The sequence below is a fragment of the Psittacula echo genome, assembly GCF_963264785.1.
Source record: "Psittacula echo genome assembly, chromosome: Z".
Classification (NCBI taxonomy): domain Eukaryota; kingdom Metazoa; phylum Chordata; class Aves; order Psittaciformes; family Psittacidae; genus Psittacula; species Psittacula echo.
This window is the reverse complement of record NC_137742.1, coordinates 34,635,522-34,779,700: the sequence shown is the minus strand read 5'-3', so window position 1 is coordinate 34,779,700 and position 144,179 is coordinate 34,635,522. Positions and strand designations below refer to the sequence as shown.

Here is a 144,179-nt window from a genome sequence, read left to right as displayed (position 1 = left end):
GCTCTCATTGCAGCATATTTCTTGAAGCATCCTGTGCAGGTGGCATACTTGGAATGGAGCCGATTTAATAACTGAGGGATTTAAGTCACATTTAGTTGAGATAAAGAAAAAAAAAAAAGAAAAAAGAAAAAGGATAAATTAAGCTAGTTATGTTTCCTTCCTGTCTTTATCTATGTCACACTTCGCTACAGCTAAAATTATGGAGGAATAAGACATTTCAGATGAGAATAAAGGAGCCAAGAAATATAAACATTAGTAGTGAGAGGAAGCTATTTTATTTTAAAAAGCCTTCTCTTTTCAAACCTGTCCTCCCTGCTGAGAGGGAAGGCAAAGTGAAGGAAAGGTTTCCCATTGAAATTAGAGATGGCAGAATCCGCCTGGAAGAGTAAAAAAATGCGTCTCACAGAAGTGAAAGTCAGCCACTAAATGCACAAAACTAAGAGGGTGTATGACAAAATCAGATGATTTTGAAGACAAAGAAATACATTTTAAACTGGGAGAGGATATGGGCAAGATGAGGAGCTGTTTATATCAGAAGTTTCATGCATCTGGAGAATGCCTGACAAGCAGAGAACACAAAAAAAGGACTGTTTTAGCCATGGGGACCTCATTGTCAGGCTTTGAAAGCACGACAAGCTTTTCGAAAAGGACGGAAGCCTAAGTCAGAACCAAATTTAGGTTATTCAGCACAGTTATCATCCTAGTGACAAATGTGAGAACCGAGCAAGCACAAACACAATGGAAGGTATTTAAATTTGGATGGGTTTGAAAACAAATGCTTGATGAGGTTCATAAATGTCAAATGAACAGATGGAGCTGAGAATGAAACCAGCAGGGAGATAAGGCAGAGATTGCTGTGAGCAGGGGTGGAAAACAGGAAACTCTAGTCGGTGGGCTTCAGGGTGAGGATGAGGGACCAGGGGCTGCCAAGATAAGAGCTGAGACAAAGGCAGATACAAATGGTCCTCAGCCTTTAAGGAAGAGCAGAGGTCATCACAATCAATTACGGGAAGAAAGACCCCTGCTTACAATCCTAGAACCAGAGAGAGAGGTCAGGAATGGGGCAGGCAAGGCAACCTGCTCAGAGTCATGGTGCAGTTGAGTTTCCCTACCGATACGTTTGGCGGTCTGCATGAAAAACCATGCCCTGGCACCTAGAGGTTTTGCCATCAGCTCGGGGAGATCAGTATGTTCCCGACAGGATGCTCCTGCCTGACATGCAACTGTTCCTATGCAGTGGGTTTATATATGGCCATGGAGTGTGGACACTTGGAAGGCACTCCAAGGACACTCATGCTGGGCTGTGCTTGCATTTAGAGCCCTGTGCAATGCTGCTGTGTCATAGGCCCCAGGGCCATGTTGTGCCAGAGGCTGCAGAACAAACAAACCTACACATTTTTGTTCTTATGAAATGAGGTTCTTTTTAAAAGATAGAAATATCATGTGCTCCCCAGCATCATGCCCAATATGAGGATCTCTGGAGATTCAGCTTTACACAGTCTGCCATGAAAAGGTACGTGTGACGCAATGAGCTGCTGTTGTACAGCAAGTAACATCTTCATAGTAAGGCTGAGCTGCCTCATAACCCTAATGAGCAGTCTACCTTGAAAATGCTCCCCAGGAACTGCTGCACAACGGGAGCATGCTGTAAGCACAGATGACTATAGGGCTTGGACACCTATAATTTCCCTTCATGTAAAATGCAGCAGGCTTCAGTGGGATGTTCAGTGGTTCCCAAAATGCATGCATATTGCCAAGTATTAGCTGACTCCTCACACAGCATCAAACATCAGGGTTTTGTCCATGCATTTATTTGCTTTACAAGCAGAAACATACAATTGGCGAATCATATTAGTTGGTTGATTTGTTTTTACAGGCTGACTGACCACAGCACACAAAAAATAAGATTAGACTGCTGTTCCCAAAATTCTCCTTTAAAAGATCCTTGCCAAATTCAAAATGCTCTTTCATCTTCATATTCTTTTTTTGTTTATATTATTCTTCTTTCCTGTGTTATTGTCATATTACCTGAAAACAATGTGGCTAAAGGGTAAGATCTTTATCAAGTGAGAGTATACTGAATGTAGTCAGTTTTTTGCTATCATTGGGTACTGCTTAGGAAAGATTGCTGACTTCTCAGGCAGTTCGTGAACTGCAGTGTTATACTTACTGTGTTTTGGAAACCATTGGAATGTGATATGTGTGCAGTAAAAATTTTACGTGTATCAAAACTCAGTGGGTAAGAAATCTGATACCACACTGACTAATGCTGCTCCTTCATACAGTTGAAATGCTAGGGCATTGCACTCAAATAAATTTATTTTTCTTTCTTTTTCCCCTTTTTTAAACACAAAATTGCAACTGTGACAAAGTGCCTCTCTTTTCCATCCCTCACAGAAAGTATGGGTAAGCTAGAAAGAAATGCAAAATGTGCTTAGCGACTCCAAACACTTTTGTGCTGACACCGACTCCTTATGGCTCAGGCATGTTTCTTTGAAGAATTTAATTAGTATTAAGTATTTAGGTTTCTGTGATATTCTAGAATAATTGTTATATACAGTGAAGAAAAAATTACTGTAAGAGTAAGGAGAAAAAGAGTTCTATGAGAATAAATGGGGTTTTTTTTTGCAGCCAGATATAAGCATTTGCAGTTGTACTTGTATGAAGGCTGCTCCAGAGTTTTTATTTCACTATAAATGGTTCTAGTCCAATATTCCACCCTCCTTACACTCATTTAAAACTGAATCAGAATTCAAATAAGGATTAACCACCCACGGAGTCTGGCACGACAATAGAAGTACTCACTAACTTTTTTCCTACATGTTATTAGCAGAGGGAATTTAGGCTAAAGAGTTTCATTACGAAAATATAATTTTTAATTCTTGACTGTCCACCTTTTTTTTCTTTCTTCACAACAACTGAAAGTTTCCATACACTCTTGTGGCACAGGGTAATCTTTATTCAATAGGTATTTTAGATACCAAATAGCAGACATTTTTATGAGCAAGTGGAGAAGCCACTCAGTTTTGGTTTGCTGAATTGGAGTCTAGTACAGGGAAAGAAAATGGAGTAATTTCTTCTCTATACATCTCTCACCTTTGGTAGTTAATTCAAAACATTTAAAATCGGACAAAGGCAGCAAAGCTCTACAGACTCTTATGACATCTTCGTATTTAAGAGTAGCAATTCTTTCAGTTATTTTGAATGGTTGTAGTAAAGAAGCAGAGAAAAGATTAAATTTTGAGTTATCAAAAACAGATTTAATTGGATGAAACAACATTTTTTTTGTTTTATTCCGGGTTTCATTCCAGCCTAATTTTCAGTTATTAACATGTTAATGGATGGCTGAATCTTGGATGTTCCAAACGACACTGAGTACAACTACATAATATTACTGTTATTAAGCTCAAGAAGGTGCATCCAAAAGTGGAATCTAGCCAGATTATTCAGTCTTCATACCTGGGTACCTGCACACACAACATTAGTAATGGGATTACAGAGGTAACTGCATATATATGTAGCTGTAGCTGCAGCTGCAAAGCACTGTGATGTTACCTGAAAATGTAATAGTGAAAAGCATGGTCTGACAAACTGCTTTATTTGAGCTAATGGAAGAACTCCCACCAGATTTTAATGAAGCAAGAATTTCACCTTTGAGTCAAGTTCAATGCATTTTTCCCCAAAACTGCAAGGAAACTGTGGTAGTACTTTGTGTTACTAAACTGTTCATCTGGTGCCACTGATCTGGCAGGTTAAGAAAAAAGCACTGAAGAGAGTGTTAGCCTCTAGCACTGTGAATCAAGACCTCGTCAGATGCTGTCTGCATGGATGTGCTAGCATAGGTTAAGCAGTAACTCAGTGCTAAGACAAGGTAGAGATGATGGGATCATTATAATGGGAGTCTGACAGAGCTTTAATGTCCTGGTTTATTGTATTACCTATGCCTTTCAATAAAGCTGTATCATCATACTACATAATTTCTTACTAGGTTTTGTTAGTGTGAACATGTGAGTTTTAACTGCAACTAAAACTAAGGGCTTGGTCAATTAATAAGAAGCTTCCTCCCTTTGCTGTAACAGAGCTTTTTTTCTAGATCTTGTCCCTCTTTTATATTGTCTAGGTTTCTGCCTTCATTTTAATTCCTTAGCTGTTAATTCCCAGTAAGGGAGCAATGTAGAGACAGAGGTCTTCAAACACCAGTATGAACTGTATGCACTGTGACTAGTTTAACTGAAACTGTGCAGATGGAGTGAGACTAACTTTTTGCAGGATTAGAGCTGAAAGTTATACCACTGGACATGATGAAGAGGAGATTATTTGACTAGATCTTCTTTCTAACTTTTGTCTCCTAGGCAGCATGGTACAAGGAAAAAAGAAATCATGTTTCAGCTGGAAAACTAACTTCAGAAAACAATTCTTTCAATAGCTGACATCCTATTTAATTAAGAAGGGCTCATCTTTCAAGATATCTGTTTTCCCAGCTCTGAATTTCTTGTCTGAATACCTCATTTGCAAAGACATAATGTTCTCTGATTTAAAGCAAAACAAAACAAAAATATCCCATACCCCACCAAAACGAATTTCCTTAATTTTCTCTTGGCCAGACTGTTACATTTCTATAGAATTACATCCAGTCCAGAGAACGAACTATGCAGCAGAGTTTTTTTTCCAGACGTTCATAGCTTTTATTGTCTTTGGATAAAATTTTCTCTTTCACAATGAGCCCGTCTGGAACCCTATCATACCTTACATTTCATGTCATACTTCTTGGGTGAGTGATCAAATAACACAACAGTCTTCAGAAGTATCCTGATAATTCTCAAGTTATCCTACAGAGATCTTACTCTCACCAGGAAGTCAAAGAAACTTCAATATTCATCCTCTGAGATGTGAGAGCTTTATTTCCCGCTTCAAAAACAAGCGTTGTATCATCACGATGGAGAGTGCCAACATTCCTCTCCAGTATCCGTGGGCGTTTTTTTGTTAATTTTGTTTTCAGTGTTTTTCCCTGCATTCAGAGTTTGCTCACTGTGGATGTTCTGTCTCAGTTTACTGCAGGAAGCTACAAATTTTAAGCGAGTTTCTCCGACCTGAAAGATTGAACTGGCAAGTGTGAAATCTTTCTGTGGTGGTGAGACGCAGCCACATTTATCACACTCGGAAGTGACCATGTGGCAAAACATGGATGCTCTAGATGCAAGAATGACATCTCCTCCGTTTAAACATGAATGATAAAATACAGCAGTATTCTTTCAGCAAAGTTAAGTTAGTGTGTTGGTTGTTTTGAGCACTACTTGCCATCTGTGCTGTTTGATGACCACTGGCATGGGTATTGACTGCCAGGTGGGGTGTCCTTTTCTATTACCCATTCAAAGCCAAGCTAGACATCAGCACTCCTACAGCATGGCTAGCAAGGCAAGTGAAAGTGGGTCATGAGCACTGCACCATGCATGGGTCCATGCTAGAAACCACTTAGACGCATCGGGTGAAGACAGCATGCTACGCAGCAAACCCTGTTTTTCAAGCCTGCACCAATATGTTTGAATGGAAAATTCAGAAGATGGGTTGAGTTAGCTTTAACATTCCTCGGTGCAATGCCTGTTCACCTGACAGAAGATTATCAGGACAATTTGAACTTCACGTTGCTAGTTACACAGGTCCAGCTGCATGCTGTCAGGTAAAGTGCAAAGCAAGAATTACTCACAGGAAAGATTTGGAAAACTTTCCCAGAAATGCCTGTTTGCAGGAATTTTATGAATGACTAAACCAAGAAATTTTCCAGTCAGATATTTTTCTAAAAATTACTTGCTTGTTTTTGTTTAGTGTTATAAAACTGGTCAGTCCTACACTTAACTTCCAAGATCATGATGTATTATGGACCTGCAAACAGACTGAAAATAACCAGCTAGTTAGAGAGACAGATGGATCACAGAGCTTTTTTTCTTCTTCTTTTTTTTTTTTTTTTTTTTTTTTTATTAAGAAAACAGCTATCCAAATTAAGTGTTCAAATTACCATGACTGGCTCATGTATGCTATTTGCATGGCTTGCTAACACTTTTGCACATTTCAGGAAATTCACTTGCCTTTAAAAATTGAGGCTGTAGTGTTCAAATGAAGTGCCTACCCTTCAACTCAGTAGGTGCTTGATGGAGCTGAACAGCTGCAGCGGCTTGAAAAGAATTGCTATTGTGCATTGCACACTATGGTCCTCAGAGCAAGAACCAACTGCTGGCAACTGACATGGCTCTCCACATTCACTGCTGGTAAGTACCCTCAGATTGAGAAACTGATGCTGCTGAGTACTTTTTGCTGGCTTGCTTTCCCCAGTGGTGATAGATCTCTATGGACAAACTCTCGCTGCTGTGGTTGTCACCTTGGAGATAGGAAAAATGTAAAAGGCACTGTTATGGGTAAATGCAGATGGAAGACAAAGTGCTAACCTCTGATACTTCATCACTAGCTGGGCCCTTCTTCTCTGGCTGTAATCACTTAATGACACCCCTGGCTAGGTAGCATTAAATGCTCCCTATTTAGCCCACAATGCAGCCGATCAAGAAAGAACACTGTGCTGCAAATGTTGGCTCATTTTGAGTCCCAAGCACAATAGCACTAGCTACCGAAAAATAACACTATATTCATGTGCATGCCACATCTTCTTCCTGACGTGCTCTTTTCAGCATTGTATTCTAACTAGGCAGGAGGCTCATATCTGATGATGACCAATGCTGGCTTCTTGCTTTGCCGGCTGGCAGGTGTGGGTAGTCCTGCAGAGGCGGCACAATCAGCCCCTGTGGAGAAAAGAGTCCTTCACACCACTCTGTGGAAATCTCTCCTGCCAATTAAGGAGATTTGTGGATAAAATCCAAGGGGAATTGCAACCCGTTCGCCTTGGCTGGGAGAATGAAGGCTCTGGTCTGTGCAGGCAGGGCTGAGGCAGGGAGAAAAGGAAAGAGCTGTTTGCAAACAACTCCCTTTTGGGAGACACAGATGAACTGGAGGCTGTTTTAAGATTAAAACAAAAGTGGTATTCTTGAAAGGATGAATCAAATTTTTTAACCCTTTTCCTCTTGCTAAGGTAGCAGGCACTAGGTGCAGAGTCCAGCATAGCATTTTTAAAGGCTCATGCCCCCTTTATGGCATCTAACTGAAACATCACCGAGAATCTGTGCACTATTTATTCACTCTTGGTCACAATGACATGGCTTTGACATTCACATCACGAACAGTCTGGGACAAATGAAGCAACAAGAGGGACTGGCAAACAGCAAAAAGGAGGTCTTCTGTGAGAGCAGGGAGAAACTCTTAAAGACTTAGGCTGCAAGAGCCTGCCCACAATGCTTTCTACTATCAGACAGGGCTAACTGAAATACCATTTAGCAATTTTAAGTGTATGCACGGGATAGCGGCTGAAAAAGCTGCCAATATCTTGACTGTCCTACCTCAAGGTGTGGCAAGATTTATGATAGATTTGAGGGCTTTGCAGGTAATGCCTTCAAATCAGATCTTACACTGCTCAGTGGCAGAGGTGTGGGGTCGTGGTTCTTCTCAGGTAACATCTGGGGCTGAGCTAAAACCCACTAAACAGAGAAGGAAAACAATTCCTGCCTGAAATCAGAAAGCTTATCCTTCCTTCTCCTTTGCAGAGCTTGGCTTAGTCAAACCAGTGATGCTGTGTTGAAGTGGTGATCCATGACAGATCAATAATCATTAATATTTTATGCCTTCCAGAAATCTGGGTTTTGAGACAGTGAACTCACAGCAGCATCACAAATACAGGCATGAGCATGACCATTTTTGGGCTGAGTTTTTCATTTTAAAATAATGCAGATAAGGCTCAGTTGTCATGAATCACTGAACCCACACACACCTTCCTTTATAATAGCCCTGCCATCAAATTACTCTCTCTTATAGCTAGAAAAATCAGTGGAAGAAAGTTATCTGTCCATAGTGAAATGGCCCTTTACCAACACTAATATGTTCTGTTGCTCAGTAGAATTCAATGTATCAGTCAGTGGAGGAGGAAAGGTTATGACGTGTTAGTAGTTCTGCTGGTGTATTATCAAGATAACACTTCAGATCCTTCTCTAAAGAGATTCAGCTCATCATATTAAATTTTAGAGGAAGTTGAAGAAAATGGCCATCTTAGAAACTGGGAGATATCCACTGAATATCCAATGAAGCCTCAAACAAAATTGCCCTTTCCCCCCTCCCAGTTCTCTTTCTTCCAAAAGAATTTTGCCTTTGCCATCCATAAAAAATGGGGTCCCCCCCTTCTAGTGATCTCCATCCATTCAGCTACTGCAATGTGATCTCAAAATTCCTTTACTTTCCATGGTGACGGGTGGTAAGGTAAAAATAAATTTTTAAAGAGTAAATCATACTTGTATATCTCTGTTGCCTCTGGGCACCAGAAGAATTATGCCTTGTGTTACATTTTTACAGTAGCATCTCTTGGCTTCCAAGAGAAATATAGCTTGTACGTCAGCAGTTAAGAAACAGAATATTCTGATGCAGGACGCATAGAAGCCCTCTGGATTTCTCTGGGCTTCTGTGGACAGGTACTCCCAAGGATGTACTTGTGCACAGGAGTACTGCATCATGAGCACAACATGGAGTCAGTTCCTCAAGTGGTCTTCAAATGCTGTTTGCTGCCCTCTTCCTCCATACCTTCATCCTCAAGCATGAGATGACTAGCAGGATTTCTTTCTTTATTTTTCTTTTTGTGATTGTGATGCAATATTAATTACAGGATTATCCTGACTACTGCAGGACATGGAGCCAGCTGGTCTCACTTCTGTGTGTGGGTAACAAATGCCGTGCACGTTTCCTGTTTCCTGATTTCACACCGAGTATATTTATATAGACGTAGATTTGATGGTTGATTTTAACATTTATCACTGTTTCCCAGATCATTTCCGGCTTTCCTTCACCCCAAAGCACACTTCTTCCTGAACTGTATCAAAGTAAAGTACATTTCTGGGTGGTGAACGTTTGTTTCCGGACAGGTAACACCCAGCAGAAGCAGATAACTCCTGAGAGTTGATGTTTCAGCATGCAGATATTTTTGCAGAGCCACTAAATCCCAAAGCAGCTCCTGCCTGTCCTACTGAAGTTGGCAAAAACCAGGTCTTTGCCAGCTGGTATGGATCAAACTTTTCCTCACTCTTCATTTACTTTGAGCGATGTACCATTCGTCATTTGGTGATGTGCCTAAATGCAAAGAAAGAACAGCTCTGGATCCAAACAGTGAAGTTACATGTAGTCCCTCATCTTTGCCTGTGCAGTGTACTTCCAGTGCCCGTCCAGTCTTACTTCATGTCTAAAAAACATGTGATGGTTTTTCTTTGCACATAGGATAATGCTTTTTACATTAACAGATGAAAAGAAATATTTTATTAGTAACCTTATTGTTATAAGGTTCGCATATTATTTGCTGATTCTTTGGTTCTTGTTTGGGATAGGTTTTTTATAACTCTTCAAGCTTGGGGTACTTATTTTTTACCTTGATTAAGCAATTCCACATCTTTAAAATACATTTGTTTTTCAAAATAACCCCATTTGCAGAAGATGCCATTTTGATGACTGTACAAACTGAAGTCTCCTTTTTCTACAGCAAAGAGTAAACTCTTCCAGCATGGACATGGGTCAGACTTGCACAAGCCCATGTCCTGGATTAGCCGTAGCAGTCATGTTTTCTCCTTCTTAGTAGCTGGTGCAGCTCTGTGGTTTTGACTTTCAGCCTGGGAATAATACTGATAAAGCTGATGTTTTCAGTTGCTGGTCAGAATGTTTACCCTGACCAAGGACTTTGTGAGTCTCATGCTCTGCCAGGGAGGAGGGGAAGCCGGGAAGAAGCAGGGACAGGACACCTGACCCAAACTAGTCAAAGAGGTATTCCATACCACAGCACGTCATGCCCAGGAGGTAGAACTGAGAGTACCCAGAAGGGCTAGAACACTGCGGGATGGGGGCGAGATATCGGTCGGTGAGGTGTTGTGTTCTCTTCCCTTGTTATTTCCTTTATCATTATTATTATTGGTGGTAGCAGTAGTGATTTGTGTTATACCTTAGTTATTAAACTGTTCTTATCTCAACCCGTGGGAGTTGCATTCCTGCGATTCTCCTCCCTGTCCCTCCAGGAGCGGAGGCAAGAAAGGTTGGGGGGGAGAAGTAGACTGCGTGGTTCTAACTTACGGCCTGGGCTTAAACCACGACAGTCCACTAGTCTGGACTGACCTATTCCTGGACGTGCAGCTCTCAAAAAGCACTCTGTCCTCATACCTTGCTCATTTTTGGTTTGGACCCAGCTCGAATATTCAATAGAGGTGTATTTACAACAGTTTTTGCTTATCTCGGAAAACTGAGAAAAGACATTTCATAAAGGCCACTGACGCAACTTTTATTCAACAATGTATTCTGATTCTAATGGTTTGAAATGTTTAGTGCCACAAGAAGGACTTTCTAGGCCATCAGTTTTCTCAAAGCCTTTCATTAACATTCAGCCAACTCCTCCCCTCCTATTTTTACAACAAAAATTCTTTGTATTTATGTAACTCTTTTCTGTCCAAAAATTACAAAAGTAGTATGGTTGAGTTTTAGTGGCGATTTTTCAAGGAGTGATGTAGAGGTTTTGCCTCATGGTGCTTATTAAATTTCATGAGTCATACGACTAAATCCCCTCACAAAATTAATTTTAAGCTTAAGGAACACTCAGTTAAAACCAAGAGACATGGAACCTGAACAAAAAATCCTTACCCTCGCTGCAGTGGAATCGGGCTAGAGTATATTGAAGTGAACTGGACATACACAAATTCCTGGAACCTCACAGGATGCACCATGAGTGCTGAGAGAGCTGGCCCAGGTCACTATGAAATCATTCTTCGTTATCTCTGAAAGTCATGGTGATCCAGGGAGATCCCTGACGCCTGGAAGACAGCAAATGTCATTCCTGTCTTCAAGAAGGATGAGAAGGAAGATCTGGGGAACTATATACTGGTCAGCCTCACCTCAATCCCTGGGAAAATTGTGGAGCAAACAATCCCAAGAACAACTTCCAAGCATGTTGAGCACAAGAAAGGGATTGGAAGAAGTTTGTATGGATTTATAAAGGAAATCAGATCATGTCTGAGGATTTTCATAGTCTCATTCTGTGGATGGTTCTGTGGATGAGGAACAAAAGTGGATGACTTGGCTTAGCAAGGCTTTTGTCACTTTCTCCATGACATCACCAGTGACAAGCTGATGAGGTGTGGTCTAAGTGCACAGTGAGGTGGATTGAAAACTTTCAAAACAATTCAGCTCCAAGGGTTGCAAAGAGCAGCACAGAGTTCAGCTGGAGGCCAGCCACTGCTGGTGTACCCCAGCGGTCAATACTGAGTCAAACACTGGCGTTTAACAACTTCTTTAATGACCTGAATGATGTGACAGAGTGCACTCTCAGTGTATTTGCTATGATACAAACCAGGAGGAACAGCTATTACATGGGCTGATCATGTTGCCATTCAGGGGGACCTGGACACACTGAAGAAATGGGATGACAGTAACTCCATGAAGTTCAACAAAGTGAAATGCAAAGTCTGCACCTGGTGAGGAATAACTCCATGCACCAGCACAGACTGGGAGCCGACCATCTCAGAGCAGCTTTGTGGAAGAATGACAAGGGTCCTGATAGACACCAAGCTGATCATGAGCAAGCAGTACCCTCTTCCCACAGAGATATCCAGCCGCACCTGGGACTGCATTAGAAAGAGTGTTTCTCTCCACTCGGGCACTGGTGGGGCCACACCTGGAGTGTGGCCAGTGCTGGGCTGTCCAGTAGAAGAGAGACATGGACATATCAAATTACGTCCAGTGAAGGGCCACAGAAAAGGTGAAGGGACTGAAGCATACAAGAACATGCAGAGGCTGTTGGGACTGTTTACTCTGCAGAAGACACAGGGGGATCATATCTATGTGTATAATACCTGATGGGACATCTGAAGAAGATGGAGACAGACTCATTTGTGCTCAGTGACAGGATGAGAAGCAATGGATACAAACTGAAATGCAGTAAATACTGTTTAAACATAAAAAAAAAAGTACTGTGAAGGCATTAAACATGGGAACAGAGCCCAGAGAGGCTGTGGAGTCTCTCATCGTGGACATGTCCCTGAGCAATATGCTGTAGCTGACCCTGTTCTAAGCAGAGGCGGGACTGGACAATCTGCAGAGGTGCTGGACAACTTCAGCCACACTGTGATCCTGTGATTCTATGACTGAGACAATTAAATCCAATGAAAAACCAGTTTTCTTTAAGTTTCTAATAAAAAAAAAAAAAAAAAAAACCAGAAAACCAAAACAAAAACCCCACAAAATCAAAACTGACCAAAACCAAAATGGAGCTTAAGGGGTGGAGTAGCTGTGCGAAAAAGATGTTTTGTAAGAGAAGGCATTCTTTTTCTGTTTTGGAAGTTGTTCCTGAACAGGTTAATTTCAGCGAGATAAGGGGCAGTGAGTGAATCTGGAGATCAACTCCAGATTAGATACCACATGCAAAACAGAAGAGATATTGTATGTCTTTTTAGTGACTCTTCCTTCCCAAAATGTTCATTAATATTTTTAAAAACTAGATTATATGATTCTGGTAGATTATACCTGGGTTAATGCCAGCAAGTTACACACTCCAAGAAAGGTGAAAATCTCCCCAAACTACAGTGAAATTAATGCTGCCAATACTGGGTTGAATACATTCCAAAAGTATTTCCAAATAAAACTTCTCCATTACTCACTTGGGTGCCAATAAACAGGTCACCTTTAAACCTTGGAATTTTAAATGCAATGAAAGCCAAGAACTCATTTGCTACATTTTCATGAGAAGCAGGATTTTTTTCCTTTTTTGTTTGAGCCGTTAGAGGACGCTCTCTATATTAAGAAACAAGTTGCTTGTCCTGGCTTTGTTGATCTATGTAAGATCACAAAAATTTCTGGACATTTCTATGATCTTACATAGAATGAAAGAACTGCAAAGAAAGCTCTAAGATTAATTCCCTTCTCAATTAAACTGCTGAAAGTAAGGGGTCATCATTTTGATCTATACCTTTGTAACTGAGGACATGATTGATTTTTCATTTGGAAATTTGAGTGCCTAACTATCCTTTCATGATTTTTTTCTTTTTTAAATAGTGAAGTTTGGTCTAACGATTAAATATTTAGTAAACTAACTCATGAGACCACCCGTGTTAAATTCAACTTGTCAGGTTCTCATGCATATAACTATGTAATTAGAATATCCTACTGAGTAAATGTAACAATAAAATATAATAGTATAAAAACAAATTAAATAATCAGGAAAAAGTACCATTATTCATGTAATTATTTTTCATCTTTAGAATTCATTATACAGTATAAATGTAGATCTTTTATGGGTCTTTCATCTCTACCAGAATACTCTGCCAGATTTCACTTTTTTATTCCTCCAGTGACTGTTGTGCAGCTACATCAGTGATACATTTGATTACCTATGGAACCCACTGGGTGGGGAAGGCAGTTGACTTTTACACAATCACACAGGTTTAGCTGTGATTGAGAATCATAGAATAGTTAGGGTTGGAAAGGACCTTAAGATTATCTAGTTCCAACCCCCCTGCCATGTACAACACCATGATGCATTATGCAATGCCGTATGTATATGTATATGGTACTACGGGTGTTTATGGTATCTGCTGCAGACCAGCAGGCTTCTTATTGAGCATTCTGTACACAGGTATTGATCTTAAGTTTCCATTTCAGTCTGTATACATGTATTGTTTTCAAGAAATAAGCTCTAGAAACCCATTTAAATGCTAAAAACTGTTGGATTTTGAAGACAAAAAAGTGGAAGGCAGAAGAGGAGACACTGAACTGATTTGCTTCTAAAAATGGGACTGAAATGGGGAAAAGGCTTTCACAGAAAAAAACAATCCTGTAAAATCTCAAAACAGTTCGGAGAAAAGGCTGATGAAAGACTGAGAAGAAAAATGATTCCCCACTATTTAGGCGGGGAAAAAACAAAGTAAAAGCAGACAAACAGATGTTTGGAACAGAAAAGTAGGATGAAGGAGAATGCCCTTAATAAAACTAATTGTAAACACAAATTGAATAAAAATTTCAGAGAAATACCTAAGGGAAAGACAGGAAAAAGAAATATCAAGGATTAAGTTTTTTATAACATGCATACATACAGTCTGCTATTGATTTACAAAATGACCACAGAGAAAAAGCTCTTCCTTGGATTTCACCAGTGCAGTGAACCTACTAGAGAGATTCAAGGTCTACATCTGATGTATGATCTTAGATGCAGCAGGATTTTTACAATTTTTTCCTTCTGCTTATTATATTCCTATTTTATACTGTGGATGATCTGGGATTTTAGGTATACCAGTGTAAAGGGTGAAAAAAAGCAGTGTCTCTGCTCTTTCTTGCCACTTACTCCTAGGAAGTGCTGGCATAGGTTTTTGAAGGCCTGTGAAGAAATCTCACAAGGAAGTTTATTGACTCACTTTAGCTGTGCCACAAAAGAGAACTACCTGTGTTTTGGAACAGGAGGGGAAAAAAAGTAAGGAAACAAGAGTGTGAAGGCATGCTTGTCCTGCAGCGCTGTGCTGGAGGAGCTTTCAGTGTTTACAGTAGTGTCAGCAGAAGGGTATCACCCAACAGCATCAACTCCCCTAGAATGAGCCATCCATGCACTCTGCCGCTGAGCCATCTCTGCACCTATGCCTGCTTTGGCACATTGCTGATCCTTTCTGCTCCTCAGGCTCTGATACAGAAATCTCCACCCTGATAACAGAAAAGAATCAATCCTCTCAGCTCCTGGCCTAGCGCCCATCACTTGCCCAGTTACAAAATTCATGTGGAATCTTGCCCTTTTCAGCCCAAGTCGGCATTATCAAAAGGACATCAAGTTCCTAGTCAGCAGGAAGATGTCTGATGCCAGCAATGCTATAAAGTATTTGTGAAAGCATCTGGAGGGTGGTGAAGCAGCATGGCTGTAGGAGGAGGCAATGGGAGTGGGGTCAAGACGAGAGAGCACGTGGGACAGGCAGGGTGTGGGAGACATGCTTAGCCATGGGAGGAGAGTCAGGGAGAGGAATTTTGTTTGCTCGCAGTACCTTGCTTTAGTAAGTGCAGCACTGTCATTTGACACAAATATTTTCCCATCTGTTTCTTGTGACAGTTTTTTGCTGCTTTTATATGCATGTTTTGATTATAGCTGATGGGGCATCCACCAGTGTGCTAAGGGTGCTGTGGCCTTATTTATTTATTGTCATAGATGGCTAAAGATTCACAGGTAAATACAAAATAGTTTTTGAAATATAACATTTTGTTTTGTTTCAGAGATCTTTTTGTGTCTTTTTGTTTGTTTGTTCGTTTGTTTTTCTCGATATCTTACAAATCTTCTCCAAATAATTGAGCTTGGTATTTCAAAATGTAACAATAGACTGATTTACTTACCACATAAAGATTTTTCTGACTTTCTGTCCAATAATATTGACCCTGTTGGCTGGGTCTAAATACTTGCCCCTGTCAGTGCTAATAGTGTTGTATATAACTTATGCCTGTCGAAGACTGAGGGATATGGAAGTAGCTTCTCCTACCTTTATCATCTGTACTGCCTTGCGAATTTTAATTCACAGCCCCAGGCCAAGAGATGAATAAAAATTGTGCTTGCTTCCCACATTGCTCATGGAAAAAACCACAAGTGAAGCAATTAATTTGAAATAAAATTATTTTTATTATTAGTGCTCTCAGGGACAAGTTCTAACCATAGTACAGCTTTAATGGAAAGATCATTCAGCAGTTCTGTAAAATTCCACACACAGGCAGCCACTGCAAACAGAAAGCCAGGATATGAAAAGAAGAGCTTGCAAACCCCTTGTGTTGATCCAGCATCTGCCCAAGGCATACCAGCCAGCAGAGACCTCTAGAGGCTGCTCATGGCTTCATCCTCCTGCGCATTGGCATCCGTCATACAGGAGGCGCATCTAAATACTCCACTATCTGTGGGACAGCCATTTGCTCCCATGGTGAGTACATGAAAGTCCCACAGCTTTCCCATTTCTGGACCATATGCTGCTCTCATTTATATCCCATGGATTTGGAACTGAGGCATAATGTAAATGGGAAAGCCTAGTTATCGGGATCTGCTATTTAATTTATGCAAAAACTAGGGCACTGTCATTCTGCAGATCATGTGGTACACATTTTACTAATCGATCATTTACATAAAGATGGGGGTGTCCTGAAAAATAGCATGTGTATGAAGACACACATCTGAATCACAGAATTCACACCCAGATTTCTATTGCTACTTCACCTCCAGACTCCGTGATACTCGTTTCTCACTTTGAGGTTAGATTGCTGCAGACACAAAGACGAAATTTGCATCTGGGCTAGGTTTCCAAATGCCTTCAATATTTAGTTGCATCTGTGGTTCCTAGTCAGCCACTCTCTATTTAAAGAAAAAACCCTCCTTTTCCTCAGACTTCTATGAAGACCCTTCTTTCTGTCTTCTAAAAGTACATTTTCGACCAATGTAATCTGTGAATAATTTGGTCTTCTGTAACATATATACTTTATTCATTCTTCTGTGAATTAAAACATTGAGTTGGCTCTACCATGGGCATGAACTATGTAATCTGTGTTTCAAGTCAGACTATGTGGATATTTTTTTTTTTAATTTATTTTTTTAAAATTTTTCTCATGGGTCTGGCAATCATCAGCAGTTAAGCTTATCGTATTGCTTCCATCAATGCACACTCATATTCAATTCTATTACTTTTATGACAGTTATTCTATTACTTTTATGCAGTGTTTTTGATTCCAAGAATTCAGAAGTGTTGTGAGCCTTTGCTGATGCCAGGCTGCTGGGGCCATGGCAGTGCCGTCCTGAGGGCACTACTAAGTAGTGTGAGAGCAAATGGAACATTGACTAAGTTGACCTTGTCCACCCTTTTGTGTGCCAATCTTGATTAGCTGGGCATCTAGTACCCTCCAGAAAAAAGAGTGCATGAGGCTGAAGCAGGGGACACACCTTGTTGCATTTGATACTAATTTGCATGCTTTTGTGCTTTTTTGCTACCAAATTGTCTGCCTTTGTGGTTTTCTCAGATGATGTGTTTTTGTCTGTTCTGACTGAAGGCTAGCTGCATGCTTCTCCAAACATTTGCAAGCTAGGAGTTAAGTGTCTAAATGGTTTGTGGGTTTGAACTTCAGTGCCTGGCACCATCAAGGTGTTGCCTCTGCCATAAACCACTGTACCACTGAGGCAAACCATTGAAAAACCACTGGTGGCGCTAAAGGCTTAGTTCATCTCTGTTGGTATGAAGAGCTTCATTAAGGCAGGCTGCTTTTTGTGCCCCATTTGTGGGTCTTTACTCTCACTATTGCAGCTCATCTTCAGTAAAAGGAGCAGTCCCTTTCGAAAAGGAAGAAAAAAAAAAAAGTTAAGAGTTGCTGCCTTTCTTATGCTACTCAGTTCACCCTTCCTTTACTTATTTGCAACAATATCATGCAATATGGAGGGTAGGTGAACAGACAGCTGCCCACTCCAACTTAGCCTTTCAATAAGCTAGCAATACTGCATATCTCAAGTCAAGCAAAGCTGTAGAAATTGGAGCATTCTGCTATCTCATGGCAGCACAGAATTAGTACATTGGGGCACAACTGGCACCTGCTGAGTTCCTGGAAAGAAGTAGGGTGAAGGAGGTTTCAGCCAAGTTGCATATGTTGTTAAGTGATGCCACCATCTGGTGAGCTATCATTTTTCACAGCAGACTGTCATGACACCCTCCACCAGCTGAGCAGCCACTTCAAAGGCTATGGATTGAGCTCAGCTCACCTGTGTCTGGACAGATGCCCCTCTAGGGACCAGAGTCAGGTCAGCTGTTCTAGGGACAGCTCAGTGTGTGAAGGAAAGCAGACACTTCAGCAATGAGCAGAGAAGGTGTGTGACAGTGAGATCCTAGCTGGGTATGCTCCATGTTTCTCTTGGACTTTATGACTTCCCTACCAGGGTGAATTTTGTGACCTAGTGGAGAAGCCAAGCCACGAAAGTGTTATTACAGCACTAAGAGCTCTTGCACATGCATGAAGACCTTACTCATATGGTGAAGGCATGACAAAGTGAACACTCAGACAGGAAATATTAGCAAGGTCTGAATGATCATGCAGCCTGGCAATTTAAGACAGGCAGTCTCCTATCCCTTTTTAAAGTTATATTAAAATAAAATACAATAGCACTTACTTAAATGCAACCCTTTCTCCTAGGAAGTCTGTACTTGCTATGTTATATTATGTGAGATTTATCTTCTCCCTGATGGCTATAAACCTTCATTTTTCTTTTCAACTTTAGTTACTGAAGGGACCAATTCTCCCTTGCATTTTGTCAAAATATCAATAACTAGTTTTAGATGTTTGGCTCTTCAGAGAGTAACAAGTGGAAAGCTTTTTGTCTTTCACAGAGACAAGCCTCTCTCATGTAGTATCTATTGCTGTGTGATTGATATAAGTACTGGAGAAATGGGGGAAAGGCTGTAGTATTACATCTTACTTTCCATTTGCATTCAGGGGTCGGTCGATTTTAAGAGGCTAGTCCATCCCTTAATATGGAATATCTATTCTTCTCCATCTTTGATCCTAACCACATTTCCCATGCTGTATTAATATACAGTTTCCTGAGTGCCTGATTTCATCTCTCTGCTTTCTTGTTCACATACCTGGTCAGAGAACTTAGTATCACTGACGCATATTCATCCCAAGATCTGTAACCATCCTCCTGTACTGGATATTATTTACTTTATACATCTTAATGCCAGCTGTCTGGTAATGATCAGCAATGTGGGACTGATTATTGACTTTCAGGGGAACTGTGGAGATTGTAAATAATACAGTCTGTTAAGTTTGATGAAGAGATGTTAAACTTTCTATGATTCATGAAGCCAAGAAGGATATTAGTCAAGAACAGACCTGTTGCTGATTACCCTGGCATCTTTAGAGAACAATGTGTATTTCTCAAATAATTCATGAAATGTTCCACCTTGTAGAAAACTGATATTTGTGCACAGCCAAGACACGGACAACAGGAATTAAGGGGGAGGAGCCTTGGTGAAATTCCTCCATTTCAATGCACTCTGATCTGCATTCCACCTTGAGGGTTCTCATATGAGTTTCTAAAACCCTAAAGAAACAGAACCATTTGCCCATAATGGCTTTGTTTAACTTCACAGTAGTATGTCTGAGGTTTTTTAGAAAAAGGCATTTAATAGACATTTATTTTTCTCTCTTCTTATTCTTCTCTGATTTCAGGCAAACATCTCAACTTATTTCATTCTGTATGATGGCCATGGACTTTGGATTTTGGGTTTTGGAGTGAGTTTTGCTATTCTCTGTCAATAGTTAACTGACATCAGTAACACCAGAATTATTATGGAGAATCTAACTTTCTGTTCTATGTTGGGTGTCAGGACATCAGCTATTGCAGTTAAAAAATTGATCAATCTTGGCATATGAAAACTTAAAACAAGGAAGAACAATATTTTCAGCTATTCTGTATAATGTGAGTATAAGCCTACCAAGTCAATATTCTGTATATTCAATATATCTGGTCCCACCAATTTAATTGCCCATGTAGACACTGTACACATGCATGTTAGTGAAAAAAGTTAGGTTTGTATAGAAGTATAACAGGAATGTGAAAAATGTGCATGGGGTTCAAACTAAAGCAGATTCTTTCTGCTTTCCTTGGATCTCATCATTTGCATGAATAAAATTTCTTTGCAAATTCCTTTGTGAGACAGAGCTTAACCATGCTTCCTGTAGCATTTTCTGTTTTCACCTTCAGTGTGTAAAACACTTTGCTATCCATGGCAATGGAGGAACAGAGTGAGAAAACAGTCACTGTCACACTTTAACTGCAAGTGATCTTTCTGATAGTTGCCCCAAGATGCCCCAAAGCAAACAGTCAGGTAAATGTTAAAGAAGTCTCAAAGCAGGACAGTTAAAAGCACACACATTAAAAATAGCCAAACTGTCATAAGAATGAGAAGTCCATTACAACACTGCTCAATAAATATTCATCAGTAGGAACAAAGGATAGCACCAGCATGGAAATGAGATCCTGCACTACCTCCTTGTCTTTCTTGTCTTCCTTAGGCTCAGCCACCACAGAGATCATGTCCTGACTCTGCCCTAGGGTACTGTACTGGGGTGACTCAGGCACCCATCATTCTCTACCCCACCTTCCCACATCTTTCCTTCTCTATCTCCAGGGCAAGGAAACATCAATGCATTTGCAGGAAAGTAAGTAGTCCAGCAAGCAACATCCAGGTGTCCAGAAATCAGCTCAGCCATGACTTTCATTTCCTTGGGCTTATTTCAACATCTCTGTGGAGGGCAGCGTTGATAAGTATGTAAAATCTAATAAGAAAATGTAAGAGACATGAAAATAAGCTGGAATTTGACACTGTGTGAATTAATATGCACCATTTCTGGTCAATGATCATTTTATCTAGGTGGCATTTGAAGGCCTTGGAAAAGGATAATTTTTGATTCTTTATTTTGATGGATGCTACTGGTCTGTTTTGGTCTGAGGTAAGCAAAATCAAATTGTGTTAAGGATTCAGCGTTCAGCATCCTGACACTTGATAATGTGCGTATCCAGTAGCAGGGTCATGTATCATCAAATGTGTGTGAACTGTATACTTAGGAAAAGACACTATTTGTTTGTGTGGTTTGCAGGTTTAGCTGTTAGACTATCTGAATTGTTTGAGTGAGTATGGTATATTTTCCCAAATACAGATTTTTGGTTATTTTGGTTCTATTAATGGTGTTAATTCTGAAGCTATTCCAGAATCCTGGAGGGTAGGGATTAGGATTTCAAATCCAAGGAGTGAGATGTTAAAAAGGGCATTACAGCAGGTAAACCAGTATAACAATACTGTGGGAAAAGAGTCTTTCCAGATCAGAGCTGATAAATAAGTTTGCCATGCCCCTATGCAGAGATATGATGTAGAAAGAGTATGTAGTTCCACGCTTGTTAGGGCTATTATCATGCCATTCCTACCTCCTCTTTACTTCGAGGGTTAATCAATTCCAAAGTTGCTTTCTATTGACTATCTGAAGTTTTATTCACAATTCCCCATCCCCTTGAAAGTCAGAGTAAAATTCTGTAATACAGGCTCAATGGAACATAAATATAATCCTCAGCTCTGAACTTGTCCTGGAAATGTCAGAGAAACAGTTATATTTGACAGTTGTAGCTATGACTTTAGATGTATTTTGCATTCCAAGTTCTGGCTGGAAAAAGCCAGGTCTCAATACCTATTTCTGGAAATGCTATGAATTCATTAATGTAAAAACAAATGTTTTTGGAAAGAAGATGGATAATTAGAGATGCCAATCAGCAAGTAAAGAAGATGCCTAGAAAATACCTTTGAAAATTTTAGCACTGAAAATCTCTTCAAGCTCTTGATAGCATAAATGAATAAATTTTAAAATTACAGACTCAATGTTTTCTAAAACTGTCAGACTGTTTCATGATACACTAATTTTGATTTGTTTGCAGCAGTGAATAGGAAGAACATTGCTATACTATAGTTGAGTTCAATGATTGTACTGACCTCTGCTGGTATAATATTTTTTTAACTATTAGGTGTAATATTTCAGATAAAAAAATTGCAAGCTTGTAAGTTATTGTATAAGAAAGCATTGCTACCTGCAATTACTTTTTTCTTTTCTTTTTTTTTTTTTTAATTAAAGCGACCAACTATGCTGTTGTGCATACATCATGCTAGTAATGGAATACATTTTCAGGAACAGCATTTTCACTGTAATGAAATATACCATTGCTATGATGGCAATTTGAGTATTTTGGTTGGTATTTTGGTTAGTTGTTATATCAACCAATTTTGGTTGATTTTTTAGCACTCCCTAGTCATGGTATTGAAAGGGATGGTGGTGCTATAGGCTAATTCAGTACTTAACAAATGTCATTGCAATGACATAAAAAAGATAGAAAACAAATTTAATGGCAGGCACAGGTTTTCTGAGCAGCATTTACACAGCCCTAGTATTACATCAGAATGTAATCAGTGCTGTATTATCACTTTGACAGTAAAGATGTCCTGCAAGATACCATCTGCATGAGGACAGAAAGACACCCAGCTCTCTTTTACAATTGCCTCTGACTGAAGTTATTTTGACAGTTCTTGGAGGAGTTTTCTCTTATAGCTGGCTGAGCATATTATGAAATAGAATGGAATTGCATTAGAAATCAACACACTAAAAAGCTGATGGGAGGGAAGAGTAAACATGAGTTAATTGTTTTTCACAGATCTGTTGTTAAACCACAAAAAGACAAACAAATAAGAACTTTTAAATGCAATAAATTTTCCAATGGAATGTGCCCTCAGCCATTTAACATGGGAAGGAGGCTATGTCAGTTTTTTTTCAAACATCAGTGTGTAACCTCCTAAGAGAAAACTTTTACTATATCGTAGATGTTTTTTCCTCACATCCTGAGGAAGAAAAAGGTATGTCAAGGTCCCACCTTTTAAATAATGTCTTATTGCTATATTTCAAGTCACATTTCACAAAAAGTCCAATGTTGGAAATGTTCTAACTAATTTGATTGAGTCCCCTGATTGCAGAGCAACATTTTTACCTTGACTAGAGGAAGGAGACACAACAGGTACTGTGTCAGTTCAGGAAGGAGAAAAAAAGACTAGGAACTTAGATACTCTGAAATTTAATAAGAAATTTCTATGCTCTGTCTTTCAAAGGATCTTCAGAATGATCTGTGGAATGGTCCATCTACTAATGAAACTTGCAGCATATGTATAGCAGCTGTTGCTTGATTTCAGTATATGCTCATCATTATATCTACCTCACTAACAAGATGCACAAAACACCAACAACCACACCAAAGGTGATAGGTTGAACAAAGCAACCTTGAAACTGATGATTTATGTTTTACATACAGTTTTACACACTTCCTAAATGTGATTATATTTTGCACATCTGAGGTTTTGGACTTTATCAAAACAGTAAGAAATTACGAAGTTTGAGACAGAAGAGCAGTAGTCTTGGTAAAGTGAGTAAATGCTTAATTTGGGAAGTGAAAATCCTGGCAAATGTCTTGATTACCAGTAGCTTTGGATATGAGGATACTTTATACATGCGAAGATCTCATATTCTTTGTAAATTAAACATCATAATTACATTAGATAAATCCTTTTATGCTTCAGTTATTATAAGGATACATTACTCACTATAACTTACTCAGAGAAACTGCGGACTGATAACCATGTTAAATGTTTTCCCTTTACTTACGTGTAACTTTCTAAAACTATAATAAATCACAAGCAATCTGGCCATATCTAACCATCTTGCCATGACATTTTCTCAGTGTGGCATTAGAGCAAGGCATTAGGAATATAAACTTATTTATAACAAATGGTTATTATTTTTAAAATATTTGAAAGGGTATTTGAAAAGCTGTTTAAAAGGCTAATTTATTGTTACTATAAATAGTAACAATATGAAAAGCAGCTTTTACATTGAAGCCCTCCAACTGAGTGCTTCACAAACATTAGCTAAAAAACATAGTTCTTTGGCAGTGTTAATTGATGAGAATCACATTCTTTTTATATTTTTAAATACAAAATAATCCTTGCATATCATTCAATAATCCCTACGGCTGCAGTAATGGAAAATGCAAACTGACATTCAGAGCTGCAAATAGTGAATTTATTTAAAATATTATGGAAATGCTGGTGTAACTAGAAACCCTAAATATTTATAAATGAGAATTTAGTACTACTAAACAGGCTTAGAGTTACCTTTTATTTTCCAACTGCAAGAATATCGTAATAGAGCTTGCTTTTTGTAAAAGGAGACAAAGCTGAGGAGACTGGTAAGTTGTAACAGATGCTTTTAGAAACTTTTCATGTAATTGGCTCTCACATTTAAATTCTTAGATGACTAAATTTTACAGCATATATCTTATATATTGCAAAATTTTGCCACCTATGGTCACGAATACCACGTACTTAATGACACCCACTTTGGATGACTGTCACAAAACAAGACAAGGGTTCCAGCATTAACTTATTAATTCACTGATGCTGTGACCATGAAAGTAACTTTAGGCAAGCCAGTTTGTCTTCCTCTGTAGTCTGTGGCATCAGATTTTAGATCTGTTAAGAGTGGGTCTAGAGAGGACCACAAAATCGATCAGAGGACTGGAACACCTCTCCTGTGAAGAAAGGCTGAGAGAGTTGGGGCTGTCCAGCCTAAAGAAGAGAAGGCTCTTATTGAGGCTTCCCAGTACTTGAAATGGGGGTTATAAGAAAGATGGAGAGAGATGTTTTACTGGGGCCTGTAATGACAGGAAATTGGACAAGAATTTTAAACTGTAAAATGCTAAATTTAGCTTGGACATAAGGAAGAACTTACTTACAATGAAGATGGTGAGGCACTGACTGGCACAGGCTGGCAGGGAAAGTTGAGGTTGCTGCATCCCTGGAAGTGTTCAAGGTCAAGTTGGACATAGCTTTGCACAACCTGGTCTAGTGAAAGATGTCCCTGCCCATGGCACAAGCAATCCAGGAGGTTCCTCGATTGTGTGGAAGACAACTTCCTTCTGCAAGTAATAGAGGAGTCAACAAGGAGAGGTGCCATGCTTGATCTCGTGCTCACCAACAGGGAAGGGCTCGTTGGAAATGTGACGCTCCAGGGGAGCCTTGGTTGCAGTGACCACAAGATAGTTGAATTCGAGATCCTCATGACAGTGAGAGGAGCGTGCAGCAAGCTCACTGCCCTGGACTTCAAGAGAGCAGACTTTGGCCTCTTCAGGAACCTGCTTAGTAAGGTTCCATGGCATATAGCCCTAGAGGGCAGGGGGGCCAAAGACTCTTGGTTGTTATTCAAGGATCACCTGCTCCAAGCTCAGGAGTGTTGCATCCCAACTAGAAGGAAGTGCAGCAGGAGGGCCAGGAGACCTCCTTGGATGGATAAGGAGCTGCTCAGGAAAATTCAAAGGAAAAAAGAGGCTTATAGAAGGTGGAAGAAGGGACAGGCGGCCTGGGAAGAATACAGGGATGTTGTCCGGGAAGCTAGGGACCAGGTGAGGAAGGCTAAGGCCCAGCTAGAATTGAACTTGGCTAGGGATGTTAAGGATAACAGGAAGGGATTCTATAGGTACATAGTGAGTAAAAGACAGACTAGGGACAATGTACGCCCCCTTCGGAAGATATCGGGAGAACTGGTTACCTAGGATTTCGAGAAGGCTGAGGTTCTCAATGACTTCTTTGCCTCGGTCTTCACTGGCAAAGGCTCTGACTGCACCACCCAAGTCTTGGAAGGCGAACACAGGGACTGTGAGAATGAAGACCCTAGGTCCACTGTAGGAGAGGATCTGGTTCGAGACTGTCTTAAGAACCTGAATGTACACAAGTCCATGGGACCTGATGAAATCCATCCGCGGGTCCTGAAGGAGCTGGCCAATGAAGTTGCTAAGCCACTGGCCATCATATTTGAAAAATCATGGCAGTCAGGTGAAGTTCCCGATGACTGGAAGAAGGGAAATATAACCCCCATTTTCAAGAAGGGGAAAATGGATGACCCGGGGAATTACAGACCAGTCAGTCTCACCTCTGTGCCTGGCAAACTCTTGGAGCAGATTCTCCTGGAAGGCATGCTAAGGCACATGAAAAACAACAAGGTGCTTGGTGACAGCCAGCATGGCTTCATTAAGGGGAAATCCTGCCTGACCAATTTGGTGGCCTTCTATGATGGGGCTATGAAACTGATGGACAGGGGCAGAGCAATTGATGTCATCTACCTGGATTTGTGCAAAGCATTCGACACTGTCCCACATGACATCCTTGTCTCTAAATTGGAGAGACATCAATTTGATGGGTGGACCACTCGGTGGATAAAGAACTGGCTGGATGGCCACACACAAAGAGTTGTGGTCAATGGCTCGATGTCCGGCTGGAGACCGGTAACGAGTGGTGTCCCTCAGGGATTGGTGTTGGGACCGGTCTTGTTCAACACCTTTGTCAGTGACATGGACAGTGGGATTGAGTGTGCCCTCAGCAAGTTTGCCGATGACACCAAGCTGTGTGGTTCGATTGATACGCCGGAGGGAAAGGATGCCATCCAGAGGGACCTCAACACGCTTGTGAGGTGGGCTGATGCCAACCTTATGAAGTTGAATCATGCCAAGTGCAAGGTCCTACACCTGGGTCGGAGCAATCCCAGGCACGGCTACAGGTTGGGCAAAGAAGAGATTCGGAGCAGCCCAGCAGAGAAGGACTTGGGGGTGTTGGTCGATGAGAAAATGAACATGAGCCGGCTTCAGTGTGCGCTCGCAGCCCAGAAAGCCAACTGTATCCTGGGCTGCATCAAAAGGCGTGTGACCAGCAGGTCGAAGGAGGTGATCCTGCCCCTCTACTCTGCTCTCGTGAGACCTCACTTGGAGTATTGTGCGCAGTTCTGGTGTCTTCAACATCAAAAGGACATGGAACTGTTGGAACAAGTCCAGAGGAGGGCCACGAGGATGATCAGGGGACTGGAGCACCTCCCGTGTGGAGACCGGCTGAGAAAGTTGGTGCTGTTCAGCCTGGAGAAGAGAAGGCTGCGTGGAGACCTCATAGCAGCCTTCCAGTATCTGAAGGGGGCCTACAAGGATGCTGGGGAGGGACTCTTCATCAGGGACTGTAGTGACAGGACAAGGGGTAACGGGTTCAAACTTAAACAGGGGAAGTTTAGATTGGATACAAGGAAGAAATTCTTTACTGTAAAGGTGGTGAGGCACTGAAATGGGTTTCCCAGGGAGGCTGTGAATGCTCCATCCTTGGCGGTTTTCAAGGCCAGGTTGGATGAGGCCTTGGGTGGCATGGTTTAGTGTGAAGTGTCCCTTCCCATGGCAGGGGGGTTGGAACTAGATGTTCTTAAGGTCCTTTCCAACCTTAACTACTCTATGATTCTAAGACTGGCTGATTTTCAAAGGTCCTTCCAAATCAAAACACTCCACGATTCTATGATTTTACATTGTGTCTTCTTTTGTGAAGACTGGTGTCTCCTTTAATAAAAACATACTTTCTGGTTAGCTACTGTACTTCATCCAGTAAGACATCCAGGCACTATGTGACTGATTTTGAAGAGTATGAGAAAATTATGATCATAAATATGATGAATACTTTGTCCCCTTCTCTTTCACGTCTCCATACTTAAGTCTCTAATAGGTTTTCTTCCATAAATTTTTTCTAAATTTGTATTGATCCCACGTAAACTTCTGTTCTGTGGTAAGGAGCTCTACATCTTGCACAAAAAAAATCCCCTTTTGTTTTAATTAGCAACTTTTAATTTAATTTGAGGTGTCTTAGTACTTGTACTTGAAGAGACAATGAACTTATTTCCCCCTTTTCCTTCTTTGTCCCATTTTCTGCACTACAGTATTCCTCAATCAGTGCTGGCTTCCCGTAAACAAAGACTGTAGCAATCATTATTGCATCTGGTGAAGAAAAATGTTTGATGTTGCACTGGTCAACTAATTTGCACATCTTCAATTTCAATAATTTTCACTAAAAACATTGCCGGTATTGTACTGTTTTGTAAAACAGTGATGGCATGCTAATTGTCTGCATGCATTGTGGATTGTTCATTTCCCATAGTGTATATTTGACAATTATGTGTGTCTACATGATGCAAACATGGGTACCAGAAGTAGGGCGGTTACATAAGCACACTGTCCACGTGGGCTAAAATGCTCTGATGCCCAGAACTAATTAGCTGAGTCAAGATACTGCACTGATGTGGACCTAGTGTTTCTGGTCCTAAGCCATCTTTGAACACTTGAAGATAGGTTGCCTATCTTCATGTAGGCACGTGTGGTGTGTTAAGTAGCAACAGGAAGTCATGACAGGTCCCAGAAACAGCTTGAAACACCGTGGGGACCAATTCTGCAGAGGAACTATAAGGGACCGGACGCCTTTACTGCTTTATGAGCTTGTAAGAAGTTAAGCAAGTTGTAGTGATGGATACTCGATTACACTATATGCTTCTCTTCATCTGACACTTAGTAAATGTAGTCCTAAAATGTCTCTTAGTTTCTCTTGGGTGTTCAACTGATTTAGTTACAATTTTGAAAAGAAATTAAGAAATCCTTTTCTGAACCATCTGCTAAATTGATTTGAAGTATAAATCTCTTTTAATGATTTTCTCCAAACTTCTATGCTGAAAGTCTAACAGATTTATTATTTCACTCATTGGAGAAATGCTTATTGAGTCTTAACAGACGTTCAAATTCCCTAATTTCCAGAGTTTGCAATTCCCCCCTTGTCTTAATGAGTGTCTTCAGTACCACTGGTTACAAGGCACAGAAAATTTGATTTCTTAGATCTCCCACCTCAGCTGAAAAAACACGTATCCCCTGCCACACTTGTAAGGAAAACACACTTGTAAGCAATGCATGACTGTCACTGCTGTTCATACACACTCCCCTATCAAACTCCTGATGTTTATGTCTTAATGAAAGATTTAGGCAGGCTAAAAGTAAGAAGGCAAAATTGATGAAGACTTCTTTTTTTCTCCCCAAGCATTTCCTCTACAATTGATAAAAAGGGCTCAAATACAAATATTCTAAGCCTGAGAGCATTATATAAAGTAAGAGACCCATTTGGATGTCTTCCTGAGACAAAAAGTAGAAGGTAATGAATCTGGACCTAGATCCAAAGAAAACATGATTAGTCCAGCTTGGTATAAATATATTGGCTGCTTGATCCTTGAGGGCCCTGATGAAATTACTGAAATATGGATAGAGAGCATTTGCTTAATGAAATCATCCAGGGTCAAAAGCTGCCTTAGCAAGGAAGAACGTAAACAAAAGTACTCAAATCTTTCTCCCTCTCTCCCTCCTTGGACTGAGTAATTTTCTATCTCATAAGATTCATAGATCATAAAATTTGCTGGCTAGTTGGTACCTGAAACAAAAGGTTGCTCCTTTTCATGTGGAGATGTCCACATATACACGCAATAGTTAGCTGTGCAGACTCTCCATTCAGAGTGTAGCAGACCATGCTCCAATTTTCATTCCTCCATTTGTTTGAACGGAGGGCTTTTTTGGTCAAGTATGCTACTATGACATTCCTGGAGTGAGTTAGGTTAAAAACTTCTTTTCTTAAATGGCAGTAATGCCATTATTGACATTTAAGACACTGAAGGCTGCAAGATGGAACAGTCTCAGTGTCAAAAGCAGGGACTGTGCTCAACTCAGCATACCTTTAGCTAGGATAGCCTAGCTTGTTTTTGGAAGAAATGTGAGTTTAAATCCCTTCCAAGAGCTATCTCAATTCACTTGCTTGAGCACCAAATTCTTCCTTAAAAACAGTGAAGAAGCAAGATGCCCTTTGGTTGTTGTGTACCTGCACAGGAAGGTATCTTCTAACAGAGAAGTCTGCGTACAGACCTCAAAATCAGGTAGAAAAATGTCTGCTTTATGAATTCCAGCAGGGCTTACCAAAGGGTAGACCAAAAGTGTATTAGGAAACAAAGATGGAATCATCTAGGTAAATTCAATGCCACAAACATAATGCTGACAGATCTCAGAGTATGAAGACATGGGGTATGGCAGACTTAGGTGAGGCTGAGTGTTGGGTGTAACAATATTGGTAGACTGGTTTAGGTACTCAGACAGATCTGGAGAAAGGCTTTTTGATCTCCAGCTTGAGTAAATTCTGTAAGAGCTGTTTCTCTCAATCTGTTCTGAGGACACTTAACATTCAGGTCCAACATTTATTTCAATACTGAGGAATAGACAGTGGAATTGGAAAAAGCATCTGCAAAGGGTGTCTATCATGAGGATGACCTTGCAGCTACAGATATCTGAAGCCACTAGCTATGTTCCTGCAGTGAAGTCCGCACAAATTGTTATGCATCAGAGCCCAGAAAAGGAGGACATACAGAGTAACTTGGAAGACCAAAGCTGCTTGTAGCCACATGAGTGGAATGATGGGCTCCATGCTGCAGGGCTGGGGATTGTATGCAAACTAGTGGTCTAAGTTTCCATGCAGCTCATTCCAGCTAGTTTATGTAAAGAGTAGTCCTAAAAACTGTAAGGGTTTTTCTGCAGCTGCCAGCTTCCCTTGTGCCTCTTTCATAAATTCCTTCCTGTTGAAAAACATTCCAAGGGGAGGGGTCATGTAGGAATGTCTCTTTTGCTGCCTGCAGCAGATCATTTCTTTGCTAGAATAGCATTTTGCAAACTAGATGTGTATTTTGCACCTTACTCATGTTCAAGAACACCTGATTCTTGAGTAATTCAAGTAATACAAGGTTATGAGATAATAGCTTTAATATTTTTGTGCCTTTTAGCTTCCCATGTTTCTGTCATTGTATGGGCATTTTCAAAACTCAAGTTATCAAATGATATGGACATTACAGAGAAAAGCATGAGAGAGGAAGGGTGATTTTTTGTTTAGTTGGGTTATTATTCTTCATTCCTCCTGCATATGAATTAGATTCAGAGTTCAAATATTATTAACAGCAGCTCTAAAATTCATCACTTTGCAGTTGTTAAATCCATTTCCTCTTTGTTTGTCCCCTTGGCAACAAAAATTAAAAGGCAACCGTGTGATGAAAAAACATTGCAGCTCATCTGGGCCTGTCTTTGCATAACACATTTTGAGATTCTGACTGGTTGTAGACTTGATGTTGGCTCAAGCCAGAAAACTCAAGAAAGTTTATGAGTGCCTTGCTCGTCCTGTGCTCTGCACACTATATGAATCTTTAAAAGGAAGGAGAAAAAGAATGGAGACTTAGCCAGTGACAGTGGCAATACCATCTAGCTAGAAAATGAACTGTTTTCTGCATACAAAGTTGTGAGTACAGATGGTCAACCATTTTACTGCTGAAAGTGAGGGGTTCAGCTAACTACAGTTGTGTGTTTTTTTATGGAATATTCAATCTTAGTTTTACTTACGATGGAAGTTTCAGGCACTTACTGAGCAGCTAAGGACAAATTTTTTACATTTCATATCAAAGTCTTCAAGAGCTCCTCTTGGCAATACCACTGTGAGAAGGAAGTCTTATCTAAAGAAGAAGCAGCTGACCTAAACCAAAGTGCACTTCAATAGAAAAAAGGGATTTAGTGAATCAGCTTCCTGATCTAACACAGCTTTTACAATGTTAGTGAGAGTACAGATGAACTGTTTATTTGTTACAGTGATTTTAACCTAGTGCTAAATTTCTATTTTACAATAAAGTAAAATGAACCTTTCAATTGTCAGATACTTGTATAAATGGGCTTATCCCAGAAATTACAACATTTTAAAGTCTTTTAGTCAGTTTAAACCTCTTTTCTCACTGTAGTTTTATTTTTTCTCAGTTTTTCTTAGTACTTTCTTGATGGTGTGCAGAAACAGTGAACTCCTCTGCAGTGGCTAAGCACATACAGAAGAAGGCAAGTACAGCACCAATGGAAGCAAATTGTAAGGATTTTTTTTATCAGTGAGACATTAAAAACTTGGCCTGTTACAGACATGCGCATTCACATCTGGGCTAACAGTGTGTAGCACAAAGCATCAGAAGTTTCCTCCTTTCATCCAGCTCACTGAACAGAAGATATTCTCAATATAGGAAAGGCTCATCCCGCTCTTCCTGTTTTTACAGGTGCTGAGCTTGCTTGACCAAATAGCATTGGTACAGAATGACATGGAAAATGGCTAAGAAAGCCTTTTTCCTGGGTAACCTCTTCCAGAGATCACAGCTGTTTCCTTTGGAAATGTTACCTGTCATCCACAAAAGACTGGGCTGATGTGAGTGAGCAATATGTAGTTTTCAAGTTCCTAGGCAGAGGAAAATGTACTTTGCATTTCCAGATCTCAGAATTAAATTCTCAATATCATCATCAACATTGTGTTGGTAATTCCTAGTCTATAATAATTCAACTCAACTGCATACTCATGCTATTAAATGCAGTCAGTAATACTAATAATACTAATGGTTTTAGTCCTTAACCAAAGTGCAGCTACATCATAAATAAATTGAAAGAAGGATACAGATGTACATTTCAGCCTCTTCTCTACACATAACTTAAAATTCAGACAAATCACACAGAGCCATGTGGAAACAGCCCCTTTGTAAAAGCATCTGTGGAAGGTCATGGAGGAGGGCTGTTTGCAAGGTCTCTGAATGTCAGTGAAACAGAAACACCACTCTATTTTCACAATTTAGACCAGAAGCAAAGAATTGAAGACGTGTGTTTTTAAGGCTAATCTGCTTCATACACTGTATAGGGCAGGATCTCAAACACACTGATTAGGTAAATAGTGCACACAGAGGGAAATACAAGCTACATGTACAGTGATAAACTGCAGGGCCATATGACAAATTGATCTATATATACTGCTCTGGTTTACTTTAGTTTCACCAATTCATCTTTAAGAGGATTTATTCTGAAAATAAATCAACCTGCCACAGAAATATTTCCTTTTCTTCTTATAAATATGTCTTCTTTCCATCTAATGTACTGTAGGTTACCTGGCTGTAAAATTTATTACATCTATGGCATTTTTTCAGATAAATATATGTCACTGTTCTGATATCCCAACACTTAGAATCACAGAATCCTTTAGGTTGGAAATGACCTTTAAGATCATTAAGTCCAAATGTAAACCTACCACTGCCAAGTCCACCGCTAAACCATGGCCCTAAGTACCACATTTACACATCCTTTAAATGCCTCCAGGGATTTTGACTCAACCATTTCCCTGGGCAGCCTGATCCAAGGCTTGACAACCCTTTTAGTGAAATTGTTTTCCCAATATCCAATCTAAACTTCACAGTTTCCAACATCAAACAGCAAGGGTCATTGGACAAGTAGATACATTTTCAGTATATAACGTTGACATGATGAGCTGCATACAAACTCTTGAACTAGTCAGGTTAGTTGCTCCCATTCTGAATTCTTTTGTAAGTCAAGGAAATCTCACGTAGGACATATCAATTTTTCTAGCACAAAATTTATCAATGAGACACTCTCATTTTTTTCAAATACTGGAACAACTGTTGCATTGCCACATACCCCAGATCACATGTTGCTCTGGACTGTGTCCCTTCACGCACTTCCAAAAAAACCCATTTTAAATTAGATTGTCTGAGAGTGGGGTCTGTCAAATATGTGGCCACCTTCTGCAAAACACAACATTTTCAGGGTAAAAAAAAAAAAAAAAAGAAAAAAAAGCAAGCCTTAATCTGAGAAAACCAGACTCTCCTTGTAGGTATTATGTGTCTGAAAAATCCACGATAAGGTTAATATGCTTTGTCACTTATTTGGCTTCACTTCTCCTCTATGGGCAAGGCCTGTGGTTTTAAACAATCCTGTTTCTGTGTAAATAAATGCCCCTTTAATTTGCCATAATTTCAAGTATTTTGTTTTGTACTTATAAATAATTAACATACCTTTTATGATTTTTTTTTACTCTCTTTTACCTTACGGGGCATACTTTCTCTTCCACACACATGTGTAACCTCCAATAGCAATAATAACAGTTATGAAGTATGTCCCCAGGGGAGACAATTTCCCTAAAAACCTTTAAAATGTAAATCTATGCATCATTCTCGCCAACATATATGCTCCAGTAAGTGAAACTAATATTCTGTACTTGCCAGCATAATAATCCAAAGATTGAATAAATTCCAAGCACTGAAGTTAAGAGAAAGTTCCTAATTCTTAACTCTGCATGACAACATGCATGGTGTTACCTCCAACTGCATAGTTACTCGCTGCCATCTGACTTTTGAAGCATAACTTGTATGTTGAGGTGACGGAAAATACATTTAATTTGACTGTATACTTCTGCTATTGTAACTTCTGGTACATATAGTACAAAAGTATTGTATTCTAAACAGCTCCATGAAAAATAAGAAAAAAGATGGTGATACAGCCTTATTTTGATTGATAACGACAGAATGCATAACCACATACTTAATATATTTCATTAGCAACTATAGCATAACAGTTTTTTGAGGAAAGCTTATGTTTCAAGTAACTGGTTGCAGTTCTTATTTAAAATCACATGGATAAATGTATGTAGATATATAATTTTTATTTTTTTAATTTTTTTTTTTTTTAGATTTTTTAGTTTTTAAACACGTTTAGATTTGAAATACAAAGTGGATTCTCTTTCTTTACATTTTAAGGACAGCATCTCTCAACATTACACAACATTAATCGCCATACCACTTACACTCATGAAGCCGTGACACAATGTAAACATTATGTGTCACTGTACATCACCTAATCGACCCCCTTTGACCCCCCCTTTTTCTGCGAAGGGGCTGGAGAGGTAACTTGGTTTCCTCACTGTGGAATCAGTGAGATGACTATCTTTTTGTCTACTTCATAACACTTCTGGCAAAGAACAAATAAGTAAATACTAATTGCTGATGTCCTTCTAGTTATCTTCCTAAACCTATTAGCAGGCATATCCACAAAAGCACTAGTGTACTCCAACCCCTAACAGTCTGCTTTGCTATCTGTTAGAACTGTGTCTGCATGACTCTTCATAAAGGGTCATCAGCTACTGTATATGAGAGCTGTTTGTGTCACTGTGATGAAAACCCCCATTACAGATGTGTTGTACGTTTACCAAGAGGGCTAGGTTTGCAGGTTCAGCTATGCTAGCATAATTATACCCATGCAAATATTTTTAATACAGGTAAGGCCTAAGGTAGCATGATATTTTGAACTTTGGTAGTTATAACCTACTTAATATATACTTCACAGGACTTGAAAAAAATCAGACTATAACTGAAAATGCAATTCTACTTGAGAATAGCGGTTTGCCATGTTAAAAAAATGTCTGAAAGGTATATTCCATACAAACATAAATTGCACCGGGAAGAACTATTACACAGCTGGTGTTGTTACACATGAGGAGTAAAGCACCACTGCACATAATTTTGGCCCATTTTTAGCTCCAAATAAACTTAGTAGAGTGACAATTTTATTCAGTGGGATGCTATGGTTAAAGCCTCAGCAACAGGAAAAATAACAATAGCAGTTTGATTTTGCATTTGTCTCATCTACTGTGGCTTACTTGCTGAACAATGACACACGCAGACAAATTGTACCTTATTTTTAAGATCTCATTCTGGATTCAATAAAGGGTCATATAACACAGCATGCTGGTGGGACGGTTTACAGAGCATTCAATGCCTCAGCTATAGCAAACACAGCCTCTATATTTGATTTAAAAAAGCAGTATGCTCACTGGCACATGCTGGATTGAACAATGCAACCTGTGAATAAAACCTTGAATTTTGTTTTTTTTTTTTGTTTAAACTTAAGGAATGGAAAGACTGACTGTTAAGCAGGTGTAATTACATGCATATTTTAATGTACAGCACAGTAAGAGGTAGCTAACCATTTGGAGTTCTTCAATCTGTTAACTGTAATAAGCAAGAGAAACACTGTTTGGGGGAACAACATTTTTCAGAAGTTACTCTTCTAAATTTAAAATAAATAAATAAATAAATAAAATCCATGCCATGTACAAAGAGCTGCATTTCTTAAAGTTTATATGATCAATGTTCTACTTGTGAAAGTGTTTGTACCAGGATTGCATTTATTGTCTCTCAAATAAATAGGGCAGTATTCCATTATATCTCCAAACCAAAAACTTTACTTAAATTGCCTGTGGGACAACAAAACCAACCTCAAACAACTATTGCTTGAATATGATGATGCTTGCAGTTAAAATCCATTTAAAAGAATCAAACCACACCCGAAGGCAAGCAGAGGAACAGTATATCAAGCCTCTGCAGAGCCAGGGCCCTTGCGCCCAGCAGAACAGCCCAGATTCCTTTCCTTGTGCACGGTGTTACCTCAACAGAGCTGCATGAGTGCATCTACAACAAAGAATTATATCCTGGGAAGGAAAAGGGGAGACCATAATCCTGATAACATCTGCTAGGTGAAACAACGTTAACGAACAGCAAAATACTTCCACCTTTTGCAGAAAACATTTTTTGTGGTCTTTGCAAACACTCCTGTATCATGTGCTTTACTCTTACAATGTATATATGGTACCCAGCATCTTTACTTTTTAGTCAAGATACTAACCAGGTGTTGCTGAGAGGGCAAAAACACCCATTCATTAATCCTATGACCTTACTCATAATCTTGTGCAACTTCATTATGGGTTGTCTGCTGGTTTGTGGTTTGGCTTTTTTTAACATTTCCAAACATGACCTGTTTTCTTCCGTTCCAGCCCGTTCCAGTTCCCTTCCGTTGTTGAACCAGGAGCTGTAAAGCCGGCGGCTAACAGAGCAACAAGCAGGGCCAAGCCCAGCCCGAGAAGGCACAGCCCCACCTGGACGGGGCAGGGGTCGCCGTGCCGCCGGCGTCTCCCCACAAGAAAGCCGGCAGCCGGGGAAGCTGGGGAGGGAGAACCAGGCAGCCCAGCTCCTCGCTGCCATCCCCGGCAAGGCGTGCTCTTTGCCGCTCGGCCCCGTCTGCCGCGTCGCCTGCAGCAGAGGGGAGACAAACATTGCTGGCTGGGTTGCGACGTGACCCGCCGGCGGCAGCGGGCCGGAATGCCCTCGAACGTGTCCAGCCGAGCCCTATCCCCAGCGTAGACGGGATGCGGCCGCAGCCCCCCTCCGTGCTGCTGGCTCCGTGCTGCGGGCGACCGCCCTAGCCAACCTCGGGGGACGCCGCGCCCGGACACTCGCCGGCGAGGGGTTGTGGGCCCGCCCGAGTCGGGCCGGGGGGGGCGGCGGGGCAGGATTAGGTTTCAGGCGGTCGGGGCGTGCCTGAGTGCGCTTCCCCCGCGGCGCGGCTCGGCGCCGTTACTTGGGGACGAGAAAGGCGAAGGCGGAGAGCGGGGCTGGGCCGCGGGGCCCGCTGAGCCGCTGGGGTAAGAGGGGCGCTGGGCCGGGGAGCGGGGGGAGCCTGCCTGTGCCGTCCTGCGGGCAGAGCAGTGCGGGGAGGAGCCGCCGCGCCGCTAGAGTTTGGAGCGGCCTTTTAAAACGTGTTTAATTCAAGAAGTGTTATTTATTGTTCTGCTGATGCGCCGGGGTTTGTTGGGGCCGGGAGGGGGCGGCTGGGGGCAGTGGAGCCGCGGGGGCGCCCAGCCTGTTGCTCCCCCATCATTCGCCCTGAGCCGAGCTGCCCCCGGGCGGCAAGGAGGGCGCTGGACGCCGGGCCGCGGCTCCGGCCTAGGGCCTGCGGGAGGTCCGCAGGCTCGGGCGGCCTGGCGGGGAGCCGTCCTCACGTAAACAGGAGCCGAGCGTCCTCCGGCTGCCGCAGGGAGCTCTGCCCCTCCCTCCCTCTGCTTCCTACACCTCCTTTGCCTTTCCTAACCTCAGCGGTAGTGTGTCGTGCCGAGGAGCTCACCTGCCGCAGACTTGCGGGCAGCAGCGTCCCTCGTCCAGTGCTTGCGGGCGGCGGCGTGGAGAATCGCTCGGAGCCGGCTGCAGCGCCCGAGCGAGGCCGGCGGTTTCCCCCGCGGCGGGTCTGCGGGCTCCCAGTGCCTCCGCCGGTAACTATTGCCGTGCTGTGTCGGCGATTATCGCCCGTCCGGACTCCGCTGAAGCTGTCAGGCATTCACTCGGTTTGCGTTTAAACGTGGCTGTTTTGGGCGGGGTGGAAGTAGAGGGCGAGGCGCGACCCTCAGCTGTGCCCTTCGGTGCTCTGGTGTTTGGGTTAATTTTTCTCGTGTGGTGTCCGCCCCTGCTGTCAGTACCTTCCTGCGTTAGTGCAAAGAGTAATGGGAAGAAAGCAAGAGAAAGAAAAGCTCTCACAAAGCCGTCCATTTGAACTTCCAGTACCACATGTAACAGATTTGGTTTGCTATTTGTCTGAACAATGCTCTATTTTTATTTTTATTTCCTTTTCCTTTGCTTTTATAAACACTGCATCATCCCTTTATATTTTTGCTTTTTGACCTAAGCAGATTTTGTTAGTGTAAGCTGATGAACAGAAAATTTACTTACTGGCTTTGGTGCCAGAAAGAGTAGCAGGGAGCAGAGCAGTGGTTACCGTAATTAGGCTGAAGGTTCTGAATTCTGCTAGTGAGGAAGTCTATTGTCTAATGCCTTGTGGTTTACCATATCAGCACCGAGTTTTCCAAGATAACAGCAACTCTTTGGGAGGGAAGAAACGGAGCTGGAAAAGGGGAAAGTGGTAAAATATTTTGGGGAAATGTTATTTGATGCTTCCGTGGAAAATGGAAATGAAAGTAATGTAACATTAGAAGAATGCAGAATAAGAGTATCTAGGACATATCCATCTTAACTGGCATCATTTTTCATGACAGAGGACATAACTTTTTTTCACCTAAAATTGTTACGCATTTTTAGTATACACATTTTTTATCTCTCTGTATCTTGTTAATAAGTAACATGCATGTAGCATTTACTGATTAGTATTGGTGTTTCTAATAGCTTCCTTTGTGATTTCAGGAAGGTTTTTTTGTATCAGGATCGGATACACCCTACCCTCTCTTTGCCTGAAAGTGCACTAGGAAAGTTAGGTCAGTATCAGCAGCAGGGAAAGAACTGCACTACTTACATACTAATGGATGGTCTTTATATTCCATCTGGCTCTGTGTCTGTGAATTCTTCAGATAGGAATGCCATACAACTCAGTTCTCGCGGATCGCTGTAAATGCTTTTGTTTTGATAGCACTTTAATCAGTGTACTGAGAACCATTGTAAAGACCTTTTAAATAATCTGCTCCATGTTTCATGTAAGGAAATTTAAAATTTTGTGAAGTATATCCAGTAAATTTTCTAACTGGCTTTATATCTGAGTGTGCTGCTGAATAAGTTTAAGCCAATACAATGCCATGCTGGCAATATTCTTATCATCATTGGTAAGGACAGTTTTGTTTCATTGTTGGCCTTCCCGACAAGTCAATATATAATATGCTATTTTTGCCTAGGCAGTATTGGAATATTTCTTTCGCAGGCTTTTCAGGCCTGGCCTTGCATCTGAGACACCTTGCACAGCAGTCATGTTACATACTGCTTTTGATGATTTTCTGCTTTTCCAGCATTACTCACCTGTTAATTGCCAGAATATACAAACAGAAGTTTGTGTTTTTAGTTTGTAAGGAAAGCGGTGACTCTTCCTTGAAGCTTACTGGCAGCTCTTCAGTGGGGCTTCCTATTTATTTATTTATATATGCTGTTGTCACCTCTGTGAAGAATCTGGTATACATTAAGAGGTGCAACTGTTGTAGGAACAGTGTTTTGTCAGGTTTAACTGAGTCTAATGAATATGGTAATCGGTTGCGTATGCTGAAAACATAAAGAGGCAATATTAAGCATTCCTGGATTTCATACATTAATTCAGGATATATTGTATATATTCTGCATATACTAAAAAGTTGCTTTTCAGTTTCTGAAGCTAATCCTGGATTTTGAGAGTTAGAAGAAAGTAATGCCAATTAATTTCAATTTAAAATATTTACTGAAGGATTTTTATTTTTTTTTTTGTAAGAGGATGATCTGTTAATTTCCTTAAAAAAAAAAAAAAAAAAAAAAAGACACCAAAAATATCACCATAAAAATTTCCTCTACTGTGTTGTTGGTTTTGCAATACTCTTTACAAATTACTGTTGAATGCCCTCTATCACACATGGTTATCAGTAGGTGAAAGCACTAAGTATAGTTTGGGCTCATTTCCCAGTTGCAGTTATAACTTGCACATCAGCTAACATGATATTATGCTCATGTAGGGCTGCCTACAGTGTTAAAGAACATTATTATTTAAACACAGTGAACAGATTGCTTGTTCATCCAAAAGCATTGTAAGTTTCCTTAATGCGTAAGTGTAGTGTGCGCAGAAACCTAAAAATAGTTGAACATTCAAAATTCTGTTTTCATAGTTAATTCAAAATACAAGATACTTTTCAGCTTTATCACAATACTTCAACATGCAGTGGCAATACTATAATCTCTTTACATCTTTTTGATGCATTCAGTATTGTCCTAATTCAAGAAGCTAGTAACATTACTTTTCAAGCTGCTTATAATCTTATATATGCTATGTGTTTGTTTCTGAACTTTTTTTTTTCTGCTTTGATTGTTTCAGAACAATTTTAATTAGAATAGGTTTTAAATGTAAATGTCAGGCTTCTCCTGCTTGCCTGTTGTATTCCAGGTAGTCAGTGGAAATCTGCTGTTTTCCTTTTGGCGCAGTGCACGTTTATTTTCCACGTATTAAATCCTTAATTTGAAGCAGTTCGCTCTTCTGTCATTCAGAAACATGTAGCCCAGAGTCTCTTGGCTGAAGAAACCAAGTGGTTGATGTTAATTTGTCACATTCATGTCCTGTCAGTAAAATGGTAGGCTTGCCTTTTTTTCCCCATCTTTCTTCCTTTTGCCTTTTCATTTATCCTGCTTTCCCTGTCTCTGCTGTCCTGCATTTACCTTCACACCCTTTTACTGCATGCTGAAATATGTGTCTCTCTTTCATTATGAGTAGTGAAGGCTATACCACTCAGGCTACAGGTGTCGAGTCCTTGTAATATTGCTCCTAATCCTAGAAAGTTATTTGGTATTGCTCATAATCTAAGATGCAACAGCAAAATTGACCTTATGACAGTGGAAGAATATATATAAAAGTGCAAACTCTTTGAATTTACTGTGAATGGCTTCTGCTGCCTTTATATTGACAAGACGCCCCTCAAGGAGTTTGGGAATCACCTTAATTTTCTTCCTAGAAATGGTAGCCAGCAGGTGGGAGGTAACTGGGTGCAAGGAAATAGGTCTTGGAAATTGCAGGCAAAGCAGCAAGTTTTTCAGTAATTAATATCTTTTCACTTCCTGTGCGGTTTGGTTTCCGTTCCACGTCAGGCAGTGCTAACACAACATGCCTGTTTGAGGGACAGCCAGAAAGGAGGAGAGGGAAATGGCATGGGGTAAAAATCAAGTATGAAAGGGTATTTCTAGCCCAGTCAAGTCCAAGGCCCAGGTTTTGAGATTTAGATCAGAAGTTTTGAAATATGCTTTTTTAGCAGCTATAAAATGCATGTTATGATTACCATACTGCTTAATTGAAACATATTTAGTTTTAATCTCAAGTGACTGCTAGCCAAGGTTTAGGTCTACGGATCACTCTTAAGATAGGCATTTTCTCTGTATCCTCAGAGTACTTCAAGTACTGCATGAGTGACAGAGCAAAGCCTATTACTATGTTTTCTATCTTTGGCATCACATGTTTGCTAAGCCAGTGCTGTGAGCGTTAGTGTCCAGGGTATTATCTGAAATGGCTTTCTGAAATAGTAGATGCATTATCTGTCAATGAAATAGAGCAAGTTTCCTTGCAGGAACTACATGATCAGGTGTGAAAGAGTAGTCAGTAGAAGTGAGTCATCTTTCCCTTTTCATGACTCTTTTGTCTGTTTAAATAAGTGGTTTACATGGTTGCAGTGGAAAGGTGGTGATGAACATAAATTTCACATCTCTCTGTTAAATTCTGACACCTGTGGATTTGAGTGTTTTAGGGCTGGCCACAAAGAAACCAGAGCTGCAGGATGCCAGCTGTTTTCTGGCAACTGACCTTATAGAAGGGCAGCATAAAGAGTGGAGAAATGTGTATATAACACATTTTTGTTTGTTAGCATGGAAAGAATCAAATTTCAGAAGTGCATGTTTGAAAGGGATCATCTTTAACTTTAGTGTGTGCTTAGTAGAAGACTCTATGTTTCTTACCATGTACCTCTATAAAATTACTTGTGTTTTCTACTTTCCTGTAATAAAAGAGAAGCAAAAAGAGAAGGTACTTTTTTTTTCCCCTCCTTTTTTTTCTTTTTTCATTCTTTTTTAAGCCACATCATTCACGTACCTGTGCCTTTAAAACTTGCGAATGTAACTTGTTACTCTTTTTAACAGTATTTCTTCAAGTTGCCGATAACAAAGTCTAACTCATTTACTTTGTGTTCTTACTACTGTGAAAAGATTAATGAACTTTAGCACTGAAATACAAAAATAGTTAAATCTACTTTGAGCTAAGCTAGTAAGCTCTTTGAGGCATGAACAGTATTTGTATCTTGTATAGAAAGACTGGTTTTGGCTTCAGACTCCTGGCTGCCAGCAGTATGCAAAATGAGAGAATCAGAACTAAACTTCCCATTTGTACATGAGTCTGTGATAGCATTATAAAAATATTCACTATAGCAAATGATAAATCTGTGTCTTTGGACAAATAATCATGCAGGCCTCCATAATCCTCTGCAGTGCATTATTGTTAAAATACCCAGAAGCGAGCTGGTTTAGAGGCCTATAGGGGGAGGTGGTGTTGTGGGTATGCCTCTGTGGTGCATGTTGGGCAAATGAGTTCTTGCTTCCCTTGTACTTTGGCTATGTTAATGTGTTGCTAAGCTGGTGCTGACAGATCCCCCTTGTTATCATGTATGTGGCACAGCAGGAGGACGGTCCACGTGGCTTTTTACCATTTCAGGGTGCAGGCCGAAAGAGCAGGGGTCATCTTGGACTGCGACGTGTAGATATCTGGTGTGTCTCAATGCATTGCTTCTGCATCAGAGGAAGTCTCCTGAAGGAAAACATCCTAATGGCAGTTTTGGTCTTGCTCCTGCATAGTGCCACAATTGACAAAAGCATAAAGCTGGTCAGCTGAGGAGGGATTCCCCACTAACGTAAATGCAAAATAAGGAGAATTAAACTGAGAATTAAAAAACTGATTTGCTGATATTAAGGTAGTTCTGGAGCAGTATTCCTCCTTCTAAAGCATGAGGTAAATATGAAGTATATAATGAATGTCTTAGCAGAGCTAAGGACTTCTTTTCATTGCAGATTAGACAGCATTATCTCCATCAATAGAGTATGTTTAGGACTTGTGTCTGCTTTTAGAAAGCTTCCATTACAATCTTTTGAATTCATACCTCTGGGATTGTGCAAAGACAGTGGTGACCTTGTCTATTCTGTCACTTGCAACACGTCTTTCATGGCACACCAAGAATGAGATTTTTGGCAAGTTGAATCATAATATAAAGCAATATCGAGCTACTCCAGAAGATGCGGACTTTTTACAGCTGCATCTCTTCTTGAGATTCTTAGTGAGCTAAAGCAGAAGAACATTAGCCCTGTATTTTTCCTGATTAGTTTCCTTAGAAGATGAGAGTTGAACGTACGACACAATGTGTTTGAGCATACAGTACTCGTGACAAACCAAATCATTGCACTGAAATGGCTGAAAATGCTCCATATCTTTTGTTTGTTGTTGTTCACAAAGTTCTTTGATTACATCCACAGCACAGCCACAAGAGTAGCTATAGAGGAATAACTGTAACAGTGAAACAGGGAAGAACTGCTTTGGTTGGCATTGCCACGAAGAAAAACAACTGTGAACATGTCATCTATACGACATGAACATGATCTCTATTTGTAACTGAGGGCTCTGAATTGAAGAAGTGATAGTAGTTTGCTAACCTAGAAAAAAAAGCTATGAGTGATTAAGGTTTGGGGAAGCCAGCTTCCTTCATAATGTTTATATAATCTCATCCAGCCCTTCCCATGTAAAATAGACGAGTTTTTTGTCTTGTTTTCATAGATTGACAAGGTGACAACGCAAGATATTTGGCATGGTTTTCAGATCTAGTAATCATGTGCTGGGATTTGTCTTGCCAAGTGAGAAAACAAATTCAGGAAGGCTTGTTTTCATTTATTACTGATTTGCATAATTTGGATTGTGGAATAAGGTTACCTTGGCAAAGTCACATTCCAACGATTTGAATGTTTGTCCCTAAGTGGTACATTGTCCTAAAAAGGGTGATCAGCAATCCCATACCAATATGTTGGCAAATTCAAATGCAATAAAATAATCTGCTAGGAAGCCTCAGGCATATTGAAACGAGGGAAGTCTTGGTGATGGAACTTGAAACCCTTTTAAACCCACTTGATTTGTTTTTTCTGCACAAACTACAAATAATATAGGCTTGTGAAAATGTTCATCCTGGCTTGTGTTCTGTCAACACCATTCTTTTCCCAATCTTCCTCCAAAAGTTTAGGAAAAACTAATCTTTTCCTGAGTGCTTAAAGATCACAGCACTCTGCATGTTGGTAAGCTCACCAGATTTAAGTTGTGATGCTATACTGAATTGCTTCCCTATTATCAAGAAAAAAAAAAGGCACCATTGATAAAATGCACAGCTCAGTTCATACACCTGCAATGATATTTGAACTCCTCAATTCTCAGGTACCCGTCTCCATCAAACATATTCTGTCACTACAAATTTCTGAGGAATTGCAGACACACTGTTGAACCCTGCCCCCCAAAAAACAAACCCCTCCAACACCCCCACCGCACCCCCTCAAAACAACCCCAAAAAGCAACAAAACAGAATAAAGCAATTTTAGATTTTCTTCCTCTCAGTATAGAATTTCTTGCTGGAAAACCCACAATGACAAAAACCCAGCTGTCACCCAGATTTATTTATGTATTTATTTATTTTGTTAGGGTTGGAAAGGACCTTAAGATCATCAAGTTCCAACCCCCCTGCCATGGGAAGGAACACTTCACACTAAACCATGTCACCCAAGGCTTTGTCCAGCCTGGCCTTGAACACCGCCAGGGATGGAGCATTCACAGCCTCCCTGGGCAACCCATTCCAGTGCCTCACCACCCTTACAGTAAAGAATTTCTTCCTTGTATCTAATCTAAACTTCCCCTGTTTAAGTTTTAACCCATTACCCCTTGTCCTGTCACTACAGTCCCTGATGAAGAGTCCCTCCCCAGCATCCTTGTAGGCCCCCTTCAGATACTGGAAGGCTGCTATGAGGTCTCCACGCAGCCTTCTCTTCTCCAGGCTGAACAGCACCAACTTTCTCAGCCGGTCTCCACACGGGAGGTGCTCCAGTCCCCTGATCATCCTCGTGGCCCTCCTCTGGACTTGTTCCAACAGTTGCATGTCCTTTTTGTGTTGAGGACACCAGAACTGCGCACAATACTCCAAGTGAGGTCTCATGAGAGCAGAGTAGAGGGGCAGGATCACCTCCTTCAACCTGCTGGTCACACTCCTCTTGATGCAGCCCAGGATACAGTTGGCTTTCTGGGCTGCGAGTGCACGCTGCTGGCTCATGTTCATTTTCTCATCGACCAACACCCCCAAGTCCTTCTCTGCAGGGCTGCTCTGAATCTCTTCTCTGCCCAACCTGTAGCCGTGCCTGGGATTGCTCTGACCCAGGTGTAGGACCTTGCACTTGGCATGGTTCAACTTCATAAGGTTGGCATCAGCCCACCTCACAAGCGTGTCAAGGTCCCTCTGGATGGCATCCCTTCCCTCCAGCGTATCAACCGAACCACACAGCTTGGTGTCACTGGCAAACTTGCTGAGGGCACACTCAATCCCACTGTCCATGTCACCGACAAAGATGTTGAACAAGACCGGTCCCAACACTGATCCCTGAGGGACACCACTCATTACTGGTCTCCAGCTGGACATTGAGCCATTGACCACAACTCTTTGCGTGCGGCCATCCAGCCAGTTCTTTATCCACCGAGTGGTCCACCCATCAAATTGATGTCTCTCCAATTTAGAGACAAGGATGTCATGTGGGACAGTGTTGAACACTTTGCACAAATCCAGGTAGATGACATCAACTGCTCTGCCCCTGTCCATCAGTTCTGTAGCCCCATCATAGAAGGCCACCAAATTGGTCAGGCAGGATTTCCCCTTAATGAAGCCATGCTGGCTGTCACCAAGCACCTTGTTGTTTTTCATGTGCTTTAGCATGCCTTCCAGGAGAATCTGCTCCAAGAGTTTGCCAGGCACAGAGGTGAGACTGACTGGTCTGTAATTCCCTGGGTCATCCATTTTCCCCTTCTTGAAAATGGAGGTTTTATTTCCCTTTTTCCAGTTGTTGAGAACTTCACCTGTTATCCTTAACATCCCTAGCCAAGTTCAATTCTAACTGGGCCTTAGCCTTCCTCACCTGGTCCCTAGCTTCCTGGACAACATCCCTGTATTCTTCCCAGGCTGCTTGTCCCTGCTTCCACCTTCTATAAGCCTCTTTTTTCCTTTGAATTTTCCTGAGCAGCTCCTTATCCATCCAAGGAGGTCTCCTGGCCCTCCTGCTGCACTTCCTTCTAGTTGGGATGCAACACTCCTGAGCTTGGAGCAGGTGATCCTTGAATAACAACCAAGAGTCTTTGGCCCCCCTGCCCTCTAGGGCTATATGCCATGGAACCTTACTAAGCAGGTTCCTGAAGATGCCAAAGTCTGCTCTCTTGAAGTCCAGGGCAGTGAGCTTGCTGCACGCTCTTCTCACTGTCCTGAGGATCTTGAATTTGACCATCTCGTGGTCACTGTAACCAAGGCTCCCCTGGAGCGTCACATTTCCAACGAGCCCTTCCCTGTTGGTGAGCACGAGATCAAGCATGGCACCTCTCCTTGTTGACTCCTCTATTACTTGCAGAAGGAAGTTGTCTTCCACACAATCGAGGAACCTCCTGGATTGCTTGTGCCGGGCCGTACCTTCACTCCAACAGATGTCAGGGTGGTTGAAGTCCTCCATGAGAACAAGGGCCTGCGAGCGTGAGGCTCTTCCTATCTGTCTGTAGAGTGCTTCATCCACAGATTCCTCTTGATCAGGCGGTCTGTAACAGATCCCCACAGTAATGTGCCCCATAGCTGTTTTCCCTTTAACCCTGACCCACAAACTAAGTTCTGAGTCTCAATTCCAGTAGGTGCTAATAGTGGAGGGTGTAGCATGAGAGTCCTGCAAGTCTGTGTAATGTGAAAACTTACTTTTCTTTTTAAAAGGTGACTTCAGAAAATGTTCTAAGGCTCATGCACCTGAAATTGTCAACATAGGGCTTAAAAACTGATCCTGCAGGAAATGTTTTTTGTGAATCACTGAAAAGGAAAGCGATGAAACTGTGTAAAGTATCAGTGACAGCTGTGATTCATAGCCTCTGATTAAAGCAGTGCAGGACATGTTGTGCAACAGTATGCAAGCAGCAGCTTTGATATGGAAATGTAAAACCAGCACAAAGCATATTCCTAAAGCAATTTTCAGGGAGGTTTTAAGCTCTAAAGTAACTCAGAATATGTTCAGCTCTGAGGTTATTTTAATTATCCAAGGAGATACGGTTTTTGTGGATTGTTATTTTGTGGGGCGGTTTTTTGTTTTCGTAAGTCAAGCTTTCTGGTTTCCTTCAGAGCTTAGTGCTTCTATAAGCGTGACCCTTTTTTGTTTCTGTTATTTTTCAGAGAAATACTGTATTTGCTGCCTCTTGCCATTATTGGAATAGAAGTTGAGAAGCAGAAAACATGTTGGAAACAATTGGTAATTTCTTTTATTTGTATCACTATTATTATGGCCAAATCAAGCGTGCATGATAGATTTAGGACACTGGTATATACTGCTGAGAGACGTTTTGTAAAAAATATCTGTTGTGCTTAGAAATGTATGGTGCGTTTGAGTTTTTGTATTTTGAATTTGCGTTTTTGTATTTTGTATTTGAAAACAAAAGCTGTGCCATCATTTGTTTAGTGTGTTTAGTTTTTAGCCTGCTGTTTTGATTTCATTGTTTTAATCTTTACTATAATTTTAAAAGTTTGTACAAAAAGGACAAATGTTTTCTATTATGGCTGTTTTCTGCACTACTCGTTTACTTGTCTGTAGCCACAGTTCCTGTAACTGAACTTTGTTACTTGCTTGTGTGTGGCTGTTCCTAAACTGCTACTGACTGAGAATAATTATTGCCACAGATACACATCGGGCTCTCCAGGCCATGGAGCGCTTACAGGAAAAACTTCGGGATCGAGGTGACATTGCAAACGAGGAGAAGCTGAGCTTATTAAAATCGGTGCTGCAGAGTCCTCTCTTTAACCAAATTCTCAACCTTCAGACTTCTGTTCAACAACTGAGAGATCAGGTAGGAAAAGCAGCCTCCCAGGTGCAAGAGAATTGCTAAGAAGGTGCAAAAATTGCCTAAATTAAATGTCTGCTAATGCTTCAGGGATCTGAGGAGGACGCACCCATTGACTTTTCGTGGCTTTATTGAGGTCCATGGTTTATGTATGTGCATTTTTATATATATGCTTATTACTCAAAATGTGCGTGATAGGGGAATGATGATCCTGAGTGAGAAGTTAACATAAGGCCTTCTGTCTCTGTCCTTCAAAATGAACGTGTTTTGTATGATTTTTTTTTTTCCTAGTGTTCTTTCATTGCTCTTTTGTGTCTTACCCTGCTAAATGAAAATAGATGAGGGAAGCTGCAGAATGCTGATTTCAGAAGAATATGAAGATCTGGGTTTTTTTGTGTAGGAATAAAAGATCAAAGAGAAGCAAGAGCTCATACCTCCTTTTTCCTTGCTCAGGGTTTTAAGTAAAAGTATTTTTCTGCATGTCTTCAGTGAGGATGAGAAAAAGGGCTGCAATTTGACTATACTTCATTATTTATTACTGTAATGTAATTTCCTTATCAGCAGAATAAAAACTTGAGGAATACAAATGTAGTTCAGTAACTGAACTAGGACTAAAGTGTGTATCTGGCTTTGCAAACAGTTGTTCTTGTTGACTCCTGCAAGATGGGCAGCTCTCTGGCTGGTATGCAGAAATGCCAAAGTGGGAGGATGCAGCCCATGCACGCTGACCTTATCAACAGCATGGAGCTGCATCCAGTCTCTGTACTGCAGCTGGTGAGGAGGCCTCATGATCTTGATGCTACTTCAGCTGCATAGCAGAAGAGCACAGTCTGAATCATATTTGTGCTATTTTTCACAGACAAGAGATAAGTTGGAATGACGTCTATAGTGCTCGTGTGACTATGTCACATCTTGCACGTTTAGTATGTAGAGACTTGATAACATTGGAGTCATTTAAAAACACTAGGAAAAAAACCCTGTTCTGAGAATTTGTTTGCTCTGCTACCTGAAAGGGATAATTTAACAGTAACATCCAGAAAGTATTCGAATTACCTGAATTTAGTGAAAAGGTAAATTAAATTTTCACTTCCAGACATCAGCTGTGAAGTTAAAGGATGCTTCTCTTTTTAAATACAGTCACCCAAATCAGTAAAATGAAGCAGCTGATACTACAGACAGGTAATTTCCGATGTGTATTTTTAAAAAGCAAATAATAATTTTACCTTCTGCCCTAAACCTACAGGTTTATCTGTGCAGAAGATTTAGTGGCCCATGCATGTTGCATGGTACATACCCAGTCTAGGTGGCAGGGGAGCTACTTTGATTTGAATTCCTTTCCTGTCATGTGTGGTATGAACACCCACACATGCAAATATGTTTCTGGCCATTCTTAGAGTTGGGTCGGCTCCTCAGAAAATATCCTATATTTTCTCTATGTATTCGTCCCTAAAATACAACATGAGATGTCTCTCTCTTCTTTGCTTTATTTACACGTTTATAAAGCATATTGAAACAGGACAGAATAAAACCATGAAATAGGCAATCATGTTAAAAAAAAAAAAAGTAAATGTGTTTCTTGACATTTTCAAAGGCTTAGTTTTGTTCAAGGATACCCTTTTGTTTTCCTTTTATGGCTGGGAAGGTGCTTTGCTCTTGAAACTCTTAAACTACAGGTTGGTGAAGACTGCAAGGTATGTAAATAGTGACCAGGCTTTTCTGCTAAGCACGCATGTCCGTGGAAGGAGACAAGTGTTTCCCAAGCTTTTGCAGTCACAGCTGTGCTGTGCTGAGCTGTGCAATGGCTAGATGTTGCAAGCTTCTACCCACTCAAGAATAAGATGCATAAATTTTCTGATACTTCATGTTGAGCTGCGCTGACAGTTGAATGGGGGTCTGTTTCTTCTCAAGGTGAAGTGTGAGGGGCAGTCTGTTAAACTGCTCCTGTATTTGTAAATAATTTACATGTTTTTAAAGAGTACAAGACTACTGCAAAATTCTCAGGTCATCTCCCTAGTGTGGGAGGTGGAAAGTATAGGTTGAAAGAGAGGATGAGTGCAGAGAAGGAATATTGACAGTTTACTTTCTAAGTCAAGCTGAGTCCCTGCAAGCATCCCAGCAGATGTAGGTCACTGAGACGTATGTGTGTGCATGTAGTGGCCTGAATAAATTTGAGAGTGGGACATATTCCTGTCTTGAGGCACTGTGTCTGGAAGGCGGAGAGGTGATAGTGAGAGCTCTGTCTTCTGTTCGTGCAGTGAGTCTGAAAAATGAGTTGGCAAATCTTGTAAACATCTGTTATGTTTTCCTAGCAAAAAATAGGATGCAGATACACAGTTTAGGCAGGCAAATATTCCTTGCATTTCAGTGAGAGTTACTACCATTTTTTATGGCCTGAAATAGTAGACTTCCTTTTTGATTTTCCCCCTACAGATAGTGATCTTTTAAGCATGAAAAGAACACCTGAAAAAGTGTGTTTCTGCATGCATGGAGATGTTTTAGATTTGGTGTCCTATTTCCTTAAAGCTTCTGTGTGTTAATTAGAAATTGATACCTTTTGTTAGTTGGTGTATACTTAGTAAAAGCCCCTCTAGTTTGCATTTGTGTTGGATGTGCAGTGGTGTGGACTGAGTGGTGTATTGCTTCATCTAGATGTAGATCTGCAGACTTCATCTAGGCATGATGCTGAAGTCTGCAGATCTGGTGCTTTGGTGCTTGTTGGTAGGTGCTTTATATTGTTGTTTGGGTTTTTTGTTTGTTTTTGTTTTTTTTTTTTCTTAGACGAGCAGGGAGGATTTGTTTGCACCTCAAATCTGTCATTGTTAAGTTAAGAACTGGAGTGGGAAAATTCTAGAGACAGCAAAGGGGTGTTTTTGTCCTGACTTCATTAGTCACTTGACTTGAGAAACACTAAGAAAACAGATTTTTTTCTGCCTGTTTGTATCTTTATTCTTCAGTGAATGCTTGTTTTCTCATGCTAAAGAGCAGTCTTGTTTGAAGATAAGGGAGTGACAGGAAAGAAAACCAGAGGTTATGATGTGTTGAAGTTATCAACAATATTTGGATCTCCAGAGGTCCCTTGCAACCTCAATGATTCTGTGATCCTGTGATTTTCGTTTGTTTATAAAATATTTTAAAGAAAATAATCAGATTGTGCTGACAGTCCTCTCCTGCTTCTTTCCTTTCTGTCTCTCCCTTGTCCACCTCCTCCTCCCACCTCCACTCTACTCAGGGCTCTGCCTGAACAAAATACTCTTCCCTTGGCTGGGCTGCATTCCTCAGATTTTTTTTGCTTGTGAGTTTGACCATAGTTTCTCATTCACAACGCAGTAGTGAGGATGAGTGCCCCCGCGCTGCAGCATGTATTGAGTTGCATGGGATAGCTGGGTGTCAGAGCTGAAGCAGATTTAGGGAAGAATATATGTCAGATATAAGGAAGAAGTTCTTTACTATGAGGGTGGTGAGGCACTGGAATAGGTTGCCTAAAGAAGTGGTAAATGCTCCATCCCTGGCAGTGTTCAAGGCCAGGTTGGACAGAGCCTTGGGTAACACAGGCTAGTGTGATGTGTCTCTGCCAATTGAAGGGGGGGGGAACTAAATGATCTTAAGGTCCTTTCCAACCCAAACCGCTCTATGATTCTGTGATTCTGAGAAATGGAGAAACTGTGTTTTTCCACATTAGCTGTAAGCACTTGTTTAACTCTGTGGTTTGCGTTAACTATAGAGGAGCCCTTTAGTTCCCATCCTGGACCCATTTCTGTACAGTGCTGCTTGTTGGTGTTGTGAAATGAAGTGCTTACAGGAAATGCTAATTTGGAATCTGCTTTGCCTGCCCTGAGGAGGACACATAAAGGATGCACACACATACCCAAAACTTTTTTCTGTTAACAGCGTGTTAATGTGGATTGGACAGTTATTTTTGCCTTTTCCTTCTATGTATACTATTCAGCACTACCTCTCAGTTGTATTTCAACCAGCATGCAAATCCAGTCTTCAGAATAGTGGAGTTAACAATCAGTTATGGAAAATATTTTTGAAAGAGATGAACAAATTTTACCTTCTGGTTTGGAAGGCAGAAGGAATGGGAAAAGTTGGTCAGTTACTGTATGTTTGCAGTAATGTCCCAACTCATATAAGTATGCAGAAGAGATGAAATATTAGACTGAGAAGGTGGACACTATATTGCCAGTTTGAACAGGATTTGGTCTATGAAAACATGTACTGTAAAACTAAAATATTAATTAGCATGGTTCTACTTCAGTTTTAGCTTAGTGTGAATTTTCTACGAGAGAGAAAAACATAAATCCCTAAGAAGACTGTCATATCTTAATTGAAGAACTCTTTGAAACTTACAGAGGAGAAAATGGTGATACTGGGCACATGCTCAGGTAAAATTTAATCTGCCCATCCTGGTAATCTGCTGTTTAAACATTATAAACAGTGAAACAAGCAGCTGAAATGAATCCTCTGTTAAGCAGTACTAGAATGACATACACAGAACGAAGTACAGAGTGGGCACAGAGCTCCTCTACATACTGAGGGTTGTGCTGTATGGGATATTGAGTGATGCAGGAAGTGTTTTAGGTTCAGAGAAGGCATATAATACAATTCATTGTAAGGGCAATGTGTGATATAAGCCTTTTATTTTTGATGTGTAGCTTCATTTTTATCTTTGCTGTTTGTGCATAAGGAAGGTGTTTTATTGTATATTAGCAAAAAACAGTATCATGATGTAAACACCATTTGTATCATTCATATTATGATCAAAATGTCACATTTAGGATTATTGTGGCTGTGATCTGGTTTATGTGCATTGCATGATTTTTCCGTTGTTGCAATTTGCTCCCTGTACATTTCCTTGTAAAACAGTGCTCTGTATAAAAGGGAAGACATGACTTTTTATAAAAAGGCTTCACAGATAAGGATTGTCTCTGTGTTAGCAGTCTGCATACCATATGGTATGGTAGCATGGAAAAAACTTAAAAGTGAAATTCATGAAGGCAGAAGGGAAACAGGCAGTAGGGTGGGCACAGCAGTGGTTCGTTAGCTATGGTTTCTGTGCCTTAAAATTCTGTTTTTGTCCTTTTCTGTCTGCATGGCTTTTTCTTTGTACAGCAGAAGGCGTTCTAGGTTTCTCTAGTCTCAAATTTTCCTCTTAGCACAATTATAGGATTTTTCTTCTATTTTTCTTTTTTGACTTAGGAGACGACTGCATACTCCGCTGAAAGTGGGGAATCATGCACAGTTGGGTTTTATAGGGCAATGAGCAATACCAGGGACCCTTCCCCTGCTGCTGTTTTGAAGAATAAAATCTCAGGAAGCTCTTCCCACATTAAAAAGGTCCCGAGACAGAGTAATGCTGTACTTAGAAGGGTACTAAAAGAAATGGAAGGCATTTTACTTATTATTCTCTTAAGTTTAATTACACTAACTGGAGTTACACTCTCAGCTGTTGAACCTTGCCTACTTAGTTTGAGGTTAGCACTCTAAGGGCTGCACCAAAGAGGTTATGTGAGCTTTCACTAATTTGCATTGTGCAAAATCAGTAGGTTTCTTCATGCTGTACTGTTGCTTTAGGTTAACCTTGCTGGCTTTGCCAGAGCAGGTGGTGAGTTCAATAGTGAAGTCTTTCACCAAACGAGCTCTGGTGATGGACAGGGGCAGAGCAGTTGATGTCATCTACCTGGATTTGTGCAAAGCGTTCGACACTGTCCCACACGACATCCTTGTCTCTAAATTGGAGAGACATCAATTTGATGGGTGGACCACTCAGTGGATAAAGAACTGGCTGGATGGCCGCACGCAAAGAGTTGTGGTCAATGGCTCAATGTCCAGCTGGAGACCAGTAACGAGTGGTGTCCCTCAGGGATCAGTGTTGGGACCGGTCTTGTTCAACATCTTTGTCGGTGACATGGACAGTGGGATTGAGTGTGCCCTCAGCAAGTTTGCCGATGGCACCAAGCTGTGTGGTTCAGTTGATACGCTGGAGGGAAGGGATGCCATCCAGAGGGACCTTGACACGCTTGTGAGGTGGGCTGATGCCAACCTTATGAAGTTGAACCATGCCAAGTGCAAGGTCCTACACCTGGGTCGGAGCAATCCCAGGCACGGCTACAGGTTGGGCAGAGAAGAGATTCAGAGCAGCCCTGCAGAGAAGGACTTGGGGGTGTTGGTCGATGAGAAAATGAACATGAGCCAGCAGCGTGCACTCGCAGCCCAGAAAGCCAACTGTATCCTGGGCTGCATCAAAAGGCGTGTGACCAGCAGGTCGAAGGAGGTGATCCTGCCCCTCTACTCTGCTCTCGTGAGACCTCACTTGGAGTATTGTGTGCAGTTCTGGTGTCCTCAACACAAAAAGGACATGGAACTCTTGGAGCAAGTCCAGAGGAGGGCCACGAGGATGATCAGGGGACTGGAGCACCTCCCGTATGAAGAGAGGCCGAGAAAGTTGGGGCTGTTCATCCTGGAGAAGAGAAGGCTGCGTGGAGACCTCCTAGCAGCCTTCCAGTATCTGAAGGGGGCCTACAAGGATGCTGGGGAGGGACTCTTCATCAGGGACTGTAGTGACAGGACAAGGGGTAATGGGTTAAAACTTAAACAGGGGAAGTTTAGATTGGATATAAGGACGAAATTCTTTACTGTAAGGGTGGTGAGGCACTGGAATGGGTTGCCCAGGGAGGTTGTGAATGCTCCATCCTTGGCGGTGTTCAAGGCCAGGTTGGATGAGGCCTTGGGTGACATGGTTTAGTGTGAAGTGTTCCTGCCCATGGCAGGGGGATTGGAACTTGATGATCTTAAGGTCCTTTCCAACCCTAACTATTCTATGATTCTATGGTAACCTTCTGCAGCAAGGGCAGTTCAGTCCTATTTTATACAATGATCATTGCAATTTAGAAAATGAATTTATATCCATGACTGACTAACATTTGTGATATTAGACCCATGTGCTGTGACCTTTGGGTGCACATGAGAAGTATTTTGGGTTTGTACCTCATATACTCTAAGGCTACTTTATCTTGCTTTGGAAATGTAAAAATGCTTTTTTAAATAGAAACAGTGCAAGACTGGATAATTAGAGTGGTGTTAGATACTCTCACAAATAATAATTTTTTTGTGGGAAGGAACATGACAGTGGGATGTATAAGATATTAAGGTGGAGGAGAACAAGAAACAAAAAACATTAATTGACCAAGTTCAGTGATACGCTTTATACATTGAAATGTATGATATGGGGAAGGTGGAAGTGTATTAACCTATTATATGGGCTCATTCACATAAGTAGTATGGCATAAACTTTATTAGTTTCAAATCCATACATATCATGTAAGGGGAAATCTTGCATTCATGGAAAGGCACAATATAATTATGTTTCTGGGTGTTGTTGCATGTTATGAATTGTGAAAAAAGATTTATCTACCTGTGCCTTACAAGCTTGTTAAAATAACTCTATGTGATTAAAGAAAGTACATGCGTGCATATTTTAGGCATTATTATTTACTTGACACATAACCCAAGTGGTTCCTCACAAATATGGACAGCTGACTGTAATTACTCTGTGATAGAAATCACTCCATTCCAAAAATCCTGGTTTTCTTCTTTCCATTTTCTTATGGCAGAGCAAGCTATGTGCTGTTGAGGGCTTTTCTTCGCAATGCTGGTTTGTTGTTTTCTTTTTCTTTAACTTGAGGGTCTTCATAGGCACAGGTGGTGTTCAACAAATTATGTTTGTTCTATTGTGTTAGATTAGAAGGCATTGTATGATGGAAAACAATACTGCCCTTGTAATGATTAGACTGTTGTGAGAATGATGTAATAAACCTAATGGAAGTAGCATGCCCAAACAGTTGAGACTGGTGCAGTAGACATTTTAAAATACAACTACAGTTTTAAAAATTGTGTATATTGTGTATTTGTATAAAAATAAGGCTTCAAGGAAGGGGGATCCCAGCCTTTTTTATTGTGGTGCAGAATGCTAGAAAATTTGGACTGTAAAGCTATGAAAAGTATTTGAGGCTGTGGTCCTAAATTGTGGTTAGTGTGCCAGGCAGATATGAAACAGATTGATGTGGAGTAAAACAGTGCCTGTTGACAGTCAACAGGAAAGTGGGACAACAGCCAAATGAGGGTTCTTGGTTCACCTGAGCTTTATACCACCACCACCAGCAGCCAGCCATTAGACTTGTCAGCGGAGACATGCTTGAAAATAGGTAATTTATTACGGCTGGGCAAAGCAGAAGAATTTTCATGTTTTCTTTTCTGCTTTTTAAATGAGTGTATTGTCGGGGCTGTCTGTGTAAAGGCACAGCTGTAGTTTTTAGATCAACCTGGTGATTTTAGACTTGTTTAGTAATTTTGTATTAAATTCTAGCTCATGTAGAGGGTCACATTGGCAGCCATACTGCATAGTCATGTAGAAACCCTGATCAGTGAAATTTGTTCCCTACATGGCTGGTGAGGTTTCTTTTCTTTTTTTTTTTTTTTTTTTTTTCTGTTGTGGTTTAAGCCCAGCTGGTAACTCAAAACCACGCAGCCGCTCTCTCACTTCCCCCCCCTTCCTCCTCCTGTTCCTGGAGGGATGGGGAGTAGAATCGAAAGAATGTAACTCCCATGGGTTGAGATAACAACAGTCCAGTATCTAAGGTATAACACAAAACCACTGCTGCTACCAATAATAATAATGATAAGCGAAATAACAAGGGAAGAGAATACAACCGCTCAACACCCGCCGACTGATACCCAGCCTGACCTGAGCAGTGATCTATCCCTTCTGGGTAACTGCCCCCAGTTTATATACTTGGCATGACGTGCTGTGTTATGGATTACCTCTTTGGCTAGTTCGGGTCAGGTGTTCTGTCTCTGCTTCCTCCTGGCTTCCCCTCCTCCCTGGCAGAGCATGAGACTCAGAAAGTCCTTGGTCAGAGAAAACATTACTTGGCAACAACTAAAACCATTGGTGTTATCAGCATTGTTCCCAGTCTGAAAGTCAAAAACACAGCATTGCACCAGCTACTAAGAAGGAGAAAAATGACTGCTACTGCTGAACCCAGGACATTTTTTAATTTTCTTGTAAAATAATTCATACATTTGTTTTTCAAAATATCAGAACTGTACGAAAACCTTGTTCATACTTATTTATCTCTACCTTTGTCTTGGAGTACTGCAAGCTGCAATGCTGATACGACGAAAGAATTTTAATCAGAGTATAGAAAGTAATTTTTTTATTATTTTCATAAATTTCTTTCATGTTTTGTGCTGGTAATTCGCAATTTTACATCGATTATAAATATTAATGATAATTTTTCTTTTTAAAATGTCTCTTTAAAATTGCAGATTAGGATTTTGGATATTTTAACAAGCAGTTGGCCTAGTATGATGCTTTTGGATAAAGAGGAGGTTTCTGCTCTTTCTGTAAATCTATGTTATCATTAATCTTTTATAGGCAAATATTACACTTTCCATACATTCCACTGGTGAATTACCACAACTTCTCCACCATGGTGCGAACACGGGGTCCTTGCCACATAATGAGTCATATTTGTTGGCTCAGCAGAATGGCAGCCCAGCTAATGTGCTAGAAGCATCGGTGAGATCCATTACTCCTCAAATTAATGGGAAGTCCTCTAGTGATGACTTTGAGCAGCTGATCAGAAATATGTCTCAGGTAAGTATGCTGTCTGGTAACTACAAAATGCAGATCACTGATTGTCTGGAAGATTAAAATATAGGTATGTTTATTTAAAAGCAGTTGAGTTGTTAAGCAAACCAGAACTCACTTGCTACATTAAAAAACAGAACAAAATGAAACAAAAAAACCTTTTAATTCGAGGAACAATTGGTAAATGAGAAAACAGTTGGAAAGGAGCCCTGACATTGTCGCTGCTGAGTTACTGTCCTTAGCTGGGCAGTGTGCCTCTCACAGATCAACATGCCATTATCTTTCCTTGCTTATTGTAGGACTGCTGCTCTGTGCATGAGGGAGATGCTTTGTCAGAGCAAGCTCTTTGTATGCATAATTAATGAAAGCTAGTTCTGTGACTTGCTCGGAAAGAAGGTGGAAAATTCCTTTTTGGCCTTGCTATGTGTTGTTCTGTAATTGTACTACTTTCCTATGGTAGGCAGAAATGGCATTCAGATTTCTTCAGTGGCTTTGAGAATGGCCAGGCATATATTCTAGCATTTTTCTGATTAGCCTGTAATAGAGCCAAATAATAGGGGAAGTCTTCTGCTGTTCACCCTGGACAGCCTTTTTTGCAGTCCTGCTTTTTACTTTTTCTGGAATTCAGCCCTTTTTTCTAGTTATCCTTGAGACTTGGCCTGTACCCTCTAAAATTTCATAGACATATATATCCTTGTTAGTCACTGCTAAGCCTAAACTTGGTATATTTAGCTGCTGTTTCCTGATTTCCTCTTCTGGGCTGTAATAATCTTTATTTCTCAAATCTCTCATAATTGTTCCTTTCCGTATGATAGCGAGAAGTCTTAACTGAACTGACTGTGTTTCAATTATTAGCTAGTGTAGCCTTGTCCAAAACTAATTTCTGAGTTGTTTATCACATTAATACATACTGCTTTTCAACATTTTTAACATTGTACCTTTCTCTTCTTTTACGGAACAGGGTCGTCTTGTTGAGACCATTGAGCTTACTAAACCTTTAAGTGGTGGTCTGGGCTTCAGTGTCGTGGGACTCAAGAGCGAAAACAGGGGTGAACTGGGAATATTTGTGCAAGAAATCCAGGAGGGAAGTGTGGCACATAGGTAAGGTTACTACTGGAATATTTTACTATACATAGTGTTAACATGACACTGCAAATTCATTGTGTTATTGCTGTTGTTTTCGTTGTACAAGGGCATGTGTCTCTCATGCTCTTAAGCTATACATCCTAGCAGATTTAATATTATTACTTACCTCTCCAGTTTATGTAACTTTGGAACAGGGCAACGTATTATCTGTTCAGAGTTTCTGGAAAATATAGATGTAGTTCCTCGGTGTTTTTTGTCTGGTATCTCCTTTCCAAGAGGGAAAATGGGGAATTTACTGTTCAGTGTTATGGCTTTTAAAGCTGAAATACAAATTTTGCCATCCTTTAATGTACTGAGAAACAACTTGGTGTGAAAAGATCGGTTGTAACTGGCAGGATTGTTTGCTAGGTAGCGTCACACTCAGCAGTTGTGAGATGCGGCTTTTAAGCCAAGCAAGGCTTGACCTAAAGTTGTTGGACTCTTAAAATGAGATATTCAGCTTATGTTACCTGAAAGTCAGCGATAATAATAGCTTGCAGCAAATATACTTTAGATGCCAATCCTGATTCCACAAATAGTGTTCAGAGAAATGGATTTCTGCTGTAAGAACAGCCTGGAGGGGCAAACAAATTCAGTGGTGAGTGGTGGCAGCACTGGTTCACTGCAGAGTATGTGTGGATTTGCTGATCAGGATCCTGACCAGAGCTGCTTTCTAGTGTACTCTGTATGTTCTGTGCGGCAGCTGAGTAATCCCAGTGCTATTTCTCACTGTGCTGTAGGGAGAAATTTTCTGCTTATTTGTGTTCTGAATACTTCCTTTTAAAAGAGGGCAGAACATGGCCTACAGAATTAATTCAGCCATGAAAAGCGGCATGCTTAATGTCAATGCAATATTTTTTTAACCTGCCTAAATTCCACTTCTCTTATTCTGTGGAGCTGAGGCCTACCTTTACTGAATCAGGCCCTGCCTGATTCACTGGAGAAGAGAAACATTGAACAATAGTTAACAGAGCTCATAAATCACAAAGGCCCTGGCAGTAATAAGCCTTTCAGAGCACTCTGAAAAACAGCTGAAATTCACAAGAGAAATATTAAGGGTTGAAGCTAAGCAGTGTTTTTCCTGAATGCTGATGGTACCTTGGCTTCTATGCTTTTAAGTGCTCACAAAAACTGGCATAATAGAGATCCTTGTTTTTGTTGCTGCCCTTTGTTTTCAAATCATTGACACTTTGCCATGTTGAAGACAACACTTCAGAGGCTTTGTTGGTTCATTGCAAAAACAATAGAAGCAGTGGAGGAAGCAAAGGGTAACTCATCTGTGCAAGCTTCATACACTTCCTTTGAAGTAGGTCTGGGAAAGGGCTCAGTATGTAATTTTACAGTAGTGCTTCCTTTGTCAGAAAGTGAAGAGATTATTTTTTTAATTTGTTCAGGGCTTCCCTCCCCACCCCCCACCATGTGAAAGGGATCTTTTTTTATAATTTTCTTTCTGTTACTTGCCTCCCCTTCTTTTTTTCTTCCTCTCCTCTGCCTCCCTCCTCCTCCCCCTCCCCCCCAGTTCTGTGCAAAACAAAATTTGTTTCCATAAAATCTTGGTGAAAGTGTGTTCCACTCCAAGGTTTGATGAATATTCAGAATGGATACACTGAACAAAGTGGAGCACTTGGTCTGTTAAGCAAGAGACTCAAAGACAAGAATCAACATAAGTTCCCAGGCTATGCTTGCGAGCAACTGAGATCTAATATGCTTAGTCTCACATGGGGGTATAGGGAGAAGAAAGCTAGCTAGGGGGTAATAGCTGGAGGAGAGTGGCAGTGGAATTAGCTTCAAAGGAAGCGATCACCAGGGTGCCGCATCAGCTCCTTTCAGCAAACCTGCAGGGAGAGATTAAAAAGGGGGGGAATAGAGACCAGGTTATTAAAAATACTGGAAAACTGTCAAAATATTGTCATTTCTGTGGCAACACTTATTTGGTTTTTCTTGTTTGTTTTGTCATACCCCTTTGCTGTTTATACATACGTGACAGAGATGGAAAGCTGAAGGAAGCAGATCAAATCCTTGCTATTAACGGACAAGCCCTTGATCAGACAATTACACATCAACAAGCTATCAGCATTTTACAGAAAGCAAAAGATAACGTCCAGCTAGTTGTGGCCAGGGGTGCTTTCCCTCAGCTTGTCAGTCCTGTAGTTTCCAGGTCTCCCTCTGCTGCTAGCACAGTTTCCGCCCATTCCAACCCGGTGAGTATACCCCAAATGTCTGTGTATTCAGTTCTGGGCATGTATGTGCTTACTGCCTCTAGTATTTTAGTTATTTTTTGTAACTTGTATATATGTTTCCTTCACAGTTCTTGAGGGTTGTACCTTTTCCTGTGCAAAGAGTAGAAAATACTCAGGCTTGCTGGGGGGGAGAATCTTGATCTTGTATGTATTACTTCTTCCTGTCTGCCAAATTCTCTCTGTCCACCAACACAAATGCAGCATGTTTGTGTTACTTTATGAAGCTTTATTTTGAGGTAGCAGTAAACACGATCTTTTTTTCTCTTTGCCCTCTGCTTGGGCAACCAAAAGTATTTGAGACATTGTAGTCTGATCTGCACCATGAGCCTGACGCATGCTTTTCTGTGTCTCTGTTGTCTGTTAGCAATGGGGTCAAGTAAAATAACAAGAAAGAGTCATCAAATAGCCATGTATAGGGACACACTTCAGGACTACCAGAAAACAGCTGTGCCACGTTTCCTTTCTTTTGAAAACTTTTGCTCATCTGTGTTTAGAGAACATTGCTCAGAAATACGATGATATTAACTCTGTTTTCTCTTCCTGGTCTCTTTCTCATGTAATGGCTTGTCCTGGGATGAAATGGTCTATCTTTGGTTTCTGTAGGTTTCACTGTTAAGTCATCTGTGGCCCTTCTTTAAGGGAGTTAATAACAAGTATATGGAGCAATCACTCTGGAAAAAGTGCTATTTTACTGTTTATATTAATCGTTAGCATAAAAACTTTAGTGAAGAAATTTCAGAATTATTCTTCTCTGTGGAGGAATAAAGCTGATTGACCTAACTTCCTGTCAGCGCATAGGAGAGGCCTGCTCTCTTTCCGTATGCCTGTGACACGCTTCTTTCTGTATGTGATTGCCTCCGTATTCCCTTGCTTGAAAAACATGCCTTTCAAACCTGCTCCTAATTATTCCAAAATAATGGCTTATTTTCAAGATCCTATCTGGTGGAGCACCAGCTGTGGTTTTAAATTTCAGTTGAGTTTACTACATGGCTTGTTCTTCAGAAGCTTCCAATTGTCCTTTCAGTACCACCCCCTGCAAGCAAGCAAGCATTTGTTCTTTTTTCAGAGCAGTTCCACTCTTACGTCAGAATGTGAAGCCTGCCATCAGAGCTACTTCATGATGCCTGTTGACATCATGAAGTAAATCCTTGTTGCACAGGGGTAATTCTGCTAATGCTTGCCTTGCAATACCTGGTGCTGCTTCCAGCCTTACCCTCTGAACTGGTTTTATGTTTTCCCCTGTCCTTTGTTATAATGGCTGCTGTGGGCATGCACGTGTCTGAAGATTTTATTTTCCATCCTGTGAGATTTCCTAGAAACAGTATTTTTCTCACTGACTGCAGTGGAGCATGTACATAGCAGCCCTAGGTTGCTAGCTTAAATTCATTCAGGAAGTTTTGAAAGGCCTGACCCATGACACAGCTCTGGTTTGTTCCAGAGAAATTCCAGCTGTCACAGAATGAGTAACGTTTTGCTAAATATCATGTAATCTTATACCTAATAGTAACTGTTATAAAGGTCCCACATTTCCACCTTCCTCCTATCTTCCTTTATTCAAAAACATACCCAAGAATTAAGAGAAGATACTTTGCAAGTTTTAATGTGTGTGTTAACAGTTGGACTTGATGATCTGAAAGGTCTTTTCCAATTGAAATAAGTCTGTGTAGAATGTACTACATTCTATGAATGTAGTAATTTGCAAGCTTATATTTATTACTTTTAGGTTCACTGGCAGCATGTGGAGACCATTGAGTTGGTGAATGATGGCTCAGGTCTGGGATTTGGGATAGTGGGAGGAAAGTCAACTGGAGTCATTGTTAAAACCATCCTCCCAGGAGGGGTGGCTGATCAGGTAAATTCAGCCTACCCTTCTGTTTACTGTTCCATAAGGTGTGAAGTTACTCTTTACTTTTATAATCATGGTAAACAGTGGTAGCTTTTTTCCTCATCAGTGTAAAAGAGAGAGCAAGCGATGAAATTTATCCTCAGTAAATGTGTGTTTAGTGCAGAGGATCTGTGTATTTTGAATGTAAAGATGGATTAGGGTCCAAATCACGTTTTCCAACATGTGGTGCAGGTGCATTTAGGCATGTACTGGTTGTAAACCACAGGTGTGAGGGACACCAAACACTTACTTGCTCTTCCCTGACACCTATGAAGAGCATCTGCTTCTCTCAGCTGGGCTTACTGAAGCTTGGAACAAGCATGTCTCATCATGCATCTGCTTCAGGACGCCAGCTCTGCTCCTGTCTGGGGGGCTTATGAAAATTGAATTTGGTGATCACAGCTCATTTCAAGCATGTCCATTGGACAAGTATCTAGGGCTACCATAATGATGGTCAAGGATTGAATAGGCACAGAAACTGGTCAGTCTTTCAAACACAGAAGTGTTTAAACTGATTAACAGGGCTTGGAGATGCATGTAAAAGATCTACTGCTGCACTGTTTCTCTGAGCAGGTAGATGGGTTCTTTTAACAGATCTGTCACTATAATACTTTTAATATGGGCTAAATTCATGTGAAGTTTTTTTATTGATTAGGGTTAAATCAGTAGGAGACTAAACCAGTGTAAAGCAATATAAATAACTGCATCACAGTAAAGAAGAGATGTATTTTATTTTGAAATTATGGTTAACCCTGAAGGCCAGTTTTCAAATTGAAATGCAAAGCTGAATGTATGTTTGTACGCTGTCTTTTGGAAGGGTGTTTGGAAATGAAACCTGAAGTTCTGTAATCTACATGCAGTTGTTAAATAGCAGTAGGTAGTAACTATAATTATATGCATTTTTTTTTTGCCTTTGCTTGGGTGACTGCTTAGAAAAGGATGTCCTGTATATTTCTAGGGAAATTCTAGTAAAATAATGTGTTATTAGGCAACCTACTTTTCTTCTCCATGATACCAAAATATTGACCCACTATCCCCAAAAAGTCTCCTGGTTTGTAGATCTTAAAAGTGACTAAAGCTGTGTCTTTCTAGTTGAATGGTATGTGGGAGAAGTGGCAGGATATTAATGATGAAAAAAATATCTATTATTCTTCCTTCAGCATGGGAGATTGTGCAGTGGAGACCACATCTTGAAAATTGGTGATACGGACCTAGCTGGAATGAGCAGTGAGCAGGTGGCACAAGTTCTGAGGCAGTGTGGAAATCGAGTGAAACTGGTAATTGCAAGAGGTCCTATTGAGGAGCCATCTCCGCCAGCAGTCCCTCCATGTACACCAGTACCCAACTCCACGCCAGAGAAGCAGGTAAGCAGCAGTGAATATACTTAAGTCATGGCAAACTTGTATCTCAAACTTCTTTTCTTTTAACTGCTATTGGAATGTCTTTCACAATTATGTTCTCAAAAGCCAGGATTTTCTTTACCACTAGTATTCTCAGCTGACAGTCTGGAAGTATTTAAATGTCATGAGTCCACAATGCAAGGAACTATATGCTTGAAGCCTTTTGGGATCAAGGCTTAGGACTTCCATAAGTATTATCTGAATAATATCTGGTTCTGGCTTGCTTGTGGTTGTGCAGTACTACACTGGGAACAACTGAAGCCATACAGTCCTTTCTTCAGACAGCACAACCTTGCTTTTTAGCATTTCTCTGTCTGCCTGTCCTTTTTCTTTCCAGGAACATTTGTTAATTCCGTATCATTGCAGCTATCCATCAGACAGTTCCTCCCTGTGCCAACCAGCACACAGGTGTTGCTTCTTTCCTACATCACCTGTCATTGCTCATTCGCTTGACATCTACCAAAAAAAAAAGCCAGCCAGCTGCTACTTTTATTCCCCTGCTGATGATTGTATTCTCTGTGCTGTTACTCTCCTACAACTGTCAGCCTCTTAAAAAAAATGCTGTAAATATTATCATGTCCTGTCAGCTCAAAACCTCTACAAAATAGGTCATTTGCATGTTAGCAGCAGAGCCTGGTTTCGTGCGAGCCAGGAACTACAACTATATGTGTTTTGTCACATATAGTTATGACCAGATACATGTAAATGTGAATATGCAAAATGAGTAAGAGAATAAAAAGGTGGTTGTTTTTGAGCTTACAACTAGATAGAATTTGTGCCTTATAAAGAATTTTTGTTTTACTTTTTTTATGTTGTTTTATCTAGACATTTTCTTTCCAGTTACTATTTACAATTAAGATAGGTCACTTTGAATGAAAAAAAGGCCTTAATATTTTTTGCATGATTACTGTTATTTTTCTTCTGTCAACTGTAATGGTATCTGTGGGAAACAAACAAATACTCATCCCTCTTCTATGGCTAAAAGGCAAAGAAAATTAATCCTAACATGGAGTCCTCTGAGCATTTAAGAGGATAGACAGACTTCTGTGTCTTTCAGCACTCGGAGGCAGGAGAAGATGGCTGTATTTTAGATAAAGGGATCAATATTGAGCCTAAATATTATTAATCTAAAAAGCAGTAATCTCAAAAGAGAAGCTAAATTTGGTACTTCTTCTGTGTAAATTTCTTCATTATTTGCCTTTCTGAGGTTATATGATGCAGTGTTGAAGGCTGTATCTGCAGGTGTAAGATTTGTAAGATTTCTTCTGCCAAAGAAATAGTTCAAAGCTACCAAGTAGCAAAATTTGACTTTTTTGCCACCTTAATTTCCATTTCCATCCTTTTAAATACTTTGCTCCTGGTACATTTGTCCTGGCTGGAGGCAGGCTATTCTTAGTTTCTGCCTGCACAAAGTCTTGTTCTTGAAGGGAACAAAATGGTGCTGCAAGCTTCGTTAAGGCAGGTCTGGAGTGAAGACAATGTTAGAAATAACTTGGTTTGTTAATTTCTTCCTGGCAAATGCAGGATGGGTGAAGACTTCATAATGCTCTTAAAACTATTATTGAGAGCAGAATGGCTTTCCAAAAGGGGTGCTTGTCATCATTTCCTCTGTAGATGTCTTATCATGTAAAAATTAATGAGGTTATAGAAATTGGAGCAGATTTTTAGTGGTATTACCTGTGGCCAATAAAATCCTTTATTATCAACCAGAGAGGCTGTTAAAGCAGTAGGAGTTTATTTTCCTTACGTTTGATTGCTGTTTTGGGTGGAGTTGTTCAGATAAAGAAGTGGATAAACAGTACTACTGTTTTGGCAAGTAGCATCATAGCTCTCCTGAAGTCTTTTATTTTTTTTGGCACATGTATACTCATCTAGTCAAACTCAGTTTAGTTAGTGTCTGGCTCGCTGCTGTATTGGCATTTTAAAAAATTCTAGCTGCTATTCTGTCATGCAGAAGAGCCAGAATAAAATAGGAGTAGAGCAGGATCTAGATAGACTTGTACTGTATTTATGAATTGCCATTTTAAATGTGTGCTGGAATATTGATGTCCATATATATATACAGTGAAATTTAAGCCTTTTATATGTAATCGTATAATCATACATATCAGCTATGGAAGTGGCTAGTTAACAGTTTCAGACAACTAAGAGATGAAAATTTCCTTAAAACTTTTTTAAAGCTGAAATTAAATTTTAGAAATTGATTTTTATTCTACTACAGAAGCAATATTGTAGAAATGGGACTTTAGTATGTCTTGTGCTTTCATTAACAGTAAGTAAATGAATTCATTACCCCCAAAATTCTTTGTTATTGAAATTCAGAGGATTTTAGTAGATAGTAGCAGAGATTGTAATTATTTAACTTGCTGGAGGTATAATTGCTGCTTTCTAAAACAGAATATTTAAGTCTCTCAAAATCAAACATAATTGCCTCACTAGTAATAGCTTTTATTATGTTTTAAACTTGGCATGTGTAGGAAAAGATAGCTGTACTTGTTGAACTGGAATTTTGACAAATAGAATACAAAACACATTTTGATCTTTTTATTTCTTGTTTTTAATAACACAGCAGTCTAAAGCTGGTTTTGAGGAGGTCCCAGAAGGACAGCAACCTACATATTCTAATGTTTAAACATGGTTCACGTAACTTACTGTAGAAAAGATTCGTTGTTAAATTTGTACAAATTTCACCAGTCTTCTTAATCATCAAATAATGATTTTGTAGGTTAGAGGGTAATATTCCAGGGTAGCAAGGTGGGGAGGGCATGACTTGCATTGCCTTACTGTGAGGAATGTTACCTATGTTTAGTTTCTTTGCTGAACACCTAATAACAGCAGAATCAAAGCTGGTGCTTTCTTTTTTACATTTGTGTCTAATTTACATGTGAATGACATCAAAGAATGTGGTGATTTTTAAAGAAGAAAAAAGCTTCTTTTCTAATCACTCTTTTCTTATTAGGCAGATGCTTCTGTTGATAGCTGTGAAGATGGGGAGAAATTTAATGTTGAACTCACTAAAAACAACCAGGGATTAGGAATAACTATTGCTGGTTATATTGGAGACAAATCGTCAGGTAATGATCAATTTCTGCAGTTCACTATACAATCTGCTGCATACAGTGGTATATGCACATCAAAGACATAATTTTAGTTTTGATATAGCACCTCTAGAAAAACCTTTGCCATCTAAAAACTTTTAAGGTTTCTAAAGAATGAGAAATTATATTCCTTTTGTGAGAAGGACATTCAGTTTAGAAGCAATCAATTTTATTATGATATCTCACCTCAGCATTTTTTAATCAGTTTTTATATTCATTCTTGGCTAAACCTTGTGTTTATACGTTTTTGCAAAACAATTCTAAAATAGATAGAGCCATTTGCATTCAAATTAGCTGGGCTTTCAAAATGACATTTTTATTTTTAAAAGGCTCTTACAGGATAATGCATTAGTATTGCAAGTAGTTTTAGGAGGCATTGTTATTACTTTTTAAACAATGTGTATGGTACTGCGCGCAGACCAAGAATTTCTTAGTGACTTCTGGGTATAGTAAATGCTTGTTGACCCCTGGGTTGCTGCAGCCAATAAATAAGTTTATTTAAATAAATAAATGCAACAGTGTTTGTGTACATTTGTGTATTTTGACTTTGTAATTTCCACTGCGTTTTTCAGAAAAATGATCCAGAACTCTGTTAAGCCCCCCCTACGGGGAATATTTCTTCTTTTGCATAAAGAATTGGGAATTTGGCATTGTAAGATTTTGAACAAAATGTGGTCCAATTCAAGCTGACATTAATTAGCCTAATCCTTTTGGAAAATATTAATGTATATGTTTTACTTAAAATAGATACTTTCTTGCCAATTCTTTCCTTATCTTAACTGGAGATTGTGTTTTCTTTCTTTTTCTCCCTTTGGCTTGTGGATTTAGTTGGAGATTGTTGCATTACTTAAATTGTCTCTTAACAAATTGATTAATTTTCTCTTGTTTCTTCATCCCAGAGCCTTCTGGTATCTTTGTGAAAAGCATTACAAAAGGCAGTGCTGTTGAACATGATGGCAGAATCCATGTGGGAGATCAAATAATAGTTGTAAGTAAACACAGAAAGAAATGAGATCAATTGTCTGCAAAACTCTACTTTTTTAAGTTGCGAAGGAAAGTTTATATAGTACTTATTTAAAAGGTTTAGGATTGCTGTTGAAATGGTGGGTCCTTTTGTTCACTATTTGATCACATTGTGCTACCCATGTGAACCCCGTGTTTCTTAAGAAAAATCTATGTTGTATGTGTGTATCTTATTGGTAAGAGCTTTAAGACTGCTTAGTTTCAAAAGGCAAAGTTTCAAAGTTTAGTTCAAACTAAGCAATTGTTTTCAAAATTATTTTCTAAAGTATGCCATTAAAGTTTTAGAGAAATATTTTCACAGAAAGAAGAAAATATTTTCATGCATAAAATGTTAGTTGTGTGGTGAAAATCAGTTCATAAATGCAGGAACCACATTTTCATGGCCGTCACAGATCTGTCCTTGGATTTATGCAAAGGCAGCACTAAGAACAACTTGCAGTCTCTCTCCAAGTACAAATGTGCCTGCATTTTTGTATGTGAAAGTATATATGGCTTTTATAAGGATATAAATGCAGAGTACAATGGCTAAAATTGCACATTCCATATTTTGATTTCTTCTTCCTACTGCAGATGCAGAAGGAGAAAAAGACTTGAGTGACCTCAGACAGCAGAATAATGAATACTTTTAAAATATGATTTGCTTAAGTGTGGAGGAAAAATTAAATAACCTCATTTTTAATTATGTAATATTTAGAAGAGCACCAGAGTTGGAAGAAGTTCAGAGAAGGGCAACAAAATGGTTAGGGTCCAAAGGAAGTCATTCTTCATGCAGGGGGAATTAAAATAATGGAATATGTGTGTTTTATAGATATGCTGAAACAACTACAGGAGTCAAGAAATGTATTATAATTTTTTCAGAAATAAAGGTACTGGGGGGGGTGAGACAGAGAAAAAATAGGATAACATGAAGTTTGCATGGAGAAGGAGAAAAAAAAGTGGTGTGTATTAGGGATAATGGGATGAAATCAAGCAATGTCAAAGTCTTGAGTTTCAGAAGAAAGAAATTAGAGATAATGTGGTAGCTTCAAACAGAAGAGGCTAAAATTCTGTCTTTAAAGAATTAAAATGATGGACCAGAGATTACAGAGATTACATCTGGTTGGCTGGGGCAGTGTTTCATTAGGAAAGTGGATTTCACAGTGTTCAGGCTTCACTGTGTCTGAGATTACTTGGCCTCAGAATGTGCTCTCTAGTTTTTCCTGCCACAGTAGATGGATGTGTCTTCCCTCACTCTCTCCTCCCCAGCTCTCTCAGCCATGGCTGTGTTGGTTTATTCACCCAGTATGTTTTCCTTGGATTTGGGGATGGCTAAAGCGGTCGAGCAGGCAGGCTGCATAATGTGCCGTGCACAGCATGTGCTGCATCCTCTCCCATTTCCCAGTGCCTGGCCCCCGCTGTGATGAGAGCCCAGAGGCCTTCTCCCCACTTTGCTGTGGTACTAGCTGTTACCTAGCTGTGGGGTAGTCCAGTGAAAGTGCTTACTGTATCCAGTGTTTTAAGTCTTCCAGGTTTTTGTTCTTGTCCCCCTGCTTGCTTTGTGCTCAGGCTAACAGATGCTGAGAGGTCACCATATTATTTTCCCCTAGATGTTGGTTGTTTGGTTGTTTTTTTTTCTGGGTTGTGTTGTGGGCTGAAAAGGTGCTTAATCCTGCAGGTGGATGGAACAAATCTTCAGGGTTTTACTAACCAGCAAGCAGTTGACGTTTTGCGGCACACAGGACAAACAGTTCGGCTCACTTTGATCAGAAGAGGGCTTAAGCAGGAAAATCATATTCAGCCCCAGGAGGACTTCAGTGCTGCTGTTGAAAAGGACTTACTGTTCCAAACAATGGATAGTAGCACAGCCAAAGGTAATTAAAACTGGCTTTGCTTTAAAGTTGTCTTGAAACACTTTTCTTCTCAATTGCAAACTGGAGATTAAAATGGGCCAGATTCATTCGGGGTTGCTATTACTGATGGCAGAGCTGTTGTACTTGAGGAGAGAATTTGGTCTACTATGGTCTCATTAATCTTTTAGACACAGTGGTATTATTTGCTACATTTTCAAAGTGAGCATTGAAATCTCTGCACTGCATTGCATTTCTGGCTGAATTGCTTCAAGACTTTGATCCTGCAGATCTTCAAATGTTGAGGAGGCAGTGGGTGGTTTATTTGTGCTCAAGGTGAGAGCTGAATTCAAGAGCAAGCAAAGAGATACCTTCCACAATGAGCAAAATCTGAGTTCCTTTCACTGTTGTGTCAGTGTCGCAAACTCAAGGTATGAGAGGAGTGACCTACGTCTAGAGGTTATTAATAACCTGATAGGGATTAACTATTTTATATGTACAAAGTTCAGAAGCAAATGACCAGTATTAAGTTTGCTGCTGCTGATATTAGCGAAGCCTAATTTTAAACTGTGCACATCTTGAAGTGTATATGTCAGATCTTTAAAGTCAGTGTTTGAACAGAATATCTGCACAGAGGCTGGATGCACAGATGTTTTTCAGCTGCATGTGTTATATATAGGTTGATGTCAGCAGAAAGATATGGCAATTTGTAGAGTGAGGCATAATCCCCATTTTGCACAAGATTTTAAAAGACCCAGTAGTATGTTATATGTATGGCATCCTCTCATTCCCACCTTTAGCAAAAATTACGGAGGAAATGCTCAGAAAGTGCTGCTTCTCCAGCCTAGAAGTAGTCAAGACAGCTGACAGCCAGCAATGTACCTAACAGAACACACTGTGGTAAGAGAGGCTTTCTACAAGTGAAAAGTCTGTCAGCTATACAGATGTCTAAGTCTGTAGGATTTTCATTTTTCAGTGTCAGCTTGCATAAAGGAAAGAAGAAGAAGGGAAAAAGAAAAAATGCTGGAGTGCTAAAGAGTGTTTTATTATATGTTTTCTTGTACTTACAATTATAGAGATGCAGCTACTGATAGTTGCACTTTTTTTTCTTGATTCATTGAAAAATCCACTGGACAAGGCAAAGCATTAACAGAAGACAAAATGTCTTTAGAATGTGGCATTTTTTTCTTGGCCCCTCAGGCCAGATTCCATTTGCCAAATATGGATGCTTGGAAATACAGTGGGAGGGTCAGTGCCCTGAGGCATGCCTGTGAGCTTGTTCAATATTACAACACATAAAATAACTGAAAAGGCTTTTTTTTCCTTTTTTTCCAGATAACAGTGAAACAGAACAGGGATCCCCTTCACTGCCATGCAGTGCCAGTGCGATAAATACTGGAGAGGACATGAAACAACAGGAAACAGGTTCTCAATGTTTTAAGATTTTTTCTGTGAAGATGCATGTGGGTGTGTTTACACAAAGACCAGGTGTTTGTGTGCCTTTCCATCTTCTTTGTGCTGCATAGCTGAGGTACAGCTAGAAAGTGAAAGTAATCATACATGTGTGATGTACATGAATGCTGTAAGATCATTGACTACTGTATGTGTCAGAAATGTCACAAGAAGTAGTCTGCTTTTGCTGCATGCTCAGGTCCCTTTATAGTCTAGTTTTGAACTTTTATTCTTTTTAGTCTAGCTGTGTATTTACCTTTTTCCCTCCTCATTTCCCAACATGCCTTACCTTTCCAACTGCCTGCAGCTGCCCATCTGCAGTTCCAGGACTCATGCCTCTTCTGATAAATCTTCCTTTTCACAAGTTTCTGAGTCTGTATGTATTTAGAATCATAGAATGGAGTTGTAAGGGACCTTAAAAATCATAGGCTTCCAAGTTCCCTGCCATGGGCCAGGTCATCTTCCACGAGACCAGGTTGCTCAAAGCCCAGTCCAGCCTGAACTTGAACACTGCCAGGGATGGGACATCCACATCTTCTCTGGGCAGCCTGTGCCAATGCCTCACTAGTCTCATAGTGAAGAATTTATTTCTAAGGTCTAATCTAGATGTATTCTCGTTCTGTTTAAAGCCATTCCCCCATGTCCTGTCACTACATACCGTTTTAAAAAGTCTCTCTCTAGATTTCCTGTGAGCCCCTTCAGATACCAGTAGGTTGCTGTAAAGTCTCGCCTGAGCCTTCTCTTCTCCAGGATGAACAAGCCCAACTCCCTCAGCCTGTCATATATAGTATCCTGTAGTGCTGTGTTCACTGGATGTTGTGTCTAAATACTGCTTCTTATTGTTTCCTGTCCTAGAATCTAAGCACTGTGAATGAAGGGAAAATGAGCAGGAGGAAAGTATTTCTCTGTTTTTTTCAGTCTGCAGATAAACTTTCAATCAAGTTAAGAGTCGCTGCAGTTTGCTGTGTAGTCTGTCCCTGTATTTTTCACAGCATCATTACTTTTCTCCCAGTGTTGCCCTCCAATTTTATTGCTGCTCTTTAGCAATTAGAATTATTTCTCATAGTTTATGTGCGAGTCTGTGAATCTAACAAAAAAATAAATAAATCCAAGACTTGCATTCTCTCACTGCCCTCTAGGGCCTACAGTTTTACAAAAATCTTTTACAGTTGTGCTCATAGTTTTGAAAATGAAAAAACCCTAGATTTTTTTTAAAGCTTTCCTTGGATACTCTCTGCAAAATGCAGAGTCTTCCAAAAGGATCAATATGCAGTATCCCATATGTAAGTATTTCAGGCATTTCCCTGAATCAATCTGATCAGCGTGCATACAGCCTGGTTTAACAGATGCCTGGGGCATGCATGTAGCTTCTTCATGTGTTTTGTGCCCATTATCTTGTAAAGTTGAATTAAATTCACTAAACACTGAGGCTAGCTTAAATACACGTCCTTTCTTCCCAGCCATGCATACCAACCCTTTTGACTGAACTTCATGTCTTTCAAAATAGTTAATTTTGGGATCTAATGCTATTTTGCAAGTTTTTCCTGTGAAAAACCTAAGCCTGGTAAGACGAAACATGCCAAGTTTTCAGCCTGGCATTATGGGAATGGTTGTGTAGTCTTTCATGGTTCATATACTTTATCAGTTTTACGGATATATACAGAATATTTTATTTTTTGTCACAGTAATCTCAGACATAACTTTTAGATTTCCAGCTAACTACTACAGAAGAAGCAGCTATGAAGGCAAAGTGGCAGAGGATTATGGGTTCGAATTATGAAATAGTGGTAGGTAAACTTTGATTACTATTATTAAATGCCCTTTGATCTGTCCACTTGTTATGTTGCTAGCATAGAAATATGTTTGTATTGTATTCGTTCCTTTATTTATAAAAAACATACATCTTCTCCTTAATCTGTTGATTTTATTTTGATTGTTAATTTTTAATACAGTCAAGATTTTTTCTTTATTGATATTAGGAAAATAATTACAGGCTTCTTAAGTTACTGTTTCTATGAGTATTGCTTCACAGACTTCCTAGCTTCAAGACGATGAGTGTGTATTTTAGAAAAAAGTAATATTTAAGGTGAATTTTGAAGCTCCCTTTATTAACCAAAGTTGAAATGTCCTACCCATTCTGCATATTGAATAAAATGCTTGATGTAGTGATTTAAATAGTGCATAGGACATTTACTATAGATACAATTGAAAAGCAGTATCTGAGTTTAGGACTTCAAAATTATATGTCAGAACTGTAGTCTCTGCAAATGTATATATTTTTAGATATATTGTTGTGCTACTTGTTTATGTTGAAGTGATATGTGATCAAAATTTCAATTTTTACCTGACTGTCCCCATTACACATGAGAACATTTCTGGTTTCTCATTTCTGGAATATTCACCTCATTTTATGTAAATTGGAACAGAAAGTAATAGGTATGGTTGTAAATATGTCAGAAGTAACAATTTCTTAATCTTTTTTTAGGTGGCTGTAGTTAACAAATATAGTGAAAGCAGTGGATTAGGGATAAGCCTTGAAGCTACAGTGGGACATCATTTCATCAGATCTGTGTTACCAGAGGGGCCAGTTGGACGAAGTGGCAAGCTGTTCAGTGGAGATGAGCTGCTGGAAGTAAGAAAAAGTACTACTGTATCTTAGTCTGCATTCAGTAAGGTTTTTGAGCAGTCACTTGCTTCTCACAAGTTACGTCTTTGGGAATGTAGCATCCCTAACTGCCTACTAGCTGTAAACAGAACTGCTTTAGCAGTCATTTCGTATGTGCTTACATAAATCTATGTGAATGCATACACTTACATGCATTTCTCAGCTGATATCTGATTTTTAAGATAGTTCAAGGTCACAAAAAAAGTATGCCTAGCAAAAGCATTAAGATTTAATTGGAATATCCCTATACAGTGCAGGGACTTGGGTTTAACCCCAGCTGGCAACTGAGTACCACACAGCTGCTTGCTCACTCCCCATCCCCTCAGTGGAATGGGGAGAAGAATTGGACATAAAACCTGTGGGTAGAGGTAAGAACAGTTTAATAATTAAAATAAAATACAATATAATTTTAATAATGAAAAGGAGAATCACAAAGAGAGAGAGAAAACTAAAAAAAGCCCAAAACAACAAACAGCAGCAATGCACAATACAATTGCTCACCACCTAGTGAATGATACCCAGCCCTACCCCAGCAATGATTTGCCCTGCTGGGTAATTTCCCCAGTTTATATACTGGGCATGATGTGCTGTGGTATGGAATACCCCTTTGGCTAGTTTGGGTCAGGTGTCCTGTCTCTGCTTCCTCCCAGCTTCTTGTGCCCCTCCTCACTGGCAGAGCATAAGAGACTGAAAAATCCTTGATCAGGGTAAGCGCTACTGAGCAAGAACTAGAATATCGGTGTGTTTTCGGCATTGTTCTCAGACTAAAGCCAAAACACAGCACTGCATCAGCTACTAGGAAGAACATTAACTCTGTTCCAGGCAAAACTAGGCCAGGACTAAATACTTGTTTACTTTTCAAAATAATTTTATTAGAATTAAAATCAGAATTTGTTTCACATGAATGCAAGAAAAATGAAGTAACCAAGTATGGGTGTTTGTAGGGTGGTGTCATGCAATTTATGAGGCTATCCATTCAGTTCAAAATTTACCTTGGTGCTAATTCTGAGCACCAAATTGAGTAGAAATTAAGGGTTGACAATGTCTGTTAGCATGGGTTTTTATTGTGTTTTTTCTTTTAAATGAGATGATTAGTGACTTGGATTTTTTTTTACCCATTTTTGTTCAATGGGCTTCTAAATACTGTGTACTTCTAAACACTATGTGTTCTTTATTTACTGAGGTGAATGAGATATCTTTGCTTGGAGAAAACCACAAGGATGTGGTTAATATCTTGAAAGAATTGCCTGTTAAGGTGACAATGGTGTGCTGTCGTCCAGTAGCTTCCCCCATCACTCACCCAGAAGTACTGGAGAATCTAAGTCTATCTGAGGTTCAGCTCACAGAAAAGGTATTTTGTCTTAAAATATCACTGGATGGATGACTGTTTCTTTGAGAAAAATCTCATCAAGTTCTTGTACAAGATTAGACTTGCAACCAGATAAATCGAATGAGGCAAATTATATTCATCAACTGTACTTTAGGCTACCAGTCATTCATAGTAGGCCATGGGCAGAAATACTAGACACAGGTCTATCTATGTCTGTATAAGTACTTAGCTTCTGTTGTGTAGGTAGGCCATGGGGGTATGGCAAACTGAACAGTATGTTCTTTAGAATATGAATATATTCAGTCTGGTTTTGAACTTCTGGGGTTTGTGTTGGTCAGAACTGTATGTGCATTCACTGGCAGAAACGTGTCTGCCACTCATAAGTCCAAATCTCTGGGCAGCATGACATATTAAGCATGTCAGTATGGCCTGTAGTATAGTATACAAAGCAATAACATTTGTATGAAAACATACACAGTTAATTCTGAGTTCTGGACAAGGCACCAAATTCAGTTTATAGTTGCTGCACTTTTCTGTGAAAGGAAGTGAAGAACATATGTGTGTGTATGTACGTGTGTGTGTGTTTTCTTTTTTTTAAAGTTCTGACTCTTGTCAAAGCTGTTATATTAAAAGCAAGGCATATTTTTAGACATACTGTATAATAGTAGATATTTCTTATATATTTGAATACATATACTAATGAAGTTTTCTGAAGTTTTTAGTTTGACAGAAATTCTATTTTGTAAATATTTTTTCCAGTGAGTACTTTCTTATATTTGTAGCATAGCTGTTTTGTTACAAGGACATATGAATTTTGTGTTTATCAAATTTGTGTGTTAATTCTGCTGAGTACTTTCTCTGTGTTTAGAGATACATCATTTAGTTTTTATCTTGTTTATTGGGAAAACAGAATTTTGTCTCTGAAGATTCACAAAGATTTGTATTTTATTGGTGAACATTCACTTTTTCTCAGGCTCACGTAGACCTTGGATTCATTGGCTCCTCTGACACAGAGGGACCAGCTTTGGAAATAGCTGACGAGGGTCAGAGAATAGAAGAGGTACACACCTCATCTTTGGCAATGTGGGAAGCAGAAGTACAGCACATTGAGCTGGAGAAAGGGAGTACAGGACTTGGATTTAGCATATTGGACTACCAGGTAACTTTTGCACTCCTTTCTCGTTGCAGGCCGGAATACTTCATATTGGATCTTGCAATATGATCGAAGTACTTATTTTAAGGGTAAACATTAATGGAAACCAAGCAATACAGTAAAACTAAATGGTTATCACTATTGATATCACTGTACTATCTGGCACTATTGGCATCCTACTAGCTACATTACTTATATTTCTTACTGTGTCAAGACTAGAGATTTTAACGATAATGGTAATTCTGGTCCAGAAAAATAGATAATCTGTTAATATACTATGGTCTTCAGAACGCTAATCTTCTAGTGCCCCAGGGGCAATGAATGATGTAGTCAGAATATTCAGGCATTTAATCATGTATTTTGCACCTGAGGTGAAGTACTTAGGGCAAGATCCAATAAAGGACTTAGATGCTTAAAACAGGATTTACTAAAATCCAGAACTGCGATTCTGAAATCCCTTGCTTAGCTGCTGTCTGTGCAGGACATGCCTAAATGCCCCCATTCATTTTGTGTTTGACTTCAGAATTCCTAAGTATCTCAAGGTGTGATTCTTGGTATATCTCGATGAAGCTCAGTGCCTGTCCCCAGCCTGAACTTGGTCAGGATCCCAGGATCCTCGTTAGGATCCTCCTGTTCCTAGTTGTCACAGTGGATAATTTTTATTCTGACTTCCTCTTGTGGTCAGCAGAGGCTTTTGCTGTTTGGTGGCGCTGCAGGATCTGCTGGATCTGGTTCCTAAGGGTGTATACATTTGCATCGGGAGGTCACTTCAGGGTAAAAATTATCCTGCAGAGCATGGTTTAGAATTAATCTATGCCTCAACAGTATTTTGTATTTGCACACTGATAAAAGTGAAGAGCACAGTAGTTCAATAATCTGAAGGATACAGGCATAGTCAATTATCTGTTTTATGAAACAGTGATTACTATTTAATGTGTTGCTCAAGATGCTCTGGAGCAAGACACCATAGCGGAGCCTAAGTATTTGGAGTCCGTATCAGCACAAAGTAGTGTATGTTTGCTTCAGCCTCTTCTGAAGCACTGACACAAATGGTTTTTGTCTACTGAATTTTGTTTATGGATGGTAATACTGAAGGGTTGTGGAGAATACCTTAAGTTGTTGAATATATTTTGCAAAGGAGTGTTTGACCATATCCTACAGCTCTAGTCAGATTTCTGAAACTTACCTTTTTTTGGTGTTACAATATTTGTGATTTGTCCCATGGTCTTTCCTTTGACATGTGGTTAAAGCATTTCAGTGAAGTTTCTGCTTTCATCTGAGACTCTGAAAAATAAGATTACAGTGAGATTCATCTTTCTATTTTGCTGCTTCAATCAAATTTTTGATTAATTTTCAATGAACAGTGATTAAAGTTAAGGACAGTTATGTTCATACTGATACGTTCCTCGTGTTTTATACAATGGCAGGCCTGTAGGAAAGTCTACATAATTTCTTACCCCAGGGAAGACTACTGCATAAACTACAGAAGTGATTTGTTGGTTTTTTTTCCCCAAAAATGTGTCATGCAGTGTCATCTAAAGTGACAACATAAATACTTGTTAAAGTAGTGATGAATATGTCAGTGTTCAGGCTTAAGCACTATCTCCATCAATGCTGGTTTTATTGCTCCATGGCATTCTTCTTCCTGCATTAACTGCCATGAAGTGTTAAGCATCTTCTCGCTGTCCCTCCCTCTCTCTGTGCTTCTCTCTCACACTAGCTTTCAACAGTCTCCCATTCCTGTGATTTACGGTGCTCCCTTGATGATGTGCATACTTTCAGATGTACATTTTGGCACAGAAACTTACTACAGCTGCATGCCAGTTTGTAGATGTTTGTTCTTCTTTTGTTATCAGTAAAGCTGGTACATTATTACATTTCTGTTTTCTTAATGTGCATGTACACAAGTGAATTGCCATGTATTGGGAGCATTAACATGTAATAATGTTCCTTGTGAATCTAATTCTATAGGCATGATGCAAATGTGAGCACCTCTGATAACTGTTATTACAGAATCTCATGTTCCTGTTACTACTATTTGATGCTAGCATTTTTATAAAAATCAGTGCTTTGGAGGATGGGGACTTCAAAGCAGTTTTCTTATTTAAAAGCAAACACCACTTTGTTGTGTCCTGTTGATTAGTGCTGTATTGGTATGTTCCTGCGTCCTGTAAACTGTTTGATGAGGCATGCATAAGGACTTGCCTCTTAGAAAGTACTTTCTCAGCTGAGCAAGATTGGGTGCCATGGAGTATAAGAGTTATTGAAAATAAACATCATGTTCCACCAGAGTGCATGTGTTAACTTGCCCTGATCTGCACTGCCCAGTTGTGTTCCCAGACCACTAAGTGTAAGGGACAAAGTCTGCAATAAGTTCATTGCAGTAGCAAGTATTTGAATTTTTGGTGTGTAATTACTCATTACAGTGCAAAAAGCACTTTGCAATTTAGCAGTATTTTATGCTGGAGATGCATTATGGGGCATCACCTAGAAAGGAGTCACAATTTCTACATTTAAGAATTGAAAACAGGTGGGTATAAATGTTTGGGCAGTATGGACAGCAGAGTATGTTCCTGCTGAGGTTTCATCTGAAGCAGAGCTCCAATTTTTTTGTTGGATTAATAGAAGTTCAGCATAAAAATTAAACTTTCAAGATACTAAAGTGTAAATAAAATGAAATGTTTTTCTTCCTTTAATTAGGATCCTGTTGATCCAGCGAACACCGTAATTGTGATTCGCTCATTAGTTCCTGGGGGAGTTGCTGAGCAAGATGGCAGACTTCTCCCTGGAGATCGGCTTATGTTTGTTAACGATACCAACTTGGAAAATGGCAGCCTGGAGGAAGCAGTACAAGCACTGAAAGGAGCCGCAACAGGAACAGTTAAAATAGGAGTTGCCAAACCACTGCCTGTAAGGATTTGGGAATTGAATGGGTACTTTCCTTTTCATCATTTAACCTGGTGCATGATGATCCTGACATCTGGAAATATTCTGTATGCTTTGGAGTACAGCTGGGTGGCTCAAAACATCTGGAAGCTGTCTTTAACATGTTCCTGTATCTCCTTGCATGTAGGAGTGGCCTGTGTAGTGTACGACTAGTGCAGTGACTGCAGGACCTAGCAGACCCATCTTGTAGCTGAGAAAATGGCAAAGCATCTTTCAACCAGCACAGTCTTTCAGGGCTGAAAGTTGCAGGCATAATATTGTACGCTTTACAAGATTCTCTGAATGTGTGAGATGGTGATGTAAAGTCATTTTTATGTGATTTGCCTGGAATTTGCCTATTCCTTTGTAGCCATTGTATTTAGAATGCATGCTTTATGTGTCAACAGTGGTGAGTAGTCTTCAGTTCATATAGCTCAAGCTGATTATTTTAGTATAGCTATAAATACCTTCAGGCTTGATTTTAGAAGGTAGTCTGTAACAATTAGAAGAGTGAGGTTGAAGGAGACTTAGAGTTACTGGGGTAGTGTATCAGTAAGGATGCCAGTGGACTAGTATTCCTAGTGTGTTAAATTAAAATCAGTAGAATGGCATCTTAAGAATACCCCTTTGGCTAGTTTGGGTCAGGTGTTCTGTCTCTGCTTCCTCCCAGTTTCTTGTGCCCCTCCTCACTGGCAGAGCATGAGAGACTGAAAAGTCCTTGATCAGGGTATGTGCTACTGAGCAACAACTAAAACATCACTGTGTTATCAGCATTGTTCTCAGACTAAAACCAAAACACAGCACTGCACCAGCTACTAGAAAGGAGAAAAAAATAACTGTTACAGCTGAAACCAGGTCATACCCTTGAGATGTCACTCTAAAAGAGAAAGTGTGTGAGGGTTTTGTTTCTGTTTTCAGCAGTTTGTAAATATGCAGCTTTTGCACTTCAGTATTCCATGTATTATGCTTAATCACTGGCTTCTTTGATTGAATAATCACTGGCTTCTTTGTAGTACTGGATAAAGGCACTGAACATCAATTTATGTTGAAAAACTACTGGTATACAGTCAGGACTGAGTTTTGTCCTTTTGAGTCTGTCCTACCTAGCAGATACAATCTTAAAATACAGATGGTGGATTCAGAGACCAGCAGCTCAAGGGAGGTGATTCTGCCCCTCTACTCTGCTCTGGTGAGACCCCATCTGCAGAACTGTGTCCAGCTCTGGAGTCCTCAGTACAGGAAAGGTGTGGACCTGTTGGAGAAGGTCCAGAGAAGAGGCACAAAAATGATCAGGGGCCAGAGCACCTCTCCTATGAGGAAAGGCTGAGAGAGTTAGGGTTGTTCAGCCTGGAGAACACTCAGGGGAGACTTGATTGTGGCCTATCAGTATTTAAAAGGGGCCTTTTAAGATGGGAGAGACTTCTAGCAGGGCTTGTTGTGACAGGACAAGGGGTGATGGTTTTAAACTAAAAGAGGGGACATTCAGGCTGGATGTTGTTCTGGGCAACCTGATCTAGTTGAAGATGTCCCTGCTCACTGCAGGAGGTTGGACTAGACGACCTTTGAAATGGTCCCTTCCAACCCAAATGATTCTGTGATTCAGTCTCCTTGCCTTCTGATAAGATTACTTAGCAGCTAGCAAGGTTGTAAAGGCCTCTGCTATTAGGCTTTTTCCCTGGTGGCAGTTTTGATATATATTTAGTAAGAGCAGAAACTGAAAATGAGTTTTGACTAAGCTGTGAGCTCTGTGGTAGAGCTGGATAGTCCTTTTTCTTTATGTGGGGGTGTAAAATAAGATGTGAAGCTGAATCAGTTCAGATAAATTGGAAAAAAAGATGTTGCTTTACCTACCTAATGCTGTGACTAATTCATATGAACTCTTTGCTCCATTTGAAATTCATTTGCCTCACTGAACCTCAACACAAAACGCATTGTGCACGTCTTGTGTCCTGGCCACTCATCCAACTCAGAGCTTCGTTCTTTCTGCAGCTTTCACCAGAGGAGGGCTATGTCTCTGCTAAGGAAGATTGCTTTTTCTACGCTGCCCAGTCACTTGAGGAGGAGGGGCCAGCTGATGCAGCCCTCTTCCATGCTGAGCTGGCTCTGGTTAGTGGCCCAACTTACCGAAGATTTCTTAAGTCTTTGCATTTTGTGATGAAAGGGGTTGCTTTGTCACTGCTCGTGCTTATTTTTAGTGTTTACTGTCACCACATTACTCATCCACTGTAGCTGGGATGGAACCTGAAGTGCTAGAAACTGGCATCTGGAGATTTTTGCTGTTTGCATGAGCTGTGAATCTGGCCTATGATATGCTAGTTGCTGGAAAAGAAGTAATTATTTTGCTGAGATATTCAAAAGTGCATGGCTACCCACTTTTCCTTGCATGCAGTCAGTATCCTTTTGAAAATCTCACCTTGTGTAGGGAAATGTTCATGTGCTTATTTAATAAATAAATCTTTTTGCCTATATAGCATGATGCATCACTTCTCTACCTTGAAAAGTTTTTGGAATTCTTTTTTTGCATGTAAGCCAGCCTTACAAGGAATGCTGTGTATCTTCAAATGCTGCCAGTGCTTCCTCCTAATGGTGTTTAGGCTTCAGCATCAATCAGTGATTATGAGATTGGCAAGGTCAGAAGGTGTTCACTTGTACTAACAATTCAGCTTACGTGAGCATTCAGTGCCTTATATAGCCCAGAAGTTACCAATAAGAACTCAGATAAAAAAGGCAAAGGAAACTCAACTATACAAAAAACCAAAACCCTAACCAACCAACCAAACCCCAAACCAGAATGTAAAAAAAATATTCTGAGAATAAGTATTCGGAGAATGTCTTCTCATGGTTATTTCTACCAATCTGAGTTTGATATTGAAGTTATTTGGCCCTCATTTTTCAGGAACATGGGCAGGAAGCAGTTTCTACTGAACACCAGAACTTAACTAAGCAGAAGAAAAACCCAACCCCAAAACCTAACAAAATTCTGAAATGGATCCTTATAAGGCAAAAATCTCTGAGTTGCAGCTTCCAGTATGTTTGCTATTTTTTCACATTTGTGAAATGAAAAGCTGTTTTTAGTAGCTTGTTTTTAAACAAGACAGCCTGTTTCTTCTGCAGTTTGTTACCTTGGTACAGTGGTTAGATAGTAGTGTTTGCCTTCTTCTGTTCATTGAGAAGAAGTATCATTAAGCTAGGTTACACATTGTAAATATCCTTTTATTAAAGATGTGTTGAAAAGATCAGATCAAAAGTTAAGTATTTAGAAATTTTATTTCTATGAGCCATACAAAAAAATTGAAATTGTGAAAGAACAATGAAAATATATGGCAGATAATAGTTAGATTTTCAACTCTGTCAACTAATTAAATGTGCAAAATATGAAAATGAATGCGCAGTCCCCGATTTGAAGATGTTTGCAGAGTGCACTCATGAAATACTGTTTTTCATAAATAAATCTACCCTCAGATTCTACAAATCTGTCCCAGTTTTTCACAATCCCTTTTTTAGAGCATACCTTCGGAAACACTAGTCTGCATTTTCCAGAAGATGGGCTGAGAGTAAGTTACACCAAAGGAGCAGTTTTAATTAGATGTTAAGGTTTCAGGGTTGAGACAATTAAAAAATGGATCATTTGTACTCCAGAAAGGAATCAGTAAGTTCAATCACTGCAGATTGTGAATGTGCAGACTGTGACTGTGTTGTGAATCTGACATACAGAATTCATAGTATGATTCACCACAGAGGCACAAAAAAAGTACTGCTCATGTCCACGTCTTTTTAAAATTGTATTTGTCTTGTAAGACAGGAGAAGTATCCATATTAATCTTGTTGTCAAATTTAAAAGGTTTTGGAAATCATAAAAATAATGTCTTTTTTTTTTTTCTCATAAATGTATTGGAAAGCATCGCAGTTTCCAGAAGATTATTTTTTGTACCCTTTTAAAAGCAACTGAACCTGTGAAGTTAGGTGGAGACGACATTCCTGACAGGTGGCTCTAAGTGAAGCTCATAATTTTTTCAGTGCTAATTCTTGTAAAATCAAATTAGAAAGAAAGAAAAAAAAGCCCTAAATAAATAAAAATGTTGATGTCAGAGAGCACAGCAGAATTCTCCCAACACCTCATACTTCTATTAACAGTCATGAGCCTGCCTTAGCCCTGCAACTCATTCCAGTTGAGACTCGCTTTACTTCAGATATTCTTTGCAACCTCTGAAGATGTAGTAACATGAATTTTAATGGGAAGCAGAAATCTTTCCTACTGTGCTGTGCAAGTATAACTTCAATGTAAAATGTGGAGGGGGAAAAAGAAATACAAGAAAAGTGTCAGTCAGTGTGTAGTAGCTGAGGTGCATGTGTCCGGGGCTTATGCGGTGTGAAGGTAACAGCCTGGCTGATTGAATTGCTTGTATTGTTAGGTGGACTCCAGCGAGGCAGATCTAGCGGATGAGTCCACCTTTGAATCGCAGTATTCTCTAGAGAGTGACGTGTTCCAGGCTTCAATGATAGCTCTTCATGGCAGTGCCTGTAGCGGTGAGCTGAACTACACCTTCTGTCTTCCATTGTCAACTCCCAAGGTAAAAAGGAGGATGGTTTTTTTGATAAAAAACTTTGATTATAAGTATGAAAAGCCTGTATTATTAGATATGTTTTATGTCATCCTGTTTCAAACTGCACTATTTGTTACCACATTAAAGTAGTTTTCTTTACGGTATGGCTGGTGTCTTTTAGACAGACAGATCCCTGTGTTGAAGAAGGAGGCAGCCAGAAGGTTGAAAGCTTGTATTTTTATTTTCTATAGCCAGATAAAGTGTGGTGAGATGATTGTAGTGTTAAAGCTGTGGTGAGTAGTCTGCTACAAAAACTTAATTGTTATTACCTCAGAGCACAGCAAACAGTGGTAACACAAAATAGCTGCATCATTCTACAGTATTTTAGGTATAAAGAGCAAGAGAAAGTTTTCATCCTGAGCTTTGCTTTTATGCTTCATAGTTGATATGTTTGCTAATTCATTTACTGTGTTCTGGAATGAAATGTTCATACAGTTACTGTAATTAAAAATCATTCCATATATTTCAAATCACTGATTGTTAATATTTATTTAAAGGCAGTAAAGGAAGGTAAGTTCTTTAAGAGTATTGAGATCAGCATCTTATTTCTTCTAGTCACATACACATAATAACTTGTTTGTATCAGAGTTGGTGTTTAATGATTCTTAATGGCTTTCCATGCTCTTTTTTCTTTACAATCTTGACAATATATAGATTTGTTTTATTTTGGTCCAGAGGTTTCCAAGTAGTTTCTCCTAGCAGTCATCTTTGAAAGCATTGTAGGGGCTTCTTCCAGTTTTTGCAGTCTGTAGTCTTGGAATACAATAGCTGCTGCTTCTTCTGCCACACTTGAACTTCAGTAGCTCACTTTATCGTTCTGGAATATGTTCAGTCCTTCTAAAGCACTGGTTGGAAAGCTAAATTCATCTTCTAATGGTTTCTCCTAATCCACAGAAGAGCACATCTCTGCTGTGCCAGTGGGACAGATTGCTTTGTTTAGCTCTGTAATTGTTACTTAAACGGATTATGCATTTTGCGTGCTGAGAAGCATTTTATGAGATAGGGGCTGGATTTACATTATATGTCATGCTGAGGCTTTAGAAAGTCTTAAGTTATTTTCAGCATTGACTTAAAAATGGCTTCAGTTCTCATGGGTTTTTAAGGATTATGCTCCTGACTTTTCAGTGTTCCTCTCTGTTCACCAGTATGAAGTATTACATTCTCATTGAGTAACATTTTATACTCTGTGGTTATGAATTACTTCAAAAAGTAAATGTGGCAAGAAAATCTGTTCACTAAAGAAGACTTCTGAAGCAAATGGAATACTGTAAATATGAAAAAAATGCTGTTCAATGCTATGAGGAAGGCAGGGGTATTTCAGCTATTTCTGACCTCAGGGCAGTTGACAGGTTCTGAATGCCTTTGGTGTCACTTTTGAAATAAGTGATGAAAAAACTCGAAGTCTAAGTTATGCAAATTCTTTAATGAGGCCACATGTTGCTACAGTTACAAATTCCTGAAGTCATGTTTGTCTTAAAAAATTACAGCATTGCCTTTTCTTTAAGAGAAACAATAATTAATATGGGCATATGCTGCAACTTTAATATGTATGTGTGGCATGTGGAATAAATATTGGGAATTATCTTGTTCTTATTTTCATTGTTGTGGAAATGGATACACACCAGACTTAAAAGTATATGTCCCAGCTGTCTTCGAAACCTTACAGAATAATGTAAATACAGTTCTGATATTTTGTTTTCAAAAAGATAGGAAATTATGTCATTGATTGTATCATGCGGATTAGTTGTATTTAGGCTTTGCTCAATTATCTTCTCAGATGTTACTTAAACCACTTACTTGCAGGTAAACCTTTTCTCATGATTGTCTGGGAACAGAACAAGCATGTATACACTTTATGAAAGATGAGAAAAATTAATTCTAATGCCCTTGCTAGAAAATGTTGCAAAATATCCCAAAATCCTGGGAAACATGTTTTTTCACTTTTTGGAAAGGTGATAAAAGAATTAATAGGACCAGTGGATAACAGCCAAGACAGATAAACATTCTTGTGATTACGTTTACTACATTTCAGAAAAGAATCCCTAATATAGATACAAAAATCCGTAGCATTGATACAATGTCTAAGTCTGTAATATATCCTACTAATATCTATTGGCCTAAATGTTTTTAAAATTACTTATTTTGAAAGCTCAGCTAGAGAATATCTGCAGCTTTTTATTTTTTTCCAGGAGGTTGTGGTTATTGAAATCTCTTAAAATATTTGAAATGCAGGACCTTGAAATCTTGAAAGTCTAAACAAATTTTGTGTAGTGAACTTAATCCTAGTAATGCAGCTTTTTGTTAGTGGAGAGCTATTGATGAGTATCAAATAAGAATTTGGCCTTTGCAGTAACTTATTTTCATTGACTTTTGGTATTTTAAAACAAGAAATTGGCTGAGGAAGCAGGTAAATGTTATAGTAAAATGCTTCATGTTACAACAGATATGTTTAAATTCTGTGTGATTATTTTCTGTTTAAGATTTTAGCATGAAACTTAGTTTATAATTATACTACAGATTAATGTTGATTTTTCATTGCCCCCTGTGTTTAATAGTCTGTTGGAGAGGAATGTTCAAATGCTGCAGCTGATTTCCAACTGTCTGACAAGAATCTGTACAACATGGATCTGAATCAGAAAGAGCAAAAATCTGTAGCAGGAAATAGCCTGGAAACTGCCACTGGTTTTACTAAAAAGGATCTTCTGCCTCTGGATGTTTCGGATACCAGCCAAAATGAGAGTGAAAACACAGCAACATGGACTGGATCTCAGAAAACATCAGAAACTGCACGAAGTACAGGCCTTGCTACTACCATGCAGCTTGATCCCACTGGAAAAGTAAAGATTTTTCTTTTTTTTAATAGTCGTTAAAAAAATTTATGTAAAGGCCATATTACACCATAGTATCTCCTTGAGGAATTGACACTGGCCAACAACCATGTATGGTTCTTTCATTATGAATGTAGATTAGATGTCATAGCTCACATCAGATTTGTAACTTTCCAAAACAGGAGATAATTCCTGATGTCGAGACAGTAATCTCTCAGAGTGACAGTGCAGAGGTATATAAAAGTCTGCGCATACCTTACAGCAGTAAACTCTCTTGGACAACAGTGAGCCCTTTGAGCATATTCTGTGTTAGCCACTGCAGAAGCATGGGTGCAAGGAGGAGGTGCATGGCTGAAAACCAGGCTTAGGAAGCCAAGGGGGAGTGGTGTGACAACTTGTATCCTGGTGTTTGTGCAGGCCTGTGTGGTTCAGCTCACAAGCTGGCCTCTGACACCACGGTGTGCAAACATAATATTCCTTTATATGACAGTCACTGTGACATGTTTCTTTTTCTTCTGTTCAGTGATTTACTAAGAAATTCTTTAAAGAGCTGCAGTTTCTTGCAGCAGTTGTTATTTTAGCACTGCTAGATTGTCAGACATTTGTGGGAAACAAGTCTGTGAGCGCTTGAATTCAGCCCACTAATTTCAAGAGTGTTACTGAAGTCCTTAAATTAAAGACATACCTTGCGGTAGATGCACTGTATAACCTGCATGAAAACAGGAAATATGTATGTCAGTTTGGTCTTTGATGGACTGACTTTTCCAGTGTCTGTATGAGGAATTTATATTAGTTATGCACCTAGCTTTTGTAGAAGATATGATTAGTTGAGTTCAATATGTCCAATTGTATTTTTTATCTCAGTATTCTGATCTCATGTTATTTTCCCCTGTGTTAGGATCAAGTGCTTTTGATGGAAAAGAGATGCCCTGTAGCTTTGGGGGGAATTTCCACAATCCCACATTCAGTCAAAAATGTGTACGAGAAGACTATCACTATTGCAAAAGGCAATTCAAGTTTAGGTAAGGTAGCTAACATTTTTGTAACCTTTTCAGGAACATGGCTTTCTGTTTTTCTCATATGTTTTCTGTTTTATTATTAAAGATTATTTTATTATTAAAGATTTTCCCTTTAGTATGGAATGCATAACAGGATATTCGTTCTTTGCTGCTCTTACCCTGCTCGGCTGTGGTGGCAGTGGATCCATTTTCTGTTGCTGTGAACACAGAAGTAAAGTCTCCAGTGTGACTGAGATTTTATTATTTTTTTCTCTGTAATGGAGCTTAGTAATTCTTAAATGTTAACATAATAATTTTAGTACATTTTTTTTTAATGTCTATACCTTTATGGGATGTGGGGGAAGAACAAGATACAGCCAAGGAATGTTGTAGAAGAACACTTTGGTTTAAGAGCTACAGAGTAGAGTTTCAAAAGTATGTAGACACAAAATGATCTTGCTTTCTGAGGGTCTAGCAAGCTGTTAGCTTCCTTGCTACGGATTTATACATATGTTTTAAGTGCCTCAGTATTTCTGAAATTCAGATCATTGATACAATTAATAGGTTGTGGATTTGGCTCAGCTATAATTTTGTAGAGAAATTCAGAGCTTTGAGTATCTGCAACTTCCGAAGCATACTGAGTAGAGACACATTTTGGAGTGAATAGGCACAGCAGATGGAAATGTTTTTCAGAGTCCTCTTGTGAACTGTGGTGCGGCCCCAGGCAGTGTGAGGGGGAGCATGGGGATTTCATCCTCCCAGGACAGTTTCTAGAGCCAGCAGGAGGGAGGCTTTGTGATGAGAAGCGGTGGCGCTCACCTCCTGTTCATGACTGGAGTATTCATTTACTTTGATTTAGATTCTGGTGCTGTTTCTTCTGGCCAGCTGCATGTCCTTGAAGACTCTGGTGTTGGTAGGGCAGAAGCTTGTGAGGGTGCTGGCTGTTTGCAGTGACTTAGCAAATGCTTTAAAATGGGTTGTCTACAGAATAGGGTGTTCATAAACAGACGCCAGTCAGGACTCCCTTGCTACGCAGAGGTGGATGGGGGTGCTGTGATGCACCAGTGGCTGTGATGCATTCAGTGGCTGCTTCTGTCTGGTATAAAATTCCTTCTGATGGCTGGGTGCTCATTTTGCCCCATATCACCTTCTCCATGATACAGCCAGCCTCCAAACTGGATCAGAAACTGATCTGGTATGAAATCAGCCTCCCCAGAATATAAAGCTGTAGGCAAGGCTGAGGTGGGTATAAGTTTTGGCTTTTGTTAGTATGAGATGTTTGAGTAACTACTGTCTTTAGTGGCTTCATTGCTAGGCTGTGTAAAGTGCAGATCACAGACTAGTTCCAGGCATTTGGATTTTGTTAAAAACAGGTTTGTTTGCAGTAACTTCTTAACTCCATAAAGCAGTCTATATGCATGTCTAGGAGTATTTTAAGTGCAGTGAACATAGAAAGCAAATTTCTTGTCAAGTGTAATACAGCATAAAAAACCAAACTTGGGGCAGGGTGCACACTGGCAGACATTACGCGCATGAAAAGTAAGACTGGCCTCTAATGTATATGTAGTATGAATGTGAATAATGTTTTCTCCTGGCTTTTGACTGTGGTCTTTTTCTTCCAGTCTCTGTGTGCTCTGGCCTGGGAATCTGCCTGGGCACCGCGACCAATTTATACACATGGCTGCACTGCTTTTAACTTTCATTTTTACAAAAGGAGCTAAATCAAGAGCTGTGAATGATGTTGAGAGCTGCAGCTGCATCAATTATTTCAGTTGAGAGCTGGCACTTCTTTTTTCCCTTTAAACAGTGTCATCTACAGCTTGCAATAGCTCTTCAAGAGCAGGCATAGCTGGAGCTCTAACGTTTTGGTTGTGATTTTTAAAAGGTAAGAGGATGGAGGACCCGCATGCCAGAAAAGCTGAAATGTCATTGTCCTGTGTGATGCATTTGGCAACTTGACAGTGGCATTTGCATTTTTAACCTGAAACTGTAGCTGTCCAAAGTGTGACATCAGCCTTGCAGATGTGTTGTAATGAGATTGTCAGCATAGAAACTGGGGGTGATGTTTTTCTAAAGTGCTGTTACACTGGCCACAGTAATATTGTTGTTTGTTACTGGCTTAACCAAGCAGCAAATTTAGGTTCACAACTTCAGACCACATTTCAGCTGTTTCCTTGGCAATTTGCTTTTCTGTGCACACTGCCTGTGTTCTGGTGGAGACCACTCTTGTTGCAGAGTTTTGTTTATATTCACCTATGACTGCATAACCTGTGTGAGCAGATCTGTCAAGAAATGGTTTTTGGAAGGCGTATGTGAGTGTAAATGCTGGGGCATCCGCCGCAGGATGGCTCTCGTAAATGCCATTGGTGATGTGCTCAACATTGTAACATTACTAATTTGAGAGGTAGGTGACAGGCAGTTTACCTCTACTTTTTCTGACAGCAAAGCAATGTCACTGCATTGTGTGACCCATGTTTAAATTATACCTGACCACAGCTGACATAATTTTCTGGCAAATCATAAGTATAAATCTCCAGTCAATGGTAACACCATATTCTTTCATTTTATATATTTTTTTATTTCATTTATTTAATTTTATATTTTTTAATATAAAGTACCATCATGAAGATGGGTTTTGCAGTTTTTCCAAAAAAGAAACGTGAACTTCCACATACCAAAATAGAGACGCAGATGTATTTCTGTGTCTAGGAAGCTTACTGGGCCGTTCCTTGCTGGTTAGGGCCACCTTTTAGTACTTTAGACAGCTATGCTGATCTCAGCTACAAGTGGGTGTGAGGAGCCAACACTGTTAGGAGATGTTTATTTCCTGGAAAGAGTCCTAAAAAGCACAAATGATTATCCAGATTAGTGTTGTTTTTTAAATGGTTAATTTTATTTTTTTTCTCTGAGACAGATGTATATATGCAGATGTTTAATCTAATTGGCTGAGTCTGAATAGCTTGGGGTTTATAGCTGCCTTCTAAATTCTGTTCAGCCAGTCTGTCTCCCAGGGTCTAAGGTCACAGAGTAAAGTGTTCAGTCTCTGTCTTCTGTAGCTGTGTTTGTATATAAATGGTTAGAATTCTTTCATAGTCAGTACTTTTGCTCTGGGTAGCTTTCATCTTCCACTCGCAGTCTGGACAATAAGGTACAGATTCACTGTCTGAACAATAAGGTGCAGACACACAGCTGCACTCCCAGTGCTTGCTAGCCTGATGTTTACATGCAAAACAAGAGAACACATAGCAGAATAGCCACTGCCCCTTCTCCAGAGGATATTCTCTATAAGGCGCTCTTACTTCAGTGGCTTCATCTTGTTAGTAGAGGAAAGCTTTAGCAAAAAAGAATAAAAATGAGTTTGGCAGTATTGAGATAGTGGAACCTGGGTCCACTGGCTAGACTTCCAGAGTGATGGCCTTTCAGCCACTTTTCCATTAGGAAAGAGCTAAGAACTTTTCCTGGAACTGTCATCAGGGTTGATTTCATGAGCACCAACTGTCCTGAAAATAATAGTGAGAACTCATGAGTCTAACAACAGTCACAAAACCATGTGAAGTCCCCTTTGGCTTCCCATTGGGAAGGAGGGAGAAGAGCATCTCTGTCTCATATCCTATTAGTGAAAAGAAGGTGGAGTTAAATGTTGCATATAAACTTTGAGAAGTAATGTCTTGCTGTGCCACAGGTGGAAACATGGTGTATATTAGGTAGTGGACTGTATCCATCAGTAATGCACAGGCTGTCACAGATGTCAGGACACTCTTCTAGGCCTAAGCAATGGCCCACCTAAGGGGGCAGGAAGACAGCCACTGGGTCAGTGGCCTCTTATTCCAGCTTTTTGTTGAAAATAAGTATGTGGTTGTGTTGTCCCTATGGTCCTGATAAACTGTTTAATCATTTTACCACCTTTCCAAAGAGAACCATCATAAAATGAATTGACATGTGGTGTATAAACTCAGTAAACCATCCAGAAAAGTGTAAATTTGACTGGTTTAGAAACAATTTAATTACCTATTTTTATTTTCTGCTTTTTTATGTGAGCCTGGTGAAATGACACAAGGTAAAGTGGTGATGCTGAGATTGTGATTGGTAACTGCTGATTGGAAAGAGGAGATTGCAAGAGAGAATAAGAGCAATGTTTATAGGCTTGCTGACATTGGCGGGTGGGCTTGCTGGCTTTTGTCTTCCCTGCTGAAGGTTGCATTTCTTTTTCAGAGCTAGCTCTCAAAGGCATTACTAACTGTTTGATGTGTTTTTCACTGTAGGGATGACAGTAAGTTCCAATAAAAATGGCTCAGGAATGATAGTCCGCAGTGTCATCCATGGAGGCTCAATAAGTCGTGATGGACGGATTGGTGTAGGGGACTGCATCCTGTCCATTAATGAAGAGTCAACCACTGACTTAACCAACGCACAAGCCCGGGCTATGCTAAGGAGGCATTCACTCATTGGACCAGATATAAAGTAGGTAAAGCTAGATGATGAATTGTGGTAGGAAGAGACTAATAATCAAAATGTGGTTATTCATGGAAGTATTCTAAAGAAAATTTTTTGTTTAGTTTTACAACTTGAATTTCCCTTTAAGTTACAGCTTCAGATGGATAATTCACCTTCAGATTATGGGGTTGAAAGATAAAATCACTTGTATGAGAGGCTTCGGATGTTCTAACTAACATTATTACTGTCACTAGTATAAACATCATCATTACTGCCCTGCCTTGTGATGTTGAAGAAATGGTATTAGAGTTTTGCTGTCATAGTATGACTTTTCTAAAGAAAGTGGGGGTTTCCTCAAGGTGTTTGTGTTTCTCAAAGGTGAGCTGTCCTGGCCATTGCACATGTGATTTAATTTCATGGAGAACTTTCTAGTGAATTTTGGCTTTGACTGCCAGACAGAAAGTATGACACGTGATGTTAATGCAGAAAAGTAAAATTTAAAATGTTTTCAGTACATCTGTGACAAGCAGCAGAAATAGTCTATTTTGTGAAGTCACAAGTTTTTATTAGTACATACAAAGGAGCTGTTGCACTAGTGCATAAATATCTGCTCTTGGGAGTACTACTTTAAACTTGCAGTAATTAATACAAGTTCTGAAAAATATGCTTGCTTGATGAGAAGGTTTCTTCTTCTCATGTTCACTCATTTTACATCACTTTAACTTTCCCTTAAAGTACAATTCTTTCTAGCTGTCATGGTTATGGAGTTAGCTTTACCCACTTACACCATCTAGAAATAAGGCTGTTCCTTAGCTTGTAGACAGTGCTCTAGACACACCAATGCAGCTCCAGGAATCTAAGAGGTGTTTTTCTCAAACCGCTCGTAACATGGATTGGGTCAGTTCAGTCCCGGTGCCATTACAGGTAACTGTGTGGTTTCTGCCAGTTCGAAATTAACTGCAGGGTGTTTGGCTCTTCCACAGAAGTATTCTAGCTTTGAAGAGACACGGCATTTTGGGAGCAGATAGGTGAAGTATCTTCTTTGTGCATAGTAAGTTAAATTGTGCCATAATTGTCACAGATTTAGGATTATGGTGTAATGCAAGTTTGTGTGAATAATTGGATATGCTCGTATAATGAATTACATTATTGTCAATTCTGTAATCAGTATGAGTTGCTGATAAAATATGACATTAATTTTTATTATAGGCTTTCAAACTCTATTATACTTCTGACTACCACAGCAGTTGGTATGCATGCATGCGTGTATGTGTTTGCTTAGATGTTACAGCACCATCCTCCTGTGAGGAGTCTTTTATTAGTGCCACAGTTACGTAACCAAACACAGATGTGCTCATTAGTTGTGCTTATCCTTTTAGAGCTGCTGCACTTTACACTGTGTGGCTTCAAGTTTTGTAGTTTTTTACTGATATGTCAGAAATACCAGAATCTCGTCTTAGACGTGAATATTCAGATTTTGCAGAGAAAAGTTCATCCCCTTTCTGAAAGACCTTGCAAAAGAGGGGCAGTTGCTATTCATGTTCTTACTAAGATATTTTGTCTTTCATTTTATATTTATGTTCTTTGGTGCATTCCCATGATAAGGATTTAAAGTGAAGCTGGCTTCTGCGCTTTAAAGAACTGAGAGGCCAAAACCTTTGGTAGCTCCTAAAGGAGTCTATAGCAAGAATAAGGACAATATTTTTGGGCCTACATAGTTTTGATACAGACCTATTCAGGATAATTAAACTTTTCTGTAATTTGTACTTTCAGGAGAGCAGTACAGGATCTCATGAAAAATGCTATAATGAAAACATGTGGACAATGTCCCAAGTCTGAAAATGGAGATGTGAAACATTGTCTTATGACAGATGTTCATGTTTTCAGGGGGAGATACCCAGCTATGTAGATGTCTTTTCAGAGCTAGTGTGGTGCACCACGGTGCAGGATTTGCTATTTAAGGGCCAGCATTTCTGATGAGCAAGTTGCATCTCTTTGGTGTCTTCCGTGGGAAACAAGGGTGCACAAGACTCAGATGTGTCTGTCTACATATCATTCCTCTTTATCCATACACGCTGCAAAGTTGGCACATTGAGACTGAGCTTTTTTTGGGTAGCAAAGTGCCTTTCAAAAAGTGATTAAGTAGAAATATTTTCATTTCAAAGCTTTATTTCAGTGGCATATATTATTTGCTGAGAAAATATAAACCTGTTCTTACTTGCCACATAAAGGCTTTGTTTTATTTTATTGAAGGAAACTTGATTTTGAATAGTTCAAGAACCTGAAATATGAGTTTCAGACTAAGGTATTTATTTTTTTTTCCCCTTTGTGTGTAGAAAACCAGATGTGTGGCCATACAGAATGCATTCTGTTTCACTTCTCACTCCACCTTGCCAGGAGCTCTTATAATTCTGTAATAATAGCCAGTGTTTTGTGCTCAGCAGCAGCTGCTTGTAACATCTGTCAGATAATTACAGAGCTGAATCAGAATTCACCTGCCAAGAACGTGAGGATGAATTCCTGATCAAGAAATAAAAGATAGATTGCAATTCCGTTTTCCATGCTTGTTAATAATCACTGCTATAGAAAATAATAAAGAGCAGATGCTTTCTGGGGGAGGTGTAGATGAAGCGGAGGTGAACGGGGAAAAAAAGAAAACAAAAAGGAGAAAGAAAACAGAAAAAAGCAGCTCACACTTTTAACTACGTAAATATGCCTCTCACATTCAGCATGAGACATTGACATCTGTTAACACCATTGTAAAAAGATACTGCCTCATATGCTTCACATTCTAGATCTTCTCCAGCACCTGCTGATGATCAGGCCCTCTGTTATGTGTGAGTATTGGCGATTCAGACACTCATTATGGCTCTATGTTGCAATTTGTCTGTAAAATCATTCCATGCTTTTATGACATCCATAGTAACATCAGGTATATATCCAGATATAGGTACATATTCTCTCTCTTTGTGTGTGTACATGTGGCTGCACATGTTAATGTTTATATACATTACTTTTAAAAAGGTATGAGTGTATGTGGGTATATATGTATGTGTATATTGCTTTAACTTTGAAGATTGGAGCCTACTTTTAAGACTGGAATGAAAACACCTGTATTAAAAAAAAGTATTGCTAATATTTTTAAATTTGATCTATGTCAGCCACCCCAGAACATATGTGTGCGTGCGTGTATAAAGGGTTCACAGCTAGAATTGCCATGAGGATGATGTACTGATATCTGGATTAATCTCAGTGTCATATTTTCTGTGGCACTTACATTTTACTTCTTTCATGTATAAAAAGGTTCAAATTAGACCTTAAATGTTAACAACAGTAATTTGTCCTGAGCATTCTTCATACTTTGTTATTTGGTTTGTTAGTGTTTCAAGGTTTTGTGTGGCTGTTCAGTCAAGCATGTGATAAATGTTCCTTTGTACTGCATGCGGTTTTGTGTTTAAAATATGTACACCATTGGTGTTTCCATTGTCACTGCTTTCACTGCTAGTGCATATCTCTGTGGGGAGGAGGGTGGCTGTAGCTTTCAAGAAAGGAATCCAGAACACTTTTTCCTTCAAACCGTACAGCTGTGAAAGAGAGGAAATGATTAAACCCTGCATATTCTTTCTCTTGAAATTGTTGACTTTAACTTCTCTTGCAGATAAGAAATGCAGCACAATGGTAGAGCAGTCATTTACTTGTTTCCTGGTTTCTGTGTCTTAATCCTTATTTTCTGGCACATGTTTCTATTACTCTCTTCTCTGTGAACATATCAACGCAAATATCAGTCCATTTTTCAGGGGCTATTCATGTGCCTGGGTGGATTCTTATTTCCACTTGCAGCACAAGGGTCAACAGAGTTGACCAAAGGAGTCCAACACTTTTTTTGTCTGGGCTTCTCATAATCCCAGTCACACACTGGGATTGTTGTTCAGGATATTCAGGATGATGCTGAATGTCTTCAGACCTCACTGTGACCTCCAAGAAGTGAGCTACAGTAGCAATTCAGCAAATGGTTTTTATAATTGTGGCATGTCTGCCCATGAAATACTAAACCGCAAAAAGCTCTTAGCAGATTCAAATTTAAGGTTTTTAGTACACTACAACCTTGCTGTGTGTCACAGAAGGCAGGGCAGGTTAGATAGCCACTGACCAAAGATGGTGTTCGGATACACGTATTTCCTAAAACTCTAATTTACAGCAGAACTAGGTTTTTTATATAACTTTCTCAATTCAATAATAACGTGCAAAGGAGATAGGGGAGGAGTACAGTCACATCAGTAATGCATCTTAGCTAATGAAAGCAGTTAGTGAAACCTTTGCAGTTAACTGAACTTTGGAAATCATGAGCAAGAAACAAAGGTGAACTCCTACACAGAATATACCTTTTCATACATTTGACCCATGTAATTTAGTTTTATATGCTGTTTTTTTCAAAACACAAGTAAGTGTTCTGGTTTAGATTTATGAAGTAGCTGAGACACTATTGAAGTTCATTATTGTAGGTAAGAATGAACAGTTAAAAACATTTTGAATGTTCCTTTGTGTGCTTAAAATTAGGCAATTAGAACTGTAGTTAAGTACTAGGATAAAAATAATGTCATTTTCCAAACAGCTAAAATGTAAAAGCTCCCAGTGATACTATCTAAATTTGACTCCATCTGTGGAAATCAATTATTGAATTCAGTTGTTCAATTTCAAATGCATTTTTCAAGATGACGGAGTGAACCTCTTTTCTTGTTTCTGTGCTGTCCACAGAAAGGGAAGCTTAGCTACGTAACAGAGATTTTGGGATATGTTTGTAAGCGTATATAAAGTTGGTTGAGAGCATCCTTTGAGCCATACCTTTTGAATGTCTCAGCACACTGTCAGTTACTCATTCATATACTGAAAAACAACAGGGTATCACAGTGCGTATGGTTTGTGTCCTGCTTACCTGATCTGTAATGTTGATGTTGCATAGAAGTAAGAGGTAAAAACTACTACTGCCTTTAAAGCTTGACACCCTATGTAATTGTTCGCTACATGGTCCTTGCACAGAAAGACTGGACAGGAGTTGAAAGATGTTGGACACTCCACTGTCAGTGATCACACTCCACTGTCTGCATCCAGGCTGAATCTGGGCATATCTATTTCATTTTTAGCAGGCTGCCATTCTCCTTCCCGTGCTTTGAACAATAGTTTACAGCTGCAGTTTAGCATGAAAGAGATTGTTCAAGCCTCGTAGCCAGCAGAAATCTTGCTTGCAGTTCTGGTGTCTTTACTGCAGCTGGCTTTCAAGGGAAAATACATTATTTCCTACTTATTTTTATAGGGTGAAAATTGATGAATTTGATTGGGATAAAATGATGAATGTAACTGGATGAATGACACATTTTCTTTTATTGAAATGCAGCTTGCATATCTTGTAGCTTTTGTAAAGGCAAGGTATTCTTATGGGCTTAGTGGGTGGTGCTTCTTCAGCAGCATTTGCCCAAAACATAGAATCATAGAATGGTTTGGGTTGGAAAGCACCATAAAGAACATCTAGTTCCAACTCATCTGCCACAATTAGGGGCACCTTACATTGGGTGTTTTGTGACCATACTGCTAGCACTTTGCTATAGTTCAACACATGTGGAGTTGGAGATGGTTGAGAAATAGTAGTGATTATTTTCAAAATCTCTTTTTCCTCTTCTTTCCTTTTCCCTGCTAGGGCTTTGCAGAATAAATGCTGCATATCTTGCATATTTCCCAGTGCTGGGAAGTCCTTAGGGAACACAGATTAGAGTCAGTGACCTGCTGAGTGTTTGTTCCCTAGTGTATGTTAACTCCCCAGCATTTAAAAATGAAAACACTTTATGTCAAGCACATAACACCTGTGTGTCTGAAAGAAGGCCAAAGCAGAAGAGGGAGAGAGATTTCATGAAGAGAAAAAGTGGTGATAGTATGAATGGTTTAGATCTCCATTAAAAGAACTGGAGAGTTCCTCCTATTCAGCACCCTAGGCACTTCCTTAATGATCATCTTCTGCAGTTTTCTATATGTGGTTGATACGAGAGGAGACAGGGAACGTGCTTGGGCACAGATGAAGAAGACAAATAAAGATGATCCTTAGGTTAATTTTGGTAGTGTTTTGGACAGACAGCATTAATCATAAAAAAGTTTATCTGCTCTGCCTTCTTCTGCTTGCTTTATTCAGGAGAAAACCAGTGAGAGAGGGAATTGGTGACAGTCAGGTAGTGATGGACAGAAGAGCCTCAAAGTTAGACTCGGAGCTAAAGGAAGTCTCTTCTCAGCAGCTTAGATATCCTTGTGAAGTGGTCAAGATTTTTATTTTTGCCATGTCTGTTCTGTGAGAAAATATGCTCGTGTTTCTTTTAACCGAGTGACGGATGAGCAGACAGGCACTTTTTTGGTGTTCTTTCCATCAGCCTTACTTCTTGGCAGACTTACATCTGATAGCTGAGTCACTTATTGAACAGCTAAGGGTTTTTAAGAAGACAAAGCATCATTAAAGGATGGCTATCTAAGTAGCCCAGTTTAGATGATGGTGTCCTTTTGCCTATAGAGGGAAGTATTTTAAGAAATATTCTTTGTGGCTTAATCTTTCTCCTTCTCTTTGTTTCCCCCTCCCCAGCCTATTGGGCCATTTCTGTTCCTGGCATTCAAACAAAGTCAGGTTACACTAGGGCTTCTGGAGTTTGCACGTCATTTGGCTGGTGAAACTTGACTGTCTGACTGTCCCAAGCTGGCTGGCTGGGAATGCATGGAGGGGTGGAGGAAGGAGTTGATCAGGGAATTGCTCCCTGCAGCACAGGTGGTGTGCTGTAACACATTTATAAGTCCAGACCCAGGCAATACTTTTCACCAAAAGCACAGAAACCTAAAATAGATACAAAACTGCCCAGGAAAGCACAAAACCTTCTGCCAGCTGACTTCAAGAAGCATTTTCAGCCAGCATTTAGGATGGTAATGGTGCCTCACATTTCACAGATCATCAGTGTTTGTCTTTTTTGCACGAGGAATCTGTTTTGATTGAAGCTGGATTGTCTCTATTACACTCTTGTCATTGTTCAAACACCATTTTACTTAAAATGGAATGGCCCACCCTCAGAAAATTATGTGCTGTTCAGCTACCTAATTTGACCGTAAATGCGTATTTGTTGCAAAGTCACAAAGGATTCATGCAAACTACTTATTCCCAACGTACCAGCACTGTGACTTTGAAGTCAATGACTCCACGAAGTAGTCTTGAGTGGCTTCCTCATTCCTCACACACACCAAAGGTAGGACCAGCAGTCCTTGTACTACTTTAACCATGTCCCATTTTATTGCAGTATTACATATGTGCCAGCAGAAAATTTGGACGAGTACATGCCCAGTTTGGAACAACAAACAGAGGGAACTGTGCCACTTGAGCTTTTGTCTTCACATACTGTTAGGTGAGGCTTATTGTTTTCTGGCATAGAACTCTCAGATGTAGCACTTTCTGTACACTTCGCACAATTTAGGAAGATAAGTTTTATTTTAGAAGAGCTGAAAGATGGAGAATTTTCTTCAGACCAGCAGCCATTACAATAAAAAGCTGTTCCTATTCATCAGCAGGGAACTCCCAGAGCTTCCAGAACGTGAAGAGGGGGAGGGAGAAGAAAGTGAACTTCAAAATGCGGCTTTCAGTAACTGGAACCAGCCCAGAAAGTAAGTGCAGATCTAGTTGCACTGTATAAAATTTCATCTGAAATGAAAAAAAATTGAATCCTGTGATATATTTTAAGATGAATAAGAAAACAACAGAATTGCTGCACTTATGTATGTTGTGCATTGCAGGAGTAATTCACTGCTGATTTTTACTGCCATTGGGCTTAATTGCTGCAATCTTGCAGTTTCTTGCTTACTTTAGTAATCTGTTTTTATAGACCGACTCTCTGGGAGCCAGTAAGAAGAGACAGAGAGAAGTATTAAAAGTTTTGATTAGAATCCAAAATAAAGTAAACAGCAGACACAATTGCAGACTTTCTGAGCAATCCAGTAGATAACTCTCACTTAAAAAAAGAAAGCGAACCAACTTTCCAAGGAGGAGCTGTTTCTGATTTTTTTTTTTTTTTTTTAAGCTATTGTGCAAATCCAGGTGTCTCTATTGTGCAGCTTTGTCATAATCACAGCAGATTTTCATTTATTTTGGTCCTTATTTTGTCACAACAGGGTTGAACTCTGGAGAGAGCCTAGCAAGTCACTGGGAATCAGCATTGTTGGAGGACGAGGAATGGGGAGCCGCCTGAGTAATGGAGAAGTGATGAGAGGGATATTTATCAAACATATCCTGGAAGACAGCCCAGCCGGCAAAAATGGGACGCTAAAAACCGGAGATCGGATTGTGGAGGTACCAGCCGAGTGCCTTCTGCTTGCAATACCCTGGCATCTCAGGAGCCGCTGAGGTGGTCTTGGGCCAACAGCTGTGTAATTGCTCCAGCTGGCACCTCTTGAGCCATACAGAGTGTATGTAGTACCATCTGCTGATGTTTGTGTGCAGACAGCTTCAAGTTGAATATACAACCTAAAACATAGATGATGGACTCTGTGAGCAAACATATGGGAGGCTACAAAGCCAGCAGTTCTACCTGCCTGTTTTCAAACCAGCATGTGTAGGAAAAAGGTTAAGTTTGGTGAGGCTAAAAGGTTTTACGTTTGCATATTGGCTAGTGAATAGCAAATCATGCAAATAAATGCCAAGCTTGTTTCCTAATCTTACTCAGATCACATAATTCTTGTGCATCTTGTGCAGGAATTAAGGGCGAGAGAGGTTTTTTCCTGCTTACATGATGAAAGCTGGATTTGGTACAGAGAAAGTTAAGAGCGTTGTGTCCATGCCTAAGGACAGGGTAGCCAGTGGTGTCACATGGAGGAATTTATCTAGATTTCTCTTCGGCTTAGCCTGTCCCGTGTTGATGCAGCCAGTTGTGCTTTCTTGTTTAAAGATTTGAAGAATGAATATACTGAAAAGGGTGTGTCTTTCCTGTGATGATTATCATAAGTCAGACATTACCTCAACTCCAGTGTAATGCCATTAGGAAGTGCACTCTCCTCTACACCCTGCCTGATGTCCTTAGCTGATTGTCTGTCAGTAAGAACATAACAAGCAGCGTGATGGACATGGTGATTCTTCCCCTAGCTGAGAGTGGGCTGGCTTTACATGGTGATACTTAAACTTCAGTTTGCTCTCTGCCACAAGATCTTTATAAACAAACTTGAAATAGTACCTTAATATAGATGGGACTTTCTGCAGTAGGGTGGAAGAGTTTCCAGTGTATGACAAGTTGGGAGGTGGAATTTTCTTGATAAAAATTTAAAAAACATTACTTATAGGTGTATACCTGGATTTTTATAAATGCATGTTGTCTCTGACAATGGTGCTTGCAGAAGTTGGAGTCAGTGAGTGAAATTACGTAACTAATACTTTGTTACTATGATTGTTTCTGAATGGATTATTTCAGTTTCTCAAGTTGTGGCATATCAAAGCTTTTCTGTACTAGTGCATACAGTATTTCACTCATGGGGTGTCAGAGTGCCTTAGTGTAATTTTTCAGTTCCTTGTAGGTTTAGAATTTTCTCTCTCAGATTGGTTTTGTGCTCTTTTTATTTACATTGGATGGTCAAGTTTAATGTAGAGTTAAACAATTTCAAAGGTAGGGGTAATCCTTATTCTATAACTTTGTGTTCAAGAATTGCCACTAACAAATAGCTTTTCTATGTTAGCTTCTAGCTTTCATTATGGCCACTATAAGAATGCTTTACTGATGCTACCCTCACCATAACATAGTTCTTACCTGGATCGCAAGGCAAACTGTTTTACACATCCATGCATACAAAGGAATGAAGGAAAGCAACCAATCAAAAATTTTTCATCATCCTTTGTAAATCCTTTCTTCTAGAAGAGAGAAAGCTTTTCAGCTGACCTGAAAGCTTACCTTCTGTGGAATGAGTTTAGTAGCTAAACTTGTCTTACGGTGTTTGGGAGAAAAAAAAAAAAAAAAGAAAAAAGGAAAAAAAAAGAAAAAAGAAAAAAGGGGAAAAAAAGTACAATGTACTGACATCATACCCCATAATGAAAGATTCTCCAGCACCTAACAATTTTCAGTTTGTAAATCTCATAAAGTCCTGAGAAGAAGCTTATTCCAAGATAGGATTTACAGGAAGCAATATTTGGCAAACGCTACCACTTTCTTCACATTATCTTATTTCCTCTTTCTTTATCACATTATCATATCTCTTCTATTATGTTGCTTGTGGGAAAACATATGGAGCCTGAACCAAGAACATTGACATCCTGGTTTTAAAACCATGGAGACTATTTGTTTGGTGTCCTTTCAGTGCTCTTAGAAATCTCAAACTTGTGTGTGAGGGACCTCAGGCTAAGTCATTAGAAACCTTTGCACCAGTAGCAAAGGTTTGGGCTTAGGTTTTAGTCAAAGTTCCCTAACCAAAACACAAAGCTCACTCATGATTCTTGTAGCTTTTTGCAATTTTAAGATGAGGCCTTCCAATTACAGGTGGATGGAATTGATCTCAGAGATGCCAGCCATGAACAAGCTGTGGAAGCCATACGGAAGGCAGGCAATCCTGTAGTCTTTATGGTACAGAGCATTATAAGCAAACCAAGGGTAAGCATAAAGAATATGAAAAGAGATGTTATACATAGTAGTAGATAAAACAGTGTTCAAGGTGGTGGTATTTGGGAATGGGATATTTAATCCTTAAAGTTCCATCTCAGCCATTGTAGGAACAAATATTTGATTTAAGTATTATTTCCATTTAGAATGAAATCGATTTGGATTTGGAATTGCCCTCCAGCACGCCGTCCTCAAACTATTTTGAAAAGCCTCAAGAAAGATAATTTGTTGGGGGGCAGAGTAGGAGTCTAATAAACCGAACTCTTAGAGATTGACAGCATGTCTGAGGAACGCATGCAGAAATACAGCACCTGTTAAAAAAATTCATTGGACATTAATGAAAGGACCTAGAAATACATGAAAGTTTTCCGTCACTAAACTGCATGGACATTGCAGACAAAAGCTACTGAGTTTTAATATAAGTTGCTTGCATCACTAGAAACTAAACTTCCTCATTGTAGAGTCTGTGTAAGCTGCATGTTTATTTACTAGTTGTCTCATAACTCTTGTTCTCCAGCCAGAGTCTCTTTGTAGCCCTTCTTCAGCTTCTGCTCACTGTGGGCAGAAAACTACTAACCCCTTTTATCGTCAGTCGTCTAAGGTAAAGTTGCATGAAAAGCTCTAATGAATGTTGGTTGTTGATGCTTGAGCTGCTAAAGTAAAGCTTTTGCATTTGCTGTGATGTGAACAAAATTGCCACTGCTCAATGTTCAGGCCAGTTTGGGATGGGAATGATTCCATTACTTTATCACAACTTACGTCTTTTTAGACAATGCTCCTTTGCTATTTTTAATTATAGTTCTGTGTTCTCATTATTTGTCAATTGTTAAGTTTGTAGGTTATTTCTTGGCTGTTTATTGACAAACCCTTATTTCTCTGTAAGCAGGAACATAGCAAATGATCTCACTGTACATATGTGTTGCTTTGTGGTCTTTGTAAATAGCATTATATTTATTGTCTTCATCTTATGAAACCTGCATCTGTACTTTATAATAAGATCTTACAAGGGAATTTCCTGCCTTTATTCATGTGCAGTGACCCAGATAGCTAGCTGCCTGCACACTGTAGCTATATTTAATATGGTAACACCATGTATTTAGCAAGGCAGTCAATTTCAAGTGATGTGTTGCTAACCAGTCAGTTTCTTTCCCTTTTTTTTTTCATTTAGGCTTCTGTAGTTGATAAAGAGATCCTATGTGTACTCCAGAATAATGCCCAAATAATGCAAATAAGCTGTGAAAAGCTAGTTGATAGTTATTCTGGCAGGAAGTTATCCATCAAATCTGTATTTCATACTGATGCTGCTCTGCTTATTTCTGAGTAAGAATTAATCTATCACAATGGTTATGGTCCCAGGTAATTTGTAGGGTTACAGCACTGTGCTATAAGAAATGCTACCTAGTTTGTGATACTTCAGCATCCTGGACGTATTAAAATGCTGAACAAAAGTCAGTTAAATAAAAAAATAAGAAATATAAAATAAATCCTGTTATTTTAGGGTTTGTTTTGAAAAAACCCAAAACAACACAAAAACCCAACAACCCAGTAACAGGAGAAATAGCATTGTAGCATTTGCTTTTCCTGTCCTAGATGTTTTAAGAAAGTGTGCTGAACCTTGCTCTGTGGTTTTTTTTCGCATGGTAGTTGGTTCATTAATAGCACATTAATAACAATGCTGTTTCAAGCATTAGAATTTGAGCTAGCAGTAGTATTTTAGGTGCTATACCATCATGATGAAATACAAAAGGCAAGATTTTGAATTACTGTGGCTGATCTTTTGTTTTCTCTTTACCAGGATTTCACTGGTTATGTACAAAATGTTTGTGATGGTTATTTTAGTTGCATAAATTTTTACCAAGATGCAGTTTAAAATTTTATGCAGATGACAAATGTAATATAGTAGGATCAACACACTGGAAAATTACTTTTCCTAAACTTCCCTTTATAAAATTAAAAATCTAATGTGAATCACATGGGTAAACAGAAAATCTTGTAGGGAAACTGCCTGTTAACTTTGACTTGCCAGTGAAGAAACCTTGTTCATTGAATCATAGAATAGTTTGGGTTGGAAAGGACCTTCAAAGGTCATCTAGTCCAACCGCCCTGCAATGAGCAGGGATGTCTTCAAGTAGATCAGGTTGCCCAGGGCCACATCCAGTCTGGCCTTGAATGTCTCCAGGGATGGTGCACCCACCACTTCTCTGAGCAACCACTCACACACAGCTCTACTTTCTGATTGATGAAAATACGGTAGAACCAAGACATATGTTCTTACCAAATTGCATTACTCTTCTTTTTTTTTTTTTTTTTTTTTAAATGATATTTCAGAATAAATGTTTAAGGATACATTTTCTATTTTTAGGAGCATTTAAGAAAACAAAATGCTTTAAAATAACTTTTAAACAGCAGCATCTATCTGGATTACTTTAATATAAACATATCAGTTGATACTGCAAACCTTTCACATTCCTTTCCATTTACTATACTTCTTATTTTCCAGCAGAAAGCTGGAAAGTTAGAAAGCTCTAAGTTAAACTTAGAGCCCTACAACATTTGGTTAATTGCCAGATGGATACACCTAGTGTAGAAATTACTTTTAAGTATTCATTGAACAGTATTTCCAAAATATTATGCAAAAATCAGAGCTGTTCCCTCTTTATTAAACAGGTTCTGATCTCAAAATAGAATACAGAACAAAAGCTGCATAAGGAATATTAATACTTTAATTATTTTAAAATCCTTTAGTTTTGTCTAAATATGAAAATTAATTTTGTGTTAAATAATAATAAGGAAGTTCCTTGTATTGTCTTCATCTATTTAGTCTGGGAGAAGACTAGAGAATTTAGTCTCATTAAATTATAAATTCAGAAAATTATAGATGCATGCAGACACAATAAGTGATCTGTAAAACTTGTCATTAAATGGGAAGTCTGTTTAGACATGCCTAATATTGCTAAACCTTCTCTTTTGTGAGACAGTGAGTGTGTTACCACAGGAGGTAAATCAAATAATGAGAATTAATCAGTGGCTTTCAAAATAAAACTAAATTACTGCATTATTACAAAGAATTGTGTTTATTCTAATTGGGAAAACCACGACTTTGTAATTAACTAATGTATAAGAGTATCCCATACACTGAGATGCTTGGACAAAACGGTACAAATATCAAATATTAGCAAGTAATTTTTTTATTGTTTATGCTGCTGAATTCCACGCTTTATGCACTTTGTAGGCTGGAACAGTTAGGAGAAGGCTTTTCATTTATGGTCTTCTAAACATAGCTCATGAAAACACTGAACAAATACAGTTTTGCTTACCTTCTCATGTTTGTAGCAAAGTACAGAAAGCAGACTTTGGATAGCACAAACAGCTAACTAATTATGTTTTGGTTTATGAGTCAGTAAGGATTCATGTAAAAATGTAAAAATGTTTTTGTTTAGTTTCTATTATGTTTACCTTTTAGAACCCTTCCCTGCCTTTCCCGCAGAACAGTCTCTTCTGTAGGCCAGCTGTCTTCAGCAGCACTAACCCGTTTGCTGATTCTTCTCAGTTCAACACTAACAAGGTTGGATGATGACGCACTGTCTGCCTTTGACTCACCAAACATTATATGTGTGCTTCTTTGCCATTAGTATGTCTGCATTTAAATTCTTTTATACCACTTTGGGTGAGATACTGTGCTGATGAGAGTGTAATTTCTGTGTCGTGAATTAAAAAGCCACAGACACACATGCACATAGAAAGTTTTGAAGAAGTTAAAAAAAATGCCAGCTCCATTAATCATAACTACTAAATCTGATATAATCAGAGCTACCAAAGGGGTAGGTTCTCAATTACAAAATTAGACCCTGTGGTTTATGTAAGATATCTACCTAAGTGTAACTCTCTCATCAGCGTGAGGTGTTTTGCTCCTGCGTACTTCATTTTCTTTTCATGTGGTTAGGACTTTCCAGGTTTGATACCTCTTTTTGGTTTTGCATTAGAAAAAAAAAAAAAATCCCCAAACAACACCGGCAGCTTTCATTTTGTGATGCTGAAAATATTTTTCCTCTGCTTCTTTAGAATTATTTTAATGCGCTATAAACAGGATGCTGACAACTTTGGAAATATGAAAGAATTTTTTTTGTTTCTTTCCTGTGGTTAGTGCTTACTGCATGTTACTCATACTGGGAACAGACTTAACCTCTAACACAGTAATAAATAAAAGCTTAATTCTTATGTGCATGCATTTCTGAATTAATAAAATAATTCCTAGCTGGTTGTACATCTTGGGAGTGTGCCCTTTGTCTGTTTTCTCATGTTGTCAAATACGTTGAATGTATAACAAGCATTTATGGTATGTGGTGTATAATTGTATGTGTATTTTTGAAATCTCTTTGTGCTTGCTACAGTTCTGAGGAACAGAAGTAGAAGTATAACGTAAATGATGGCTTGTACTTTCTATATTTTCAAAAATATTTCTGAAAAAAATGGCACATATTTGTAGAGAAAACAATGTTTTTGAAGATTCTGCATAATTCCTTTTTTAATATTAAGAATGGTATTTTGTTGTCTCTGTCTGCGTCTGCTGAGCTAAGGTTCATGTACAGTAAGAAAGTGCTGAATCAGGGTCCTTAGTAACCCCTAAAATGCTTTCGTCCATTTACAAATGGAGTTAATAAAGTTGTGGCAGTTAGTAAAATGAATCCATAATGAGTTATTCATTAATAATGCTGTGTATTGCCAAAGGTGCTGTAACGTGGATTACTGTTTTCTGTTACTGTAGGAGGTATCGAATCCAATTAGGGTTACCTTCCGTTGTTCCCCAACTAACCCTTTTGTTCCCACACCATTCAAGGTTTGTCTTGATTCCAGTGAGTGGGTCCTATCGTATGTGTGCTGTACATTTGTACATGGCCTGTGATACGTTTCTTCCTCTGTGTGTGCCTCCTTTGTTGAAAATGATACTGCTCCACATTTCTGGTACTTGCTTGGCTGTGATCAGTAACCCTGGTAGCCAAATGGGTTCATGCACTGTCTGGTGCTTTGCATTTTAAATGAAATACTGTGCCGTTGCACACTGAAAGTATTTCATGAGTTAAAGCATTTTAGATTTTTCATGTGTGGCCCGATTCAGGGAGCAAAAGTCTTATGTGTGTGCAAATTGTTGGGAACAGCCTCTGCTGCTGATGGTGCATGTGTGGCAGGCTGTATTCTGGATGCAAGACATGGTCCCCTCCACCCAAATGCTATTGCAACACCCTTTTTACGCTTCTCTCAAAGAAGCCTTGCTTTTACTGTGGTCTCAGCATTTCCTTGGATGTCAGATGTGTTCAGATTTGTGTATGCTTGCAGAGAGGTACAGAAGGAAACATTTTATTGTCAGATTGTGGTGGTTGCAGTTCATAAATGCTAATCTGTCAGCCATAGATCCACATGTTATAGATCTTCCAGAGGTTCTTGACAGCAATTTTTTGTTCCTTTTTTTGGTCATGTTTTCTTTGATTTTGCAAAGTTCTTAGGCACTGTCATTTACCAAGAGTACTGCTAAAGTGGTATATTAATTTTTGTTTTATAACACAGAGACTACTGTTAGGTCTGCTGATCTGTTCTGCTCTCACCCTCTATTTCCTCATTTTTTAATGTATGTAATGTAGATTTCTAGTTAAAACTCCAGGAAGCAGTCTGAAAAATCTGTGTTTCTAGAACTGCTCTCCACTTCAGCCCTTCTTGAGGTGGAGGTCTGTCACCCAATTCTCTCCATGGTGGATACATGAATTTTTGATTATGAAAAATTGCTGTGAATGTTACTGTTTCCACCCAGCTCTTATTCTGATGGGTAACAATGTCTTTGCTAGATTTTTGGTGCTTTAGTTGGGTTTATCTCTGCCCTGTAATGATTAGCATGTTTTAGAGTATAACCCGCATAAACTGTAAATAATGCCTACATGAATTTTGGTGATGCAAGGTATCATCTCAGCAAAACTTACCACACTTTTGACATTTAATAACTTCTTAGTTAAGCTCCTAGAACAAGTTCCTGAATTCAGTGGTGAATTCTCCATCCCTGGCAGTGTTTGAGATGGGGTTGGACAGAGCCTTTGGTGACATGGTCTAGAGTGAGGTATCCCTGCCCATGGTGGGGGGGTTGGAACTGGATGATCTTAAGGTCCTTTCCAAACCAAACCATTCTATGATTCTATGAAAAGAATTTTTTTTTTTTTTTCCCAAGCAGAAGCAGAAAGAAGGAACAGAAATAGGGCATTTTCGTTTTCTTTAAATCTTTCAAGTATACAGAGAATGAAGGTAACTCATTTTCCTTGAGAAATGGACCTTCCTTAAATTTTGGTATGACTAAATTGGTAACTTTCTGGGTTTTTTCAATGCCTTTAATTTAAAGCAGATTGGAGTTTCCCAAGGTGTATGTTGTTATCCATTTCACTGTTGCCTCTGGTGAAGAAGTCTCAGTGTTTTCAGTACCCAGAAACACCGTATGTTCAGACTTAAGCTAATGGAGGTAATGAAAGCTGAAATGATGAGAACAGGCTTATGAAGCTGGGGCAACACCTGAAAATCCTAGTGTTGGAAAAATACTTTGTTTTCAACTGAAGTCTTTGGTTTTTACATCAGCTGCTGATCTGCCAAGTATCAAAATCTCTTGGTCTCTTGAGTATGCATAGGCTTCAGAATGATGATACTCAGATACAAGTTTCATACTACATGCTTACTCTGAGCAAGCCATAATGATATAAATTACAAACCCTTAGCCAGATCTCTAATCAGATTCATATTCCTCAGGGAAACTGACTTGAATGGAGGCTTGCCAAATTCTGGATTTGGGCGTTTAACCATTATATTGCAGTAGTCATGTAGTAACAATTTTAAACTTTTCGTGAATATGAATAGGCCACATGCATGAAGACTAAAAGTATTTTTCTCCTTTGTGATTTAATCTGTATCCTCCTTTGTTTGATCTCCCTCATGCAGCTTATAGGAAACCAGTAAATAAGACTGAAAAGGTCCAGATATTGTCTGTTCCTTTTATTTTTAAATTGTCCTTTCACTTAATATGCCAGGGTTTTTTTTGTGTTTTTTTTTTTTCTGAGGACATTTTTTGAAAGCACCAAGTTCTTTGTTTCCTTTCCCTTTCCTCCTATTTGGCTTCCAAAGCATATGATAGAAAGAAATTATGTGCAGTAGATTTTAAAAATAAAATTAAGTAGAAGTCTCTTACAGATATGGCATTAAAAAAAATTGAGTCTTCATTAGAGATTTTTTGTGAAATGGAAAGTGGCACATAAAACTTTACTGAATTGGGCTTTATTGTGAGGTCTGTTTGCTTCTAAATACATTTTGGAGTGATGTTATCTCTTGCCTTGCCTGGTGTTTGTTTCCATCTTTGATCTCTTGCAGCCTTTCTGTGCTGTATTACTAATTTAGAATTCCAGCTGCTTGGTATTTAAACTTCAAAGCCATAGTCATTGCCATTCAACATTTTTGTATACTGGTTTGCCCTACACAGAGTCTGCATCTGCTTAGTCTCTGTGTTTTTCTTATTTTCCACAGGTATTTGGTCAGTCTGATTTAGATCCAGAAAAGACTTCACTGTGTAACTTGCCTATGCCCCCACCTTCAACATTTTCAGGAATGAGCTGTGATGTCACACAGTCATCTTCTAGCAGAGTCTCAGAGGATGGGGAAAAGAAGGATGAGTTCGGTTACAGCTGGAGTAAGTTTATCCTATATGACAATGTTTGAAATATTCAGTGTTGAAATAGCACTGTAGCAGAAGATACGGGGGGATCCAGTTTGAGCTACTTCATTTTCATGTGTTTTCTGTTTTGGGTGTTAAGTGTGCCTGTCAGCTTTCAGCTGTGCTTGGTCAGATGCACATAATGAAATACAAAACTAATTTGTTTGTCTTCATTGCATTCCTATCTCTGTTTTCCTTAATGGTCCAAATTCACTGTTTCACTTGTAGGACTCCTTGAAGATTTTCAGTGTACTTTAGGTAACTGATGACAGTAATTGGTGTGATAACTTTTGTTACCTGAAATTGTTACTGGAGGGAAGATTATTGCATTTTTTTTAATTTATTTTTTTAAGGGAGGTTTTAATCTTTTCTGAAGTTAGAAGGAAAACAAGGAACTAGGAGTATTGTTATAAGTTACCTAAGGCTTAGCTTAAAAGAGAGTGTGGTGTGCACTTGAAATTTTCTCGCCTAGTTTGGTATTCTTCTATCAGATACTGCCCACTGGACACTGATCTTGACTCTGTAGATGACTTGTGAACCTCTCCAATGTAAATCCAACTTCTGCTGCCCACACTTTTACATTTAGAAAAGATTGTGCAGCGCTATGGAAGTCTGCCTGGGGAGCTACACATGATTGAACTGGAAAAAGGAAGAACAGGTCTGGGACTTAGTCTTGCTGGTAACAAAGACCGATCCAGGATGAGTGTCTTTATAGTGGGAATTGATCCAAATGGAGCAGCTGGCAAAGATGGCAGGTTACAGATTGCAGATGAGTTACTAGAGGTGAGTTTTTGCAATTTCTACTGAAATCCAACTTAAAATATTTGATTCTTGCTGCAGGGTGGATGTCTCTGAGTGGGCTTTGAAATCCCCAAGTTATCCAAGTTGACATCACAATGCTACCAGATTTTCATTCCATTGTTTGCCAGATAGTTGCAGTTGGTTATAGTAGTACTAATGTGTGTGCTTTTAAAATGGAGAAAAATGAGGGATGACAGCAGTTTCTGTGTTATGGAGAGGTATAGAAGGCAATATATTGCAGACCATGGAAAATAATTAAAATTCCATTAGTCCATCCATCTGTGGAGTGTTCCAGACTTTCTGATTACTTCTCTCTCTACTTGAAGTATGATGATGTCAGAATATTTTCATATTGTGTAACATATACAGTGGAATTTAAATTGTAGAAACAGGAACAGATCCATCTGCATTATGGGCTTTTATCTCATGACACTTCGGAACTGTTTACTAGTGGCTTTATGGACAGACATAACCACTGAAAGTGCATTCCAAATATGTATACGAGCATAACGTCCATTTTTATATTACCACAGTTCAGCTGATGATAGTTGCAGGTGTATTCTCTGCTATAGCTTTTCTGATGCTTTCTGGTAACAGTAGGTAACACTACCCTCACAGAAGTGCGCTGCATAACTTCAAAACTATGCGTGGAGGTGTTAGAGGTTGTGCTGGGAAGATGGTACAGGGAGGCAGTGATGAGACTGAGCAAAACTTGAGGAAGACACGGAGAGTGTAAACAATGTAAGTTGGCAGTTGCAGACTAGGAGTGAAAATAAGGGATTTGTGGTGCTGTGGACCCAGTCTCATGGAGGGACCTAATAGCTGCAGGGTCCAATGTTACCTGTTAGATGGTTCTCTTGAATCAGTTAAATGGATATGGGGTTTTTTTTTTTAAACCTTGATGTTGCAGATACTGAGTATCCTCTGGACCCACTGAAACATGTCTGTCTGAATCTGCTCTCATGTGATTTCTTGCTAACTGTCCACGCTGTAAACCTGATGCCAAGAGATTGTCTCAACCTCCTGTGAGAGGAGACACCTGGGCTTGCTCCTTATGTTCTCAAGTAGCTGTCCTTCAGGTGTGGTAGGCCATGCTCCATCAGCCAGCTGACAGCCTTACCTGGTTCTTCACAAGCCCATGTCAAACACTGGATTGTCACCTTCAGTGTAAATCACAAGACTCAATATCCCTGTGACTGTGCCTGGTGGACACAGCTTCGACCCTCAGTTCAGTGTCTGGCATCTGTTGCTCACTGTTTGCCACTACTTTGCTTCTGTTAGTACTAACTGAGTACGTGTTGCATTATTTTCCCTTTGTGTAGGTCCAAACTGTCCTTTTCTAATCTTTTCCGCTTTCCTAGAGTGGAATTCTGCACTGTAGTTTTCCATTTCTAAGAAATGCAACTTAAAAAAATGTAAGTGAATTTGCCTTAGTCTGCAAATTCACACTGATACCTTGAATCATATCTGAGCTTCAAGGGGTTTCAATGAGTCTACTCTGTCAAATGAAGACAATGATTGTCATGTCAGACCTTCACATTGTAAGTGCACAAGTGTTCAGACTCCTCTGTATAAAGTGCCTAGCTCAGAGCTGAGACTTGGTAAATAATACCTCATTGCTGGGTATAAGTGATCCATTTATTTGTTAGCATTAGAATTTCCCATGGCCCTGCTTTACCACTACATCAGTCATGAGGTGATCAATGGCAAGTGGAAATAGATGATATGCCAAGTCAACCCAGTATAACTCAGAGAATGGCATTTTTAGCACTGTGACAGTGTTAGTCTGAAATCAAACTGTAAGGAATTTTATACTGGAAGAAGGGAGTGAAAACTGGACACAATATACTTTGCTATTTCAATATAATTGCTTCTTTAGTCAATGGTGTGGGATAATAGATTTTTTTAAAGCTTAAAAAAATAAGGGAATTAGAATATTTGGGGAAATAATTGCTACCTTTCTTTATGTAGATAAATGGGCAAATACTCTATGGAAGGACTCATCAGAATGCTTCCTCAATAATCAAATGTGCACCATCTAAAGTAAAAATAATCTTTATCAGGTAAGTTCTGGTTAAAGATCTGGCTAAAAAGGTTTCTTTTTTAATATGCTCAAATTCTGCACAGAGTGTTTCTGGGTTAGTTTTCATTTTGGTTAAGGTAGATATGCTTTTGAACCCAGTTCTTGGTAGTTGTTAAATGTGTCTTGTGTTTTCTGGTTTTGATATTTGCAATGTGAGTGCCAGAAATAAAGGAAAGCACTAGATTTAAACTTGTTCTAAGAAATATGGTGCTGTGTTACAACATTCTCACTACATTTCTTAACTGAATCTATTGTAGAAATAAAGATGCAGTAAATCAGATGGCTGTTTGCCCTGCAAAGTCGGTAGAGGCTTCACAGTATACCTCAGGGACTCTTCCAGAGGTAAAGTAAATTTTTGTTTTTCTCATTGACTAAGATATTAACATTGTTCTGGATAGGGGATTCCCTGTTTGCTTGGCAAATGCTACAAAATAAAAAGAAATCCAATAGAAAAAACAAATGAGGTTTTAGTAAACCTGCTAAATTTAGTACAGCTGTGCTCAATTCTGTTCTATTTTATATTGGTCTAAACTATGACGTGAATCTAGTGTTTCCATGAATACAGTTGTAGCAGTTTAAATGAATCCAGAAAATAACCAGACCCACTTTAAATGTTTGTGTGCGACTTTATTTTGATGGAAAATATTGAATATTGTTGCTCACAGTTACGTTTTCATTTTCTACTAGATTGATATCACTGCTGCAAACTCCAGTCCTTGTTCTGACTTCAGTTCTTGTAAAAACATTCAGTATGTGGAACTCCCTAAGGTATGTGCTGAAAATTAAATTTACATCAGCCATATTTCTGTGCACTAGCTTACTTTTTTGTAATGGACTTTCTTATGGCAAGCAAACTTACTGGAAGTCAGAAGAGATTTCTAGAGGTCTTTTGTGAATGAACCCCAAAGTTTTCCTGACATAATGACTTTGGCAACCTCATGAGTCTCTTTAAATTCACATAAATTTGTGGGTTGCTCTGTGTTTATGAAGAAGTCACCACTTGTCCTATTTGCAAACCTTTTATTAAGCAGCTGGTGGTGGTGCCTTAGGTAAAATCATTGCTATCGCTGTTCAAAGTAAATGAATTGGCAGATTATTTAGTGAGTGTGTTCTTATATTTTGATAAATGCAGTACCTAACCATTTGCTTTTTTCTGTTTGCCCCAGGATCAAGGAGGCTTTGGAATTGCCATTAGCGAGGAAGACACAATTCATGGAGTAGTTATTAAGAGTTTAACAGATCATGGTGCAGCAGCAAAGGTGTGAGGACATTTGAAATCCAAATAAAGAATAGAATCATAGGATAGTTAGTGTTGGAAAGGACCTTGAGATCATCTAGTTCCAACCCCCCTGCGATGGGCAGGGACACCTCACACTAAACTATGCCACCCAAGGCCTCATCCAACCTGGCCTTGAACACCGCCAAGGATGGAGCATTCACAACCTCCCTGGGCAACCCATTGCAGTGCCTCACCACCCTTACAGTAAAGAATTTCTTCCTTATATCTAATCTAAACTTCCCCTGTGTAAGTTTTAACCCATTACCCCTTGTCCTGTCACTACAGTCTCTAATGAAGAGCCCATCCCCAGCATCCCTGTAGGCCCCCTTCAGATACTGGAGGTTGCTATGAGGTCTCCACGCAGCCTTCTCTTCTCCAGGCTGAACAGCCCCAACTTTCTCAGCCTGTCTTTTGAAGTAGCATCCAGAATTCAAAGTTTTCATTCTATGTTTTTTTCCAGGATGGACGAATCAAAGTTGGAGATCAGATCCTGGCAGTAGATGATGAAATTGTTGTGGGATATCCAGTAGAAAAGGTGCTTCTGAACTGTCAGGAATGTTGCAGAAATCACACCACTTAATGTAGGAGGTGACTGTGTCTTAAACAAAGACTGAGGTTTTCGTGGCTATACTCTGTTAATTTTCAAACCTGGATGAGAAAACAAAGATCTACAGGCATTATCTGGATAAGGAAACTACTGCAGAATTAGCTAAAGCCTGAATTTGAAGCTCAGCTGCTATTTTACATTAATGCACTACATGAATTGTCTATCTCTATGCTACAGTTGTGATTTTTGTTTTCCCTGTGGTTCATGTCTGGTGACTGAGAGGCACTTAGTTGTGAGAGAAGAGCCGTGAACTATTGCTCAATAATGATTTTTCATAGCTGTGCAACTTCGAAGGTATTAGAACCAGGAAAAATTAATACCTGTAAATTTACATGGATGAGTTGCATCAGTGGTAAACAGGTCATGAACTGTGCTTATATGTCGGGAATGTCTGTAATAATGGCTTCATTGTATTCCAGGCCTGGTATTTCAGCCCTTTGGAGAAAACAGTCTCCTTTCCTAAATAACAAGATTATTTCTAACTTCTATCTCTACACACTCAGTTTGAGTTCTCTATGAATCAAGGAGAGCATTTTGCTAGCATCTGCCTTGCTACAAAGAAAAGTGATTCTTTCGGCTTGGGAAGATTACTTGCTATTTGTTAAAAGGGGAATTAGGAGAGCATCCATCTTACTCTTGGATGCACTGCTATCTCAGAAGGAGTGAGTAAGAGATAGTGAAGTTGTCTCAGGGAAGTAGGTAGGCTTTAAGAGATGAGACAGAAAGACTAAGTAGGTAATTTCTGAAAATACTTCTACTGAAATGTAAAATCTCAGGAGGATTTGGTGTCTTTTCTGTGAGATGGTAGTTGATTTTAGAGGTTTTTCAGTATCCCTTTAACCTAGATTTGGTGTTACACCCTAGTTCCTTCTCTCCCTCCCATAGTTCGGGTAATATTTTTAGATTTTTCTTCCAGCTCTGCGTCTGATTAAGGAGCTAGGATGGCAGTAGCACCTTTATTTTAATCAGTAGATGTTTTGGCATTGAATTCTGTGGGATCAGAACTGGGCACCCCAATTTTTCTAATAGTTGCTATAAACATAGTATTTTGTCCAAAGAAGCCATCTGAAGACTGACACATTGTATCTGGGGTAGTTTGGTGAAGTTTCGTGGGAGCTAGTTGATTAACATCAGCTAACTGGCTCACAGTTCTCTCTATTGCTGTTTCTTAAAAAAAAAATCGATATTTGTCTTGGTCATTACCAAGAAAACCTGCAGGATTGTGACCTGTAGCTCCAGTCTGCAGAACAATTCTTCTGCTGTGTTTCGTTTTATAAATGAGCAGTGCAGTTACACTCTTCACCAGCTTTTCTCTTTGTCCTTCAGTTTATTAATCTGCTGAAGACATCCAAAACCATGGTGAGGCTTACAATCAACTCAGTGGAGACAGATAGCCTGACTGCAGCACCAGTTCCTCCCAGTACTGCCCCAGCAGAGAGGAGGAGTACGAAGCCACCATCAAGTCTTCCCTCTTCCAGCTCACCAGAACCAGAAGCCATGAAAAGTAAGGTTCTCCCTATGTGTCTGTCTTGTGACATAAAAATAAACACGCAGCCTGTAAACAAGTTCTCTCTTTTAGCATACTCTCAGCTGAGTTTTGAGTTGCATTTTCTAGTACTTTTGAATTACAGATCCATCTAAACAAAGCAGTGAGGCTCCACACCAAAGATCTGCCTCTTGTTTTCTCACTGGCCTGTTGCAGAGGCAGGAGAATGGGGAATTTCCTCCTCCCTCACAAAGGCTGCACAGCAGATGCCTCTGTCATGGCTGTCTAAGTGGGAGACATTCCTTTTACTGAGGGAGAAAAGTCATCTTTCCTAGAACAGGGGAATGATTGAGACTGTCTTGCCAGTTATAACTCTTCACGTTTGACTCCCTCTAGAATGGAGAGTCGAGATGTGTCTGATTGATGATAGCTATCGGTTAAGCACCACACTACTAAGAAGCTAATAATAACTTAATTGTGCACATATCACAGTTTATATGTACATCACTGCAAGTATTATTAAGTCGTCTTTCTATTACTTATTAAAAGCGGTAGTATAGATATGCGGTTAGACTACTATAAAGAATCCGCAGGAGACCTAGTAAATAATAATTCTGTTGTCTTCTCTTTTGCGTTTAGTTTTGGGGTAAAATCTATTGCTTTGTCCAAGTCTATCCCTTCCATCTCTAGCCTGCTATAGCAAGTCTTAGGGATAAAGACCTGATGGAGATTTTGGCAGTGCTCCCGCCAGCATCTTGGGGATTTGTGATTGCAGTTTGGCTTCACTACTATTTACAGGCATCCACAACCCAACTGTTGGAAGATCTCCCTCCTCTTTGTTGTCCACCTGATTTTATAATTTATTCTCCTGCTTTCTTTTACCAGGCCCACCTTTTTGCTGCCATTGCACCTTCTTTTCTCTTAACAGCCTCCTTGTAAATAAGCAACTCATCTCTAGTGAATTTTTCCCTGTTGGTCTGATTTCTACTACCTCACTTTGATTTTTCCAGTAGCGCTATGTAGGCAGTTTTTGGCTCAGTACTGGTGCAGCTGTCTAGGTGAGGTCCATTTTTCATACCAAGACTCCAGTCCAGTTCTTCAGTTCATGTATTTCATATGCATTTTATGTGTTCTGGACAGAATTACTATACTTTAGCCTTGACTCCCCTACTTAGCTCGAACTTAGCATGAAGTCATCATACACGCAAAGAACTTGCGTAACAGAGCAGTAGAGTAACCTGTTCTATACTTGAACAGAAGCTTTATCCTTAAAGAGTCTTAACTGGCCTTCTGGTCCCCTTCAGAGGCCAAGACTCTTAGTTTTGAGGCTTACTTTTCCTGCAGGACCCATTGCTCACATGATACCCAAGTATTTGTCTAACATAAAGCCATATACTTGAATGATAAAGTCCTTTCTGAGTTTCAGTGCACCTTCTTTTAATTAGTGCCTTTTAAAGTGCCTCAAAAGGATTTAGATACCTGTTTCTACCTTTTGGAAAAAAAGTAATTTTGGTGTTTCTTTCAAGCACAGGGGACATAAGTAACAGAGATAATCTGAATATCCCAGACATTTCAATTGCTGATTCTTTCCTTTAGTTGCAACACAATATCCCTTCCTATTATTTTTAGCTTTTTTTTTCTTTTTTTTTTTTCTGTGAAGGGTACAGAACTGACTGCAATGCTAAAGCAAAGACACATTTGTGACAGACCAGAGATACTAAATTTACAGATTAATTGCTACATAAGGATGCCATAAATACTTGTACTATGAGAATAAATATTTGCACTACAAAACTTACAGCTTCCAAAAGATGTATCAGTTAAAAGTTCTTTTTGAATGTCACTAAATAGTGATTGTATAAAGCGTTTGACTTGACCATGGATTTGTGAAATATCACTACGTTTGATTCATACTTAACAATCTTCGTTATTCGTCTCATTGTCTGAGATGAAATATTTAGTTAGGTGGACCTTGACTTAACATAAGACAAAAGTGCAGGGTTGACATCCCTGAGTTCATGTGTTTAATACATATTATGTACCTCATTTATCTCTGGTCTGCATTGCATAGTTGCTAGTATAGGTGATTAATTTAAGTTGTGTCCTAAATAGAATCTGTTGTGTACACTAGCTTCTTTTGGCTATCCAGACACTGATCTAGGTACTTGGTGATATAAAAATTAGACGGTTGTGACTAAAACTACAGGGCAGTGCTTGTCTGAGGGGAGCAGAGAGCTGGCACCATCATTCTTTGTAGGTCGTCTATTCAGCTCTTGCTGTATAGCTGTCAATGGGCTTTCAAAATGCCGGTTTAAAGTCACTTTTCTAATACCAAGCCATCTTACTGTAACGAGGATGTTTAATTGTTTCAGACACAAGCAGATCGTCAACTCCAGCCACATTAGTCTCTGACCCAGCTACTTGTCCCATCATTCCTGGATGTGAAACAACCATCGATATCTCCAAAGGGCGGACTGGTCTTGGTCTGAGCATTGTTGGAGGAGCAGACACTTTGCTGGTTGGTTGTAAAAATATATTTGTCACTGAAGTGAAATAACAATAAAGAAATTAAAATGTCTGATAAAAGAGATTTTTTCTTCATCTGTTTCTCTAGCATTTATAGAAAGGTACCAAAAATACCAGTTGGGGGGTGGAAGAGAGGGAAAGGACTTTAAAAATTGAAAGAATAACTGACCTTCTTTAATATTTTGGTGATCTGTTTATCATACATCTGACTGTTTTGTTTATCACTGATGTATTATAGTAGGAATTTTCAGTTGCTCTTAGTTCAAAGTAGGGGCATGTTTTTTGAACAGGCATTTTATTTTTGTTTTATGCATTCACAGGGAGCCATTATAATCCATGAAGTATATGAAGAAGGAGCAGCATCTAAAGATGGGAGACTGTGGGCTGGGGATCAGATATTAGAGGTGTGGTGATTTCTTTGATCACTTACTATCATTTGCTAGCTAGACATCTTCTGTTTGTCTGCTGAAAGGTCCTGCACACTTTGTGATTGTGTGTTTTCCTTGCAGGTGAATGGAATTGACCTCAGGAATGCCACACATGATGAAGCAATAAATGTCCTCCGACAGACTCCCCAAAAAGTTCGTCTGACTGTATACAGAGACGAGGCCCAGTACAAGGAGGAAGACATGTATGATGTACTCAATATAGAGCTCCAAAAGAAGCCTGGCAAAGGCCTTGGGCTGAGTATTGTTGGGAAAAGGTATGAATGTACCTGGAGAGTCAATATCTGGAACTTGCTGGGTATGCTCAGCATACTCAGCAAGGCGCTTATATCCTGTGGGCTTGAAGGCCATATCTGTAATTTTTGTGCTTAAGCTATTTAGCCATTCTACTGGAACTAGTGCAACATTACTCAATAGAAAATTGAGACATAAAAATAGACCTGAAACAATGCTGTAATGTGAACTCCATGTGTGTATTTGCAGAAATGATACAGGGGTGTTTGTGTCAGATATCGTCAAAGGAGGAATAGCAGATACAGATGGAAGATTGATGCAAGGAGACCAGATACTGACAGTGAATGGAGAAGATGTTCGAAATGCTAACCAGGAGGCTGTTGCAGCTTTGCTAAAGGTATTGGGAAAAGAGAAAGTGGAGAAAAGTGAAGAATTGTTATCCAGATATTTTGAAAGCTTTAGTCTTGTTCAGACTGAGTTCAGATTGCTATTGAAACATCAGTGAGAATCACCTGTGGATCCAAATTTAAGCTTCCTGTAGTCTAAAGCATTAAGATTTTGATACTTTGCCTGATGAAAATGGAAGTAGTGGTGGTGTAAAATGTTATATGTTTATAAGACAACAGAAGACGAGTACCTAGAACAACCTAAAACCTAGCCTGTATTTTTTCCAACAAACTGATAGCTGGTTAACTGTCTCACATTTTCAGAAAGATACACAGAGCTGACTTTAATGATGGAAAATGCATCACAGTATCTGTGCCAAAGAGTGATTACTTTGATAGTTGACAATGTTAATCTTTTTTTTTTTTTTTGGACATCTAGAGGTCACCTTGCATCCATTAAATAATATAATACGTTTTCCAGTGATCAAAACATCTAGTATAAGAAGCTGCTTTCTCACAAAGGTAGTTTAAGTATAAATTCCTGTCTGCAGCTCTTGGAACCAGATCTTCTGTTCGCAATAAATTTTGTGTTTCAGATGTCCTCCTGCTATTTAGAAATCAGGTTGGGTGAGGCCTTGGGTGGCATGGTTTAGTGGGGGGTGTCCCTGCCCATGGCAGGGGGTTGGAACTAGATGATCTTAAGGTCCTTTCCAACCCTAACTATTCTATGATTCTATGATATACGTTTCCTGGCAGGAAGTCCAGCTGGTCAGCTAGCTCATCTATTTCCATCCAGGGTTTTGAATCATTCCTGTTGCATGGTAAGGATTCCATTGAGTCAGCATTTTCCAATACAAAACCATTTGTTGTGGTTTAAGCCCAGGCCATAAATTAGAACCACGCAGTCCACTTCCCCCCCGACCCTTTCTTCTCCCCGCTCCTTGAGGGACGGGGAGGAGAATCGAAAGAATGCAACTCCCACGGGTTGAGATAAGAACAGTTTAGTAACTAAGGTGTAACACAAATCACTACTGCTGCCACCAATAATAATGATAAAAGAAATAACAAGGGAAGAGAATACAACACCTCACTACCCACCGCCCGATAACTCCCCCACCCAGCAGTGATCCAGCCCTTCCAGGAACTCTCAGTTCTACATCCTGGGCATGACGTGCTGTGGTATGGAATACCTCTTTGGCTAGTTTGGGTCAGGTGTCCTGTCTCTGCTTCCTCCTGGCTTCCCCTCCTCCCTGGCAGGCATGAGACTCACAAAGTCCTTGGTCAGGCTAAACATTTGAGCAGTAACTAAAAACATTGGTGTTATCAGCTCTGTTCCCAGGCCGAAAGTCAAAAACACAGCACTGCACCAGCTACTAAGAAGTAGAAAAAATTACTGCTACTGCTGAACCCAGGACACCATTCCACTGGAAAAAAAATAACAGCCACTACTCATGGCTGACTCTTGGATTACATGGACACACAATCACGATTCTTTGCGCTCAGCATTCAAAGATATAGTTTTCTAGATCTGGAACAGTTCTTCGACCTTTTTTTTGGGGGGAAAGGGGAGTAGAAAGGGGAGGTAGGAGCAATTCTTCCATATTTTCAGCATTAGCCCGTGAGAATGCCAGGTCTCTGTTCTGACAGTGAACTTGTTAATAGGCTCTTCTGGAGTAATGGTCTTTTTCCATTCTTACCTGATACTTTATTTTATCTAAGGACAGTGTCTTTCTTCTTCATACGCTTCACTTTTGCATTTCTTCTAAATTAAAATGCCTTTTTTGACATGTATCTGGAAAGTTTAATTTTGGCACTCATTTTGAACTATATAATTGAAGATTCTTAGTTCCTACCTGTCATCCTTATATTCATGTATTAAATATTTCATGCCATTCAATGCTACTTGTAATTAATTGCCCTAGCTCTAAGGAATGAGTCTTTAAAAAATCTCAGATATATTACTCTTAATGATTCTGTTTTATTCTCATAATATAAATAGAATAAAGCACAATCACTCACATGTGGGTATTTCCCATTTTTATTTCAGGTATCAGTTTTCTGTTTCATTCATGAGCGTAAGATCGTGGGAGTGAACTGTCTTGAATGAACTTAAATGTATTTTGCTACAAAATTATTTATAATATTTGGAAAATCCTAATATATTTTAAGTAGCATGAGACCACTCAAATGTGTTGTCAGGCTGAGAATTCTGCTTGTTCTTACAGTGTTTGTTTTTAAGTATCTATAAAACATGAAAAGTTGGTCATTTTTTCCCCCTCATTTATCTTAAGGATGCATCAAATGGGAGATTTCAGAAATAGGGAGTAAACTGTAATAAAACTAAATGTGAACGGATGTATTCACGAGTTCTGTTGGAAAGTATTACCTCCCACTTTGACACATTATAACTTTAAAATCTCATTTGTGGGTTTGCATTTTATGGGAGGATGTGGAAGTTTTAGGTATGTAGGCTACTTCCTCAATTTTCCATTTTGGATAAGAGTTGTCCATATGGTTTAATAAAAGCGGGAAAGAATGGTTTTGCCTGAGCTTTGATCAGGTTTTTCCCAGGACACAGTGAAGTCAACGTTATTTAAAAAGTAAAGAGCACTTTAGTAACAAACCTTTTAGTGTCACTCCTAAAAGAATAGCAACAGGATATGAGGTATGGAAACCCTGTTTGATGGACATGTCCTGCTGTTGGTTTTGATATATTGGTCTATTTCTTACAGTGGATTTTCTGACAAATACATGAACTTCTCTTAGGATAATACATCTAAAACATGATAAATAAAGGCAAACTTGTGTAATACGAATTATTTGGATACAGGAGTTCATACTAACAGTTTCCCAGTGGAAGAAAGAAAGGAAAGCAAAATAGCAACAAAACTTTGAAATTTTTGTATTTGAGCGTGTTGTGGATGGGTAGCTTTCTGTTGACACTACTTGTGTTATTTTGGAAATTCACTTTTCTAAATATTGTTTGTGAGAATGTATCTGTTTCCAAAGTCAGAGTAATATCTTGGTTTCTAAATATTTCATTGCAGGGTGGATTTTCTTCTGGGGCATGCATTTTATGCAGAGATGTAAATACTTAATGTGATAATAAGAAGCTTAAAGAGCAGTGGAAGGATTTTCCAATGTGCAAACAGTCCATATCAGCCAGCTTCCTGCTGGGAGTCAGATGCAGAAGGGCCGCGTGGACTGTGTATAGATGTTGGGAAAACCACCTGCCCAAAATTTCTTTAGTTACATAAGTATGGATCCAGAGTAACAGATAATTTCAAGACTGGGAGAGAGATGACTAACTACCAGTTTAAATACCATGTTCTTAGTCATATTAGCAGAAATAACGATTAATGCTTTTAGGTATTGTACTGGTTTTAGTGCTTATTGTGAAAATAGTCAATTTCACTATTCCGTGAAAAATGCCATCTTGAAAATATATGTTGACGTTACAGTTGTGAAGCCAAAACTACTCTCTATTAAGTGGAAGGTAACAGAATTAGTCGTCTTGGGAAATTTTCACGTCTGTATTGTAATACTGGTTAATCCAAAAAGTACCCTGCTCAGTATTGAATATCACATTGTACTTCATTTCTGTGTCTCTGTCTGGTCAGAGCTCACTGCAGGGCTGGTAACCCATTATTTTCCTCTCTGACCGTATTTTTTTCTTCTTCCACCATCTAATAAGTGAGTTAAATATTGTCATAGTCTTTAATGTTGTACACATGGGAGATGTGTTATAAGTGACTGGTTCTTTAGTGTTCACTAGGTATGGTAAGACTAGAGGTCGGAAGAATAAAAGCTGGTCCATTCCACTCCGAGAGGAGAACATCCCAGAGCAGCCAGGTATGTAACTGTTCAGTTTGGAAGAAATAACAGTTAAATATGAAAGCAAATAAAAAGAATTGGTTTTATGATGACTGATTTTCCACTTACTGATCCAAGATGAAGAAAAGTAGTTTAAACTGAGTGAAGAGCCTAATCTTAGTTTTAGCTGATGCAGTGGGTGAACATGAGATACACATAAGGATATATAAAGATCCATCTTTTATATTCTGTCCCTACTTTGATAATTGTTGCCAGCTTTTGCACTAGAAGGTTTTGGTGAGGTTGTAGAAGGTGCAAATATAGGGTCATAGTGTGACCCTCAAAAGCAGCCCTTCAAAGCATTTCGTGAGAGTTGTATGCATGCAGTCTCTGTTGGTCTAATGATGTTTCAAACAAGGAGCCCTCTACAGTGATCAAGAAATATGTGGAGGTTCACTGTGTCAGCTTTAGCTAGGCACAGAAAAAGTAAAATACAGTAAAATCCACTGAATACAGTGACAGTTTTATTAACTGGGTGTTTGAAGCTTTTCTCTAATCACTGTGTAACACTGTATTTAGGTCAGTGAAGGAAGCAGCAGTCTCTCATCCTTTACTTTCCCGGTTTCTGGGTCCAGTGCACCTGAAGTCTCTGAAAGTGGTCTAAAGAAGAATACCAGTAAGGTTTCTTTGGTGCTTTCAGTATTTTATACATGTGAACAGAGAGCTGAGATCTTTCACTTTCCCTAAAATGTTATCACTATGTGCTGTAAGCCTGAAAGTGGTTTGTTAGTCATTAAAGTGCTGCAGGGGTGGTTATTGTACAGTGGGTCATATATTTCTTTGAGTAACTTTTTTATAAACTGTCAGCTTGTTATACCAGAAATATAGATATTCAGAATTTAAGTTGTCATAATTTTTATTTAGTCTACATATGTCTTCAGTCAGGCTGTCTCATTCGTAGACATCCAGATACTGTATAATTATATTAAACTAGATATAGAATAGCTGTCTCGTGCTCAATTTTAGAACAAAGTTACTTTGGGCAAAAGTGCTCCTAGCGAATAATAGTTTTTTATATTCAATTCTAGCATGCACAACAGTGTTATTCTGAAAGGTATTTAAATTGAGAGAATGGAATGACTACTTTCACCCATTCTGCAAGCATTTCAATCCCATTAATTTAATGACAGCCATTTTCAAAATCTGCTTAAAAAATATGTCTGCAGTAGACCAGCAGAATGTTAGAATCATTATAGTGGTTTGAATAACTGTCATGTTAAAACTTCCTAAAAATGCTAGTTTTAACTTTTTTTCTTTTTTTTTTTTTAATTCATTGACAGCAGCTTCTGAAATACATGGACTAAGAACAGTTGAAATAAAAAAGGTAAGTTGCAGGATGAAGTGGTATATATAAGGAGTAGGTTTTGTAGATGTTGTCAATAGGTGTGTTTACAGAAAGGAAGAAGTCTGTTACTCATTTTGAGAGAGGAATTGATATGCCTAATTCACTTGGCTATCTTTTCAGGTCAACACTGTATGATCTCCACTGCTTATATGTTTATGTAAAAGCAGTGTGATCTATACTATCACATTCTGTGACCTGAAAGCAAGAGAAGGAAAGACTAGTAAGAGATAATGGGACCTAGTTTTACCGTTACGACACTGAGTTATATCCAGACTGTTTTAGTGAAATCAGGGGAACTGTACCAAGTTGCAAGCCTATTGTTGGTATTTCATATTTTTTTTCATATGCATTTTTTAATTTGTAGGCTCTTACATGACAACTGCCAAGTTTTCAAATATGAAATTCAGTCAACTTTGTTATTTACGGGAGCATGGGATCAGACTGTTTCTGATTGTCCAAAATATTTATATTCATTTGACTTTACCCAGCATCTAGCTGACTTGATTACATGTGTTATATTTAGGCATTCTCTTTTTATGGTAGAATCTGCAAATGCTAGCTTACAAAAGCAGTTTTTGCAGTTAGGTAGGGTGTTGTGCAGTAGTGAACAGCTAGTTCTGTTCTTCAGTAGTAGGACACTAGGGGGAGCATAAAGATTAATCTTCGGGAGGTTTGTAGCATGAGATTGATATAGACAATATTAAGGACAACCAATTCCACCTGTCCAATTTTCCTTGCCCATACTTTCTATGCTGACAGTAAAGGTCTGACACTGGATCCTGTAATTATTTAGTTTGGTTAAGATAAAACATACATCTAAGTCAGCAGACTGTCACCTAACACAGGAAGAAACGTTGCACTCTTTGAACTTTCTCAAAATGATGTGAAATGGTTAAGCTTAAAAAATTATTTGAGACATTGGAACTATAATTTTCATAATATAGGGGCTTTCATAATTATTTGAGATAAGCTTACAATTCTCTGCATGTGTTTTTCTTTCCAGAAAAACCTAATGTTTTTTTATTACAATAACAGGGCCCTGCAGATTCACTAGGAGTGAGCATTGCTGGAGGTGTAGGAAGTCCTCTTGGGGATGTTCCCATATTTATTGCCATGATGCACCCTAATGGAGTTGCAGCTCAGACTCAAAAACTCAGAGTAAGTTAATTGTTAAGAAGGTTACAAAGATTGCATGGGTAATGCACAGTAATTGCGTTAGGCAGGCAATAAGTTAGCAGTTTAATGATGTAGTCGTAAGTGCTTCTGGCTGTGACAAGAATTTCTGCCGTTTGGATCGATGAAAAGGGAACTCGGATTGCTTTAGGACTTCCTTCCCCAGGTTAGTTACCTTTCAGCAATTACCTCTTACCATGCTAGCAATCTTGGATAACAGAGGTAGTTAGCTTATGAAAAGTAAAAGTAGAGAGGATAGTTCAGAGTGATGGATTCTGTAAGTGAGCTCTGCTGGTGAGTGTGGTGGTCTGTGTGTATGCAGTCTGTTTTATCTCTCATGTTTTCCATGCTTATCTGTCTTGGGATAGAGGTAGTACTTTTTAGGTTCTGAGTTAAAGTGGGAGGTCTTCTATGATACAGCACTTACATGCATACTGTATTCTGTTGACACTGTATGTAGTTGAATTTGACTCATGCTCCTTTGAAAATGGGCAGTGTTATTTCATGATGAATTCAAACATGTAATCTCTGATAATTTGCCACTTCAGTTAGATGACATTCAAAATGCATGTCTTTTTTACGTGCTGTATATTTCTAGTTTTTAGGATCAATTCTGTAAAGCATAATTACTTTTTTACACTGAATACATTAAACCAGTGTAATTTGCTAATAGTGATATTGAATTTTCTACCTTTGCAATGGGTCATTATGTAGTTCAAAGATGATTTGCCTTCAAGAGAAAATGTACCATGAACAATTGCTGATTTCTTTCTTCCTGCAGTATATCACTAGTAAAATCTGGCTAAATATAAATGCACAGATCTGCTATTATTGAAAAAAACCTGACAAGTCTATGTAATGAAAGTTATTGTTAGCTAGGTTTTCTACATTTTCTTCTGCAGGTTGGGGACAGGATTGTTAGCATCTGCGGAACATCTACAGAGGGCATGACTCACTCCCAAGCTGTTAGTCTCTTAAAGAATGCTTCAGGCACTATTGAGTTGCAGGTAAAAAATCTTCGGTGACATTTGAAGTATTTTCTGAATACAGTTTTGCCAGCTGCTATGATGAATTATTTTAGTGTCAGCATTCTCATTTTACTTGTTTCCAAACTCTGTTCCTAGGTTGTAGCTGGAGGAGAAGTGAGTGTCATAACTAGTCATCAGCAGGATCCACCTACATCCAGTCTTTCATTTGCGGGACTAACTTCAACCAGCATTTTTCAGGATGAGTTAGGGTCAGTAACTATAGAATATACAACCTCTGTAATGTGTTATTTTAGGTGGAACTCAGCCTGGAAAACCTTAAAAATTCTAGCAAATAATGGATGACTTAACTTAATTATTACTTACACATTTGATATATATGGGCCCTGTAGGCCATAGATCCTCTTCTTCATTCTTCGTGACATGATTTGCTGTGCTGCTTTATTTGCTCCTGTGTAGACTTGTGATTTGATTTCTTCTCTGTAAATACAGACTCCTTTGTTTCATTTGGCCTTGGTAGCTGGGATTAATTGATACACCCAAAATGTTTTTTTCTCAGACTAAATAGCAAGGCACTTTCCACCGTGCTAGATGTGTTTCCATAATGTGCTTTCTAGCAATGGGCTATCAAGAGTGTCAGATTTTCCTGATATACAAGATATGCTGCTTGTGGTATACTGCAAGGTACAGCTATGAAAATAAGTTTTGACTCAAACTCAATTGTAAATCTGAGGCATTATTCTTCTAGGATTAGGGAAAGAGGGAAAGGGTTTTTTTTAGCCACACAGATCTATTTCAAAAGATTGAACTTCAGATTTCTTATAGTAAAGTATATGTGGGGAAATATGCCTATAAATAGTCTGTATGAACATATATCTAGAAATACACCTTCATATATTAAAGGAAGAGGGAAGCAATTGCACCCCACAGAATAAACTATTGGGCTAATTTTAGATGGTTTTTAGGGTGTGTAATGAGTTATAGGATTTTTAAAGTAGATATTTTTTAGGAAGAATTGAGGTACAGGTATTCGTCTTTACTTCACTACTAAGCGCTGTTAGTGGGACATTGCAGTTGTAACTGTGCCCTGAGATGGGTGGAAGAGGTGTTTGAAACAGCTACCTTTAAGTAATAATGAGGGCATTAGACAGTTACAGTGTTTTACATGAACTAAAGTAGCCAATTCATTATAATAAAAGCATTTGTAGTGATAGTGGAATAGAGTCCTCGAATCATAGAATGGTTTGGGTTGGAAGGGACCTTTAAAGGTCATCCAGTTCGAATCCCCCTGCCATGGGCAGGAACACCTTCCACTACAGAAGGTTGCTCAAAGCCCCGTCTAGCCTGGCATTGAATGCTGCCAGCAAATATATTGCTTAACTTGAATTTTTTTTTGTTTTTGTTGTTGACCATTCTACAGGTTAAGTCATAAGTTCAGCCAACATTGCAATACTCTTCTTCCTTTCCTTAGACCTCCTCAGTACAAGACCATTACTCTGGATAGAGGACCAGATGGCCTAGGCTTTAGTATTGTGGGTGGTTATGGCAGTCCCCATGGAGACTTACCTATTTATGTGAAGACGGTGTTTGCAAAGGTAAGTATAAATTTTAAATTTGTTCAGTCAATTTATTACTTAGTTCATAACAACTACTATCTTAAACCATGGCTTGAGTTTGAAGCTAAAGGATTGTTAGTTTCTCACAGCGTTTCCTCCTTGGTGCAAATGCTGGTCAGAATGTGCTTGCAGCATTTGAACGCTGTAGCCTTAGGAAGATTCAGAATTTCCAAAAGCATGTGACTGTGCATATGGTAGTCTTCTTCAGCTCTCCAAAATGAAATTGTGCACATACTTAGAAAAATAGCCCCCTTGCTGCATGTTTCGAGTGTATTTTTTGCAGGTAGTAGAAGGTACTTTTTTGTTTATTTTGACTCAGAGTCTGAAAGATAGACCATGATGAAATAATTAAGCTCAAGTCTGGACCTTTGGAAAAGTTGAGGTACTGTCAGATTGGACTTCCTAGGAAACAGCCTCGAGTCACAGAAAACTGGAATAAAGAATCCCAATCTTTTATAATAAATCAAAGTACAGAGCAGATTAGTAAATTAGTAAATTAGTACAGTTACAGATTAGTAAATTTCTTATACTAATTGCTGAAAACTTCTTCAGGTCCTGAAAACCTTACTTCTGTGATAGTCGTTTAATTGTTACACTTGACTGGACAAACACGGTTAAGAGAACAAAAAGTCCTACAGATCTGATTTCTAAATGTTGTGAAACTTAGAGAAGGCAGGGCATACTGTAGCAGTACCAGGCTGTACTACAACTGACTGTGTTTAAATCATTGAAATTCAAAAAGCTTTAAGGGGCTTTGTGTACAGAACCCATCTTACTCAGACCAAAGGGAGAAAAAGAAATGCATGGGTCTGCAGTTACATGTTGTATCATTTCAGGGTGCAGCAGCAGAAGATGGACGCCTGAAGAGAGGGGATCAAATCATTGCTGTGAATGGGCAGAGTTTAGAAGGGGTGACCCATGAGGAAGCTGTTGCTATTCTGAAAAGAACAAAAGGAACGGTCACTTTGACTGTTTTGTCGTGAACTGGCTACCTCAAGGGGTAGGGTCAATAAGACTATGTTATTTACACTCCACATAGCAAAGAGAATGGAAATGTTTATATAGCTTTCTTGCTTTTTCAGCTTCACAAAACTGTGTTACAACACTGAAGAATAACAACATTTAACCACACTTTTGTATACAATAGAAGTATTTCTCATACTGTCAAGCCACTGGGATGGAGTTATGTCAGCTATGTAAAGACATGGATATTTTTCCTATTAGTGTTATACTGAATGCTTCTAAGTCACCAGGAATAAAAAAAAAAAAAAAAGAAAGGAACATTTGCATTAATAACCACAGAGCAAAACTGGAATGTTCTGCTAAGAAGCTTTGGATATTTGAAATATGTTGGAAAAATTATAAAGTCAACAAGGGGATGGCATGAGTGGCAATAGTCAGAAAACAGAAAAAAGGTTATTGAAAGAATTAACAAAATATCAAACTCTACAAAAACAAGAAATAGTATGTAGTCTGGAGGCAGATTATTAATGGATTTAGGCGGTTATTTGTGTTATTTCACAATGCCCAAGTAGGAGGACCTGTGTGGGTGGCTTGGATGGGGTTTTTTTCTGTGTATTTAAATTTCCTAAGCCATGGTGTGTCCAAAATAAAAATAAAACTGTGTTTTAGTTTGGCTTAGGTTTGAGGGTTTAGGTTTGTTGTTTGTTTGGGGTTTTCTTTTGTTTGAGGCAGGGGTGTATGTGTGTTTGTTTTGAAAGGAGAGGGCTTGTGCTCAAGGCTGAAAAATCCATTTGCTACGGGAAGTTACTCCTGGCAAATGAGAGTGCCTAGCAACTGCAGTATTAGAACAACTAGAATTCTTTTATAATAGTAGTGGTTTTTAGCCTATATAGATGTGAAAGCAACCTTTAAAATGTGAAAGATGTGTAAGGGAATCACAGAATTATTAGGGCTGTAAGGGACCTCTGGAGATCATCCAGTCCAGACACCCTGCCATGGCAGGCCCACCAGCAGGTTACACAGGAACACATCCAGGTGGGTTTTAAATGTCTCCAGAGAGGGATACTCCATGACCCCCCTGGGCAGCCTGTTCCAGTGCTCTGCCACCCTCTATGTAAAGAAGTTCTTCCTTATGTTGAGCTGAAACTTCTTGTGTTTTAGATTATGGCCATTGCTCCATGTCCTGTCACTGGGCACCACTGAAAAGAGTCTGGCACCATCATCCTGGCACCCACCTTTGAGAAATTTAAGTATATTAATGAGATTTCCTCTCAGTCTTCTCTAGAAGAGAAAGTTGGCCTTTTCCAATGTGTTTCATGTAAGCTACTTGAATCAGAGACACAAACAAACCTCTGAGGGCAGGTTTACTTAGCTTGTGGATGTTGGTTAAGCCAAGGTGGAAGAAGTTGATGTTGCGGTGTTAGAGCCATTACCAGAAGCAGCAAAGGTCGGGTCCTCCTTTGACTGAGGAGACCTAAAACCAGGAGTCGAGGGTAGGTAAATGCTGAAAATTTCCATGGTATAGGTGAGTAGTAAGACAGCAGTGAAGGTCTTTATGTATCATCATTAAGCAGAAGAGGAGATTTGAGGGCCACAAATACTGATTTGAGCCCTCAGATTTAATTTTAAAGGCACAAATACAAGACAGTGTTTAGTCCATGGAGCAGTTGTTTGGCCAGCAGTGTGGTCAATAAATTTATGAACATCCTCAATTTCTTAAGTTGGGATCTCCAGTAAGACTTTATCCAAACTCTTAACTCATTGTAGCCTGCCTTTGCCTCTTCTCCTTTAAACTGGCTCTTAGGAATCTAGCAGATGAGGTGCACTTTGCCTATGATTTACCTTCCTGCAGAAAAATCTGCTAAGTCTTTTAGGAGAGATTTGTAATTACCAGCAATAACCTTTGTGTTAATTAGTAAAAATAAATCTGTAGCGAGAAGGCCACCATGTCAGTTGTCATTTAAGAGAAATCTGAACTGAAAATGCAGGGAATGGTCAGGCTGTTATTAGGGGAAGATAAAAAGACTAGCATTTGTTTTAGTGGGACACAAAAGCATCAGTATTAGGAATGTCTGTGAAATAATATTAACAGATTGATAGTTACGTCTAAATGAATTAACTAAATAAACCACCCCCTTTGTCTTTTTAACTATTCCAGAAGTTACACTGTGGTAGGGTAAAATGAAAGAAAACAGATGGTACCATTACTAGATGCTGTTACAGAATTGTTTTTCTTTACTTATTCCTTGGTTAGAGTGAGAAATGCCTACATTAGAGTATGTAAAGTCACCTTAAATAGTATCTATATTTGTAACAGAAGTAGTGTACAGATACTTTGTTACTGCTGTTCTGTCTAAATGGAAGTTTTGAGTGAATAAATTCAAAACTGTTATGATGAAAAAGTAAAGTTGCAGGTGTGTTTCTGGTTCCTTTACAATGGCATGCTTGCATTGTTCATTCTGTCATGAAAGATGTATTCAGAACAGTTAAGAAAAAGGCATTATTCTTTATGTGAACCTTAAAGCATCTGCTAAAAATTGCTTTATTTGGATTTTGAGATTTTATATTCGCTTGCAAACTCTTAGCATATCCTTGAGACCAGATATCAAAACTATCTAGGAATTAATATGAAGCTGCTTTGCTTTTTTGAAACAGACAGCATTAATCAGTCTGTTTAAAAAGCATTCCTCTGGGCATGGGACTTGCCTTGAGGCATCAAATAAGTGAGCCATGGAGCTTGGGACTTTGTGTTTAGCTGGGACCCATGCTGCTGCTTCAGAGCGCAGGATAAGCTCCACACCTGGAAAGCTATTTCTTCACCACTGCTCAGTGGCTGTTATGCACTGGACCATGAGGGTTAGGATGTTTGATTTACTTTATCATTTGGTAATCAGCACAATTCTCATATCTCAGGTTAGTCCTGTAAAGTGATAGGTACTATGTCGCCAGTTCTACCAGGTCTTCTATTTTTTCTGACATTTTTAACATGTGACTGTGTTAACTATGAAACTTGACAGTGTTGGAGCTGAAGGGCCTGGTGACTTAAAAGATTCCAGGCCATTGTCTGTTCAGATACTCAGTCCTTTCTTTTAACTCTGCTTACGTCTCAGCTGTTCAATGCTGGTAATCTTAGAGTGGTATTGATGAAAGAGATTGGAACTTTGTAAGCATGGGTCTGGACAGAAGACAGCTGGTTCACGGGTATACACATATTTCATTTCTTGGCAGTGAGCAGGTATCATTGGCACTGCTGCTTTCCTATTCAGTCCCCTGCTGGATTCTGCTTCTGAATTAGCTTTATGGTAGCGGTGGTATTGTAATTCTCAATTGCTAGAGTGGGTGGAATTTAGTAGCCATTGAGGATCCTTCCCCTTCACTCCATATCCAGCCTCTTTAAAGAAAAAGGCAGCTATATATTCTGTAGACCTAGACATGTACTAGGCTAAAGAAAAAAAAAAAAAAACCAAACCAAAAAACCCAACAACACAACAACAACAAAAAAACATTGTCGTCTTTGTTCTAAATTGGCAAAGAGACATTTTGCTTTATTGACAGACTTGGAAGGAATGTGGAGGAACTTAGTATTTTCATTAGTTGTGTTCAAAGAAAGCCTTATCTTAAAGTGAGAGTGACATTGGAAAGTTGCTGGTAGTGGTTTCCCATACACATCTTTTTCTTGCTTTTTTAGAGCAAATTCTTTGATGCGTATAAAATATTCACGTGTAAGGAACACTTTTGTCTTAGGCACCACATGAATCTACTAAGAATAGATGAAAAATTTCACTTCCTTTACAAATGATATTAAAACTGTGAACACTGTTGTCTTTGGCATATTCAACACTTGCAGTGTATATAAAAGCTGGTTTTATTTCTCTCTGAATTGCAGATCACATATCTTCCTCAACAGCTGAGTAGATCTTGATTTTAATGCATTTTAGTTCATAGCCATTGTTGCAGAGTTATGTGTTAGACTGATTAATTTCAAACACAACAATGGTATACTGCTAATGCAAGATAATGCTTAAATAGATTGAGGTTCCTAACTTTTCCATGTTTTCATTCTCCTGTGGTAGTATCTACTCCCAGTGAAAATGATCACGTGAAATGGGCAGAAAAAAATACGTGTTTCTTCCCTTATTTCAGTAGAAAGGAGAATAATTTCTGAAAAGCTACTAATCCTGAAATCTGCATACATCTCAGTTGAAGATAATGGAATCATCCAAACTGTATTATTAATTTTTAACACAAGATTTTTTGTTGAATTACAGCAGCAAATTGTTTTCAGAAAGTGAACCAAGCAGGCTTACACTTTGTCTTTCTCATCAAGCTACTTTCTTGTCAGTCCATTGTATTTGACCTTCAAATAGGTAGTTTTAAATATGTAACTTTTAGATACCTATATATTACAAAAAGATAATGTTTGAATCACATATACTAAACCTTATCTGTGTTGTCAGCTGAGAGTGTGACATTACATATTTAAAGTGCTTGCAGTTAAAGGTCCAATTTACTCAGGGATAGACAAGTGAAAGATTTTTTACTAAGATGGGTGGCTTTGAATTTTTCAGCGCTTACTGTTTTCTGTTATTTCAGCCTTTGGCAGTTTAATAGTTAAGATTACACTTTGTAAACTGTAGTTCAGTTTGTTTAAGAGTATACTTGGACTGAGCAAGGTAAACATTATAGCTAAAAGGGATTGTTCTACATGAGTATGTCCATGAGACGTGGGATACCTTTTTAAGACTCTCAGCAGTGGTCAACAACTGTGTGTTGCAATTTGGTGTGTTTTCATAGATTGGGCAATATCAGGACTGGGAAGGCTGAGACCACAGGGTACATTTGCAGGATGCTTTATCAGGTTTCCACACTGCACACCAGATGGAAATAAAGAAGCCTGGGTTTCTATTTGGGCACATCTACAAGCACTTAGGCTGAGGCACATTAAAGGTCTTTGCAGGCTGTAATTTTCAAGTACCTTCTTATCACAGGGATGTATAGCCACCACGCCCAATGTTTCGAAGTTTCACATTTTTGGGGATTTTACAAAAAGCAATGGGAGCAGCATCTTGGGTACTTAACAGGAAATTAGTTATTCTCTGTTTTGGGAGGATCTTTGTCTGAAACTGTCAAAAACATACACATTTTGTTGTGGCTTAAAAGAATTTGTTACTCAGTGTTAAATGTGAATATGTCTGTTGGGAGTAGAAAGGTCAGTGTTGCAGATGAGTTACATAAATATCAATATAATCCTAATGGCTAAAGCAGCAAATGTCACTGGAATTCCTGTTTGTGACAGGAACCACTGAGGGCAAGTGATAATAAAGATTGTCATATGGGGAAGGCATTAGCCTTTGTTGCTGTCACCACGAGCAGAAGAAAGAAGTGATAATGTTCATATTTTTATAATGCTTTTTTTAGTAAGTCCACACCAACTCTATTTTCCAGATTTTAAACCTTTTCCCAAGTCTAAAGTGCCTGCAAAGAGCTAATAAGGTGTTATTCTTCTAACAATCTTGGAATGAAGAAAAAAACCCACTTATTTTTTCTTAGTTTTGATGAATATATACAAATACAAGTAGTGAAGGAAAATGTCACTCTTAATGTTAGAATTCTTCTAGGGAATCCAAGCAACTCCAAATATAGTATCTGGGCTGGAGACTTCATTTTCAGGAGTTGCAGATTAAATGGGATAAGAGACATATTTAGTGTAGTAGATTAGTGCTGTTTCATGGTCATCTTAGTTTCTTTTTGCATTCACCTAGACAGTTCACTGCTTGAATTCCCAAGTCCTGGAAAAGTTCCTGTAAAGAAAAGGCTTAGGCTCTACCATTTCACTTGCAAATCATGCCTTAATGGAAGACAAGGCCCAGCACTATTTTTGAAGAATAGCTATAGGTTTCTGTCTGTATGAGAAAATCTGAGGTTTTGGTCCTAGCCAGACAAAAGCTTTGATGCTATTCCTGACAGACTTGCTCTCTGAGAGGTGTGGTGGTCAGAAACCCACCCCTGGGCACAGCAGGATCCAGGATCACTCCCTGATGGGATTGATGCCTGCTGGGCTCTCCTCGGTCAGCATACATGTGTACACCACAAACCTGACAAATTTCACTTGCAGTCCTAGAAATCACAGCCTTCTTGTTCGGTTGGTGGGTTGTGGGTTTTTTCCTAAGATGTAGCCTTCAGTATCTTGGCTTTATAGGTAATGGAAAAGACCTGCGTTTGTTCTATCTTTATCTCCAGTTCTCTCATATACTGCTGTTTTTAAGCATATACATAACGAGTAAAGTAATCTGCTCAAATTTACTCTTAATGTAGAGTCAGAGGTTGTTCTAACCAAGTATGTGTGCTAATAACTTCACAAAAACGTCAGTGGACACAGTCTGCTGGTGAAGTTTTTACAGGCCCTTTCGCAACACTGAATGACAGCAGTGATTGCCTTTGTGTTAAATTTTGTGTCTAACAAAGCCTTTGCAGTAAGTATAAATCTGCTCTGGCCAGGAAAGTGAACTGCTTAAGACAAGGTGGGAACCTCCTGGACTGAGCTGAATTTCCTGTTGTGACTAAGCACGCTCTCTTTTCAGTCTCTGCCTTATCTCCCTATGAACAGTTTGGCTTTTGTTCCTGTCAAATGGCAGCTGACCACTGGAATTCTATGTATATATAGCCTCTTTCATTCTGGAAAAGGGCCTTTACTTTTCTTATGGCAGTCACTACATAACTTGACCTTTGTCTTTTAAGTGCAGATTTATGGAATATTAGCATTTAGTAGAAATAATTCAGTTTACTGTTACATAGTGTCCTCTTTTTTTCCCACCCTAAAAAGTCAGAGAGTCTTCAAAGCTATTTATTTTGCCTGCAGCCAAACTGTTCCTGTCTGCATTTCCCCTGCTACTGTTTCTTCTGATTTGGTTGTGTTGTGCTGGGTTGAATAGGGGTGAGGGGAGCATGTCAGAGGCTTTCTGTTTGTCTGCGTGCGTACACACGTGTAGTTTGGGGAACAGTACTGTGTAAGAGCTATTAGCCTGCAGGTACTTCCAGGCATGAAGTTTGAACTTCAGAAGTGAACGGGAGCAGGAGAGGGGAATTGCTAACCCATTTAGGCACAAATAGGCTTGGAGGTGGCCACCAGCAATCAAGATAATGCTGCCTGCATGAGTGTTTCTTTGATATTTCAAGACAAAAAGCAGTCAGGTGCTGGTTTCAGCTTGGGCACTTAGCCTGGGAGCTTGGGGGTGCTGAAGGTTTGTGGGAGAGGCTGTTTGTCTGCAGTACCCAAACCCACATGCACACCTTGAGCTCATACTAGCCACGGAAGAGGACCCTAGATTTGTCCCTAGGTGGTGGCTTCTGTGCAGCTGCATTTCTATGCATTAATCATTTTCAGTACTAGCCACTAGATAGCACTAGAGAATCAAAGTAAGTCACAAACAGCATGGATTGCAAAGATTTAAACTTCAGCACTCCAGAGCTAACAACCACTGGAGTCTGTCGTTGGTGTTCAGCTCTGATCAGCAACCTAATGGAAATTGTTCAATCAGGAGAAAGTTTTTATAACTTCTGGTGTATTTAAAATATCTACACTGATATATTCCTGAGCCAAAAATATAGAGAAGTAGCATGAAGTTATCCTACTCCAGCCCTCTTATTATTGTTTTTCATCTTTATTGAAGGCCACAAACTGAAAAAAAAAAAAAAAAGTGCATTAAATCCAAAATGTTTTATAGTGGCCATCACAAAATGAACACTTTAAAATTGAAGTAGTAATGCATCTCTAAAAATATCCATAGGGATATATGCTTTCCAAAATTATGCCTCCAAAAACATATCCTCAACAAAAGTAATTTGCAGAGTGGGTAAAAGGTAATCTGTGCCTGTCACTTGCTGGAAGTTTACTCTATGCTTTGCAAAATTGCTAGGCATTTTTAGCATTGCAGGAACAGTTTAAGGTAATGAAGAAATCATTACTGACCGTCTCAGTGGGAAGCCAAGAACTGATGTTTTTAATCTCTGCTATGAAAAACAGTAAGGGTACAGCTTCTGCTTGCTTACTGATAGCCTTTCAAGAAGTCCCATCTGAATTTTTTTCTAAGGGATTAGGAAATACAGAAAGGTTTTGGGAGAAGGGCATGGGTAACTGCCTGCTTATTCTGTGCATTTTCATAGGTTTTGCACTCCTCTTGTAAACCATATATTTAAGGCACCAAAGTTCTTTGGATCTGCACATTCATTAAGTTTTTCTGGCAGTCCTGAGGAATATACATGTGTATGAATGATGCTGTACAAGGTAAGAAACTTGGTAGTCTCTGGAAGCTGCATTCCTGACTTTTTTTTCAAAGTACCACATAAGTGATCACAAATTCTTCTATTATTTATTAACAGGGTTCATATGCCCAGATGCCACATCCTACTTTGATAACATGTTGCAAGAGTTTTTGTCAGGGATGTAAAATCTGAAGTTTGAAGGTCTTGAACTCCTATGAGTAATGTTACCTAAATGCTTGTGTTGAAGGACAAATACAGAATCAGCTCAGGGCATCTGGCTCTTGTGACTTGCTTCTAAAGCACCTTAAACAGGCTGATATCGAAATATGGAACTGTACAGCAGCTTATTTACAGTAGGCATGTTTCATCTTAGGTACAGGCACTTCAATGACTGCAGTCTTGGCTGCCATTCATAGAAGCTCAGAGGAGCTCTCAGTGAACTGGGCTGATGCATGTGTGAACTCTTTCAGCCAGTAAGCTGTTTCTTGAAGAAATGATAGAATGTTACCAAGAGATGCATGGGCTATCTTTGAGGCTTGCTTACACTTACATGCAGAATGTCATTACCTACCAGCTTTCTATAGAAATTCACCTTTTCCCATCAGTGTGTGAGAGATGTATATTGAAAGAAGAGATTTAACAGCACTGAAGGTTGCTCATCTGTTTCTCCACCATCTCATTGAAGATTTTGCAGCCATCATTTTTCCTCCCATGCCAGTTCCTGAGCTGCAGCTTGGAGGGCTGAACTTTCTTCATGATAACAGTCAGTTATGCAAACATAGAGCTGAGTGAGATTTGTCAATCACACTTCCAGCCTCCCTCAGGCATGCTTTACTAGTTGACAGCTATTTGCAATTGTCAGGCCAGCAAAGCAATTACCTACAGGACTGGGATGTGAACTAGCATTGTGTGCAGCTAAAGCAAGATTAGCAACTGGCATGGTACAGCAAATCCTTCCAGCCCCTTTTTGGGTTTATTTTTTTATTTCACATATAAAACTATACTAAGCATGTCCAGGCTACTACTGTACTTCATTCCAAAATGCAGGAAATTTTACAGGGTTTGCTCTGTGATTTGTTTTGCTCCAAGTGCCAGTGGCAGGGAAACTGTTTTTGTAAGTGCTTTGAAAACAAGTTCCAGCAAAACTGATCCTTATCAGATCCAGTTGAAAAAGGCTGCGAACACTGCATAGTGAAACAGGCCTGTTAAATTTTAATCTAGGTTACATAAAAGATTGTTCTTAAAGTGGCACGTATTTACATTGTTCTCACACCTATTAACTTGCAGCTGGAAAGTGAAAAGGCCAAGAGACAGGTAAAATCTGTCTGTGTTTGTGTGCATGTGTGAAAAAACTTTTACGAAGGTTATGGCAGAGTCACAGAAAGCTTTCTGCAACAGCTTTTTCCTCACGGAGTGGTGTGGGAGAATAGTGCCTTGCAGGCTAACAGTTATGTAATTCAATAGCTCTCTTGGGGGAAGAGTCCTTGTTCAGGGGACCAGCTGTCAATGCATTATGGATCTTTTTCATGTAAGTTCAGAGATGTAGTGAGGTTGTGCCTAGAAGCCCACATGTGGCCTGAGCTGGGAAGATTCATAAGTAACAGCAAAGGGATGCAATACATACGCTTGGGTAAATGACAGCAAGCATTTAGCTTACTGCAGGTGGAAAAATTTAGTTGAGTTGGCTGCGTATGATTCTAACTAGTGGTTTTTAAATGTGCTGTTGGATGCTTTCGTTTGTGAAGGAGCTGCAGTTACTGCGAGAGAACAAGCACATAAAAACACAGGTAAATTAAAATACCACTCCTGATAGCTATAGGATTACACTAGTGCAGCCTAGGAAAAATGAGAAGACAGTCTAGTGCTTTAGTTTTGGGGGTCTTTTGGAGTTCTGATAATATTTCTTACCTACAGTGAAACTTGAAGTAAGGATTTTTCCAAGTGAGTAACCTCTCATCTTTAAAGTATTTACAAGATTTCTCTTCTAATTAAGTATTTTAAAAGGACATGGAGTTGTTGTAGGGAATTAAGAAAAGCTTTTTCTGTGTTGTAAAGTCACACTTCAGGATATTTTAAGATCTAAGAACAAGTAAGTTCTATAGTGTGCCAAACAGGTAATTTACATAGCTGTGACGCTTGTTAATCTACATCAGAGACCTTTCATATTTACACCTGTGTACCTCAGATGATAAAAATGGCCTGAAGCATTTGGTTCCCCTTTTGGTTTCAAAAGGTGTTTCACTTGCGTTGGGTATGCCTTCACTTAGATGCAGCACTGCTTAAATTGCCATGGGTAAATTTTTCCTTAATTCACTTTTTGCCATGGGAATTAACGATTGATCAAAATCCCAGGAGCACTGCTGTAGCTAAAAGTTTAAAAGGCAGGGTGAAGTGGTAAGACCAGCTGAGAATGATACATGTGCAAGCATCAGAAGCAACAGAATACAAAACAACATCAAGAGCTGAAGGACCAAACTTTCTTTAACCTGTTAGCTGCTAAGTTTTGGGAAGCCAGACATCCATCCTTGTTCATTGTAGTCAGTTCCTAAAGACAGCTAAGGCTGTCTTTGATGCTGTGTCCTCAATTGAGTGAAGTCTCAAAATGATGGGTAATGCAGGCTTCATCTGTGAGGAAGGATCAAAAAAGGAAAAGGATCAGAAATAGGGAGATGGCCCTCCATTTTGTAACAAAAGGTGTGCCTTTTATTAAAACTTCAGCTAGGCTCATCCCTGGTCTGTGAAAGCCAACCACACAATACAATCATATGGTTTGCTGACCAAAAGCAATTCTCAAACCCACACTTCACACATTTCAGTAGTGATTATTAAAGCCGACTTCCTCTCCACTGTGAATGTGATCTTAAACTTGGTTGCACCAGAATTGAGCAGGTAATTGTTTGCTTGTGTACACTGTACGGCATTATTTAATTAGGAAAATATGCTTGTCAGGGGAGAAATGGAAGCTGGAAAAGACAGAATCCTTGTCAACAATCCATGTGGTTCCCAAAAAAGCCAGGTGAAAGTATGTGGAAGACAGATGGTAAAACATCATGTGAGTAGTGGTATATGTGGTTTCTGACAACCCAGGAAGTGTGGATGAGCAAAGGTACTCAACTGAAAACTTTAGGAGCCACATGTTATGCTATCCTGTCTCAGGAGAGGTGTAGGAAGGCTTTGCATTGTGTTTCTGGTGCTCTGTATAATCAGTTTTCTAATGCTTGCAGTGCATCTAAAGCATGCATCACAGAAGTCAAGAAATTTCCTGCCTACGTATTTCTGCTGACAATAGCTAGCTTGGGGAAATTGTGCTCTGTCCTTAAGAATCAGTAGGGAGATCTGGTAAGCAATCTCCTTCTGTTTTCATGAAATAGCAAATTTCTTCTTCCACACATTTTAGAGACACACCTGAGGTGTGGTTCAAATGTGTGCGTTTTGATCCCTAAAACCCAGTTAAGATTAAGCAGGGACACCACTGTGGTAAACAAAAGGAGCTGTCTGTTGCAAAGCGCAGTTACGCCAGGAAACTGTCTTCAAGCTTTGTAGCATTCAGACGAGTGATGAGGCAAGCTGAAAGCAAGCAGCACACAGTCTGAAAGATGGATAATGTTTAAAGCCAATGTCAGTTCTAGAGAGCGGTAATATAGGTATTATATGCTTTACTGATAGGCTCCTAAGCTAGGTGATGTGGGAAGATAAATCTGAATTTAATCTGGAAAGTCTTCCCTCTCCATTTGCATAATTATTATTTCCCTCCTTGCTTTTTATGAAGACCTATAATTACTGCTTCAGTGGATAAAACTGTAACTAGAGGTAAGACAACTATAGTAAGCAGCTGTCTTTGCATTAATGATTACATCAAGCAGAGCAGATCTGAATCAGGTTCGTAAAGCATAAGTTTGCCTTGCAGCCAGCCCAACTAAAAGTAACACACCCCTTACCATCTGCTCAGTGGAAGATTCCAGCCATAGTGCTGCAAGCATCCCCTGGATCTAATGTTATGGAAAAATAATTGACAATGATCCAAATGCTTTAAGGGATGATCAGTCCAGTGGGTGGCATCAGGGCTTTCTGGGCCAGAGGAAGTGCTCATTTTGCATCCAAATGTATATTTTTAAGCCAAAGAGTAGTTGTGATGCTAATCCAGCTACATGGTTCCACCCATTAAAATAAATCAATGAACTTTAAAAAGAACCCAGTTCAAATACCCAAACAGAATATAAAGAAAATCCTCACAAAATATTTCTGTTTATCTGGAACAAAGATGATGTAGGTTGCCGGAAAAGTCTGGCATATGTGAAGGACTGTCTGCTATTGCAGACAATGTAATGGAATTCAAGAGTTTATTTTAGCTTAGATAGAGGCTTTAGGTATCATCCTGAAGATGTCATATGGTTAAAAAAGGGCAGAGCTACCAGTTAAGGTTATTCCAATGGCTTGACTTTGCTAAGATCTACCTATCACATCGCTGTTCACTTGTGACTTGATTATTCCAGGAGACTTCAAGAGGCATAGCAGCAGCAGATGCAAATATACTGGAAATGCATTTATAAAGTATGTTTCCAAAGAAGTGGATTTGTAGGGAGGAACTTTTATTTCTGAAGGTATCCATCTTATTTATTTTTCAGTGTAGTTATTCTCAGCAAATTCTCATGTGGCTTCTTTCAACTGACTGCTCTTGTGGCACAGCTTCAGCTTCAGTCTCCTCCAAAAGGTGTCCAGTTTGTGTGATCCACCATATGAGGTGAATTAGCACGGTCAGAAGCGTACCAGAGGAGTAAACTCCCGATCCAGACTGAAGTGCTAATGCAGGGAAACCCAAACAAAAGTACATATACTTGCAATAAAGATTTGACAACATAAGGTAATTGTTGCTACCAATCAAAATTGTTGAGAATTTTTAGAAACTGTTTAACCAACAGATTTGTTATTGTATCTGTATCTTGATAAAGAGAGTTAGTGTTTACTTGAGGTCCAAGTCTAACCTGTTTCAGATGAAGGACCCAACAAATGTATTTGCATGTAAGAGGCTGTGTGAAAACAGGGAGGAGCCAGGCTATTGCTTATGTAAAGCTTGTTTACTCTTATACAGAACAACATCAAAGTGATGGGATTTAAGTATGTGCTTTAGTCCTGTCCTGAACATAAATGCTTCCATGTTTCACAGCCATAAA

The 144,179-nt window shown here is 39.3% G+C and overlaps 1 protein-coding gene across 16 annotated transcripts; it reads left to right on the top strand.

The window, feature by feature from the left end:
* The first annotated feature begins 36,437 nt into the window (after positions 1-36,437).
* On the top strand, positions 36,438-133,032 carry MPDZ (multiple PDZ domain crumbs cell polarity complex component). Of its 16 annotated transcripts, none has more exons than XM_080638082.1 (46): positions 36,438-36,941; positions 47,265-47,340; positions 47,766-47,932; positions 57,363-57,584; positions 58,540-58,679; positions 60,691-60,904; positions 62,667-62,795; positions 63,989-64,192; positions 67,188-67,302; positions 68,226-68,314; positions 70,004-70,199; positions 71,511-71,600; positions 73,335-73,414; positions 74,113-74,259; positions 75,476-75,643; positions 76,596-76,781; positions 79,476-79,685; positions 84,113-84,271; positions 86,860-87,141; positions 88,031-88,154; positions 92,393-92,591; positions 95,360-95,401; positions 99,881-99,985; positions 100,149-100,241; positions 100,746-100,923; positions 103,091-103,201; positions 110,756-110,918; positions 111,529-111,725; positions 113,715-113,806; positions 114,084-114,168; positions 114,514-114,594; positions 114,993-115,085; positions 115,566-115,640; positions 117,039-117,216; positions 119,571-119,716; positions 120,045-120,128; positions 120,234-120,427; positions 120,654-120,801; positions 124,556-124,642; positions 125,183-125,279; positions 125,944-125,987; positions 127,044-127,166; positions 128,084-128,188; positions 128,306-128,418; positions 129,588-129,762; positions 130,620-133,032. In XM_080638082.1, exons 2-46 carry the CDS (start codon positions 47,325-47,327, stop codon positions 130,764-130,766), a joined length of 6,093 nt encoding a protein of 2,030 aa, XP_080494208.1. In that variant the 5' UTR covers positions 36,438-36,941; positions 47,265-47,324; the 3' UTR covers positions 130,767-133,032. The 16 variants fall into 16 exon arrangements, with proteins under 16 accessions (XP_080494208.1, XP_080494212.1, XP_080494209.1 ...); XM_080638086.1 differs by having other exon boundaries at positions 100,146-100,241; positions 125,947-125,987; positions 129,639-129,762; XM_080638083.1 differs by having other exon boundaries at positions 100,146-100,241; positions 125,947-125,987.
* Positions 133,033-144,179: the final 11,147 nt, after the last annotated feature.

Bases quoted from the DNA above. Each gene is read 5' to 3' on its own strand.
- MPDZ (XM_080638073.1), top strand. The intron at 47,933-57,362 runs GTAGGAAAAGCA...AATCTTTTATAG, and splicing joins TTCAACAACTGAGAGATCAG to GCAAATATTACACTTTCCAT. The intron at 70,200-71,510 runs GTAATTAAAACT...CTTTTTTTCCAG, and splicing joins GGATAGTAGCACAGCCAAAG to ATAACAGTGAAACAGAACAG.